The following is a 114,341-nucleotide window of genomic DNA, read 5'->3' as shown; positions in this document are numbered from 1 at the left end:
ATTTCCTATTTCTTACTAGCTTTAAATTTCAAAAAGTTAACATGGTTTTTATTAAAAATAAAGTAAGAAACCAATGCCGAAACCGATCGAAATAGTTTAAAATTGAAACACATTTTTCTAGCTAAATAAAATAATAAACAATAAAAATAATAACTGTCAGCATATCAAACAAATTATGGATTTAATATTAATATTTTGAAGAATGACTATTGCCCTTCAACTATTGCAAATTCAGACTCTCTTATTGAACAAATTTTAACAAATTAGAAGTCAAAAAAAAAATAATTGTCTTAAAAAGAACTTTTTACTATAGTAAAATTACTTTCGAAATGGTTGTGTATTCAATTAATTTGTTTTTGTCTTATGAAATTTGTTTGTTTTATGAAATATACGACCACTTTTGTCATATTATCCCCCATGAAAATAACTAAGAATTTTTAATAGGGTAGGTTTTAATATATCAAATAAAAAATGAGTTTTCAAAAAAAAAAGTCTGATCTATAATTTGTGTAAAAGCTTTTCCTTGTTACACATCTGGTTTTCACTCAATACATTTCCACAAATGCTCCAAGTGAGTAATCAGGTTAGAGGAAAATTGGAATGTGATTCAGGTTACTCTAAAGTTTGGTGGATGCTCAAAACGGACGCTTTCAAACAAGATTATTTATTATTAACACAATCGGGCATATTAATCGTTTTTTGGTTTGTAGAAAGTTTTAAGACATACGCAAAAGGTGTACATGACATAAGTCGAAGACATTCATGGAGAAAAACATTTTGTTTTATATAAACGAGTATTAGTCTATTAACGGTTGAATTTGTTAGTGTACCAATAAATATTTTAATTAATAGTCGAGACGAAAGTGAATTTTTTGTATCTGCTTTCTTACCCCATGCCATAGTGGCTGATATTTAATTTACACTAATTTGTATATATTATGTATGATGTATCACAAAATATTTTATTATTAAATCTCAACATTCCTCCATTCATACTATGCCAGTAAGGAAAATCACCTTAGGATGTATAGCCTTGTCATTTGTTTTCTCTTAATTTGAACTCTATGTAAATACTGCTAAATGGCATACAAAAAGGATTACAAATTAAGAAAAGAAAAATTTTATTTTTAAACTTGAAAAATGTTAACCAACTAATTTGTATAAGTTTATTTTAAATACATATCACATAAATCAATCAATTTAATATTTTTAAATTGTTCCACGGATTTCTTAGGCCTTGAGTTTTGTGATGTCAAATTTGTTTTGAAGTGATAGCTTCTATGGCTATGCATTTTTAAAATGTCATGCTTTTTTAAAAGACTTATTTATCATGATTCACAACTATACAAACTGTATCAGGAAGTTAATACAAGAGACGTGAATAGTTTCTCGAAGAGAATAAGTCAAAAATCACCATGCATAACTACTTTGACACGGTATCTCTAATCGGTCGTTAATTTAATTTATTTAAACCACGTGGGAAACGCACTATATCATGTCTAGTAAAACAATTAGATCAACTGGCCTTTGATCGCATTTCCGACATGGTGGTCAGTCTTCTATAGTCTTTGAATGAACTTGACTTTCAATTTAAGTGTGACTTGATTCAATGCATCTCATTAAAGCCTTGTCTAAATTCTCCCCAATTGTAAATTTTCATACAACAGATCTGTGGGAAACACAAGACTTATTATTAATTAAAAACAAAAACTAAACTTTACAATTAATAACAGAATATCCATGATCCATTTCATCTAGTTGAGATTTTTAAATCATAAATAAAAAGAAAATCGTCTAAATGTTAACAAAGGCTATTGGTCTATGTTTCAATTTAAAAAAGAGAAAATATAAACAAAAACAACAGATACGTTATTTTGTATTTCGAAAATATTCAATTTTGAGTAGGAGAGAAGGGCAATAGCTGGTTCTTTGTTTTTGTGCACTTACATTTTGGAATTACGGACAAAATGTTTGACGTTGCATAAAACTAACTTCTGTTCTAATCGAACCAATGCAGAAAAAATACAACAATAATAGAAGAGTCATTCAACAGAAACTCGTTCTGTACCTCAAACTCAAGATATTAGTCACCGTTTTAATTTAATCTGCAAATCTGTTGAATAAAATTCCATTTTAAATGAGAATTCCGATGGCTTATGATTTATATTGCAATCTACGAGTTCAATTTTAACTATTAGGATAATAGGAACAGTCTATTTTAATACTGAACAAATTCGACAAGGCTGAACTTATTTTATGTCCATTGTTCAACTCTCTGAACTTAATAAATAGATATGTCTGCTTCCTAATAGCTACAAGAATATATATGCATAAATAAACCTATTATTGTTTTCAATCGGAACAATTCCCTATAAATACTTTGAAGAAAAAAGATAATTAAATTGTCATTGTGAAATGTACCAAATTTCGATGTTAATAGTCTTTAGACTGAAAAAAACCGCAGTTGGAATGTTCTCTCATTCAACGCTACTAATTGAAACCAATCTAAAGTTGAAATCCATTGTGTACTTGATGCCGCTAATAATTCGATTTCATTTAAACTGTCATTACTTCGTCTCCTCTTTGAACTTCCCACCTGAAATAGTTTTAAAGTCTTATAGGGCTGAAAAATAAAAAAAAAAGTTTCATGTCTTACATACAATTTAACATTGACAGTGGTGTTGTATCGAAGAAGGGTTAATAGAGCTATGTTACTTAGATGGGGTTTTCAAATGTAGCATCCCTCCTCCTAAGAGGAATCAAAAAAAAAACACAACTAAGAAATACCTAATATAATTTTAATAATTCGAAGCTATTTGAAGCTTTTCTTTGTTGTCGAATAATAAAAAAGTAAGTGAAAAATCAAACAGTTTAATTAGTTTCGTTTCCCTATTATTTTAGATTATGGACTAATAAATAAATAAATAAAAATAAATTAGGTGGCGCAACAGCCCATGAAGAACCAGGGCCTATTGATTTACAACTCTCAAATATTCCTGTGTGCGAATAATGTTGTCAGAGATACAAGGGACCTATGCCGAATCCGAACGACTAATTTGAGAAAGCAGTTTTCATGAAAAGAATTACTCTTGAAGGATTTGTCAATTCCTAGCAAGAGGCAGTACCCGTGAAAGAAATTAGGTGTAGGTGGCACAGGCCAAGACTGCATGACAGTCCAACGCACTTACCATCACGCTACGGGCACTACAGAGATTCTTAGATTATGAGCTTATTGAAGTTTAATAGTTCTCAATTTATTATGCATTGCCATATTTTTGATTTTATTTGTATACATATGAATGTTTATGATTCTATATTTTATACAAAAATTTGCTCCCAACTAAAATAAATTATGAAACGCTACTGAACACTAACATCGAAACTCTAGACCACGACTTTGTCAAATAGTTTCAACCTGAGCAGCGCAAGTGCCATGGCTGCGGCAGCGCAGCGGCGGCGGCGACGGCGGACGGTGGTGGTGGTAGTGGCGCGGCTGCTTAAGACTTAACATGGAATATTCATGTGGTTATTCTCCGTTTGCAACGCTGCGCTGCGCTGCTGGCTATGGTCACCCCGCCATCACTTTAAGATCATTTTTTCTTCACTTACCTAGAAGGCAAAAGAAAATTTTCTTTTCTTCAGTTTGTTACCGAAACGCATACGATTCAGACGCAGATTGTGAATTGTCTATCGCTTAGCTGTTATTGGTGTACTGAGTCTACTTGTAGCTAATGCTAACTATCCTCCAAAAGTATATTACACGCAAATCTGTCATTCTCTTTTCATTTTTGCTTATCGTTCTGCGTGAAAAAAATATCACTACTGGTTAAAATATTTAAATATATAAAATACCACTAGTATTAAAATATAAAACAAAATAAGTGAAAGTTATATGAATAAAAGTAGAAAATTTATCTGAAATATACATATGCACATATTTTGAGTGCCAGTGAGTGCAACGCAATATGACAATAGTTCGTTTTTCTATCTTAAAAATTGTCTAAATACTCTAGTTCAAATTCTAGTGCCACATAATTAAAAAAAAAGATTTGGATATCAATTTGAGGAATATCACAAAGGTTTGTATCCTTGTTTGTTGTTGTTTTAACTCAAATGAATTCAAAATCAAAATCTGGGTCAAATCTTGATTTGCGTGCAACTATTTATGCTCCAGCAATTTGTGAATTTTCCAATAAATCTTTCCACCTGGCGTAGCATCAAAGTTAGGAACAGCGATAGCACTTTTTCGATTTCGTTATTTTTACTGGATTTCTTGAAAATTAATGATGTGTTGTTAGTTTTTTATATTTTGCATCTCAATATAAACTTGATATATAAATTCATCTGTTAATGTTTTTGATTTTGCAATATATGAGGAGAAACAAAATTGTATTTAGGTTGATTCTTTAAGAATAATTCGAGAGCTAACAAGAACGTTTTACTCATGTGTTGCATTTGTTGCTATAACCTGTTTTTGTAATACATTATTGTTCAATATGTTATTTTAAATGTTTCATGTTTTGTTAAAAAATCAATCAACAAAATTAAAGAACACACATAAACATTGTATTTGTATGTACTCACATGAATTAAGTTTATTAAACACATGCGAAATTCTCATTGTTAATTTAAAGTAAGAATCAGATTCCATTACCAAATGAAGTAACATTATCAGATATTTGCAGACTAAGGGAAGGGGCGTCAAAAGTAGAAGATTAGTTTGGTACTTTAAACGTTATTTTATTAAAAATACATTTTATCCAAAGGCTAACTTATAACTTCCTTCTTCAAACAAAATTCATATAGTATTTTGAAAACTAAAATGATTATTGCATTTTTTTGTTCGAACCTACTGAAAATGTTTTCATAGATCAATTGTCAAGGAATTACTTTGCTTCTTTTTGAATTATATTAAAATGAATTAAATTATGGTGGTAGGGAAAATGAATATTAAAAGTTTCAAACTAATTCTATTGTATAATTTATTTAATAATGATCCTATGCCAATTTTCTTTTACACATTTACATTTTCAAATTCACTCAACCTTTATTATTTCCACCCATCGTATGCCAAATAGTTTAATTATGTTACATTATGACTCCAGTTTTTTAATAGCTGTTATTTGATTTTATAAACAAGATAAGTATTATAAGCTATTTTAAAAAATGACATTGATTCTTATTTTACAATCATTGATCGAGTTCTTCTGAATATGACGTATAGTATGATATTTATCGTTGAACTAAACATAGGCAATTTTTACAAGAACATAACAATTATTCTAAAAATGTAAAAGAGACAAATTATACGTTCCCCTTTCTTCCCAAGCTTCCAAACTGAGCTTTTATATAAATATGTATAGAAAATATAAATATTTTAAGCTTAGAAAATAATTCCAATATTCTATAACGCAGTAGTTTTTATTTTTTTTTGTTGGTTCTTATTCAAATCACGCTTCATTAAAAGAAAAGTGAAAACATAAAACGAAAACATTTCGAAAAAAAAATTACTTTCAATCACGTAGTTCCGACAACAGAATATACGCTATATTCAATTGGAGACCTCATGCAAACGCTCTTTCAATCACACCCGCTCAACATACTTCGTTACGCACACCTTACTTCGTCACAAAATTAATGAATTAAAGTTTCAAAACATATCACATTACTTTATTTAAGCCCTGGCCACACTATAACGAACACAGTGCTAAAATATCAATAAAATTGTATGTTACTTTTGTTTGGGCCTCGCAGTACAAGTAATTATTGCCTATCGTCTCTAAACAGAAACCCCTTTGCCGGACAAACCAAATTTGACCGAGTTTTTGACTTGCCATAGTAAATTAAGCTTGGTACTTGACTATGTAAGTTAATGGGATTTCACTTTCAATCTCCACGATCTGCATATAAATACCACCAATTTCGACGACTTTGGCCAACAATGTTCATAAGCGTCTGGAATTCGAGGTAAGGTAGGTATTGCGTGTCCGATAGAAATGCGAATGCGAGTGCGAGTGCAGTTGGTTAATTGTTGTTGGCATTTGATTTTTATTTATGATATGATTAATTTCGAAATTGTCTTTTAAGAAGATAGTAGCTCGTACAAACAGCATATAGAAAGTATATTTTTTTGCTGTTTTGTTCCATGTTTCGTAGTTGAACATATCAAATTGGTGGATACATTAAACAGTTTTGAGACTTGACATTTAATTCCATAAAGCATGATGAAAGTACTCTATAATGTAAGCGCGAATAACATATATCAACAATGATTTTCGACTTAATTTTCGTCGTCGTTGTTTTAAGACACAAGAACAAACCGACGTCAACTTGAACCAAACACAAAAAAGATTCAGTATAAACATACATTGTAGACAATGTTGATAAGTCGGATAGTTACAGTTTCCACTTCCACTTTTATTGTGAAAGTTTTTTCTTATTTTTTCTAATTTGTTGGTTTTCTTTTTGGTATGAGATGCTAGCAATGTGAAGTCCACTACATTATGGTGATCAAAAAGTGCAATTACCTACCCATTTCAAAACTGGAGTAGGTAGATAATATTTTCGATTTTTCTTATTTTTATTTTTGGAAGCAAAGTATAAAAAAGTGAAATTGTTTAATAATCGATAATACAACTTTGTGCCTAAGATAAAAAAAGAGAAAATATTTTATAATCAATGGATAGCATAGTTTGACAACATTCTCGTATACATATATCATGAAGTTTGACTATAAAAACATAACATAAGCTGTACAGGTCTTTTTCTATCTAAATTCCTAAAAAATAAAATTAATTTTTAGGGAGCGGAGGACTTGATTTGCGAAACTAGCCAATTGGAAATCTGATTTGAGTTCTTCTTTATTATAAAAATTAAAATAAATTAGGTGGCGAAATATTCCGTTGAGAATTAGATCCTAGTGGCTTACGACTCTCAACCATTCCTGTGTGCGAGTAATGTTGTCAGAAAAGGGGAGGACCTATAGTTTTAAGCCGAATCGGGACGTCTTATTTAAGAAAGCACTTTTCATGAAAAGAATTACTCTTGAAAAACGAAAAAACTTTTGATGGCATAGGCAGAGATCGAACCCATGGCCTCTAACATGACAGTCCAATGCACTTATCATCATGCAACTCGGCACTAGCTTATTATTTTATTTAAAATAACTTATGAGCATATTAGGTGTTGTTTAAAGGCCAGGACAAAAGAGAAAATAAAAATATAAAAGCCGCTTGGTATTGATATTTCATAAAAATTGTATTTAAATATTTATATATTTAAATATCTAACTGTATATGTTTGTTTTTGAAGTTTATTTTATTGTTGTTCGCTATTACTTACTAACTACTAACACTGCCATAACGATGAGTGATTATAATTCATAATAATATTTTTTCTTATCGATCGAAATTCAAAAAACCTTATGGTAATTGCTCTTTTTCTGTTAAAAATACTAAAATTTAAATTTCAAGTCACACAACAGAACATTTTTTGTACCTGCAAATGGAAGATAAAACGGGCGTTGAAAATAAAAAGTACACTAATCAGTAAGCTTGTCATGCTCTTAGTTTTAAAAACTAAAACGTATGCAACATACATGCTCTAGTTTAAGCCATCTAACACTGCACAGAGCCAAACAAAATTAGTACTAATTCTTATTATTTGTTAAATTAGATGCTATTCAATTTAAAAAAAAAAACAAGAATCCCAGATTTAAAGAGAATCCAAAACGGGGAACAGTACATTTCGCAGTATTTTACTTTTGTTTACGAATAAGAACTTAACAGATGAATGCACAACTTATCTTATTTTAAATATTGCAACTCAACATATTAAATTGTAACGGTTTTTATTTAAATGTTTGCTTAGGGATTATTGTTACCTTGCAAATTATGTATGTGTGTTTTTGTTTGATGCCATTCCATTCCTTAATTAATACACATCTTTTCATCTGGCTTTAATATCTGATCTATGGTTTCATTGAACTAAGAGGCTTAACAAAATTAGAAAATCCATTAAGATTTTGTGTTAAACCGGAATCCATAACATATCATTGTTTGTTTGATACTGTCATGCTTTCACTTAACTAAATATGTGATATACTTATAGACACGAAAAATTCATAAAGATAATTAACAGCTATAGATGGGGTCATTAATTTCCCTTTCTTTTTATGCGATGTGACTTTAAAGTGCCAGAACATTAATTTTATTATTTAAAAATTTCTTCATTTAGAATTGTGAATCGACCAGCACGTAGTATGTAACTTTCATTTTCTAAAGATAAATAAAACCAACAATGTGTCACTTTTAATTTAGTATATTGGTATGCATACACACACCTGAATGGAATTATGGTTTTTTGGTTCTTAAAGCTCTCAGTTTTGATTAAAAAAGTTTTTTTTTTAAATGTATTGAATATTTAAATTGAGAATTTGAGCTCTTTGATTAAAAAAATCCCTTTAAATCCCTTTTATTAGCTTAACAATTTTAGAACACCATTTAATGCATTACAATTTTAAAAGAACCTGTTACTTGTTTTATGTTTGTTTTGTCTTTGATTAATTTTATTTAAGGTGTTTTTTTGTTGTATACATTTAAAACAAGATCGTGATGCGATGGTTAAAACTGCCTTCACTGTTTTTTTACTATAGCTTAAGTGAAGAAATAAAGTAACGCAAGTAGTTTGATCTTTGAAAGGCATGCCAAAAACCTCATCAAAAATCAAAAACTCATCATTTTATTAAAATAAATTAAATTACCTTGCATATATTGTATGACGTGTTGCAGTAAAATAATTCAAAACAATACATGTGATTGTAATAAAGAAATATCTACAGAATAAGTTATGATAAAGAAATTCATTTCGAGACCACCATTGTGGATCTAAATATCCAACAGCAAACTATAGTCAAGACTAGACTTATTTCAATCAAGCTCTTGTGTTGCAGATATGTACATATGAGTAATACAGGTCGATAGCCGAGGTGCATAATATGGGAAACTGCCATACCTTATGTGTCTCTAAGAGGTTTACTAAGACTGTCGGCAAGTTGAGTTTCTTCGTAAATCATATGGTTGTCCCAAGCTTCACAAACATTAGGGGAACCGTGGTTGTAAGATATCTTTTGTGTTCACTTTCAATCTCTTGAACGTGTTACCTATACTCACAGCTTCGATTCATTTTCATACTTTTTTTTTGCACTGGTTTGCCGATGGTGTTGAAACTTTGTTTCTTATACCTTGAGATAGCTAAATTGGAGTGACGTTGTATTTTTCAGACGATCAAATCCAATCTTGTATTGTTTGGGATATGAGTTCGAAATGTTTCACTGTCTTAATCGAAATTAAATAACCTACACTCAGGTACTTGGACTCATTCCAGGCAAGTTCATTTTGTTGTGTAAGTATTACGCACAAAAAGCACACCAATTATATATAATTCAAGCCGAAAGCGGAAGTAGTAAAATATTATTTCCGGTCTACATAAAGAGTAAGCTTACAAATAAGACTTTGATAATACCTACATTATCTTAAATCTCATCTACCAATTCTACCAAAGATTAACGACATCACGGCTATCCGTTTGTTTTCGTTTTTTAACAATTTCACGGTTGTATTTGCAGCTAAATACTAGTACTTATCACTATATCTCGCTACTTAGATAATGCTTATTGAAGAAGGATTATGCTTTAAAATTGCATGTTTCTTGTAACTAAGAAGTACTCTTATATTCCGTGTATATAAAATGTCTATGATCGATTATTATTTCATTTAATTCATTATGAATATAATATTAGATAAAATATTGTACAAATTTTGACAAAAGTAGTCATCAGCCTTAAGCTGTTTTGTCCTTAAAATTTAACTTGAGTAACGTCACCAAAGCATGAAGTGCCTTATACGCTCAAAATTATAAAAATGATAGCCCTCAAAGTTTGTTCCGTACCTAAACTATAATGACATTGCTATTTATTTGTATTAACATGGAACAAACGCCTTCAATAAAAATAGAACAAACAAACACTTTTTGCAAATCCTATTCAAAGAGATAATATTGGTTTTACCCACGCCCGCCAGCTTAATATTTGTAGCCTTAGTACTGCTATAGCCCACGTTGTTTTATTCTATTTAATCCTCTTATTTTCCTCTAATTTCAAGGTTAATCAAAAAATCTTTACATAACTTTTCATGACTCATATCAAATCAAATCCGTAAAAACTTATCTCTACTAACAGAAGCTTAAAGTGATCTCAATGTTCTACAAATATCAACCATAAGATACGGTATAAAATATTTCAAGGTTAATATTCTTTTGGAAGTCCACCAGAATCACGACTTTTGTATGGAATAAAATCACGACTTATTTTATGAGTTACTGAATCAGCTTGATGTCGACGCAAATACATCTGCATTTTTTATTTAACCATAAGAAGTTACAATTTCCATTACTTGAAGCACCTGAAATGTAGACAAAAGTTAAGCGAATAAGCAAGGAATAGAAGTTGATACAATTTATGACTAACATGAATCAATTAAACTTTTCTTTCTCAAAAAGTGTAAAGAATTTTTTACTAGATAATAAATCATCAAGTTATTAAGTAAAAAAAAGAAAGGAGAAATAGGAAAGACATAAAAATTCTTCTTTACCAAGGTTAAAAACATTTTATAAAATAATTATCTACGAGTAGCTATTAAGAAAATACTTGTTCTTGTTCTTCCTTTTTTCTTAAAATCTAAACATTATTTTCCATCATTCCATAGCTCAAGGAAACACATTTTCATAAAATTTAATTAGCTGACTTTGATACTTAAGTACTTGTCTTAGTCCATGGTTAAAACTACTGTTCAATTCTTTTCTTAATTATTTTGTTGAAATAATTATCCAATTTTCAATTAATAAGTAAGAAAATGTTAAGATTATGATAAACCACGTATAATTAATTAATTCTCCTTTGCTCGAAACTGATATATTTAAAACAATAACATGGACTAAAAATAGACTCACACTAGATGTCCTACATATCAACTGATACTAATTGATTCAATGAATCATTTCCAGACTTTGCTGATTCATATCTCTATCAATACTGTAACTAAGTAGTGGCTTAGCCTACATATTATATCTTGGAATGTGTATACACGGTATTGTTGTCTTAGCGCTATAAAACCTGATACTTGCAATACAAATACTACTTTTTACACCATATTAACTTTTTCAATTGTTTCACGCAGCATTAAATAAGACAACGATGTGAAGCTTCAATTTATATCAATGTCGTTGGGCAACCACCCAAACTGTTTTCTTGTACACTACAGTCTTTCGTATTACTCAATCAGTTTAAACACAAGACAAGGTATGCCAAATTTTCTTTTAAATTTTAATCACGTATCGTCTACCATATTTTCTATCAATACCTTTTTTCAAAGGCACATACATAATATAATACATAATATAATTTTAAAAAAATTAGTGACATTTTAGTCTTTCTTTGCTTTTTTACGATTAAATTGAAAAGAAATTTCAGTAATTACGAAAATATAATAAACCTTAACTTGGAAATTTCATCAAAAATTTAGCTCGCAAAACCATCACATAACCCACACAATCACGTAATTGTACTTTATTAAACTGTGGCACTGATTATGCCTATTCAAACCACAAGAGGGAAGCAAATACCAATCCAATACAGTTGACAAATGAACCACAACTCGAGTTATGTTTTGGTTCACATTCAACTTTATGTTGCGTGACAAATTGTTCTTTTATTAAGTTTTGTATACATATTTCTAAGTTGGCTTTTATTTGATGAAAAAATGTTTTTGTTACTAGAGCAAAAAGATATAATGACTATGGCTTAAGGAAATCGGCAGATTTTTTTTAACCACTCTCCGTTGCAGTCTTTTAACATAAAATATTATTAATAGATGCAAAGTAAATGCATACAAATCTGGCTGAGAACCTTACTTCGCATAGTTTTTTATGATGTCTACATTCAACATCTCGAAATTTAGCAAATTAAGTTTTCCGAAAGTATTATCCTCTGATATTATTAAAATTTTGGGCAAACAATTTCGTTTAAAACAAAAGAGCTGATAAGCAAACTCGAAATTTTTGTATAGGTATTTATGATTAGATTATAACTCTATCCTGCAAAAATATGAGGACTGACTTAAGTAAAAAGTCGTCTGTATCTATAAGGTTTTCTTAAAATTCTAAAACGAATTTACTAACCAAAGTAGTTTTATAACTTTTTACTTTATTTCAAATAATGCATATCTGCATAACCACAATAAGCCGATTAATCAACACAACAAACATGTTTAAACAAAATTCGTTTATGGTCAGCAAAACATCAACAAGATATATTGAGGGGTTTGGCCACTTGCTTTTACTACTCGACTCATTGCCATTTAACTTAAATCACCATCGATTTCGAAGAAGAGAAAGTAAATTTCATTTGCACTTTTACAACACTCCTAAATCAACATCGGCATAGTATGCGATTTTTCAACGCTAGCTTTTGTGTTATTTCCACCTGCACTAGTCACTGCAGTTCATTGCTTAATCTAATGCTCATACATGAGTTACAAACAAAATTATATCTCTGCATTCATCACCCATGAACTTCTGAAGATCAAGGTTGGATGTGTGTATGCCCAATCTCAATGTTCGAATGGAAATAGTATCCACTTCCACTATCACTTTCATTTCTCTTGTTTTAAGATGTTTCTACCACTCAAAGAGGTACGTGAAGAAATTTGGGTCGCCAGACCCAGAGTCCAGCCAATCGGAAAAAAATCAAGTCCCTTTCATCCCATTTTGCCAAGAAGCAGATACTCGTACAACCTAGATAATGGCACATCGGTAATGACCACCTTCAAGCCTATGCATGTACTTAAGAAAAATAAGACAATTTATGAGCTCCATGTTGTCCGTTCATATGAAAAGAAAGTGAATCTTGACGACAAGTTATTGTGGCTTACCCAAGAGTGTAAAGTTCAATGGCTGTTACTGGAACTACGCCTTAATGTTTGCCTTTGACAAACAACAGATCCGCATTTTCTCTTTTGTTCATAAAAAATCTTGACGATTGTCTTATAATTAGTTAAGATTTAAGTATTTATTTTTTTTTATTTCGTGCCAGGTATGATATGTTGTTCATTTTTCGCAACTTACCATCACGGTAGGGTGACCAAGTTGTTCATCTGTCATGGTTGATGAAATAAATCTTCACTCAGATTCTTGTACTTGTTTAGAGTTAAAATAAAAATCGTGTTATAAAGCATATGAATAATATATCAGAGAACATACATTTGTCAAAGGAAAAGTAAATGACCTTCTCCGCTAACAACAATTACAAGAATTTTAGAATATATGCAATATGCATAGGTATAAACTCAGAATGAAATTCTTGAATTCCTTCTCTTTTTGCCGTAAACTTTTTTTTTACAAAAAATCCAATTTACGTCTCAAAAAGCTTTTTGATTCCTTATGACTAATTTCAACTCAAAGATTAATACTTCCCCATTGTACTTTTTAATAATGCTGACACAAAAATTTACGAAAAACTACTCTGCATTTATAGAACTTGAGATACACCAAATATTTGTATTTTTGTTAAATAAATATCTTTGTACATAAATTACTTAATGTAGGTCAGTTGCATAAATATTCTCTACTCCAATCAAGAGACGTGATGATAAAATGTTACACAACCATCGAAGGTGCATCTAGAAGAAGGTGATTCAGATATTTCTTAATGTTTTTACGGAAAGTCAGTAGTAGCAGTAGGTATTTATTTTCTTAAGAAACGTTGAATAGCAGAGACCTTCAAAATAAAACGAAGCTGGAAAAATACTTAACAGTCTTCAGCAACTGTTGAATGTTGGTTATATTCTTAAAAAGTGATTATTTTTTATTGTTGTATACAAATCTGGATAATTTTCCCAGAAAAAAAAAAATGTTGGGATAGGTAGCTTATGCTAAGAGTGTTCCACTTTATTAAATTGTTGCTACAGCTCCTGTATAAATGAGGAAGTTGGATAGTTTGAGCAAACATTTAAAATCTTGAATAGTTTATAGCAAAGCAAACCCAATTTTAAACATTTTAAAAGCAGTCTAATTAAAAAATGACGATTTATAGATCCAATTTAAATAACAGCAATTAATATTTTTATTAAAATTACAGACCTTGCCATGAATCTGAAGATTCTGTTCTTAACTGCCTGCCTATGGTTCATAGTAAGATCGGCGTCAACAGCCGACAAATGGTCTCGGCAATTAGATGAAACGGGCCCAGGGACGGAAGCATATGACTGGATACCAGTAGCGCAGCCAGTTGATGCAAAAGAGCGTGCGGGACGTGTTATCACCTATCAACAAAATTTTCCCCCAAACGCAGCTTTCGGAGAAATACAAAAACCCCATCACGTCTCGCAACAACAACAAATCCAGCCATTTGGGTTTCCATTCCATTTTCAAAGATTTCCCCAGCCTCAAACACAGATCCAACATAATCAACCTCAAATACACCAGCAGCAACCTATCCAGCAGCATCAAAAGTTAGGACTCCAGCCACAGCAGCCAACCTCACAATCGTTTTTCAAATTTGAAATGCCATTTAATCGTGATGGAAATAGAAATCAGGACAGTTCTCAGGGCGTGCAAACTGGATATCAAATTCAACACTCTTCCTTTGGAGCCCCGCAATCATTATTCCATTCACCATTGTTTACTCAAAAGCAAGTTTTTCCTCCAGAATTCCATCCTGTTCCACGTCCTCAACAGAGCTCTCTTCAGCAAGTATCAAAGCCAATTCAGCAGAATTTTATTGACGAACCTCTTAAGCAAAACTTCCGTGACCCGATCCCAACTCATAGTAGCATTTCATCAACCTCAGCTGCACCACCCGCATTTAATTTTCAACATAATTTTGAATTACAAAAACCGGCCTCGTTTCAATCCCAGTTGCCATTTCAAGCCCCTTCATCAACAGCATCAGCGCCAGCACCACCAGGGAATACACAACAAGATCAAGAAGTGCAGCTTTTATATGTTCCCTATGACACATTATACAATCAACAAAGAGCTGAAAACCCAGCCTTCGATAACTCCAAATTTAACCAACAACCTAACGTACAACATGTCAACCCCTACCAAATCAATGACTTCTATACACCAGAGACCCTCCAGCCACAAGATCCTAACCGCTTTATCGCTAGTACTACCTTGAGGACAACAACCACAACATTAAAACCCACTACACCATTCCAAAACTACTTTGGTCAACAATTCACGACACCGAAACCTAAGCCCAAGGCTCATCAGCCTCCCTTGGCTATGTTCTTACTTAAGTCATCATCGCGACCAACTCAAAGTGATGTTGTCAATGCCTTGAGAAATGCTAAAACTATCGCAGTCTTAGATGCACCAACATCTCAAGCTCCAAATGTATTTGTAGGACCGGCAGGCATGCAAACTCCCAACGGCTATGCCAAATTTGAACTGCCTTACCTGTCACAGATTGCCCAAAATAATAATTTTGGGGAAACATCATTCTTTGTTGCTCCTTTGAGTTATCGTACACCAGCCGGATTTAATAAAATATTACTCCCCGAACCCCATGTTGGGTCGATTGTCGTAAACCGACAAAGGGAAACTTATAATGATGTAAGAACCACAAAGCAGCCGACACCGCAACCTGAAACCTACAAACAGTACCAAAATCGTCCATCATCACCTCCTGAAACTGAAAACTATCCTCAGCCGCAATTTGAAAATTACAATAATGTACGAGTAGCAAACAAGCCAACCTCACAACAATCCGAAGTATATAATAACGTAAGAGGATATAACCAAGCAACACAGCAACCCTTACGAGAAACATACAATAATATAAGAGGGTCAACTCAGCAGCCAACACAACAACCCCAAAGGGAAACTTACAACAACATAAGAGGATCCAATCCAGCACAACCTAATCAAAATATCTTCATCACCCCAACTCAGAATGAAATTCAACAGTTCCCTAGCACCACACAGCGTAACCGTCCCGACACTACACAACGAACAAAATCAACCACGATGAAAGAATATTATCCTGAAATAGTTCGCGATGTTCCAAAATTGGAAAGAGGTCGCTACCCGTATGAGGCAACAACTCAAAGGCAACCCACGGGTCCCAGTCGCGGTCATAAGTTTTCAGAAATATCAACACAGTCGAATTATTACCCCGAAGCCATCCAGGAGGTTACTTCTCCAAAGATATACAAACAAGAAAGGATAAAGCAAAAACGCCCAGAGAACCAATACTCGGACAACGCTCGACCTTATGCTCATTTCAAGCCCATTCCAAACAACATACCTCCTGAAGACTTTTACAAAGTTCAACCAATAAGAACAAGTTCTCCAACAACTACTACCAGCACATCAACTACGACAACAACAACTTCCACAACACCCCCACGCACCTATTTCACACAAACTTACCCAACAAGTCCGCAAATCGACTTTCAGAGCACTCACGGCCAGGTTTATCATAATTCTGATGTTGGTGGAGATCGCTTTACCACACGCCCTCCAAGTCAACAACAAGATCTTCAACAAGTTTCAGATGAAGAATATCGTATGAAACAATATTACCGCCAGCAAGACGCCTTCCGTAATCGTCCTTCTTACCCCTCTAAGAGCACTTCAAGGCCCACCGTTGAAAGCATTCCTTATACATCGGTATCAGTTGATTATGATCGTGAAGTACGAATCCCATCTTCAACGCCAACCTATTACACAACGACTTCAACCACGCCTAGGCCTGTCACACAACGCCAAAGGGTAACATTTTACCATCCCACTACAACACCAGCGTATGAAGATAATGTTAACACAGTTCCTCCAAGTGAACAAGTTTTCGAGTTTTCCAGAGATCGAGATGTTCAAACCACGCCTCCCCAACAAGAACAAAAAACGCAAGTGCCCGAAAACCACAAACTTAATTTCTCCAACTCAAACCTCAATAACAATAACAATAACAACAATGAAATTTCTACCCAAGACGGATCTGAGGTAGAATTTGAACCTAATCCCTATCAGTTGCCATCAGAGTTGCCACCTCTAACACCAAATCTTCCAGGACTTGTAAATGGGCTCATTGATAAGGAGCGTCAAAATGGTGCTGACGGAGAGACAACTGTGCAAATGGAAGCTACAACAAAACCCACGCCATCGACAAGGCCAACAAGGCGACCAATAAATCGAGTCAAGAAGCCAGTCGTATCAAAAGTTTCACAGTCAGTTTCCTATTCAAGTTCCGATTATTCCACCCGGCGACCACTCAACCGGACACGAAGGCCATACACTGCAAGAAACTATACCTCCTCATCTACATCTACAACTGAACGTTCTTCCACTACAAGGTCGCCACTTATTCGCAACCCCAACCGGATAAGGTATAATCCAACCCCCGAAGAACGCCAGTCGCTGCGAATTAAAAATAGAAAGAACGCAGCAGGAGGCAAAAAAGAAGATAACAGTGATGACCTCGAATACCAACGAGATGTTTTAAAACAGAATTATCCAGTCTTCAAGCCTGCCAATAGAAGAACGACTACGACTCCAGTTCCAAATTCTACTGAAAGACCAGTTTCAGAATCACAGCAGGTTTTTACTGTGACACCAAGTTCTGAGCAGAACTATGACGGGCTTATTGAACCAATGCAGATTGCACAACAATATCAGGAATACCCTCAGACCAACTATGGACCCGGATACTTTCCAAACGAGGAAAATACTGTACCAACCGAAGCAGTTGGCAGAAATGAAATCAGTCCGGTATATTCAAGTTCATCAACTACAGAAGAACCTCAAGCCACAACACGAAGAACTCCATTTATCAGAAGAGGTCCAAGAATAAGGACAACAACAGACTCCCCTACGACAACCCTAGCACCAACTACATCACCCAGTGAAGAAAGATATACGGTAAGTGATCTTTTACATACACTTAATTTAACTTAATAATTTGTATTAATAGGTCCGAGCAAGAGCTCCTCCACGGAGGATTGTAAAAGTTCGTGCTCGCACAAGACGTCCTCACCCAGCATCCTCTACATCAACTTCTCCACCAGAAGAGTCAGAAGACGAATCCCAGCCACAAGGCAACAATGTAAACAGGCTCAATAGATTCAACCAGGACCTCTATCAGGATGAAGTACTTACATAAAGAATATTGACCCTAACATTTTACCTCATCAAGAAACTATAACCCTTTCACTTTTATTTAGATGTCACAACGAAGACAGCGAATCAAATCTCAATTTCATTTAGAACCTCAGGAGTCTCAGTGGTCACCGTCGCTTTCTGGAAAGTCCATTAACAACTTCCAGCCATTGACAGAGAAGGACGATAAACCTTCCAAAAAAGAGTATGCAAATGAACCAGAAATTGTAACTGCTAGCCCAGACGCTGGAAATTCGGATTCATATGTTTTCAATGTATCAGCAGGATTTGGCCCTACAGCGAATACACATTTTAGTTCGAAAATTAGTGAAGAGAAAACATCTAACAACTCAAATAAGTAAGTATTTTCTTCAAAGAATCACTTAATTAAATAACAAATGTTTTTCTTCTAGAAGTGAGAAATCTTTTGCTGACTTACTTGAAGAAGTAATGTCAGATATTGGAAAGGATTCTGATGTGAAGTCCACCGATCCCACTTACTTTGAATCTCAGAAAATGAATACTAATTTAAGTAGGAAAGGAAAATGGAAAAAGGGCAATGCAAGTGCGGCTGAAAGTTTTGAGACCGCTGAATCTCAAAATATTGGCACACAATTTTTCAATTCCCTTTATACTGGAAAAATAGAGAAGTCTACAACGGCCACTTTCGAAGAATCCTATGCAACGACATCTGCCAAGGTAGAACCTTTGGCCACTACGACTTCTTCTCCGGTAGTAGAAACTGAACTCAATTTCGATACGATAACAACAAGTCCAACACCACAAGATGACAATAATATGAAATATCTCGAAGAAGCTGAAGAACCAGTTCCAACCACTTCACTAGAAAATATGCCTTTAGACAGTGAACCTGAAAGTATAACTCACAGGATAGATGACCTATCGAATGTCGAAGACCTTGACACTCAGCCAAGTGTATTTTCTGAAGTTCGAAAACAACTTAACGAACTTTTCAGAGGTGACGAAAACGATCCAGCCACTGACGATGAAGATGATAAGGACTTTGTTCAGCCACATAAGTACGAATACACTAGCATACACAGAGTCCGAACAACATCTGACAGTAATCCGCCCGATGCTTCCGCAGCCGCATTGACAGAAATTCCACAAAATGGTAATGCCAACATCTTCCACAAGAATCTTATGAAATCAGTGGTATACGCAACATCTACATCAACCAAAGAAGAAGCTCCTGAAACAGAAATTTGCTACAGAGGTCGTTGCATACGATCTGAAGACCTACCTTCTAATCACAAACTTCATTAGAAGCTCAAATCTAAGACTAAATAATTTAATCTTGTTCTTGTAATGGTAAAGCTATTTATTTCATAACTGTAACTTTATCTTATCGTAAATTGTGCATAATTCTTTTCGTATCGAATAATGCAGTTTGTTGAAAGTCATTTCAGTTGTTTATTTTGAGTGCATTTTCATCTGAAAGCAAGTCATTTATCGTGTTTTCTAAATTAATCTATTTCTATATCTTAGACTAATTTAGATATTTATGAACATAATAATTTATGGCGTTTATATGTATTTCCACTCATTTATGTAATTTTAAAAATTGTATCTTAATAATTAACTCGTTTCTAAGAGCATTCAATTAAGTATTAAATCTTAATTTTTACCGATTTTCAAACATAAACATTATGATTAAATTAAGTTAAGATAGTATAAAGATGTATATTTTTTATAGAATAATTATTATAAATAAATAAAACGAAACTAAACAAATTGGTATTTTGTTTTTCTTAAGAGTGAGTTAAAGTAAATAATATAAATATTACTAACCTTCTGTTTTGTTTTTGAGATTATTGGAATAAAGGGAATGTCGTCACATGTAAATCGACTGGAGTAATTTTCGTAACCATTACTTATTTATTTCAATTTATTCATTTATTTAAATTCAAGCAAAGAAGCAAAAGTTACAAAAAACAATAAAGCGATCACCGGGAAATAATATTTAACTCTTGTTTTAATCATTCCTTATGTGATTACCTTTATTCGCGATCGCCATTGAAGATTGCTTCAATATCAGCACTATTGAATAGAAAACTTTAATGGCCAAATCAGAACTTCGCGTTTGATCGTATTTACGATTATGTATGTTAAAAAGTGCGACTCTACCATTTGTACATCTAAATTTAGCTTCTAACCTCGAGATTTGACTGACATCACTAAAAAGTAGGATCCTTTTTTGGACATTTAATAAAGTTAACTTGTAAAGCTTTTATTAATAAAAGAAAATATGGATGTGGTCATTTTGGATGAACTTGATAACCTCCTTGACTGTTCTTTCATTTTTATAATTGAATGGGATTCACACAACTGGGTTCAAGATTTTTAGAACAATATATTGACTTGATAAAAATCGAACCACACTTCTTTGATTTAAATATTTATAAAAAAGAAATAGTTTTTTTACTTACTTCTTATTTTATTTCAATTTTCAAAAATTAAATGAAAATTGACAATGAACAGTCAAACGCCTGAGCGAATAGAAAATAGATCTACTTTTGATTTGGTCTAGCTTTAGTTTGACGTTTACGATGCTTCATAAGAGTTAATTATTTTTATTCAAAATGTCAAATCCTGACCGACTGCAAGCAAGAATCTTATGAGATGTAGTATGTAGATGTAGAATAGATGTATTCTGTTTGCTCATGTTCTGAAGAAAGGAATAGATAAATATATGCTAAAAAACGAATGAGTCCGTTCATATCTGCATTCTGAGACTTCCTTTAATTTACATATACATATCTAATGCATTTTTGATATACTAACTTCTACTCTACTAATATGATTTAAATAGTTAGAAAGCATTGAGATACTATACATGGACTGCTAGTAGCCAAATTCACGGTGGTTCCACTTTTAACTGACAAGACAGTAGCGCAAAGAGGGCTATGCGGAAAAATTGTGTAACATTTACATTTAATACTCACAGCGTCACAGCTCACAGCCTGCTTCTGGTTCATTTTACACGAACTGTCAACATTTTTCATACAAAAAAAACATGGCAACGTTTTTCTTCAACAAATTATACTAGATGTCAATACTTACTATGTCAGAAAGAGCTTATCTCAACTAAATACAAACAGATATCGCTAAATATTTCATACATTTTTTTGCCACTGTGCCAGGAAGGGCTAGTGTAGCTAATTTGAAGTGGAACCATTTTTATTAAAATTATGTATGGAAAATTCACACCACTAGCAGTCCATGTATAGAATGTCAATATTAAAAAAAATCTGTTCATCCTCTATAGAAATAAGTTAGGGTAGGGATAACGACAAAAGCTCCTATTCCGAACCCTAACTAATCTCGAACTGTCACTTCATAGTGTAAATAAAAAACACATCTTACTTCACATCAAACTCCACCATTTTTTTTAATCATAGACCGAGCAACACAAATATTTTGGTTGCGGAGAGAATAAAAATATATTTTTTAATTTGTTTTACGTTCGTATTCATGTAAAATGTCGAATAATTCATCGGAATCAAATCAAGATGGGAAGAAAAACAATCGCATTATGACTTTTCGACCCAGCTTTGAAGAGTTTCAAAACTTTTCTGCTTACATAGATTACATGGAGTCCCGCGGTGCTCATCACGTAGGCCTTGCAAAAGTTATTCCACCTCCAGAGTGGGTCCCTCGTAAGTCGGGCTACTCAATTGATGAAATAAATATGACTATACCAGCTCCCATCTGTCAAGTAATCTCAGGTGAGCATCACTGTTACAGCGGAAAAGCGAATAAATTTATAAACTGCATGGATATGTTACAGGGAAGCAAGGAGAGTACCAGCAAATTAACGTCCAAAAGCGAACAATGACACTGCGACAGTTTAAGGAACTTGCCGAGTCGGAACGATACCAAACTCCCAAACACTTCGATTACGACGATTTGGAGAGAAAGTATTGGAAAAATGTCACATACGTTGCACCACTCTATGCCGCCGATGTGAAAGGTACTCTAACCGACTCGGATGTCAAAGAATGGAACATAGATAAGCTAGAAACTATTCTTGACTATGTGAATAAAGACTATGGCATCGAAATAGACGGTGTCAATACTGCCTACCTGTACTTCGGAATGTGGAAAAGTACATTTGCCTGGCACACGGAAGACATGGACTTATACTCGATCAACTATTTACATTTTGGTGCGCCAAAGACTTGGTACGCGATTCCACCTGCTTATGGCAAGCGGCTGGAGAAACTCTTAAATCGCATTTTCCACGACAACTACCAGAATTGCAATGCTCATCTCAGGCATAAGATGACTTTGGTCAGTCCACAGGTATTGCGCCAACACGAAATACCTTTCAATAAAATCACACAAGAACCCGGAGAGATAATGATAACCTTTCCGTTCGGATATCATGCTGGATTTAACCATGGTTTCAATGGAGCTGAGTCTACTAACTTTGCAACGAAGCGATGGATTGAATATGGCAAAAGGGCCAGCATTTGTCATTGCCGCAAAGATATGGTCAAGATTTCAATGGAAACATTTATCAGGCGGTTTCAGCCCGAAAGGTATGAGGATTGGATAGAAGGTAAAGATTATGGCGAACATCCCGAAGACCCGGGAAAAATTTATCCAGCCCCAGCACCCACAATCAACAAATATAGTTATACGAAAAGGTAACTTCTGCCATATTAGAAAATGAAAATCTAACTTTAAAATATTTCCTTTTCGTTAAGAAAATCGACAGAATCAATTCAAGATGTCGACACTGATCAACCTCCGCAAAAACGTGGCTGTTCAAGTCTGAATATTGAAAAAAGTCCAATAATAATGTTGAAAAAAATGGATGTCGATAAAAAATTAGACTTCAATGCCATGGCTGTTGTACGACTCAAAAGACTCTTTGCCAGACTTCCCGGAGTTGGCCAAGGAAAGAACTTATTAACAAACGGAATCATCAAGAACACAAAGCGAATGCGATTTCAAACAAGAACGATATTGCTAGACGAAGAAGAATAGCTAGAGCTACCGATGAAATTTTTGATGCCACATTTATCAAGTTTATATGTTGTGAATTTTTTTATTTTAGTACCTACTATTAATTTTATTTTAGTTTTTAAAAATGCCATGCTAGCATTTAAATTAGACTATCTAAGTCGGACTGAAGATCTCAAAAGATAAATATTGTTTTGTACGTATCTGAAGTAATATTTAAATTTAATTGTAAAGATGACGACTAGGATAGAGATTCATTCAAACAAAATTTCAGTATAAATATATTTTAGTTTATTTACTTAATGCATTCTTTTACTCTTGCAATAATTTCTAAGTCTCGTGTTTAGAATTGATGTGCCTAAAATCTTTGGCATTCGAATTTTACAAGTCTATTATTACTATAGAGAAAAACTTGGGTGACCTTTTGTCTAATCTCTCTAAAAGTATTAGTTAAGAAGAAAAAGATTTAGAGATGGAGGGGTATGTTGGTCGAAGATGTAGATGGGCTCCACATCGAATGGATTGTCAGAGCCATCAAGTGCTCCTATGATCTACATTTCCTGCACAAGTCACACAATTAAATCAAGTATAAGAACTGTTCGGAATTTGTAACCGATCTTTTTTTTTAGTAAAAACAGTACGAACATAGAGTAGTTCGGTTCCAAGCTTTATATCTTATAATGTTTCAAATTTGCTTGTTTCTCCTAAGTAGGTTTAAATGTGTTGTCCATTTATTGGGTATTTTTTCTTTTAATATTTTGAACAATTTTAGTACTAAGCGTTGAAAAGGTGCCAAAATGGAATACCTCTAGATCGGCTGAGAGAAATAAGCTAAACATTCAAGTTTCGTAACTTTGTGTACAATGGCCTTGGATTTTAAGCTATGATGTTGGAATTAGTCAAATTAAAACTAAGTTTTGGAAGCCTGCTCTCACTGATTTGTGGTGTTTAACAAAAATAGAAAAATTTGTATGACCTTAATCCTTTAGTGACCCAACGTGCAATTTAAAAAAAAAATATGTTTCCTTCAATGTAATCAGGTCACCATTATGACAATGACGCCACCCGCAATACCGTCAGTTTTCTAAACCAAATTTTTATTTTTTTTCTTATAGAAAAGCATAAAGTATAGTTTTGGCACGACACAAACATACAAAATACAAAAAAAAAAGCGCGTAAAAAATTGAACTGTCCTTTTTTGTTTTGTTTATAAAATAGTTTAAAATGCAACGAGTTTTCGTGATGAATAATACCGCGACAAAAATATTTTGCTTTTATTTTCTATTTCTTTCCAATGTTCATTTAATTTAGTTTTATATTTTATCATTTTCGAAAATAATTCCTTTATTTTACACAAATGTGATTTTCTTACTTTTACATTACGTATATTTATATTTAATTTTTAATTTTATAGAGTTAATATATTTTATATAATAAAAGAGCTACAGTTTATGTTTAAAAAATAATTATATTTAATGAAAAATAAACAAAATTACGCCAAGTAGCTGTATGTATCTTTTTGACCTTCCATTCTCTCCAAGTATTCCTTTTCTATCAAGATATCGATGCATTTCTTAATCACTGGGACCTTGGGTTTGAATCTGGTGGAAAGTTGGTTGAGAACTTCCCCAATTAATTGTGTATGGTTCAGCTTCTTGCGCATTTTCATGATGCGCACAATTGCAGCCTGAATGAGCAACTTGCGATCTTCCTCGATATGTTTGTGAACAGCTTCCTGTTCTACTCGCAGTTCTGTTTTTAGTGGCTGATTGATGTTGATGCGATACTTCTTGTTCTTATACCCTGAGAAGAGTTCCACAACACTGGCGGCTGTAATATTCGCTTCGTCATCTGCGGATGTGAGAAGTTTGGCTTTTAACAAAATCTGGAGGACTTGGATGAGATTTTCTTGAAGAATCTCAGTATTTTGACCAAGTTGTTGGACAGTAAACTTGGTCTGATCGTTGAATTGCAACAACACTGCCATTTGGAAGGTGCTAGCTTGCAGAGTGTATTTGTTCTTGAAACAATTTGTCACCAATTCTCCTTTGCACATGTGGTATAGCCAATTTAGTTTGCGCCCGGAATGACGAGCTGCATAAAAGTTGTTGAACCTCTGAACAGACCGTTCCAACTCGGACGGCAACAGAAACGAACTACTCTGGTTAAATGGCCAAGACCCACTTGAGAGCACTTCGATGCTGAAGTCTATCTCAGTAGGTGTGTTTGTGAGCTGCAAATGTTTCTTAAAAGTATCGTTTAGATCTTTCGAAACTCCAATATCTTGGAACATTCTCTGCAACTTAATTGTATATTCGTAGCCACAAGTTTGCTTAAGTTTGGAGATCATCGATGCTTCTGCATCGTCAGAAGCAGATGTGTGATTAACCAATCGTTTGGCTAGCATTTTTGAATAGAATTTCTGAAAGACATCCTTGTCCTCAATGTACTTAAATACTACCATAACTTGGTTCAAGTTGTCTTCAAGTTCAGTCTCTTCTGGATTTTTGCTGGACTTTTTAAGCAATAAATCACAATATTTAGCCAGCAACTCTGGACTTTTACTGGCACTACTAGCAATAGTTACGACATTTGTGTTGATAAATTTGCCGCAGGCTTTGTCCAGAGCTGCAACAAAGCCATTGTCATTGTTAAAAGCGGTAAGAACTAGAGCATTGTACTTCTTGTGCACCTCGAGGATAGTTTGGACGTAGGTCTTGGGGTCGTTACTGGCCTCCGTGTTTCCACATTTTTCAATAGCAGACATTCCTTGATTGTAGATATGCTCCTCAAGGATAGCTTTCAATTCAACAAGGCCCTCGGGAATTCTAGCTACATGTGAGTACATTCGGCGAAGATCTGTATTCTTGTCCGAATTAAGAAGATTCTGGAATTCAGCCCGGAAGATCTCTAAATGCTTTTGAATCAGTACACGTTCACATGTGCTCACCAGGCGATCATGAGTACTTTCGTGCAAATACATCTGAACCCGTTTCTTCTCTTCATTGAGACGTTGTTCAATACGTTTCATGTACTCTGTAACCGAATTTTCTCGCAAGAATTCTACACTCTCTCTAGTATAATACCTTTCTGTATCTTCAATGAACTTGTTTTCAAAGCTCTCTTTATATACAAGTAAATTTTGGCCCTTTCCGGCTATAGGATCATCATCTTCGTTGAGTCCCAATTCCACATAGCAATTTATAACGCCTGACACAAGTCCTCTGTTTATTGTTTCGCCATTTCTTTCCTTTTCGATCAATTTCAAAACAGCATTTGTAACCTGCTTGTTTAGGTCCTTGAAAAGATGATTCTTCCATGTTACCAAGGCTAGTCTGTAAATCTCGTAAATGTCTTTTCTACCTTCTTCGCATTCACGCTTCACCCAGTGTCTGTTCAGATAAGCACAAATGCCATTAAGGACCGTACTCGAAAATTGATAATACTCCCATTGCTTAGTGTAAAACTGCAAAACAGCTTCGTCTATCAAATCGAAGTCAACCAACAATTGGGTCAAATAGTTTTCGAGGAATTTTCTCAGCCTTTTATATAATTCCTGGCCAACCAACTGTGCACCGCCTGTTGGCATTGCAATGGGCATCTTCTTGTTTCCCTTATTGTTGCCAGAATTAGATGATGTTGACGATGAAGTAGATCGGCTGGATGTTGGGTTGACACTTGTGCAATAGTCGTAGACATAGGTGTACAACTGCATGTATCGTCTTCCAGGCAAGCCACGAACAGGTTGAAATATATGTATTATCCCTTGCTCGAGATCCGTCCATATTTCTTCTAAATTAGTATGCTTGAGCCCGGTCCCATAGGAAGACTGGCGAGACATTTTGTATCTAGAAATTTAGAACAGTAAAATAATTAATACCTGGGCCTTAACTGAATTACATATTAACTTATTTTTATTTTTCTGAATCGCGTTGAATTGTTTGAGATTCTTGGTTGCAGGGATCAATAATCAACAACTTCTTAAACTCTACTTTAAGTGAAAATCTCTCCATTTGGTAGGAAGGCATCATGATTATAGGTATTTACGTATGTCCTAAGCGATCTGAAGATTTTACTTTTTTATTTATCTATAGCAAACGGGAGCTAACTCCGAGATGATATCAAAATGAAGAACTTAACCTAACTTGTTTAAAATCTTGCACTCCATACAAGATGGGCCGATTTCTTTTTTATGTGTTGCAACAAGATTGGTAACATACAAACTTACGTAGTCGCAATGAGTAAAACTTCAAATTTCATCATTCGAGCTCGACAAATCATTATAAAACTTTTGTATAACCTTGGGCATATGTACCCAGATAACTTTAAAAAGCCTTTAAAGAAAACAATGAAAGCTGCTAAAGAAAGGATCCTAAAGCCAATCAATCAAGAAACACATGTTAACTTACAAGAAGAAATAGTTAGGAATTATCCATGAAAAGAAAACCAAAATATAAACAAACAAAAGCTCGAATGTTATTAGACGCAATTTTTTACCTTAATTGGTTAAACAAGCCATAACTTAAGGGACATACATAAATAAAGACACACTCGTTGGAAACGAGAAACAGGAAGTTTTTGCTCCAAACGACAAAATAAGGCTATCAACCTTCAATAACAGTAGAAAACTTGATCCCCACGATAAGGTAAGTGTAGGTACCTATATTTAAGTATATATTTTATAAAAAGTTTAATTACCAGTCAAAGAAAGTTTACACCAGCAGCAGCAAAACAAAGAAATTGTGCTCAGTTCTTTTTTGTTCAATTGAAAATGGCCTTCGGCAGTGCAAGTCTATTTTGTATGGTCGTTAACTGTGCTTAAATATTTATAAATACAGTAATTCTTCGTTTTCCGCTTCGCAGCCGAATTAATGTTGTAATTGAAAATTATCGAATCTAAGCTCGGGATGAATTTTCTTGGTGAAAATTTTAATTTTCCGTTCTTCTTGTGAAGAGGAAAAATTATTTTAACAGCAGCACAGCAGTCTCTTCGCACAATGAAATGACTACCTGAGATGTAAGAACGAACGACACAGATATATATGCTTTCGATGAGACAACAAATATATGGCAAAACTGATAGATTTCCCTTCCTGTTTCGTTATACTGAATTTTATTTTTCGTCAGTTTTTCTTTTTAATCTGAATTTGTTTTCCAACAATAAAATACTTCGTCAATTTGATTGATTTATTTCGGAAAGTTTTGTTTAACTTTAATAAATTTTTCGATGAGTTTATTTTCGTCTCGGAACAAATTTATTTTATTTTAAACTACGAACGAAAATTTAATGAACTTCACACAATGCAGTTTGTGAAGAAGAGCGAAGAGTCAAGATGTATAGTTGATTGATATATACATTATATTGCTGTTGCTTTCGACAAGGCTTATTCACTGGTCTGTCACTTTTTAAAGTCATTCACAATGAGATCCTATTTACATTGAACGATTTTTCTACATTCTTTTCCAGACATTGGTTTAATATAGACGATGAGCCGGAGCTTTAATTGATTTCTAAAGAAATTTTTGAGAATGTGCTTTGTAAACATGCAATCCCAGTGTTTTTTGCATTTTGTGTCCTCTTATATTTTCATTGGCATTTGATTTGCAATTTAACGAACAAAAACGTTTTCAAATTCTTCGCCAACTGACGAACGAAAGATAGCAACAGGATGAACCGACAGTTAGTAGTAATCTCAATATTTTAGAATGGTCAGGTTCAGACAACTTGAAATTAAGGGAAGTTTCTTGTATCTGATTGGCCAGCTACCAAAATATTGCTGTCCAATTAAGTCAACTTTAATGGAAATTTTACTGGAAAGTTAGTCAAGCAAAATCTCCCTACCTATCAAGTCAAGTCTCATTCTGTCGAAATGACAGTTGATCATGTTTTTTCATTCAGTTCAAAGGCAAACTTTATTACTCTATGCTTTATGTATTTTCTGCACAACTTTTTTTAATGCTTGTTGCAAAAGGGTTCCCTTTCAATTTCGAAAAGAAATAACTAATATTTCTTAAAAATACAGAATACATTTCGTGATGGACTTGTAGCTTGCCTGAGGAGTGTTTTACTTTTTGTACCATGAACTTAAAGTAAAGATTTGTGCAGTAAAGTTCTGAATTTGAAATTCATGACACTTGAAAAACTAACTAGTTACTTGGTCCAAAGTTTACGTTCAAAGAATGAAGTTGACTGCAAATGAAGTCCCTTATGTTGCCTGAACCTGCCCAATGCTTAGAAGAAAATACGCGAATCCAAGGACTGTAAATAGTTATGTGACCTTTGTATATGAAACCCATAGTTCTATCATCGTAAGTTCTTATGAGGGCGGTATTGCAGTTTTTTCACATAACTTTTTATATAAAACAAAGATGTCATCGCAATAGTTAGAATGTTCGCTTCAGTGAAACCACAAATTGGCGAAGTAGAAATGAAGTCAGATTGATCGTTTATTTAATTTTATTAATGTTGGCGGTGCTGCTTTGTTGAAAAGTGTTGTTATTCAGTCAATGATGTTATAACATATTATATAAGTCTCCCATTAAGATTTTGAAGATACTTTTATTTCAAAATATTATAAATAGTTTCAAAATTTCACTAAAATTGTTATATGTCATTTTTTATTCAATAAACCCGATTCTTGTTATGAATTAACATTAATAGTTATATTATAAATCATTACCTACACACTTTGTAATTTATCGTATCAAAATATTTTGAATTTTAAGATTCATTACTTGTATTAAAACATAAGTTTTTACTTAAAACTCAATCTTGAATTTCTTATAAGTTAGGTAGGTTCCCAAAAATTCAAAAATTTGTGTTTCCGTCAATAGCATGAATAGTAAAAAATTGCACTAAATTTATGAGAATTTTTTAGTTAACCTCCACGAGCTTAGTGTTCAATAAAAGAAAGATATTTGCAATTTCCCTTTTTAAAATCAATCAAAAGCAGAATCAGAGTTGATTTCTGTTTAAAAATATTAATACTATCGCTTTTAAACAAACATAAGGGATGTCAATTATCCATTGTCTTAGGAGTTTTAACTTGTAATACTGTTAAATATGTTGCATTGTTGTCGACAAAGCTGCTTTTTATTCCAAACAACCAGAATTTAATTTAAATAAGTTCCCACTTTTTTATTTCAAAATGAGTTTTTATTTTTAAAGTTGTTTCGATATCTCTAAATATCACATACTTGTTACGAGAAAGCCCGATCAGTGAGTAAGTTGTGAAAATAGGTTTTTAGTGATATTGGACAGAAAGAACCAATAAATGCAAAAGTTTGAAGATATTCAAGACGTAAATGAGTTTGGGGTTGAGTATTCTTTTAAATAAATTATCATGGAAAGAGAGAGGCAAATCTGTTAACTCAAGCGCGTAAGTTAGGATACCCTTATTTGTCTATTAATATCGAAGACTGTATGATCTTCGTTTTCGCTGTCGTCTTCGATAGCCATCGGAAGTGGTGTAAGTTCCTGAGTAGTACGGTCTCCATGAACACCATACTTTCTTTCTGCTCGAGAAAGTCGCATCCTAAAAAAATTAATACCAACCCTTTTTAAATATATATTGTACCAGTTAATTTTTCATCTCTTTGTATACCTGTTAATCTTAATCAATATGAATAGAATTCCAACAGTACTCAGTCCGATGAAGAAGTAAAATCCCATCTTGAAAGACTCCGGAATGTCGCCTTCGTTCGGATATGGCTGGAAGATCATTTTTGTATCAGATGTATCATCATAGGCTTTAGCTTGGAAGCTATTTTTAGTAATATTAATAGAATGAACATTATTTTGTATGGAATTCGATGACGAGTTATTGGTCTGACTCGATATATTTTTTGAAATTTGTTTCATGGAATTTGTGTCATTGCTCGGCAGAGAATCACTTAATTTTATCACCAAATGTATCAAAATAAAAGAAATCAATTTCAAATGCGGCATTTCTACTGAGTGAGAAACTGCTAATTGTTTGACTTTCTATGGAATTGTTTTATCTTGTTAACAATTTTAATGCAAATGCAACATAAAAATTAGAGCAAAATGCATTTGACGTTTGTGTGTTTGTCTTGTCTCTTGTGTGATAACAATTTTGTCTAATTTGTTTTAACTGGTGTCACAATAGGTGTGAAGTGAGGATTGATTGGGTTTGGCAAATAAGAATGACAGGGATGTTAAGTGAAATTATGGTCTAACCACAAGTCCTAGGAGTTGTAGTTTCTCTGTTGGTAATTGTCTTCTTTTTTCACAAAACAAAATATTTGTATATAAAACCTATAATACTTTCATCGTGGGTTTTATTGTGGCGCACATAGTGACCAGGGCGCCATTAACTTTGTCAGTTTTTTCTTATTTAACTTTATGTAAAACTTCCAATGCCACTTTGAGGTTATGGCGAACGTAGACGTTACAAAATAGCTCAATGATAATGCTTAAGATTTTATAAACAAATATGCCTTTGATAGTTTGACGCAAAATACTTTTATCGTCAACATTTTTATCAGCGCAAAAAGCACTACATGAAATTTGTAGTTAGCAAATATTTTTTAAATCATGTAAATCAATGTAGGCTGAATCCACTAAAGATACAACTATCAAGTTTTTAACAATCAAATTACATAATCACCAAGCTTTCTGGCTGTGTCTATACACATTCTTTTAATTTGCACATGATGCCAAAATGATGGTTTCTATTGTAAATTTTTAGATTTCAAGAAAGAATAGAAATCAAATTACTTATCCTGTTTACTTTGAAATTTATCCTTCTTAAGTAAAATTCAAGTTTTTTAATTCACAGGAATGATTTTTGAACGTAAACAAAGATGACAAAAAGCTTTCAATCAGTGCTATAAACAACCTGTAAGACAAAATTGAAGATATGTTTCAATGATGATTATTAACAATAGCTTTTAGTGGAACCTGACTTCAATTTTGTTGCAGCAAAAAACAACGGACTCACTTGAAAGTGACTAATCAGTTATTAAATCATTCTATATATATTAATTATAGGGTGGAATCTACGAAACTTTGGATGGTACAACTTGTTTGCAGCTTAGTTCTCATTTTGTTCCTTCCTTAATCTTACCGTCGCCACATATCGAAACCGAGTATTACTGAACCTGTCCGAGATCTTGTTTTTGAAGTTTGACATTTCAATTTTCATTTCAACTTTTTGAGGTAGTTTCACAAGTTTTCCTAAAATTTCCATTTCCCAAAGTTTAAAGAGTTTTAATAACACTATAAGGTATTTATTATTCTAGTTAAATAAGTCTTGTTTCTTATTTTGCCTCAGGTAATGAATGTATATTTAACCATTATTATAAGAAAAATACCCACTGCTAAATTGTGCCCATGTGTCTCCACCAATAGTTGCAGGCACTACATGCATTCTAGAAATATGTAGTAAGAAATAATAAATCAATTTTATTTTTACCTGTTTCTTCAGCAATTTCATTTAGCAATGTCTAATTCAAACGGGGAAAACTTAGAGGTATAACAACATAAAGATTTAATTTTTATTGAAAGCTTTATTTTCTCTTTTTGGTTGAGCTTACTTTTTGTGTTTTACTGCGCTGCTGAATTTTGATTTCCTTAATTTTCCTTTAACAATCTGATTTATTTGAAAATTTGAGTGATAACTAATTAAATTTTGTTTAATGACTTACTCAGCAGCAAACCACACCATCGGTTAAAGAAGAAGGTAAAACTGCCCAGCAAATCAAACGCAGACGTAATCGGAATCGCAAGAAGAATGCAAAAGTAGAGAACTTGGTATCAAAGACTTTTCAAGCTAAGTTGATGGCCAATTCGTTACTATCTGAAAGCAACCGGGACAAGTCAAATCTTGATAAAACAAATATACAAAAAGTCGGAGATATTGACAACACAAAACAGGAATTGCAAGTTAAACCTCTGCCCTCAAACAGCAGTCCTGAACACGTAATAGAAAAAAAACCTCCCTCGCCGAACAACACCAATACCACATTGGAAGTAAATACCACGTCAAAAGAAATAACTATGAATCAACAACCAGCAGCTGAAAAGACCAGAGAGGAGATTAAGGCTGAAAGAGAGGCCAAGAAGTTGGCAAAACAATTAGCGAAGAAGAAAGGAAAAGATAGTCAAAATCCGGAGGCTGGCATATCAACAACAACATTTGGAAACATTGAAACTAAAGTTATTCCACCAACAAATAATTTGCCGCAAACACAAAATAACGAAAAAGATTCTAAAGCGTCTACAAAAGAAATCACAAATGCTCCTCCAATCGATAAGTCTCTTGACAAAAAGTTGGCTTCAATTAACATTTCTGCAAGCGATACTAAACCTGGAGAGCGACCAAAGGAGGTATTCTTGATGTTTTTTTGATGAATGCTATTTCTTTAATTTTGGAACTTTCAGGCGAAGCCGACTTTGACAAAAGCTGAACGCCGAGCCATTCAGGAAGCTCAACGTGCTGCCAAGGCTGCTGCAGGGGCAAAAACAGTGCCCAAGTCAGAAGCAATCACTAAAACCACAACCGAAAAGAAGTCCCTCAGTGTAGTACCTAAAGAAAATTCGTCTCCCCGTGCAGATAAATTGCAACTGAAAGCAAACAAAGATTGCAGAGTAAAACTTTTCAATCATTTGGAGAGTTGTGGAAAAGACTCGAACTTATTTGCCAACAATTTGAATATTCATCCAATTATCGTGAGATTAGGTGAACAATATGCCAAGAGAACAATTGTTGGTTCAAATGCTAGGTGTATCTCGTTTTTGAGTGCACTAAAGAAGGTAACCAAATAAGAACCTTCAGTTAAAAATAAGACACAACTGTAATCTTTTCAATTTGAAGGTTATTCAAGACTACGAAACACCAGCTAAAAAAGAATTCGCAAGGAGTCTAGAAACTACAATTAAAAACTGCGTCGATCATTTGCATAAATGCCGACCACTTGCAGTTTCTGTATGGAACGCCTATAAACATATAAAACATGTCTTGACTCAATTATCCGTTGACCAGCCAGAATCCGAAGTAAGTTGCATTTTAATTCAACCAAAGTAATATATTTTATTCTTTATAATGTTAAATGTCACACACAAAAGAAATACACCCTGAAAAATGTCAGTATAAATTGTTTTGTTTGACATATCGTTACCTGATTTACCTTTCAAAAATAATATTTAGTTAGTTTAGTTTGGGGCTATTATTATTATTATTTTTGGACTCTTTATTCCATAGATATTATTCCAAAACTTAACTTTACCAAGTTAGGTTATATTTGCTCTTTTTGTTTCTTGATGAGATATTGAATCAGGTAACCTTCACTTCAGATTAGTATGTTAGACAAAACATACATAGGTAAAATGGAGCCTAAATTATAACAAAAATATTTGGCTTTGAGATTTTATAAAAACGTTATTCAAAAACTACACGAATAATTAATTGATTGAAGTTTGTATAAATCTAAATATAAAATTTGAAGAACAAACATGTTTTTATTTCCAGCTTAAAGAACATCTCTGCCATTTTATCGATACTTATATTGAGAACCAAATTGGAAAAGCCGCTGAAGCTATAAGCAGATCAGTTCAAAATAAGATCCTCAATGGAGATGTAATTCTAACGTTCGGATGGTAATATAAAATATTCTACACAAATTATTTAAACTAATTTTATGTATTTAAACAGTTCTTCGCTTATAAACTACATTTTTGAAGAAGCTCATCGTCGAAATGTTGATTTTCGTGTCATTGTCGTGGATTCTAGGCCGTTTTTAGAAGGCCAAGAGCTTTTACGCCGATTGACTGCCACTGGAATACCATGCACTTATGTTCTTATAAATGCCGTTGGATTTGTTATGCCTGAAGTGACTAAAATACTGCTTGGTGCTCACGCTCTTCTTTCCAATGGTTATGTTATGGCGCGTGCTGGAACCGCTCAAGTTGCTCTGGTAGCTCGTTCATTTAACGTTCCCGTATTAGTTTGCTGCGAAACGCACAAATTCAGCGAACGATTTCAAACCGATGCAATTGTTTATAATGAATTGGGTAACCCAGATGACCTGATAATGAGTAACACCTGTCGCTTGATGAATTGGCAATCGCAAAATAAGTTATCCCCATTGAATTTGAATTATGACATAACTCCACCAGAACTAGTTACAGCTGTTGTAACGGAAGTTGCAATTTTACCATGCACAAGTGTTCCTGTGATTTTGAGAATCAAACCTACTGAAATTGGATATTAATACCAAACAAGCAAAGATTTCGAATGTAATTTTAAAAATACTTTAAAGCCATTGTTTAACGATTTAATAATAAAATTATGAGCCAAAATTAAGAATTTTGTTTGTTTCTCTGATGGAATTCATGTTTTTAAATCAAGTAAATGGCATATAACAAATAATTGTGTTGCCCATTGCACTTTTTAAATCTGAAACTGATGTATACTGGTTAAATATACCTAAGTGGATTTGACGAGCGTAGTAACTTACAACTCTCATCGTTCCAGTGAGTGAGTAATTTCAGGGATAGAGGAACCTTCAATTTTTTACCTAAACCCAACGGCTAATCTTCATGACAAAAATTACTCTTGGAGGATTTGCTAACTTATTCTCGCAAGAAGCAGAGTCCGTTAAAAATACATGCAGAGATTTAACATAGACCTCTGGCAGGATTGTTCTACTCACAAACAATAACGCTACGGGCACTGCTTTGCATATAGCCAAACTAATTTCGAATGAGTAAACTTAAATCCAATAAAATAAAAAATAAATATTTGTATGCGTACAGTGTCCTTTTTGCTGGCTAAATCTAAGGCTACTTTTATTAAACCCTTGTTTTTAATCATTTTAAAGTTATATATGTTATGGTAAGATTGAACCTCACAATTTTCCATAACACATTTGTGAACGAATCGGTTCGGTGTTAGCTGGTTCATACTTTTTCAAACAAAATTTAAAATTACGTTCAACTTTAATTCTTTTGAAATGTTCAAGAATTATAAATGCCAGATTGAGATTCCATATACACTGTTTTATTTATAATTATTTTTTAACTTTTTTCTTTCTAAGATTTTACATCATAGTCCTCCAACTTGTGCAACAACTATTGCTTAATAAATACATAAATTCAATATTACAAAATATTTAACAAAAAACATATCTCAGTCTGAAAATTATATAAATATAAATTTTAGTTATTATTATATTGTTTCAAAAACAGGCAATCAAATAAATAACAGTTTGTTGGTTATCATTATTATGTTTGTTTGACAAATAAATTGAAATGCTTTATCATTTTAAAAATAACACTTTTCTATATTAATACACATATTAAGAACCTCAAGCAAAGAACTATTATTTCTAGCGTAATATATTAAATTAATGAACTTTTACTGAAATGTCCTGGATCTCTTCCAGAAGTAAATTATGGGCTAGTTTTTTGTAATAGACGAAAACAATTTCTACAAACTGGTACAGGGTTTCCGCTTTCTTGCCCAGGTAATGCTATGCACTTATCGATGCAGCGAGCGCAGAAAATATCACCACACTTCCAGCAATGGCTCTGGTGAAATAAAAACTGAATTAAATTAAACTTATTGTGTAAGCAGACATTATTTAAACCTTCTTGCTGAATTGATCAAATGGTGTCGAACAGGAGCACGCTGCTACATTTCTTTGAGACTTCCAATCAACAGCAACGGAATTTATTTCTTCGGATAGCTTATTTGGGTCAACATCTTCGTTGAGCTACAATTTATTGCTGAATTTAAAGTTAAAAGAAAATATATAATATAAACTTACAGAAAGGTTTGAAAATGACATTTCTGCAGGTTTAAGGGGGTGGTCGTCATCAGCAGCCGAAAGTTCGCTCATCTTTTTATCGTAGTTAAATCTTTAGAAAACGAAAAAAAAGATTGAGAATCTAAAAAATGAGGATCAAATATGTTACATACTTATTATCATTCATTTCTGCGTTGGATGCATCCTTTGACTTTGTAGTTGCGTCTTGCAGCTTCTTGGCGGATTTTGAAATATAGTTTTTGAAGCTTGCAATTCTCTGCAAAATTGTATACTGATTACATAAATGGTTTTTTTTTAAACTATAAACATCTACTAATACCTTGGTTAAATGCTGAACATGATCTTCTAACGATGTACAATGATCTTTACTGACTAGCAACATATCATTTAATGGCTCTCGGGGATGCACTCCACTTTCAAAGCGACTGTATATTCCTCGCCAGAATCTAACAAGAGTTCAAATATAAATTTGCACTCAGACTGTGGATTCAAACAGTTACTCACTTGATGCACTGAGGCGCTAAGTTAGCTTTTATGGTTTCATCAACATCAGGCTTGTACAAAGGATTTATATATTCATTCAAATGGTTTGCCATAAATCCCCAAAGAGAATACGTTCTATCAGAAAGTTTTAGATCCAAGCGGTCTTTTTCACAGTTACCAATAAAAGTTCCGAATTGACAAGAATGCACGTGGTCATGTAAGATAAGAAGGAAACGTTCGTTGAACTCAAAAGCATCATTTCTTTGGTTCATCAATTGCCAAGTGCAATCTAGAAATTGTGTGAAAATTGGTGAGACTTCTTTGGGATCTGTTTGAACGTGGCCACAACGTTCACTGAATTTGTGTCCGAAAGCTAACCAATCTTTTTCAATCAGGGCCTGATATGCAATTATTTTTTGAAAAATATTTAAATGTGCTATTTTTAATATCAATACTAATTACCTGAAAGCCCTTAATTGTTCTGTAGTAAGGATCCAACATAAGGGAAGCAAGAGAACAAACTTGAGCTGTTCTATCCCAACCATCCGAACAATGAACAACAACAGAAACATTTTTGTCTACAGCATTTGCAATGAAACTAAAATATTTGAAATTTGCTCTTATAATTATAGTTTAAAGCGATGAAAAGAAATAATAAATCTATTAGTACAACTCTGCTCAATTATTGTGAACCAAAAAAAACATTTTATATCGTTTTGGCACATAACTCTGATTTCTTTTTTCAATCAATGCAGAGAGATGTTGGAGAATTTCCAACTTGCACATCATAACAATCGATTAAACAATGTCTAAGTAGTATTCACCTAGATGTATCTAATATTGAGCGTATATGCTTCAGCCAACCGGATGACTCCAATGAATTCAGAAAGCCACTCATGGTAGGTGATTTCTGTTCACACGTTTCAATCAGTTTTTGTAAGCTCGTTCTCTGCACATGAATATTTTCTATTCCAAGAAAGTGAAATTTTATGTTCTCATAAAATGCCTCGTTTTCGTATCCCTTGCCTGCTGCCCTATTTGCCATGGCATTTATCTATACAAAAGTTATTTTTATGGGAGAGATCTAATGTATGTGATGGGTAAAACAACTTACCCTGGGTCGGGTGTCCACAACATACATATAATCGGTAGTTTGATTTGTTTTACGTATAGCTTCGAGCATTTGTTCGTCCTCCAGACATCGGGCACTGAAGCCCGAAAGTGGTTGACTGCATCGACAGATAGACGCCTTTATAAAAAGAAATCAATCAGAATACAAAATTGGAATCATCAAAAGTAAAACATAAAAAAGAAAAAACAAATTATTGTCTTCGTATATTTTGGTTTTCTATCATCTCCATAACAAACCTTATTTGAATGTAAATATGTTAAGGCTGGTAATCGTCCTTTGGACCGAAAACGTGAACTTCCCATCAGCATTGCTGTTGTAGCTTCGACTGGAACATAGACTTGCCTTGGGTATGTGTCACATAACTCGTAATTTTGATTCAGTGAGCTAAGAGTCCATTTGTCGTTAGGAATGCGCATTCGCTTGTATTCACTTTCAAGTTTAAAAAAATCCCATCCAGCTGCCTTTGGGAACTCATCTTTTGTCGGTGTATAGTTGAAACAATACAATTTGTTTATGGAAACTAAAAATGTAAACAAATTGGTTTTACTAAGTCCATTAAATATCAGGCCTTTCAATTACCTGGTTGAAAAAGCTTCATTAGGGAAGTATAGACATCATGGCATTCGGAATCTTTTGGAATGACAAATGTAACGGATAGAAAAGTTTTACATCGTATCAACAATGGCGAACCCGTTGTACTAAGCGGAAGCTTTTCCACTGAAGCAATATGCATGTGAAGAACCTGTACGTTATATATTTACTGAAGTTAATCTCAAAATTTAAATAAATTTCTTACTAAACTCTTGACGTATCGTGTACAAAATATAAAACCAGTTTTGAGTTACATATGTATAAACATCACAATGCAAAATTAATGTTTTATTATTAAAAATACATTTCAAATCTAGGACACTAAAAAGAAACTAGGAAACTGCTTGATTTTTGATTTTACATTGACATCTTAGAGTTTGAAAGTTTTAAGAGCCTTCCTCTTGTGAATGAAATAACAGAAATAGCTTAGGGTCCCATTTTTTCCTAACGCAACTTAAACTACACCTCCTTACACAAGTGTGATGAAAACACAAACACAAAATAATTTTAAAATACATTTTTTAGTTACATCACTTAGAAGGAAATCCAAAAATAATTTGACTCACAAAAGGCAACGCTTAGCCGAGATTTTGCGTCCCACTTTAAAATCTCTGATGAGCAATCTGTCTTCTGTATGACACTATTCTATTATTACAACAAAAAATTGGAACACAAACAACTTAGATGGTGCATAGTTATTTCTTAAGAATTGTTTTATTGCAGTTTTATTCCAGAAGTGAATACTAAACCCTGGGGCACATTCTCAGCAAAAATAAATAAAGAGCACGACTGGGTCACCAGCGCTTACTTTTGTAATGAAAACAAACAATTGTTTTTTTGTATTTATTAGACTTTCAATTTCTAAAAAAAAGCCAATGAGATAAAATTTTAAACGAACAGCGCATCAAAATAAAATTTATTTGAAATGCATCAAATATACTTGCGAGAACAATGAAATGTTTGCTTTAAACAAAGTTTTCCTCTTCATTAAAGAGCTGACTTATGATGTTCTAGAAAATCACTTTCTTGTGCCAAGTTTAAATTTAACCAAAAACAATTTAACCTATTAGGATTCTAAATCACGGAATTTTAACCCCAAAAGACAATTTTTTGTCCATATTACTCCTTTAATTGCTACCATATACGCATTGCTTACATATTAGGCATCGATTTTTCTTATATCGAAGGAAGGAAAAGAGATTCTAAAGATGATAATTTTGTGTGTGACGATGATACACTCACAACACAACACAACACAACATACATGCCTGTATCCACTTATCCTAAATAAGTGAATCAAAAAGAAAAGTGAAGTGTCTATCAAGTGGATAGTGGATAGTGAATGTTTTGTTTGAATAAGATAATCACGTAAAACGAGGACCTATTTAAGCAGCTTTTAAATATTTATTTTGAAGGGATAATCGTTTTCATCAACTGGAGACATCGTTGATCTCGTGTGCTAGAAACTGTGTCATATTTCTTTTTGAATTAATTACAATAACTTTAACTTGTTTATTGGATGTCTTCTTCTTTGTCTCATGTAAATTGTAAGATTGTAAGCTCTTAACCGAATTGTTCAATATTTTTAAATATTAGAAAAAGACAAATAAATGATTGGTATTTTAAAAATAAGTGTACATTTTTAAATTGCAAATGCGTGAATATTTTCTTTATTAAGGAATGAATTATTTTTAATTTCTATAAAAAATAAATGAACCCCTAAACATTTTTAGACCATATCTTTATTTACTTACTTACCTCTTAATTTTGTTAAAAGCACTTTTTTTAAATTATTTTGTTTACACACATACCCATGTCTCTTTGTTTGTATCCGGCTCAACAAATATTAAGTGAGTTGCTGTTAAATAAAGAGTTCCGACAATTGGGTTTTTGGAATTGTAGCGATCAATCATCCGAACATTCTCTACCTAAAATAAAAAATACATTCATTTTTAATTTAAAATGAAAATAATAAAGAAGACATGGGATAAATCATTAAAAGCTTAAAACATCAACAACAACATCACAAAGCTGACATTTAAATAGTTGACATTAATTTTAATCCAAAGAAACACCATCTAAACGAACAAAACAAAGGGCTTTATGTTCTTTTAAATATGAGGCATTGTTAAGCACCTCGCTGAAACAAAGAAGCAAACATTCTCTTGTCAGGAATGTTGAACTCATTTGGAGTTTACAAAAAATTGCAACAAGTCATGAGCAAATTTCTTCTAAACCAAAAAGCAAATACATATGTATGTATGTTAATCTATATAATGTAGCATTGAATGAAATAGTATTGTTGTAGCATGGTCTGCTTTTATGATGAGTTTTAAAATTAACAAATTTTATAAGCAAGAACATGAAGGCAATTAGAAAATAAATTGATTTTACAACTTTTGAAATTGATTAGACTGCAATGCGATATATTTTTATATATATTAATTTGTAACACCGACAAAGAAATAAAATCGTTTAAACATTTATCGATTCGAAAATAATAATTCGTAAAACCATACAAAATAAGTAAGTAATTCATTCATTTATTGTTTCGTTTTGCTTTTGGTATATTGTTTACAATTTTTATAAATTTTGCAGCTATGGCATTGCCGTCGGCTCCGTTAGCAAATCAAAATAATTAAATTTTCTAGGTTTAAACGATAAACAAAAATTAAATAAATTTATACAAATTTTGTTATAATTAACAAACTTTATGTATAAATGGTTTTTAAAAAGTAATAGAGTGCTTTCCATTTAAAATTGTTTAATACTTCTACTGTTTCTTGCAGCGTCAGAGATTTTTTTCCAAAGGTTGCATTTCTTTAGGCAGAAAAAACGGGACATATACTAATGAAGTGCAAGCAATCTTCTTTTGCTTTCAAATCACATAGCGTACAAAACTGATTAAAACTGCCGTTTTATGGAGTTCACACCTTGTTTTAAATATTAAGGATATTTGACTGTAATTCAGTGAATCTTTAAAGTAGATTGATTGCATTAGATTCAGGTTCAGTTGTGAGTAAAGAATCCTGCTTTGTTCCAAATTTTCACAGTTTTGTATGATTTTGTAGAAAACCTCTAAGCTATATATATTGTTATATATGCTATAGATATTGTTTTTCCACACACGTTTCCCAGAGCTTTCCATATCGACATATCCACCAGTCTTCGTTTTTTAGCTCATAAAGTGCCATTCGTTTTGTCAGTCGGTCATCATAATGGGATACAACCTTTAAAATGTAGTCTGCTTGCAATTTAAGCGTGCAAGTAAATATTTTTGGAAGTCCTGTTTCCAGATACAGGGCATAGTTAGGTGTGTTTAGGGGCAAATTAAAAAGTTTCTTCAAAAAACATCTGTGAAACTTTTCTTTCTCCTCGTATTCGTTGATTCCCCATACCTAGGCAGCATAGCAAAGCGAAGTTTTTATAACACCATCAAATATCTTGTATTTCGCAGATAATACTATTCGCTGGTTTGAAAATATGTTCCTCCAGGCTAGTTTTAGCAAACTTTATAAAGTCTTGGCTTTAAAATTAATTAACGTGATTTTTAAAATCTATTGTTTTATTAAAAATTACTCTCAGGTACTTGTATTCATTAGTAATCTGTACAGGGTTTCAATAAAAGTGCCAATTGTATGCAGTGTGGTTACGTGCAGATCTCGAGAACACCATTATTTTTTATTTATCTACATTAATGACAATTCCCCATTTATCGCAATAATTAGCTAGGCGATTAATTATTAGTTGAAGATTTTACTTTGTACTTAATATTTTCTTATCTTAAAAAGTACATTTGCGTACTCAAAAGATTATAAGGAGAGAACTAGTTCTTCTTAACAATGCTGGTTCAAAATGGTTTATAGGGTTAAGTTTAATGAGTTAGGTTTGGTTAACAAAGCAAATCAATTAGAAATGAGTAATTGTAATTAAAAGAGCAAGGCAAGTATTAAATTTTAGATAGTACCCATTCTATCACACGACATTTTAGAAAGAAATTTGATTGCACTGAATAAACTCGGCCATGCACTCTTCTCTGAGCTCTAATCACACTTCCTACCGACATTAGACTTACTTTACTTTATTTTTGATGGCTTACGAAAAATAAAACTATAAAAGGAACAATGTCTTAAGAAGAACTATATTTTAAAGATAAATATCAGTTTATTGTAATTTTTGCTTTTATGAAATTAAATTCTTTTTTAATTTAACACTACATCAGCATGAGGATTGCGTCATTATTTTTTCTTAGATAGAAAAAACAAACATAATTCCTTTGATATAAAATTTGTATATCTATATTCTATGAACAATCAAAGGGACAAGTCGTTAGAAATTCTTTATTCTATCCTTTTTGGTTTTAAGGTGGTAGACCTTTGACCTTGAAAGCGTGCATGTTATGTGTTTTTTTTGTAATTGAAATACAAATCAAAGAGAATATAATATTTGTATCAGTTTCATCATTAAAGATTCACAAATGTAGAATTATATGCACACATAAGTACATACGTACTCAAAGAAGGTTTGTATTACATTGACTTGCATACATTGATTTAGAGTTTCGCTCAAATGTTCAAATTAAAATACAAATCAAAGAGAATATAATATTTGTATCAGTTTGATCCTTAAATATTCACAAATGTGGAATTATATGCACACATAAGTACATACGTACTCAAAGAAGGTTTGTATTACATTGACTTGCATACATTGATTTAGAGTTTCGCTCAAATGTTCAAATTAAAACTATTGACTAGATTAAGGATGGTAACTGCTGATGATTACACATGAGAAACCCTAAAGTGACTTTGTGTCAATCAATGGAACATCTTCTATGACGTCAAACAAAAAATTAAAACGAGTCATCATAAAACAGATAACTGTGCAAAGGTTTATTTTTTTTTTTCAATGAGATTTATTTTGCAGCTTTTACTCCAATTTGATTTAAGCATACTCGTATTACAATGTTTTATTTTATTTATTGAAAACTGTAAAAACTGACTTCTTAAAAATCAATATTAAACTATTACAAATTACATTCGATGTTTATTTACTCACTGGATAGATACACATATAGGTAATGTTTGTGAAATAAATGTATGTATATGAAACCTAATGTGTTGGTAGGTCAAGCATGTACATAGCATATAAGGAAGAATTTCTTATCATTTTAATTTATCTAAGAATAAATACAGTAATTATTTCACTATCAAATCTATAGACCACTGTGATTAGGTAGTTGGTTTGAGGTTGAAGATTTGTGTTGCATAATAATAACAACTGATGACAACCGCCAAAAGTGAAACGCACCTTTTTGATCACATTGTCTCCATTATAATATATTGGAGTTTCTTGAAATTCTTCTTCTATCCACGAAACAACTTTGTCGGAGACAAAAGGTGGGACTGGGACTCCCCATAAACGCTTATTTACATCCGGTTCGTCAGTTTCTGGCGATATATTATCAAAACTTAAACGCAGTGCCGAAGTAGGAGATAATTGACGCTCAATTTCGTTAAATTTATTCATGAATTTGGTAAAATCCATAATTTGCATGGATTTATCAAACCGACTAAGCCACCCTACTTTTTGGATAAAAAAAAAGAAAGTTTAGCAATAATATATCCGATTGTAACTTTTTTTTGAAACCGCAAATTTCGTTTTACTAATCTCTATCGGCCGACTAGCTCTTAACGCATTTAAAGGATAACTGAGTAGGAAAAGTAGAAATACAATTTTCGCTGTAGACGAAAAGTACCTTCTCTTTGACGCAGACGTAGAAATTACTTTGCAGTTTGGGGAAGAAAAACTTCACTCATTGAATCATACACTAATGTTAAGATAAAACTGCATAATGTTCGAATGCATTTGAAGGCAAATGGTTTAACTAAATTGAGCATAACTGAAAACATTATAAAGTTAACTAATTGGTTTAAATTTAATAATTAAATCTAATATTTGTTGTATGTATTACTTGCAAAAAAAAACGCATACCTGATTCACTGTCCATTTTCTTTACTTACTTATGTTAGGACTTTTGGAAAAGATAATCATTTTATTTTGAATGGTATACACATGTTTTTTTTTTAAACCATGCGCATGGTATAATTTGCTAATCTTTCTTTTATCAAATATGGAACAGGTATATGTTTGACCTGATCTTTAACTACATGCAGTGTTAAAATTAAGTTTTTTACAATTTCTTTGCCCTTGAAAGGAAAAAGTGTAAGAGTTTGTAATTCTTTCATACTGACATGGACATGACCACTTATTCTACTTTTTGAAAATATTCTTCTTAACATAAAAGATGTTAGAATGAACTAGTGCGTACATATTACTTTTCTGATAAAAAGAGGGGCTATAAAATAAATCTAACGAATGTTAAAATTATATGCAAATAAACAGTAACTTGAATTAAGTAGGCCGGTAAGTTTAAATTTGTTATATGTTTAATTGCAAGTTTCCCGTCTCCTTACTATACCGATATATGTAGATTCTAATTAGAAAGTAACAGTTTATGACCGTTTGTCAGGTTATCCATGGATTCTGTTGACATTGTTTATTGGAGTCCCATCTACTATGTTTTGTACAAGAACTGCAGTCTGCATTGGACTTTACCAAAAAGCTAGCATATAAACTGGCTCCAGTAACTTTACAAAAAATTGCAATATTCAAATAAAGCATAATAAGATCTAAGTCTTAAAGCATATAATATTGGCTAGAGCTTGAAACTAACTTTATTTAAGAATCTTTTAACATGGTTTTGAGTGAGCTTAAAACTGTTATTGTTTACAAGCATTAAATTTATTTTATAAGTTTATCCCATTACAAAGACTATGAAAGTATAAAAACATTGCAAAATTATAAGCAAGGTTAATTTTTTCTGCTTTTAGATGTGTATGTCGTAGTTGCTCTAAAAATTATGAAGTTGAGTTGAACTTTGAAAATGATTTCGTATATGAGTAAGACAGTCTAAAACAGTAAATAGATTTTAAATTATAAACAATTCACATAAAATTATAGGTAATTGGCTTGATTAAATTAGTTTTCCAAAATGAACAGTATGTAACGTTATAAAACTACCCTGATTAATTAAACAGTATTTTAAAAGTTGTTTGTATAAGGTCTTACAGGAATGTTCTGTAGCACTACTTTTATTTTCAATTTTTCAAAGTTTAATTTAAGTTTATCTAAAAGTAAAAGAAAAAACTTTACCTTTGCTAATTTAATGTCATCCATATTTGTTTCGATACTTTAACCCCTTAAGTTCTATACACACAATTAACTTTAGTATTAGTCTCAGTTTAATTCACTTCTTTTATTTGTTTAATGCAGTATTTTTCACATTGACTACAAAAACAAAATATATATTTTATAATTTTAAGAAAACGAAAACACACAAAATCCTTTCTTGGTTCTTCTTATTGACCGACACGGAAGAAAACAAAAAAAACATTTTTGACATTGACAGCGTGATGTTCAGTGATAGATAAAAATGAATGCGTTTCACAAAAGAAAGTGGTGCGTTCTTTTCTTTAAAAGAGTGGAACTAGTTATGTTCCCTTAACTCAAACAAAATAGAGTAGTTGTTTTTGCATGACATTGACTTGAATCTTAATTCCGTTAATATACAATTTATCTGAGTATACTTTAACATTAAGCATTCTGAATGGATCGAAGTAAAATTTCTTGACAGAAAATGTTGACAGTTAAAGTCATACATTTTATTACATCCAATTTTTCCCAACTTAAAGTTGCTAACAACTTATTTGCCTAGAAGATCTCCCATTACCACCTAGAGCAGCTTTTAGTTGGCAGGGCGTAAGCTCCAAGTAAACTAAGTTTATATTTAGAAATCAGTCAATTAGGTCCATTTGTTAATATTTGATACGAGGAGAATTCTTTAATGACCGATTGCAGAGACCTAAATTTTAGTCTCAACGAAGGTTCAACTTCAACCTTATTTTATCTGCCGAAATCTGAGAATTTAGAGTGGTGTTTAAAGGCGTAAATATTCTTTGATGTTAATGTAGGACCGTGGCTTTGGGCCGAAATTTACTTGCAATTTTTGTTGCCACTTTCCCGCTCATTTCTGACCACCAATAAATTGCTAGTGTTGTAGAAGATTGCATAATTCATAAAATTGTCAACTTAAATGACTAAAAACCTGAGTAGAAAATTCGACTTTAATTCAACTCGAACTTTCGATTGTGTACATAAACGGAGTGAATACTAAATTTTTATTAATTCACGTTCAAGTTGCGTTCAAAGTTCGGTTGAATTTTGAACGTGCCCAATTAGAAATCAGCTTAGAGCTAGTCCATGTCTATTGGATTTCAATATGGCCACTAGCCATGCACTTTGCTACGGGTTGTGAATTAAATTTTATTTTTTAGAACTTGTCGCATTCCTGAGTGTGTTGTTACTAAAATTTGTGTGACGTTTGTTAAAGTTGTAATAACTTCTACTTCACCTTTTTCTCCAAAAGAAAATCTTTTCAATTAAAACGTAAATCGAATATACTAAAATATTCATGAATACTCTGAGTTGGTTCGGTTTCTGGTTCTTATGAAAAAATGGATTTTATTAATTTCGTGTAAAATAAAGTAGTTAGAATATATGCATACATAATTCATATGGAGTAGGAAAAGTTGTGTTTCTCTACAAGACATTTGTCTTTCTGAAAATTCTGCAACTGCCTAGAAAAACCTTTCCAAATAGATCCATAAATACGTACATAACAAAGTTAAGAAAAGGAGGAACGAAGAGATTTATATGTATTACTAAAGCTCTTCGGTCTTTATTAGGTTTCGGACTTAAGTTTTAGCGAAAGAGTTGTATAATTTGTCGCGCGGCCTTATAATAAAAATATTAAGCAAGATTTCATTCCATTGGATTATTATCACTGCCACAAACCAATTAACTCCCATACTACACACATATCTATTATTAATTATTAACGCATATCTTTTGAACTCCAAAGACTGTTTTGGAATTAATTGGCAAATTCATCGAAAAGGCTAAGAAATAAACCTGGTTTTTGTAAATTCTTGAGTAGAATTAATTACTTAGGACGATTTTGTTTTCCCCTAACTTTCTTCTACGCGAGAATAAGAAAATAGGGCAAGTTACAAAGGAAATACCAAGGTATATAGACCAACCTATTTAGCTCTTTCAAAGGATCAGGTAGGTTCTGAATTATATTATGTGTATTTATTAATGGTTAATACGAATTGTGAATTCATAAGTAATAGTATTTGATATCGGTTCTAAATCTTCAGATAATAAACCAACAAACCTAGTTAATATACACAAGTTGCGCAACATGGAATCTATGGAATACGAAATGGCAAGAAATATGACTCTGCTGTTCTTCTTGGAGCGACTATTGGACAAAGGGGAACCACGTACTGTCCATGATCTAAGTTGTCAATTTGGGGCAAAAGAATTTACGAAAGAGATGCGTCAGATTGCCGGTGGAAGTCAGTCAGGTAAATGTCCAATGTTAGTTTTTTGTAATTGAATTAAAATCATTGAAAAAGGTGTATAGTGTCGTGATTCACGTGTAATTACATACATTAATATTTTCACATTATCGTAATAAAATGTGTATTTCACTGATACTAATCCTATATTTAAAAAAAAACTCGAACCTTGTTGCGTTTCTTTGAATAATTGAAAAATCGTCGTTATTTTGAAGCCATGATAATGTTTCTTATATTGAACAAAAACGAACGAAAAATATATTAAATTATAACGACAAGTATTTTAATAGTTATTTTGTTCAGCAACAGGTTAGGTTATTAAATGCAATGTGTGGTTTGTTACTAATATTTTAAAATGTGCTTTGCAGCAAATATATAAAAGCAGTTATAAAATTAGCTAAGTGGAACAAACTATGAATCTATTTTTTAATGTTTAAAATTAGAGTTTAAAGCTTGTATACAAAGTTTGAAAAAAAACATCAATTTTAGGACTGAAAAAATTTCTGGCGCAATATCCTTCAATTTTTTTGGTTGATGGCGATTATGTCCAAGTCAATTCATATCAAACGATCACCGACGATCCAAACGGAAGCTATGCTGGGCGTCGAGATTACATCCAAGAAGCAAAGGACTATTTCAAGAACAAAATGCTTCAATACGGAATAGGAGTTGAAGTTCCCGTTAAAAGTCTACTTGGCCATCGTAGTCAAGCGTCACCACAAGTAAGGCACATCTCAGGTAAGACAATTTTTTTGTGGAAAATATTTTGAATAATATTTATAAGACCACACATTTCTTGCTTATTCAGGTCAACATATCAAAGAATTTACTGATTTTCTGATAAAACATCCCGACACATTTAAAGTAGTGAACGATCATGTTGTAATCGTTGGTTGTGAAAATATGGACGATCTTCCAGCATCGGAACGTTTGCACTTGCCTCAAACCTATATTGACACGAAGGGAACACAACAAATGCTTGATTTTTTTGCTCAGTGCATTGAAGTTAAAGGTCCCATTCTCGTCGATCAGCTTTTCCATCTAGTTACCTCGAAGTTTCCCCAAGAACAATGGCTCAAGATGTTCAAGACGCCAAGTGATCTGACAACATTTCTTCGACTTTTCTCCGATTGTTTCAATATACAAGCAAATCTAGTCACTCTTCTACAAAAGCCAAAACTCTCTGATTCTCACATACAGCAGGCTCAAGCGAAGTCGAGAGAACAATATAATGCAATTAATAATATAGTTAACAATAATCAAATGAATACTCAACTAAGCACTTCATCTCCCGTTCAGCAGCAACGAATTCATTCACCCGTATTCCGAAGCGTAAGCAACAATTCCAATTATAGCAACAACTGCAATAATAACACCATAGCGCCAAACTTCAAATTGAACGAACCTGTTTCAAATGTAAATACTAACAGTACATTTTCATCAAGAGGTGAGCCAAACAGTGGATGTGAAAGTTTTGTGATGTCTTCAGAATTGCAAATTGAAAATCTTTGCGAAAGAAACTGCCCCAGCCCTTCTACTAGCTCATATTACGGCAGCAGTTCTGTACAAAATCCATCACCGAATCCTATAGTACCGTCAACTCATTCGCAACAGCCAACGGTTCCCGAAAGAATTAATAGCCAAAATCAAACACTCAAGCAGCGAATTAACAATTTAGTTATTAGGACCCTGGCGGAAAACTTTGAAAAAGATAAACAATCAATGGCAGCGCTTGGAGACCATGCTAAATCTGGACTGGGTTTCGTTCCCCAACAACAGCAACAGCCTCAACAATATAGCCCAGCTCATTCACCTAGTCATAATTATTTCGTAGGCGATACATGGAAAATCAAGATTTTACAGAATACTCGAGTCATTTCAACTATAAAAGAGAGTCTCTTCGTAACCGATGCCATTCTCAAATTTGCACAAAAGAATCAAAGTGTTGTGATTTCTGTAGATTGTGAAGGCATCAATTTGGGGGTAAAAGGCGAGATAACTCTTATTGAAATTGGTACAACAAGAGGAGAGGCGTTTATTTTCGATGTGCTGACTTGTCCCGAGCTGGTATCGGACGGTGGGCTGAAGAATCTTCTCGAGCACGACTGTGTCATCAAGGTCATTCATGATTGTCGCAATGATTCGGTTAATATGTACTCACAGTTTGGTGTGCTTCTGAGAAATGTATTTGATACTCAGGCCGCTCATGCTGTTGTTCAATTACAGGATAGCGGTAAACAAGTATATAAGGCAAAATATATATCATTGAACTCATTGTGTGAGCTGTATAATGCGCCGATTAATCCAATCAAGGATCAACTTAAAAATGTTTATCGACGGGATCAAAAGTATTGGGCTAATAGGCCACTGTCTCGCGATATGCTTCTGTATGCGGCAGGTGATGTCCTAGTATTAATTAACGATCAGCTGTATTGTAATTTGGCGAGGTAAAATTTAAATCGCATGAACGTTTTTGAATTTCAGTAACGAAAATTTTAACTTTTTAGACAAATCAAACCCGAAAATCAACAACTGTTTTCCGAATTATGTACGGAGCAAATTTTGATGCAAATTAAGCCGACGGAGGTAAAAATTCGCAAGAAACAAAGAAAGATAAGCAGTGAAGTAGCAGATTTAAAACAAAAACTAGGACAAACAAATAAAAGCATTGTTCTCAGTAATAGAGAAATAAGATTACTTCGGTAAGAATTCAAACAAAAATTCTTTAAAATTTTCTTTTTAAGTTTAATGTATTTAATTAAAGATACATGGACCTCACTGAAGATGAAAAAGAACGTCTCAAGGGCTTCTACAAAGTCGCTAAAAAACTCGAAAAAATGGAAAACATTAACAATCAAAATAGGTAAACTTTATGCATATTTTAGTTAAAATATTTAAAAAAAAAAATCGTTTTAATTGTTATTACATACTATAATAATTGATTTATTTGTTCTTTAAATTGATTTTAATGTTTATTCAATTATTTAGAGAACATAGTGACTCAGAAGATGATCAGGAGAATGTAGAGATCGACAATTTCCCAAGCTTAGATAGTGTGCCATCCGACAATTCACTTACTGGAACTTTTTCCCCACGTTTGAACTCCGAACCCCCAACTTTGACTGAGTCCATGCAGATGATGGATGAAATTCTTTCAAACAGCTCTATGGATCGATTATCAAAAATCGATAAATTAGAAGCCATACTCTCAGCGGCAACTCTTTTGCCTAGTGATCAGGTAATGCCCATACAACTTTTAAACAGTGACTAGTTTAAATATTCTTTATTGCACTTAATTTTTCAAGATTATTACGTCTAATTCGATCACTGAACAATTGGGTTCGAATATTGCGACAACTGAAAATCTTCAAATTGTTAGAGAAAAATCTAAAAAGTAAGTTCTTTAGCGTCGTAGATAAAAATAATGATTAATAATTGCTGTGTTCGTATATGTTTATTTTGTATTTACAGTAATAAAAACTGCAACTGTAATAATGAACTTAGTCTAACACCAACCACTCGTGGCAATACTGACCAGAAACCGATTGAAAAGGCCGATGCATCTTCACAAACTTTAAGTACTGGTGACATAGTTATCACAAAAATATTCTTCCAGGAAGAGCAAGAAAAGGCCAAAGAAAAAGTTCTCACATCTTCACCTAGGCGATCAGCAACATAGGTCAATTTAATAATTGTCAATTACTGCAATTTTATTCGCTGTGTGGTTCTATGTTCTCATTGCACCTCATAAGTTTTTGTTTTCTTCAAAAAATCGGAATTTAAAAAATTGAATAATTAGAGAAGAATATAAGTGATATTTATTGTATTTTTTATCAAATATATATTATTAGGGGTTTAGTATAGATCAGGGATATGAATCGCGTTAATTATATTTCAGTAACACTTGAATTTTTTTCTTCCAAATATTGTCACAAATTAACAAATAAAAATGAGGATAGACATTCATTTTTTGTCATGATAAAAGTTTAGTTTATATAATATTGTGCTAAGAATAGACAAAGAACTAACTATTGTGCTTTGATAAATTATTCTAAGCCTAAAATAGTCAACTGAAAATAATTTTCTTCTGAAACAATATCAATCAAAACAATCAAATGGTACTAAGAGAATTAAATTTGTTATCTATTTTATTCTGTTTATTCTTGCTGTTAAACTTTTCAATTCGTTGCAAAATTGTAAATATATATAGTTTGGTTCTTTTCTATATAAATAAATATTCATCAAACCGTTTTATGTAAGTGAACCTTTTAAAACTCATGCAAAGTAGATTAATTGGACCAAATAACTGCTGTTAAAAATATTAACTGATTTATTTTGTTAAGAACCTATAAAAGTTAAAAAAAAAAAAAACAAAAACAAATAACTAGCCATCATTTGCAACTATTGGTTACTAAATTTTTTTTACATAATAAACCTTACTAAAAAGCTTTATATATTGTTTTAATCAGATCAATACACTTAAAGTTTAGATGGAGGGTTCTTCAAACTGTTGGTTACTAAATTTTTTTTACATAATAAACCTTACTAAAAAGCTTTATATATTGTTTTAATCAGATCAATACACTTAAAGTTTAGATGGAGGGTTCTTCAAACTGAGAATTCTTAAAGTCCACTGCCTTACAGGTTGATTAAAATCAGAAATTTGTGGAAAATTCTATTATCAATCGACCCAATGGTTTGGGCTGTAGAGAACAGGCCAGACAGACAGACGGACAAAATTTCGACTTTTCTATTATCGTAATGTCATGTTTGATAAAATCTGGATTTCAACATTTCTTACGAATGCAAAACTTACCATATGAATACATAGTTACTACGATGTCTACGAATATAAACCCACATATTGGAAGGTTTTATAACCTATAATATGTAGATTACATTTGTTGTTGAACTAAGATCTATTTAATTAAAAGGCAGAACGGTTTCTAGAATTTTCGATTCATAATTTTTATTAAATTTTCTTTAAATTAACAAAAATGTACATGATATTTATAACAATTACAACATAGAAATTAATAACTTCTTATAGATCTATAAATAAAAAATCAGTCAACACATTTTTTACCTAACAATGATTTTTAAAATTAACTTATTTTTTATTTGGCTTTTAAATATTATCTAAAGTTAATAAAATTTCAATTCATATTTTCGATATTTTATACATATGTTAATAACATCACGATGAAGCTATATGTCCCCGATGTATGTATATACGTGTAACTTTATTAAAAATATTGATGATGAAGTTATAGATATTAATAAAGGAATAAACAAAAACTTTAACAAAATTTCATAACAAAGAAACAGTAAAATTAGTAATTGCTATTGCCATATTATGTTCAAAAATAAAGTGACTTAGATGTGAGTTTTGGCGACGAATCTCTTTAAAACGTGACGTTTTTTTCTAATTCTTATATTTTATGCATTGTGAACTTTAAATGAACTGGTGGAACTCAGGGTAGGGTAATTGTCAAATAAACATTAGAATATAGTTTAGATCGGATTTCAATAAAGAAATACGTACTCACAAAATTATTTCTTGCCTAGGTACAAATTTTAAAATGCATTGAATTAGTCTTAACTACATTTCCTTTTTTTTAAGATTACATTTTTGGTTGAATTGTTAACGCAGGAAATGTACGTGATAAATAGGGCTTCAATAGTATCTTTTAAAGAACCACACAAAGGACCTTAACTATCAAGTGCTCTTTAATCTATAAGGTTGTTTCAAAAGAGCTCTCATAATTATTGACTTATATATTTCGTTCAATTATTCTCTAAATCTCTGCAAAAAGGACAACTTTTAGTTTGTAACAACGTAATATAAAACAGCTTATTTAATAGATGAGATCATGTCATGTAGCGCATTATTTCGCGCAGCGCATACAGCAGTTCGGCTTGATTTCTTGCTTCCATAATCATTAAGTTTACGTGAACCTTGAATTATTGAAAAAAAAAAAATTGTATCAACGTTTGTATTCTTGCATTGTTTTTGTTTACCTTTTCACTGTCTAAGAGCTCCATGAGTATATTGTCATAGTCTTTCTTGGTTATCCTCTCAGGAAAACAGCAAGCAGTTTTTATAAACATTTTCAGAGGACGATCAAGAAGCTGGAATTATTTATATGAAAATATATTATTATTAACAATCAAAGCCCATAAAACAAATTAACAATGCCAAGGATGCCAAAGACGATCAAAATTTTAATCTTTTCCTTAATTGGAAAAAAAAATAAGTAAAAATAGTAATCTTTTGATTTTTAATTGCTTTAAAAATATCTTATTACCATAAAGAAACATTTTAACTGAATGAGCAATGGTATTAATAATATTTCAAAGTAGTTTTCTTCTTTTTTGTTTAATATTTGTTAGTTCCGCTTTGTCTTTATCTTAACAACTCACTTGATTTACTTCTCCATAATCATAATCGTCATGCCTTATACCATATATGCACTGGATATAATTCCAAATCGCACGTCTGAACTTTGATGTATCTACGTTTTTGTTTCCGCCCATTGTAAAGTAGGTTAGATTATATGCAACACGAAATTTATCGTCCAATAAGTACCCTACATCATCATACAACCTGTAAATGTTTTTTTTTATTTTTATAAAGTTCATTTGAGAATATTTTTGATGCTTACCCATTTACTAGTGAATACCCATGGTCATCCCATGAATAATCCTGAATCCTAAAGGTATTAGGTATATGTTCAGCACCACGCCGTGCAAAATCTTGATACGTAAAACTAGGATCCTCAACGTAGTGACTTATTATGGGAGGGACCTCAATAGATTTTTCAATAGGTGCAGAAGGAAGTTCTGCTGTCTGAAGCTCTACACTTTTAAAACGATTACTTAACTCGGCTTCGCTACATTCATCAGGCCTTTCAGATAAGACTTTCATGCGTTCCATTAAGGCTTCTACGCTTACCCCTGATTTATCCTGAACGGCAGCTTTAAAAATTGATTTAAATAAAAGGCTGATGAATTACTTAAAAAATGAAATAAAATTACCATTTGAACTAAGACCATTTTTCCCATCAACAGTTGCTAAACTTGTATCTAAATTATTGTTCGATGCCACTTTCAAATCCACGACATTATTGTTATCGATAGATAAACAACTTAGAACAGTCTTTTGAGTTGGAGATGTAGACTTTGGACTAGAACTGTCTAATTGTTGTGTGAGACCACATGAGAACACAAATGATGATAATGAATGGAAGTGGGAGAGTAAAACCATAGCATGAACTACCTCCGAAACGGACCAACTGCTTTTGCCTTTAGTGAGACACTACAAAACAAAGTTAAATTTAGATTATATTTCAAACACTTATTGATTCGTCTTAACCAACTTCAATATGTTCCTGACGTAACAACCAAGGCCTATGAGCTAATATTTTGTTCATATCATAAATGGCACGCAACTTTGGTGGAATGAAGTCCAGACCACTTAGCCACCTTACGTCTCCACCTTGACTGAGAAATTCTTTTTCGTACATTTTTACTAAATATGGACATTGATGGCGAGCAGCGGCCTAAATAGATAACTTCTTGTTAGATTTAGGATTTCAATTTTGTAACTTAAAGTGAATCTTTTATAAATTTAAATGCTTACAATAATCGCCAAATAGTATCTATAGTTGTAGGGAAGAGGTCCATCTCCGCGCATTATGAAGTCCTGAGTTCGTAAGAAATGTTCTAAGTAGCGCGGATGGTAGCCAATCACTAGGGATACATGATCTAATTTAAGTTCTTCCATTTTAGGTTGCCTTAAAGCACGCTGCAATTAAAAAAATAAATTATTTTTGAGTAAATAGGATTAATTTATTTAAAAAAGCACGCAAATTAATTTATTATAAAAAAAAACTCTTACTTAAATGATAATAATTGATAAGGAACATTTTAAGATTAACTGAGCCAGCTCTATTGCTTGTTGAAATCCTTTCATTATTCTTAACATTGTTTTAACAAAAAAAAAAAAAAACAAGAAAATTTATAATTACATAAAGAGCATTTCTCTATTTGTTTTCAAAATGACCGTTTTCATCTTTCTATATATTATGTAAATTTATAAAGCAGATAGAATTAATCATCAGTTCTTAAGTTTAAAGGAAGGCTACGGTGTTTTGATGAAACAAAAACATTACTCATGAACGAAATTTATCAAAAGCCTTTGTTACAGAAAATAATAATAGCCAAGCAATTGTTCATTCCGATGCAATAAGTCGAAACGTAAACAAAAGGAACATTTTCAAAGTCATTGGTTTATGAAAAACATCACATTATTAGAATATCAACTGTTAACTGTACTCGTACTGTCAAATTGGTCAATTGTTCACTACATTGATTGCGTGTTTTCATAAAAGTCCGAGAATAAGATAGGGTGGGACGTGGGATTCAGATAATAAGAACAATTTGATTACTTTTTTGTATCTTTCACAAAATGTTTACTTGAGTTTATTTTCGTACATTTATTTTCAAACTGTGACAGAGAGCTAATTTCTGTTGAACTTTGATGCTTTGATCTGAATGAAAAAAAAAGAAGAAAAAAACAACACACACCACCGACCGGGCGGTAGGGGTAGGGTAGGGGCTCGAAGAAGTAAGTTATTAATTTAATTTGAATGTAAATTACAATGCAAATTAAAAAGAGAGAAAAATTAAATATGTCACATCACATTGTGAATCGTACGTTTTGAATGATGATCTATCCACAAATATGGTTTTTGTCAGTTATATATACCAACATACAGTTACATTATATTACTTATTATTTTTAGTTCGAACGATAAGACGCACAACAACATTTGCCACACTTAGCTGGCAAGACACTGGATCAGTGTTCTGTTTATCTTTTAGTTTACATTAAAATTAATGCAACTATAGCTCTGTCTATAAAACAATAATAATTGCAAGAGTAATCTACTTCTACTTTGTGTTTTTATTTGTAACAGTTGACTTATCACTATCAGCCAGCCACTTGAACAAAACATTTTGCTCATATCCCTTGATAACAACGACAAACAAAATAAATAATATACAACCCAAAATCGATGATCGTGCTTAGAGAACTGAATGAGTGGACTGATTGCTAAATAATAAAATATACATACATATGTAGGAGTACTTGATGTTTAAATCAGACCCAAAATAAAATAATTGAAACCTATGCGACCTGGTTGCAAGTACATGCTTTTATAGAATCGCATATGATGATTCATACATTTTTGTCGATATAACATATTAAGGGAATTATTGTGTATAACAAATGTTTAATTAAATGATAGCTGACCGATAAAATTTTGACAACATTTTAAATTAATATTATATTTGTGCTATTTTTGCGATAGCAAGTTATACTTGATCTACACATGTGCTTTGTTCTTTAAAAAATACAGTTCCATGAAGAGTGTTTCTTTTGAAACGAACATTCATTAAGGGTTCTCTTTTTTCTTACTTTAAGTAAATAAATAAACAGTCCGTTGGGAAGCAGGGCCTAGTGACTTACAACTCTCAACCATTCCTGTGTGCGAGTACTGTTGTCAGGAATGGAAAGTTAATACCTAAGTTTCAAATAGGGGTTTCCAATTAGAGGTTTCGTTTTGAAAAGGAGTCTAAGTAGCTGTCCATCATAGCTATAATTTTTTGACAAATAAAATGAGCCACCCACATTTTATGAATTAACACCATTGGGGGTTATACTTTTGGCCCAAGCGAAAAATAAAGTACATGCCAATGTTCCGAAATTAATCCGTAGTGTAGTTATTGGGGACATACTGCAACGAACTGATTATGAACGTTGTACAAAAAGACTTTGGATCTGCAACTGTAGCACTGTCTGCTATTAATGACATACCTTTGTCTTTACAGTGAAATAAAACTCCATTGATTCCACTTTTGTTCTAGTATCCAAATTAAACCTTAGATTGGATGACCCTTTGGTTAACACTTATTTGTATGCTTGCGACTTTTATGACGAGGTACTTAATTTTTATTCAAGCTGTGTACAAGGCAAAATAAAAAAATATTGTAGCTTTTAAACAATTAAGCCAAATATCTAATCATGTATTTATTTATGTATGTAAGTAAATGTGTACACATGAATGTATGTTTGTGTATTTTGACTGATTTGTTAATTCAATTATTTTTAGGCGTTTTAAAGCACATAATAATGTTTGAGGTGTGTATAACCATACAAGAGGACTAGTGAGATTTAAAAATATGGTGAGAAGTTAGATTTATCTCGTTTATTATTCGATTCTGTATAATAAAATGACGAACAAAAGAAAAGATTAAAGATATTTGGAGAATGATATGTATGTTAAAACGATCATAACTTCATTTTATCTGGAGCAAATCCAATAAGAGTTCAAGTCCTATCTAAAGAGAGAATGGTTTTTGTAATCAAAGATCATTTGAAGTTATGATCAGGTCCTAAATACCAATCTGGTTTTATTTGTAATCTCAATTGTTATCTTCAGTCACATACATATATAAAAACAGAATTAACATAAAATTATATAAATGTAAACCTACAATTTTTTTACTACCCTACTCGTACCTTCATAATTTTAAATATTTCGCAAAATTAAACCACCCTTTGAATCCTGTACCTACCGCATTATATCTGCCTGATCTCATCAGGCATTTGACCGAGCACTTAAATCGGTATGCTCCTCTCTGCTCCCCTTGACAAAAAAAAAAATAGTATATACATATGTTTGTTTTATATATATTTTGATTTGAAGAACGAGCTAAAACACAACTGTTCGACTGCACCTTATGTAATTAGCAATCTGTATACTTCTTCAGCGATGCTGAGCATTGCTGCAATCAAGAAAAAAGAAGCACGCTGTCTCTCGATCTCGACAAACATCTGTCCAAAGAAGAATTTATATCGGAGGAGGAAGCAAGGAATGTTTATTTTTAAAATTAGTACTTATAGTGAAAAACAATTTATTTTAAACTTGGCGCGGTTTGATTACGGATGCAATGTGAATTTCAAAAACAAATTAATTTAAAACAATTATCGGATGAATTGAACTAACTTTATGTACTGTACATAAATGTATGTAAATTATATACTAATTTTAAATGGATGTACATATGTACTTGCATATTTAAATAGGTCTAATAATGTTAAGTCAATTAATTTTAATAACAAACATGTAGCTAAATGATACTTAATTTGTATTTCAATAAAACAGGTATGTTCTTATTCGAGGTATATATTTAATTTTCTTTAATTAAAGTGCAATGAATTTATTGATGCTGGCGGGTAAATATTTTGAACGGTGTGTAGTAGGTAGGTAGACATGTACTTATAAGGCCATTTAAAAAATATTTCCCTTTAAATTTTGCTTGATAAAACGTTTTGCAAATTCGTAAAAGAAAATGCGTATACGCCGTGTTGAACACAAAATAAAAAAATGGAAAATCAAAATTAAAAATTATTCTTAGTGACTGATAGAAAAAATGGGGTCTTTGATGTAGAAAGTGGTCCCAGCTATTAAAATAATGTATGTGCCTATATACACACATATAGTTATTAAAAAAAAAATCCTTTAAGTTTATTTGTTTATGTGTTACTACATTTCTGGACTTAAAACTCTAAAATGCAGTTTATTGAGTAGCATCAAACAAACAAATCGTAAACAAGAAAAACTGAAGTCAAAAGTTAGATATAAGTATATTAATTACTGAGATGTGTTGACAAAAAATAGTATTTCGTGAGATAACGAAAAAGGTAAAAGAATTATTAAAATTCATTTGGAAATAAGAATGTATCCACCTATATGAGGCAACAGCGTAATTAGGACGATTTTTTATGTTTTTTTAACCAAATTTACAATACCATATTATGCATTTATTAAGGTATATTATAGTTAATAAGGGAGCACTAAGAATATTACGATTTTTCTGATAAAGGCGTTAAACTTTCTTCGCTCACCAATCACCCACTGTTGTGTCTATAATATTTTGCTTGTGTTAGTCTAATAAATGGAGTATCAGCATTAGGGTGATTGATAAAGTGAATGAATTTTTGATTTGGTTTCAATATTACTGTTTAGACTTAAAACAAAAAATCTAAAGACATTTTTAAAAATTCAAATGATAAACTAGATTCAGTGATGGTTATGACGACACTATAGGCACATATAATTTAAACTTACAGTTATTACTCCCCATTGTATTTAACAAATAATTTTTTTTAGGGAATACTCCATTTTAACTCTATACAGCAAGTAACTATATGAATAATGCATTTCTTATCAATTTAAAAATTCAATCAAAGCGTCACAGCATTCAACTTCATGTAATTGAAAAAGGTTGTCAGCCCTATTCTGCTATTCACGTGGATCGTATATTCGATTCACCAATTCGATTCACTTTCACACTGCCTTTGCATTCTGCTATCCATCGGGTAACTACATTATACCAAACCAATTTGACATTCAAATCAACAGCTGTTCATGTAAAAATCTTGTGAATATTGGATAAATTGTTTTAATTCACACAAAAATTAAGTTTAATCAATCCACCTAAACAGAATAGTTTGTGAAATTTTTGGAAATGCAGTATTGAACTTTTTATTCCAATTGTAAGCAGAGGAATAGGAGAATTCTCGAACAGAGGGCTTCGGAGAACTGTTAAAAAGTGTCTTCCTTCCCCTAAAAACGTCAATATTCTTTTATAATACAAAAAATATACTAAATTTAGTAATCAATTAGTTTTCACTTCCATTTTGCTTTCAAAAATAAACAAACCAGACATGAAATGAAATACATAATAATAATTCCTACAATAAACACTTTCTTCCATGTGTCCTTTCAACTGGGAGCATAACCTTTTTTTTGTATCTTAGGGAAAAAAGATTGTTTTAAAAAAGAATATGTGCATAAACCTCTTTCAATTGTTAAAAGAGCAAAAATAAAAATAAAAAACATTAAAGTTTTGTCCAAATATGTCTTATTTAGTTGGAACTAATTGAGTTTTTTTCTAACAACCACCCTAATGTGCACAGCACATACATATATATTACTAACAAGTATAAGTGTTTTGATATTATCAATCTAACAATCAATAAGCACACTTCCAAAGATTAGAAAATTATCACGATGAGTTGATAAGTTAAGCTACCTATTATAATCCTTAGCAACATTCGAAATAAAAATTAATAAACTTTAAGATTTATAGTGTTGCATGTTGTCTTTTTATAATAATAATCTCATATTTTTAGAAATATTATACGTGGAATTAAAGGGTATTTATTGGTTTCCTGTAAATCGAATTCAGGTCGTAAAATAAAATTTAATATGGTGACACTTTTAATATATTGTACAATTAGTTCGAATTCCATCTCAAGGACATAATATTTAGAATGTATTGCTAAAACTTTTTTTTGGAATCGAATCTGCATATAGCTTTCTTTTGTCTAGGTATGTCTAGGTATCCAGGTATGTAATCCATTCGATGTAAAAAATTTAAGTGATTTACAAACAAATGTTTTACAATAACTACGACAATTTTGTTTAGTAATTAACATCCTAAAAATATTATATGCACAAAAATACTAAGAGTTTAATTAAAAGCTTCAAAATAAAAATGTTTCAACTAGAACCCTTGTCTGCTTTAAATAAGTCTTTGTTGTTTTTTTTAAACAATTACGCACAACGAATTTGTACTGCATTAAAGAAAGCAAAACCGATTATCTTCATGTTATCTCACACAATTTTCCATTATAAAATGATTAGAAATATTTTTATATTCGCAAACAATATAATATGTTGTTATCGTCTTTCGTTCAGAATAGGTGGCCTTAATTTACCAGACACAGGAGACAAACCAGCAGTTCCAATAAATAACACTACATGCAAAGCATTTGCTTTCCTTTGTCAATATAATGATTTGTAATTTTTGAACTCTGGTCCAAAATCACTGATTTAAATAAAATGTATGAAATAAATGTCACAATAGGGTGGTTCCATTTTCATCCGATTTTTATTGAATATTGACTTCAGCGCATATTTCACCCACACTGTTTCTTACTCATGTTATATTGTCGCTTCTAATTGCCAAATTTAATTTTCCTTGTTTGAAGATGGAAATGTTGTGCAAATATTACATAGCTAACAACTTGAAGAATGCTTACAACTAATGCCCTAGGTCTGGTTCCGTGCAGCTAAAATATCTTTGAAGATAATATAAATGTACTACTGCAAAATTCCAAAACACCAGTTTTTCATAAAATCTCTTTGTCAACTGATTGCAATCTTCTAGCCAATAGAAGTAAGACAAATATTTTTAAAAACGAAATGTTTTTTAGTCAGTTCTAGTCCTAGGAAACTTGGAAAATAAAATTATCAATCTACCTGTGAAAATTACCCGCAAATACCAACAAAAGTAATTGTGACGATTATAACATTATAATTATAATTTCTTAATACGTAAAATAAAAACAGTACAATTATATATCATATTTTTTCTAATTACTATTAAATATTATTATTGTATATTATTATATTATTATTTTAAATAACTGAAATTTTGTATAACGCTTAATTGTTAATGAGTTCAAATACCCTTTATTTTTGTTTTAGCCAATAAAAGCTCTTCATTTTTGTAATCTTCAATCGAAGTTTTACTCGACAATTTTATTTTCTGCCAAACTAATTATTGTTAATTCTTTTGTCTGCAAATTATGTTTTAATTATTAAGCAATTTATTTTTGTTTTAGCTAAACTGAAAGCCCTATTGGCATGTTTATATAATGTTTGCAATTGTTCATTTACATTTTGTTAAATAGTGAACATTTTCTTTGAACAAAACTTGAAAACACATAGTCAATCTGGCAGACGGCATTGCCACCGCCAAACACTTTTATTACCAAATTAATATTTCAATCAAATGTAACCGAAACTATAATATTTAACAATTTTAAGTTATATAAATCTATCTATCTAATTATGACCATCTTTTCACTGAACTTCAATTAAATCTAGAATTAGAGGGGGTAAAATACATTTTTTTTTCGCGAAATTTATAAGAGTTCACTTTAAAAAAGAAAATCATACAAATTGCAGCTATAAAGTTAATTGAAACGATCGATGTATTTAGTGTCAAATAGTTCCCATTTGTCATTAGAACCGACAATCAAACGATTGTTTCATGATGGCTTAAGTTATTTAATTGAACAAAACTTAAAAGTTCTAAAAACTCTGGGTTTGATACTTTTTAAAACATCATTCTTATTCAAGGTTATTCAAATTCTATATTTTTAAAAGAAAGTCACTAGCCCAGACAAAATGATACAAGATATTTTCTCGGTTCTTTCTTCATTCTGATTCAATGTTAGCACCTTGAGAATCCTTAAGATCAATGAGTAAAGTTAAATTTTGGTTTCTAATAAAATAGGTAATTTTATTGCATACAGGTAATCTTAATACTTTTGCACTTCAAATAATATAATATGTAATTAAACTTAACAGAAAATTAAATAAATTTTTGAAACTATGTTTATTGAATAAAATTATCTTCAGTCGTTGAAGCTTGAAGGAGACTTATTTAAAGTGGGTACAATATTAAATAAGAACTTATAAGCAAGCCAACTGCGAATGCGTTGGTGGCGTTGAACATTCCTTATAAAAGATACAAATAATTAAAAAAATACGTCTTCTTTTCTATAAATATACTTAATTCGATACAAAAATATACATTTCAACAAAAGCTGAAAACAATAACCTAAACGTACTATGTACATATGGTATCTACACTTTGTTCATTACTATCGTTATTATCTTTATTGTTTATTGAATTCTCATATTCATTTTTCTTGCTTTACTTGTCTGAAGTGGAAGTAAGCACGTATGTACATTATATAGATTGATATACATAAACTTTACATTAAATCGAGGTTGTGTTGCTTTTGCTTGCGTTAAATGAAAAACATTTTTATTTCAATAAACAACAATAAGAATATCGTTTTCTTGGTCTCTTTTTCAAACAGGTTATTTTTGAATTTAAAATATGAAAACAAATTTCATCGGCTCGGCAGCTATACAAAAAATAATGCAACGCACGGAAATGCATTCCTGTTTTAAGATTATTTCTCTCTCTGTTCTCGTCTCTTTGGACTCTATTATTTTGCAGGGAAGGATTTGAATAATTCTTTATTAGTAACTGTTTGTTTAGTTATAAACCAACAAAAGAGGAGTATGTTTTGCTTTTTTACTTTGTTTTCAAGGATGTTATAATTATAAGCCACTAGTATCTGGATGTTCACCCATTTTCTTTGCTTAGACTTTTCTCTTAGAACGTCCTTACTTTTTTATTAAAATAGACCAGGAGTAGAATTTTAATTTTCATACACTTATACAATAACTATCTAATACATTGAAAAATGATGATCTCTCAAAAAAGTGCAGTTCATTTATAAGAAGGATATGAATATATTAAAAATAACTTAGAGAACAGCATTAAAAGTTTTGATCTATGTAGCAAACCCTTGCTTAACTTGTTTGTCTGGCTCTGAGAGTTTTTGAGGTTCATCCGCCATTACACGTGTTTTGTTGGAAAATCTATCCATAATATAGTATGATTTTACACGAATAACAAAAACAATATCCATAGTATGAATAACACCGATAAAAGTTAGAGTAAAATCTTACTATGGATGGGTTTTTGACAATTATATGAGTCTCGAATGGATCTTATGTGATTTCGTTCCTAAATGTTGGTGCGATGATATTGCATTTGTATCTCGATGGCTGCGTTCGTTTAGTAGTTGTGCATTTGGAATTAAGTATGTGTTTTCCATTGGGGAAAAAAATCAACCTGTTACTGTGATATTATTAAGTTTGTTAATGAAAATGGACTAACTGACCTTATTTTGCAAGAGAAAACAATAAAAAAAATATAATTAAGTTTTGCTATGTTTCCACCAAAGGTTTATCTCAGTTTAGATTAAATAAATCTATTTGGTGTTTGCACCGCACAAGAAGATTTAAAAATGATTAAGTATGACGATGTTTTCGATGTGTGAAGTGCAAGTGAGATAGTTTGATTCGTGTTAAACAATAAAGAACTGATTAGTTCAGCACCATATAAGAATATGCTACCTCCGACGACTCCGATCTTCGACAGGAATCGAGTCAAACCAAGCTCATTTTAACTCGATTCAGGTATATAAAGAATTGAGGCGATTTTTAAGCTCGCTTCAACGCCACATATTAATGTAGTAGTTTACGAACAAACCCCTTCCTTAAAGCAATAATTAAACGAACTTTTTTTTAAATAATCTCAATTTCCAGATGTTTTTTTTACCATTTCTTCTTGAAAATTGTCCATTTTATTATTTTTAGTAAGTTGTTTTTGCTAAGTTAATTTAAAAATTTCTTTCTTTCTTCTATTTGTATGTTTTTTTTATTCTTCTATAAGATCTTCCTTCAATTGCACACATTTTTAAATACAAAAACACAAAAAAACACTTTTTCTTATAGTAGGATATTTGAATAATAACGAATGAGAGAAATAACTTTTCATCGGCAAAATATCAAGTACCTACTGAGGAAAAATATTTAAACACTTGTAGCACATAAAACGAAATAACAAACAAAAAATATAACATGGTCGCCCCAATCAAATGCGGCCCATTGTGTCTACATGGCTGGTACTTAAGTGTTGTTTCAATTTTCTCTTTCTCTATAATATAAAGTATTTTATATTGTTATTAGCATTCTCTTAACATATATATTTTCATATGCATGTATGATATGAGCTTCAAGTACATATTTATATACTATATACATATGTTTGTCTTTTTAAGATATACTCGGCTTAATACAAGCTTTTGAAAACACCTACTATACCGAACAAAAGTTATTTAGAAACTTTGAAGTTAAATTAACTCACCCCTAAAGATCAACAGTAGGTAGGTATAAGTATATAAATACAAAAAATCCAATTTAGCATTTGACAAACGATAACAAATTAAACTTTATGTTAGCAAAAGCACTCATCACACAGTTTTTGCTTAAAACTTTTATTTTTGTATGGAAACGAGGCGTTAAAAGTTTATTTATTTTTTATGCGTATTTGCATATCATTTAAATAAAATATGAATGTGCGTATGTGTTTATTTTTGGTTGACACTTTTGAGTTTTGAGCGCGAAACAAAAACAAAATTTTGTTGTTAAAAACTATTTAAAAGAAATAACAACTTCCGAAGAATCAACACAATAGCATAGATAAATTTATCTTAAGTACAGTAAAAGATAACAACAAATAGGAAATAGAACAATTATTTTTTAAAGCACTATTCCGATCGTCTTAGAAAAAACTCCACGAACAGGGATTAAGTATATGTATGTATGAAGAAAATAATCAAAGCGGTTCAAACCATTGTAAGAGAGTGACTGCTGCTCCCCATAGTGGCGAATCCAAAACTGAACTGTTCGGTAGCGGTTTAACTGATCGAAAGTGAACCTCTATACTCAAACTCAAAGCAGCGAAGGCGATGCGATGGCTATGGCTGTGGCGAATAGACCTAGAGAGTTCTTCAATCAAAACAACACATTAATGTATGTATTTTTGTGTTACTGTAATATATATCCTATAGATAACCATAAATGTAGGTTTTATAGTATATGTACGTATGTATATAATGTGTTTTTTTTTATTTACAGATCACAGCAGGCAAAAACAAAAACAAATATACTCAAGATATGGTCTTTGTGTTTGCTCGCTGGTGCGGGTGCGGGAAAGTTGATTTTAGGCAAGTTACAACAATAAAAGCTTCTTTTATATCAATACACAAAACAGAACCAAGAAAACTTAAATTTGAATAACCTAACAAGGTACTTTTTGAATGATACAGAAGGGTGTTCTCTGCACTCTTAGTTAAATAAATAGATAGTTGAGGTACGAATCACGAAGGTACACGCACAAAACAACAACAATTCATAATCTGATTTACAATATGCCTCAAATTATGTATTAATGTACTTTTATAAAATAATCGACTTAAAACGCATTATGTGTTTACAAAAACTACAGTTTTGTTTTGCAATTTTTAAAAAGACGTTATAACGTGTTAACTTTTATATGGTTCCACTTATAACAGGGTTGACAAAGGATGAAGTGGTTGATTAATGTGAAATGTAAATTATGAAACAAATTTCTGTACAATTACGAATCGTAACTCAAGCACATCCGAATAAAAATATATGTGACTTCCAATTATCAAATGATCGATCTTGGAAGGAACCTGTCTTGTAATAATTCCAATATTCCAGGAACTCAATCAAATCAAGAGAAATCAAGAAAGGATACTTTGAACAAAATTTAATTACTGTAGGATTTGTCCCACCACTTTCGAAGTATTGTTTCAATAAGTGTTGCTCTTTTCTTTTATTAACTTCCTATTTGAATCGTCGGATTTGACATATCTCTCTTAATCCATAGTGCTCGTAAGTCAAATAGAAAGGGCTTTCCATTAATTGAGTGGGTGCTTTATCATAACAATTTAACAAAAAATTGATTGCTCTTATTTTGGTAAAAAATAATAGTAGATACATTGACTTAAAATAAATTGTATTCTACATAATGTACCGTTATATAAACTTGATAAACATTACATATACATAAGTTTAAAAAAAAAAAAGAAAAAAGTTTTTAAATATTAACTACTAAAAAATTAAAAATTGTTTTAACCTTTTAAACGTTTCATATAAAATAATTGTTGTTGATTTGCCATCATTTTTAGAAAATTGTATTGATATGACAATTATATTGACTTGATCAGAAAAAGGGGTTTGAACACAAGTATTTCAATGACTAGCTAAACTTAACATTCTATGACAAGGACGATATATCTCACTTTCATATTATTTCGTGTTTTTTAGTTCTCCTCTAAAAATGACCAAAACAATTTTATTTTACACATTTTTAACCATGTTGAATGCCCCATTAGAGTTGGGCAGAACATTTTGTTGTCATTTATATTGAAAAATACGAACACAACGGTTTCAAAAGAGTTCTTATATTAAGTAATAATAGTTACTTATCTAATGTATCCAAACAAAAGTTTCAAAGCAATAAGTACTAAATGTCTAGTTTAATTTTAATTTTTCTAGATTAACATTACAGCTGTTTTTACTATGATGCTTTTATCAATATATTATATTTTTAGTGTGTATTTTTATTATTAAACCAGACAGACGATATAATAAACATCCAATTAAGATAAAATATTACATATTGAGACAGTACTATATAGAACTATCCGATAAAATTGCAATTTTCCTTATCATTCACAGCATTTTATTCAGATATGTATTATATAAATAATAAAACTTATCTTTTCTCACTTAAACTTTTTGTATAATTATTTTAGTGTTCCAAAAACACTTGACTGACTTTTCGTGTGTACCTACATACATAAATACAATGGTTTTACTTGTCATCTACACAGCTTAATCTAAAATAAAAAGTACTCATATTTGAATGCAGAACTAAAATTTAATGGTCTGGTTAATATCTCTTAAAACAAGAGACAGTTCACAAGTTTTTAAGTTGCGACCAATTTATGTATTTGTATTTTATGTATCACAGCTTATAATCTATTAGTAAGTGCAATTGAAATAATTTTCAATAAAATTACTAAGCGAAGGAATTTGAATTCTAGCACAAAAACTTTTTTTTTTTAACTTGTTGGGGATTTGTCGTCGTACTTGAAACCTTTGCTTGGGGAATGAAAATGAGAACATATTTCATCTTTTTGTATTCTAACTGCGGGAAGTGATTTTTTTTTTTTAATATATTAATTTTTACTTTTAAGTGATTTTTTTTTAAATAAAATTAATTTTTACTTTTGAAGGGATAAATAATATACAAACTATTATTTTTGGTTGACAAATTTGAACAAGTTGCACAACACAAGAAACTCTAACAAATGTTTTATAGATTATATTTACGAGTTGAATTCAAACATTTTTAGTGGATTTAGAATTTCGTAGGTTAAATTTTTTATTATTATATTAAATTGATTTTTCTGATCTGCATACCTACTATATTTTCTCTGAGAATCAAATAAGTTTAGCAACGCATTTATACTGCGTATTATCTTTAACTCAGATTCAAATTTGCTTCTGCACTTTAACATTTTTGAGCTACAATTAAAATACAGGACTGTAATGTGCAACTGGTCCCTTAAGAATAATCAGCTAGTACCGCTCATGTAACCTCTCTGTTGATGAGGGCTACCAAATTAACCTGTTATTTTACCACACTACATTTGTAGTGAAAAATTTTCTCTTTGATCATAAAGTGGCATCACTTAAAAAACGAAACCTGCAAAAGTCATAACAATTCAAGATGGTGGTCGGCTTGACTGTCATTCGCATTCCTTCGTTGTTCGTACTAAGTCACGCTTTGAACGGTCGCTCCAAAGAAAAGTTTATATTTTGTATTCATCATCATCTGTATTTGGGTGTGGTGTACTTGTGCTTTGTAAAGTTTCTATTGTTTGTAAAATTAAAAGTTAATTCATATTTATTTCAAGTGCAATACAATTTTAAACATGGTGAATGCTTTAAGCTTATCAATACTCCTCGCATTGTTATGTTCATTTAGTTATGCGCAAAGAACACCAACTATATCCTACATCACACAGGAGCAAATCAAAGACATTGGTGGGACGGTTGAATTTGATTGTTCTGTGCAGTACGCTAAGGAATACTCTGTAGTTTGGATTAAAATGGACAGTGAACCCGTTTTTCTATCAACGGGTAGCACTCTAGTTATTAAGGATTCACGATTTGCACTCCGATATGATCCAAACTCATCAACTTATAAATTACAAGTCAAAGATATCCAAGAAACGGACGCGGGAACGTATCAATGTCAGGTAGTTATTTCGGTGGTACATAGAGTTACCGCCGGTGTTAAACTATCCGTAAGAAGGCCACCTGTTATTTCGGATAATTCGACCCAATCAATTGTGGCTTCCGAAGGCAATGAAGTGCAAATGGAATGTTATGCTGGTGGCTACCCAACCCCAACGATAACTTGGCGTCGCGAGAACAACGCCATCTTACCAACAGGTACTATTTCGAAATCTTTATTCTTTTATGAAATATTATATAAATCAGTTTTTAAAATTTCCCCTGCATTTATACTGAGTTAAATTTTGTTCTAGATGAATTAAGAAATTCGGCAGTGTACCTCATTTTTTTCTTCAAAGATCTTTGTATCGCTCTGTTATGTTACAAAACACTTGTCATGGGCAGTATGAATCATCTTAGTAAAGTGTTAATGAAATTAGTTTTTCATTCAAATTTTTGATTAAGTAATTGCTAATACGTTGTTTACTTTTTCTTTTCTTAAAGAACATGTAATTTGTATACTTAGCTCTTATACAATCACTAAATAGATATTCTTAAATAGATATTCCTCTTCAATTTAGTTCCATTTTTAAAAATCAATATTTTCATACTGAAAAAAATCACTTGAGACGCTTGGCTTTAAACTCAGTCTCAAATTTTTTTTTGGCATGTTTTGTAGTTACATCTTGAAGAGCAACTGAGTTTTAACGAAAAAGTATATGCGCAAGAATGACATGTTGTTTGCTTAGTCTGCACCGTACCTTTGTAATCAGAAAGATACTTACATATAATATTAAGAAAACATAAATAGGCATTTGTTACATTGCAGGACTTCACATTGATTTATTCCAAATTTCTGTTTAGAAACAAAACTACTTTGTTTTTAACAAATTACCTACATACACCTTATACTTACTTATAACTACTTTTATAAAATAGCATTCATAACATATGCATTTATGTTGGAGTGGTCTTTATTAGCCATTTTTGGAAAAGCTTCCTTTAATAATTATAACCTAAAATATATTAAAAAATATTAAATCAAGACTATTTGTCCTTCGATATTAAGAGGTGTAATGAAAAAAGTAGACTATTGAAATCGCTTGGATAGCAAAAGTACTGTCAGTTTAACATAGCTGCATTCATAAAAAGTGTTCATACTTGTGATAGATGTTGTATTGAAGGTGTACCAAAAAAATATACCAGTAAAATAGGACCATTATGCTGCATAGGCATTTATAACAACTGAATCTATTTATTTTATTTTTTCGGTTCAGGTAAATACAAATTTAAATACTCAGTGCTGTTACCTACACACTTTCAACGATGCTTTTTGAGCAGGTGCAGCGAAGAATTATACTGCTCTTGATTGAATAGGTTTTTCCAAAAAAATATTCAAGAAAGTGCAACAAAAGAGGTATATGAACGCAACCATTTACCTAAAGCAGGACCTTTTATTACTAGCAACATTGTTAACCTACCTACCCAAAAAAGAATATTTTTATTTAATATCTACCTGTTTAGCGTAACAGTACAAGGTCAAAGATGTGCTCATAATTAAACGGTAGTAGGATAAAGGGATGCTACCTGTACAAATAAAAAATGAATATTATCCCAATTCCGCTAGAGTTAGGCAAGTAGTTTTAAATTCAGTTTCCTGCTTTGAAAAAATACTTTGTTTATGCCCTTAATAGTGTTTAGTTTTAAAATATAACATGAAATAAGGATGAATGAAATGATACAATAATTGAATCGTCAGTTGTAAGAACGGAATAAGTCCATTTTGCAAAAGTGTTGGGACAACGCAGAAAACTGAATAGAGTCGATATTTTACTTTTTTGAGATGCAAGACCTATAGATAAAATAAAGATCACGTGGATTTAAAAGAAATGAGACACAAATTATGTTTGTAGTTGGTTCTGGTAGCCAGGTATAACGGTCCGAATATGTTGGACTTATTCCGATCTTTCACCTTACGTTTTGAAATTTAAAATAAAACTCAAAGTTTAATGAAATAAATACATCATTTATTTAAAATAAGCTTTAAATGATAACAAAATATTTGAGTAATAGTAGAAATTATGTAATTAAAAAAAGTGGTATACATAAGCAAGATCACATACAAAAATATAATAAAAAAAAAGTTTTATCCTTCTTCTTCTTCATCACCTTCAGAAGCTATGGTTGGCCATGTTAATATAGTTAGGTAGAACGGTAGAACTCCTGCTTGTCGTTTTCTATATACGATATGATTTTGCGGACATCCTCCATCTTTTTATGGTTTATGGGAATTTTATTTTCATAAGTCATTGTCGTTGGTAAGGCAGGAGTGGCGAGGCGTCTTTGGAGCGTTTCTTTGTTCTGTTTCTATGTTTCTCGTACAACTTAGCTTGCAAGAATAATGAAGGCGATTATTAGATTTTCCATCCATTGAATTTCGAAACTTATTCCGTTCTCACAACTGAAGATTCAATTATTTATTCGCATTTTTTTGTAAGAAATAAATACAAAATACATTCAATCTTTTAATCAATTTCAATTGCACCTTTGAACTCAAGGAGACATTTAATAACATTTTGTATTTATCAAATCAGTTAAAATTATATTTAAACGCTTGAAATTATTGAGCATACACAAATATTTTACGCACTCTCTTTGAAACACAAGGAAAAAAACATACTGACTAAAGAAAGAATAAGAGATTAGCCTTTGCTATCAACGTTTTTTTAAATTTTCAATCTTAAATTATTTGAACTCAATTGACTTTGGAAGTGAAACATTTTAAAGGAACTTAAATAGCGATGGGCTGTAGAAAGTCATAACATTAAAATTTGTATGCAAAAATATGATACTTTCAATGTTTGTTGCAAATTTAAAATCACTATAAATGAGTAATATTTTCAGAACAGAGAACAGGTGTTGTTTTTTTTTTTAAATATGCTTGATAAGCATACTTTTAGTTACAAAATAAGTGCATGACAAAAATTCTAAAACAACTATACTGACCCCTTCCGGAAATCAAAGTGAGACAATTATTAACATATTCTGCAACTTTTAGCGATGAAAAGCAATACAGCATACAACAATGACTAGCACAAAATTAGTTCACGATCAAGGTCAACAAAAATTGTGTAGGCATAGTATATAGTTGTTGGTTTTGTTACTTTAAGCATTCTTTATTATGAAACAAGACCGGACGCTACTGACGTACAATCCAGTTTTGTTCCTAAACTGCGTACTTTTCTGATTCAATTGATTTGAAAACAATACACTGGTTAATTTCGCAATACTAAGGAACAAGACTTATTGATATTTATAATATACAAATTCTTTTAAATAATTATAGAATGACACAAAACATTACTTTTAAACTTTCAGATAGCGCAACCTTCACCGGAAACGTTCTAAAAATAATATCGGTAAAAAAAGAAGACCGCGGAACTTATTACTGCGTTGCCGATAATGGAGTCAGTAAAGGAGATCGACGTAACGTAAACTTAGAAGTTGAATTCGCCCCAGTAATAACAGTTCCCCGCCCACGTCTTGGTCAAGCCCTTCAACACGACATGGATCTCGAGTGTCACATTGAAGCTTATCCACCACCAGCTATTGTTTGGATGAAGGATGATATTCAACTTTCAAACAATCAACATTACAGTATTTCACATTTCGCCACGGCTGATGAATTCACAGATTCAACTCTGCGAGTTATAACGATTGAAAAGCGACAATACGGCGATTATGTATGCAAGGCTGTCAACAAGTTAGGCCAAGCCGATTCTAAAGTAAATTTGTTTGAAACCGTTATCCCAGTATGTCCTCCGGCTTGCGGACAGGCATATTATGGTGGGGCTGTGTATTTACCAAATGCTACATTCGCTACTATGGGAATATTATTAGCAGCTCTATTTGCTAGATAAATAACGACGTTATATTTTGCTAAAATATTGTTTTTTTTTTTATATTTTAATTTTGTTTGGAGCGTAAATTATGTTTGTTTTTAAAAACAATTGATAGACAACATGAATTTGATTATTTTTTAAGCATTCCCGTCCGCCTTTTGCAGGTTAATTTTTAAATTAATATCTCATTCCAATGAACCCCGTCCTCGAATACGAATCTTTAATTTTTGTGTGAGAATCTCAAGTACATTCCAATTTTTTTTACACTTTTGTGTTTTTTTAGTTATTTTATTTTAATTTTTTTGTTTTTGTAACGACCCAATTAAAGTTGTGAGACTTGATATTGCAATTTATTTTACATCACAATATTAAAAGAAAATTATAAAATAAGATAACAAATAGTTGTGTAAGGTAATAATAGTTTTAAGTAGTTCACTTATATTTAAGATGGAACATTTTAATTAAAATTCTAAAAATATTAAAAACAAAAACTTAGTATAAAGTGAAATATCTGTGTTCAAACATATCAATGCTAAAATAAATCATATGTATCGGGCCCTTTAACACAGCCAAGAAATAAATATTGAACAGCATGTAAGCCCATTTGGCTGAAAGTCACTTTAAGTTCTAATTGCATTGTGTAATTAATTGGTAATATAACAACCGAATGTAATTAAAATGCACAGGCAGTAATAAATTGTAATATTTAATAATTTTTGGCGCTCGATATATGCTTGAAAGCCTTTCAATTTATACAATTTACAAATCAGACGAAGTGAATAAATACATTTATACATGTATTAAAATTAGAATCAAATTTATATAATAAAATCAAATATTTGGCCTTATAATTGAAAATAATATACACATTTTATAGACGCGTTTATCTTATACAACAACTTTTTATATACATTGCTTAAAATAAACAATTATTGTGAAAGTTTGATGTTTTATTTCTACGAATTCCGTTGAGCTGTTATTTTCCAGGACAATTAAGTGTAAGGAAATGTTTCTAAAAGCAATCATTTTTATTCATATCAGTGTTGTAAATAAAATACAATTTTAAACTAAAAATATATAAATTAGGTGGCGCAACAATCCGTTGAGAATTAGGGTCTAGTGGCTTACAAGTCTCAACCATTTCTGTGTGCGAGTAATATTGTCAGTTGTTTTATTTAAGAGTTTAGATGAGATTTCATTTTCCAGGATGATGTGAGTAGTTAGGGAATGTTTCCGAAAGCGTTTTTATGCATATCAGAGTTGTAATTAGGAGAAAAGATATGTACAATTTTTAACTATTAACTATTTTAAAGAAAATGACCAATAATTTGTGTGCGAGTAATATTGTCAGTTGTTTTATTTAAGAGTTTAGTTGAGATTTCATTTTCCAGGATGATGTGAGTAGTTAGGATATGTGTCCGAAAGCATTTTTATGCATATCAGAGTTGTAATTAGGAGAAAAGATATGTACAATTTTTAACTATTAACTATTTTAAAGAAAATGACCAATGATTTCTTGAATTCGATTACATGTAATAAGGTAAAACTACAATAACAGCTGTGTTGATGATAATTTGTGCAAGTATCTAATTTCAATTAATATAAACATCCAAGCCAAATTCATCCATAAAAGCATTAGGACTTCCTCTATTTACATAGCTGCTTAGCCTGAAAAGAATAACTCGACCAACATTTTATTTTAATTTAACAAAAATAGATATCAGAACCAGAACCAATGAAAATATAAAAACAACAGCGTGTTGACAACAGCGTTAAATTAAACTCATTATTGAAACAAATAAATTGTAAAATTTAAGTTTTGAAGCAAAATTTAGAACGATTTATTTACAATTGTTTTATTGACAGTCATAACATAAGATTCACATTAAAAGAATAAGTTTTCCAAATGTCTCGTTTTATTTTTAAAATAAATGTATTATTAAAGAAACATACAACTAGCAAAGAAAAATTGTATCTATAAAGAAGTATCACAATTTTTTTTTTGATTTTGGGGTAGAAATAGTCTTTAATTCTACTCTTCTTGTGTTTTTCCGCTCCGGAGTTCCATGAATGCCACAAGGTTTTTCAACCACCTCTGAGTTTGCAGATTGTTCCTTATTTTCAAGAAGTGAGGATTTTGTTGAAGTTACTCCATCGGTTAACGCTTCTTTTTGGTTTTGAGTTTCGTCAACAGATTCTTCGTATACCAAATGAATATCTTCTGTGCAATCGTTTGACGCTTCTTGGTTTTGTACTTCTTTGATTGTGGAAGTGGCGTTTTCGCTATTAACTTGCTCTATTTTATCGAGTTTATTTGATGACTTTGAGGATTGTTGGACTGCGACACTATTTTCAGGCGAGTCTAATTTGATGGGCCAAGCATCCATCGCTTCTTCAACAATAGCAGTTTTTTCAACTGCTGTTGGAATGAGCGCACGGGGTTGTCGGCGAAACGCGATTGGTGTTGCTTTTTTACTACTTCCTTTGTCTAAAGTTGTTTTCTGTGTTGAAAGTGGACTAAATTCCAAATGTGATTTATTAGACTGTGCATTGTCCGAGGAATCTTTAGTAGTATTACTACTTGGCGTTCGGGGATGCCTTCGAACAAGAATCGGAGTTGCTGTCCGCAACTTTTTCTCAGGGGATTCAAATTTTTCTTCTGAACTTATGATATCTTTGTCAATAATAAGATCATGTGAAATCTTTTCTACAGGAAAACCTAAAGTTTCTGCTATCTTTTTATTTATCATACCCACGTTTTCAGAATCCAATTTCTTGTTGCCATTGACATTTTCTTTTTGTTTGTTTTTACCATTTTTCTTATCACATGTTACCTCCAGGGGCTGAAGAATACTTGAGTCTTCATATTTCTCTCCTAATTCACCATCATCAAAAGTTATAATAGAACAAAATCCATCTGTACTAGAAACAATCATTATTCTGCCATCACTGGACCAAGCAATATCTGTGAGGCGAGTATAGTGTATATTGGAAATTAGACCAAACGGGACTTTCTGCTGAGTGTCGTAGAGATACACAGAACTCTTTGTCGCAACAGCAAATATCACCCTATATGGAAGCGGAATAACAGCGGATCCAGGTTCTGCTTTGTTGCGTAGTTTGAATAAAATGGGGCAACATTTAACTGCAACTGTATACTGATCAGGTGAGGGTAGAACCAAAGAAGGTTGCTTAAGGGAGAACCGACTGTATACATAAGTGGTATGAAGGACATTCGAAGCTCCGTCGTAATCAGCAACTCCAGCTGGAGTAAATAATAGTTTCCCATCTGGAGAGAAACACAAGCGTCGAAAGAATGTTTGCAGCGTATCGTCATGATACAAACGCACTTTTTTCTCATGCAAATCATTTTCCTTTGGCACAGGCAATACTGACTTACTGATTCTGTGAACCACCTTTTTAGTTTGTGTGTCGAAGATCCTCAAAATTCTGAAAATGATATGTTAACTCTTATACTGTGTTTTATATACATTATTTACCTGTCTGTGCTCAGAGTAGCAATATATTGGTTTTTAGGATCCCATGCCACGCCTTGAACAAAGCCTTTATGATCTTTTAGAATCGAGACCGACTTCCCTTTTTGAACATCCCAAATGATGGCTGTGTTGTCAACAGATCCACTGACAAGAAATTGAGAACTCGGAGACCAGCTCAAATCATATATATCTTCCATATGCCCTCGCAGAACTTTCATTGTTATCCAAATTTCCTTGTCCTGTTCGTTGGTATTGTCAAAAATGTACATCATGGGCTCACTTTCGTCTTTTTGCTTCCAAATAAACACTACACTTTCGTCATCACCAGAAGCTAAGAGTTTTCCATTTGGAGACCACTTTACAGCATTGACAGCTCTTTGGTGTCTTGTTAAATCAGCGGCAACTTCCAACGACACTTCGCCAGATTCATTCAAAGAAAGGCTCCAAATTAGAACATGTGAATCTGTACCTCCAGATGCCAAACGGTATAATGAAGATTCTTCAGTTTTCGGTTGAATATCAACACTTAGAACTGGGTCCCGATTATGCCAGGATATTTCAGGAATTTTGCATTTCATTGTGGAATTTTTGTATCTTCTAACTCAACTACACCCAATAATTAAAAAGTATAAACTTAACTTTCAAAGCAGAGATGAGTTAAGTCTTCCCGCCAACTTTGATTTTTGCAGTTCTGTTTGTTTGTTGTGTATGTTTTGACGTTTCTGGTTGTTGTGTATGTTTTCACGTTTCAGGTTGCTGGAAATTGGACATGTTCGGACACAAATTTAATGTTAAACGATTTTCCAAGAGAACATTTTTTTTTTAATGGAAAATATTTTCAAAGAATATACTTTCTTAGGACGACAAAATAAAATGGAGCCACTTTCCATTACCGCAGCACGAATTTTCTTCTGATTTTGTTTACAGTTAGGTAGGGGTCTTAAAGAACATGTTTTAAATATTAGGGCGAGGAAACACCTTTAAGTCATACTGCGTGCTAACAGCTAGGTATGCAACCCCCCTGCTTAGGGTCAATAAATGATTTGGGGTGGGTGCGAGTTTGGGTATTTGCAAACTACTTTATGCTTTTGAGCACTGAAATTAAAGAAATCCCCAAGAAAAAGTGAACTTTGAAAATTAATTTAAAATAGAAATATGTAAATGTTTCCTCGCTCTGAAATTGCTAGAGCCCAAATTCGTGAAAAGTTGAGCCAATAAAACAAATGTAAACGAATTACACAAAATGGGCAGTATATCCGGTTTTATTTGTTTCGATTTTTGTGACTATTGAAAAGTTGCATACAATTCTAGCGACTTTTGAAACTAACGTAACTACTTTTTTTCTATATCACGGCAACACTGCATTCTGCATTGTGGGTGAGGCTGAGGAGGGTAGACCAGTTGTCATTTTATTTTATATCTATTTCGTGTCCGGCGATTTCGATTCGGTCTCTTTCTCTTAGAGCAAGTAGAACGCACTTCACATTCTATTATCAGTTTTTATTAAAAATAATTATTCGGATAAAAAAAACAAATAAAAATACTTAATAAAAAAATTACACTTTAAAAACGAAAACATTTATTGGACCTGTTTGACAAAAACTCCAACGAATATCGAGATTCCAGCTATAAGAAGCATCATATACAGACGTACTTACTTCGAGGAAGTTGATCTTGTATGTTAATTTTCCGGGCAATTCAATAGCAACTATTATTTAGACTTATTAATAAAAATGGCTTGGGGATTTGTAACGTGTGGTCCAAATGAAGCTCTGGTAGTATCAGGTAATTATTAAAATGATTCAATAAATTTAATACTAAGCCAAAAAGTGCAGATATAATTACAAAATGACGTCATTCATGTTATTGATTTTTCACCCCTGAACTATTTATGTATGTATGTACATACATACAAATGTGCTTACCAATTGTTTTTATTCTAAAATGATTTATATTGTTATAATGAAGAATGAAAAGTAATTGAATATTTTAATTAATATTCCTATTTAAATGCTAAAATAAACCACTTGTATTATTTCTATTGCCATAATTTGCCTATCGTTTTGCTTTAACGAATGTTATACCTATTTTTTGAAAGAAACATTGGAATTGATCACACTGCTTGAAAGTTAAGCCCAAAATAATTTCTTAAAGCAACTAATTATACAATTGACTTTAAAGCGATCATGAGCTTGAAACTAAGTTCACTGATTGAAATGTCAAATTGAGTGTATTTAGTTTTGGGTTAGGCCGCTCCCTGGCAAGTTTGTACGGTATGACTACAACTAGGTACATCAACTTTAAAGCTATTTTATTTTGTTTCTCACTGGCTGTAAAACTTATTTAAACAACTTCAGCTTCAATTAATTAAAAATATAGTAGATGAGTTAAATATTGGCATGAACATTAAAACTGAAAGGTACATGCTTGTTTCGAACTGGTCTGAGGTACAATTTAGGTGTTCAAAATGTACTCAACATAAACTTATTTTATATTGATTTGTTTAAACATTTGGGTTTGCTTGATTTTTTTTATTAAGGATGTTGCTATATGAAGCCTTTGCTAGTTCCTGGAGGACGTGCTTTTGTATGGCCATCAATACAGCAAGTGCAAAGGTAAGTGGTATCTGTCCAATCATAATGAAAAACTTGAATATTTTTTTATTGAATTTATTAGAATTTCTCTGAACACCATGACTCTTCAAGTGGAGAGTCCATGCGTGTATACCAGCCAGGGTGTGCCAATTTCAGTAACTGGCATAGCGCAAGTTAAAATTCAAGGCCAAAATGAGGACATGTTACTGACCGCTTGCGAGCAGTTTCTTGGAAAACCTGAAGCAGAAATACAACATATTGCTCTAGTGACCTTGGAAGGTCATCAGAGAGCCATAATGGGATCAATGACCGTTGAAGAAATTTACAAAGATCGAAAAAAGTTTAGCAAGCAAGTTTTTGAAGTTGCATCCTCTGATTTGATTAATATGGGCATTACTGTAGTTTCATACACTTTGAAGGATATACGCGATGAAGAGGTGAGGCATATATGACTTTCTTTTTCAACAGTTATGAATTTAAAACTCTCATTTGCTTTCATTTATATGTATGTTAACAAAAAAAACGTACAATATTTTACCTATAGATACTCCCTTTTGTTTGTCATTACCTTAATTTAAATAAATACTCTTCAGTCGTTCTTTATTTCATTTCAATATCTTCTTTAATAATAACAATTTTCATCCTATAAGCATTGTCCCTTTTTTACATAATACATATACTTACATTTTTAGATAGCAATACCTATATTTTATGAACATATAACATTTTTAAATTGAAAACTTGCACTTTTTGTGAAGTTTAACGGATCGAATATTTGAATCTTGATTGCGTTTCATTTCTATCTTAATAAATATTTAGAAAAAAAATCAATGTATTTCATCAATATGGATAGAAAGCTTATGCTGTGGGTTTATTTTTAAATACTTATCAATGGAGAGCGTGTATTTTCCTTAATATTCCAATAAAACAATCAAGTTTGATAGTTGCAGCGCAAAATAATAAGCTGCACAAAAAATGCTAAGTCGTGTCCAGACCATTCACGCAGTTGAATTTTTGAAAAATAAATAAATAAACTTTAGCTACCTATATATATATTTTTACAGACACAAATATCATCTGATAATAATTGCATTAGGGAAAAGCCAAATACAGTAAGTACCAAACAGGCATACCTATGAGTTAAAATTTATATTTGGCGATTAATAATTAATGCTTGTAATCTGTGTTCGTAAAATTTAAATAATTATGTGATCTAGTAATGCAAATTGAATTAAGGGCTAACAAAAAAACATTGAACAAAAAAAGATCCGATTTAAAAAAAGGATATTATATTTCAATTCCGGGGCAAGCTGTTGACCATCATTTACGGTTACAAAGTTCCGTAGATAGATGATAGGGATCAATTTCGAGGAAAAAATGAATTCCCGCTAATGTTCCTTAACTCACTTACTTAAAATTCAACTTCAATATTTTTGATTGAAAGCTCAGAATTACGATTGTTTTTGGATATTTTGTTGTCTGGTTTATATTTTCTATTGATTTTGATAATTGGTGAATTACAAAATATTCATTAAGAGATAATTTGAACCGAAGTTTCGTATTAGTTCCGTTCCAAACTCACACAATAGGGACAACTATTTACACAGTTCCATAAAGACTATCTTACTTTAAAATAAGAACAAACTTAATTAAGTAGACTACGAGTTTGCATTGAAATATACCTTTTCTCTTTTTTCTCCATTTATGTTGTTTTGCTACATTATTCAAAACTGCCAAAAGGGTGACTCAAAGGTACGTTACTTTTTATGATAATATGTTTTTTTTTGAAATATATTCTTTTTTTTGTGTTGTTGATTGAAGTGTATATTTTAGCTTCATTTAAATATGTAGTTAAAATGATGTTAATTTTATGATGTGCTATAGTTTTACTGGCAATTTTTAACCATGTTTTATATGTCTATAAGAGACTAGAAGATTTAGATTTTAACAAGGCACCTGAGGTAAAAACATTTTTAGAAAAAGTTTTTTATTTTTAATTCTTTCGACAATGGTACTATTTTCTTCTGTATCACAATTTTTTCATTTGCTCAAGAACTCGCATTACCTTTTCTGACTTGTTAAAGATGTTGACCTTGCAAACATTGTTGTAATTCTTATCATATTTAGTTTACATTTCATTTCAAAATGGACAAAATATTACGATTAAATACAACAATTTTGAGTGCAACATGAATTGCAATAAATATATCTAAAGTGAATACATAAAATAATATGATTGAAAAGAATTTGAATTGTCCGTGTTTTTGTTGTTAATAGCTTTTTTAAGAGTTCAGTTGCATAACCTTAGAATCCATTAACGGAATAATAACATCGGTATTTAATTGGGAAAATATTTAATGAATTTGCTTCTTTTAAAATAAGTTATTAAATCGATCGATCATTTTCTCAACATCGAGACTAAAATTTTGGCTAGAATGCTTTATCTTTAGAAATTTGCTGACAAAACCGTAAGTAATTAATAATTTTTTGCTTGTATGTTGCCCTTCAAAATTCCTGCATGATATTCCAAATATATACATATTATTTACGTATACAAAAATACTTTTCGTAAGCATACAAATTTATGTTTACATTTAAATTACGATAAATTTCAGGGATATCTAAAATCTTTGGGTATGGCACGTACTGCAGAGGTAAAACGTGACGCACGTATTGGAGAAGCTGAGGCCAGGTGTGATGCCCAAATTAAAGAAGCGATTGCCGAAGAGCAACGCATGGCGTCTCGATTCTTGAATGACACTGAAATTGCAAAAGCCCAACGGGATTTCGAATTAAAAAAAGCAGCGTACGATGTAGAAGTTCAAACTAAAAAAGCCGAAGCCGAAATGGCTTATGAATTACAAGCAGCAAAGACCAAGCAGCGTATTAAGGAAGAACAAATGCAAGTAAAAGTAATTGAACGTACACAAGAAATAGCTGTACAGGATCAAGAAATTCAGCGTCGCGAAAGGGAGCTAGAAGCTACAGTACGTCGTCCAGCAGAAGCCGAAAAATACCGCTTGGAAAAAATAGCAGAAGCTAATAAATTTAGAGTTGTTTTAGAAGCTGAAGCCGAAGCCGAATCGGTAAATTGCTCAAAATTGTATTCTTTCTTCTGTTCTTAGAAGTTTATTTTTCTAGATCAAAATTCGGGGTGAAGCAGAAGCATTTGCAATTGCAGCAAAAGCTAAAGCAGAAGCTGAGCAAATGGCACAAAAGGCGGAAGCTTATAGGGAGTACCGTGAAGCAGCAATGGTTGAAATGTTGCTAGAGACATTACCAAAGGTTAGTATGACTTCGAAGTTTATAACTTCTTTAAAATGTCCTATTTTGTTTGCCTCTTAGGTCGCTGCTGAAGTTGCTGCACCACTTTCTCAAACAAAGAAAATAACAATGGTTTCCAGTGGTAATGGAGATATTGGCGCCGCTAAGCTTACAGGCGAAGTTTTGCAGATAGTGAACAAAGTGCCAGAGTTGGTGAAAAATATAACCGGTGTCGATATTGCTAGGGTAGGTCCTAATTCAAAATATATCTAAATGAAAAATAAAATTACCTTTATTGTAATACGCCTTAAAACCTCATTGCCCAAGATATTTATATCGAAAGTTATTTAACAATGTTTGTTTCCTAAATTCTATGTTATCTTAAAATATTTTAAAACAATTGAACAAACATATGATTTTAAATTGGCCAATTAATATGTTTTAAATTTCTTATAAGCACACTGCACTAAAGGAATTGTTTCTATTTCCAAAAACACTAAAATACTTTGTAAGCCAGTATTAATTTCACTATCAAAGGTTAAGCCAATTTAATTTGATTTAATTTACTGTTAAGCCTTAATTTGAATTTATTTAATTTATTTGTAAAAGTTTTAACGTCTACTTTTTTATTTCAGTCCGTGCATGCTGGTTAATGAACGAAAACGCAATCATAAAAAAAAAAACATTATTTCAATGCTAATTATAAAGCAGAAAATTTGATGGAACCCAATTTAATTTCTAATAAACAAACAGAATTTCAAATAAATTTCATAACAAGTAGGAAATATTCATACTATCACTCTGTTCTGAATTTCCCATCTTATTTCGTTTTGTTGTTTTCTTTCTCTTGCTCAAACTTAATTTTTTGATTATTAGAATCTCAACCAGATTTACCTTATAGATGAAATTGGTAAGGCATTTTTTAATAAAACACTGAGTTTGAGCAATGAAACCGATAACAACAAATCGAAATTGAATACTAGATCCGACCGAAACTCAGAAAAGAGGTCTTTTACTTTAAATTATACAATATTTACACAACTTTCATACAGCATAAACTATCAAACCATACATAGAAACTGATTAATATTTTACACCTTTAACTTGAGAGAATTCGAAAATTATTGTATGGATATTTTTTATAATATTGAGTTGCCAACTTCTTGAACTTGAAATCTTTACTTAAGCTTCAAAAACAGTGCTATGGAGAAATATATTAGCTTCATTTTGCATTTAACGTAATTTATGCCAAACAAAACTAACATTTAATATTTAAAATCTTTGGTTAAAAAATAAATCATTGCTACATACAAAACAAATAAAATTATATTGTAAAACAAGGGCATGTTCAGAATTTAATCGAATTTGAAAATGCGATGACAGAGGTCTTATTTTCCTGAACATGCCTTAAGCGAATATAATATGGAGTTTGTGTTGCCAGTGCCAACAATTTATACTTTAAATATTAACCTTAAGTTGATGTTGAACGAGCGTAGAACGATATTGTGGTAGTTTTATGTTCACTGGATAGAGGCAAGGCCATACAACAGAACTTTTATAAACGATATTGTTAAAAAAATGGAATTGGAACTAGTCGCTTGCAATTAAGAAAATAAAAATAGGTTGAATAGGTTGGTGTGCTTTACTTTACATCACGTATCAAACGCCACACGATAAATTTGCTATTCAAAATGTTCATAATGATATTGTACTTAGGTTACAAAAACTTTTGTGGTGAAACACTAGCGAACTCAAGTCCTTATATTATACAAAAACTTTTATTTACTTGATTGTATTCACCGATTTAATTTGGTTTATTTTTTTCTATCTGGCAACAAAACATTTATGTTAATAAACAAAATCTATTTGAAAAATATAACATTTAAACATAAACCTACCCTAGAAATATTATAGAAATACATACATTATATGTTTCAATGGTAAAACTTTTTTATATAAATCTTGAAATATCTGAAACTTAGACTTCAGTATATACAAACATATATGAATATTCAATGTAATAGTTTGAAATAAAACAAAAAGCACAATTTTGTATTCGTGTATATTGTACTGAGCAATTATAGAACTAAAAAATAAATATATATATTTCGTAATATGAAACAAATGGATTTTTATTTAAAATAAATGAGTTCATCGTGTGTGGATCTTATTTTACCTCAAGAGGTAAGTAATTGAATTAAAAAACAAGATTGAGTGTAATATTTAAAAATCTTAAACTTAAGTTTTAATAATTGACATGTAACAAAAGTCGTTTGGTATAAGTGGTTGGTTTACTTTGATAAATTTACATCAATCGTCAGCTACGAAACATTACAAAAACGAGCATATCTTTAAAGAAGTAAGATTAATCTCGTTTTACAATCATAATAGGGGCTAATAGGAACTATCGACAGATATTGGAATTAAGTAAAGTAAAAAGTGTCCACGGAGACCGAGTTATATAAATAATAAATACGACAGTGGATGGACACAAAATCCGTGGATTAAAATTCTACCTCAGAATTAACCAATAAACTATTTTTTTATGTTATTTGGACTATTTAGCTTCATAAGTTTATAGTTTTTGAAAAGCTGTGTACGGTGAGCTATGACCAATAATTCGAACTCACTTGCAATTACTTATGCCTTAAGTAATTCAGAAAATATAAATTGAATAAGATCAAACAATTACTTAATTCTGCGTTAAATAAATGAAACAAAATAACGCGACTAACCTAAAAGTATCTAGGAATTACAAGGCTGCAGTATTGTGTACAAAGGTGTGAGTGATGAAATAAAATTACTAACACTAAAATTCATAGATTTTCACTTGGGTTATTTTGAACGCATTTTATAACAAAAGAAAGTAGATACAGTAAACTCATATTTATTTTTAAAATCATGACGTTATAAGCTTATTTTTGTAATACTTTGTTAAGATTATTTTGCAATAGAAACAATTACAATAGTTTTTTTACTTTGAGGCTTGCAAAAGCGATTTTTATTTGTGTCTCAGTTTCAATAAACTAGAAAATTTAATATAATAAGAAATCATAAAATGAGAATTGTTAATTTACACACAATAATGCTTTGGAAATAAAATATTTCAACAAATCAAAAGATCTAGTCCCATTTCCTAAACTCGGTGCCATCTGGTGGTTTGACATCCACCTTAGCCTTGCTAACTTCATCCCAATTCGTGCTCAGAACAGTTCCACCAGATTCCGAAAACGACTTGTTCATGGCCTTTTGAACTTCGGGGGATGCATTGCTATAGATCTTCTTAAATAATTGATTAAGAGCTTCTTCGCTTTGTGCCTCGGATTCTTCACTTTTTTCCACTTCTTTAGCAATTTTATCCCAATTTTGTTTATGGATTGGAGGTGGTGCAGTTACTATGGGAACATTTTTCATCTCCAGACAATCCCAACGTTCGAAAGATTCTTTTGCTAAAGATATTTCTACCTTCGTGGAGGTGCTTTTGTGGGACGATTTTTCTGGAACTATGGGACGATATAAATTAAGTTCAAGTGAATAATTATCGGCCTTCATTAGAACTTTTTCTCTTTCGATGTGAACCGAGTAATTTTTTTCCACTGCGTTTTTCAAAAGCACTGTAATGACGACCTTTGAGTCGGATTGGTACCAATCGTGCCGCACCGACATTGTGTTTTATTAATTTACTAGAAAACAAATAGATTAATTTAATTCTTTTTTAATAATTGTTTTTATTGTGTTTACTGAGTTTTTCTCGTTGCTATTACTTTATTCTCAACTCAAGTCAGAAGTTACGAAGTATGAAACGAACGTCTTTAATAGGACTGTTTGGTAATCTAAAATATTCACAAACATTTATTTTCGTTTATTTTCTTGTTTTTGAGAGGAAACTGTCATATTAAGGTTTTTAATCAAAAGGCCTGTTTAGAAATCTATTTAGCTTTTCAAGAAAAATAGTTCAAAGTCTTTTTCCACTTAACCTTGGTATCTACAAATTATCCCCATACACAAACATTGTGGCTATGGAGAACCTAAACAAAATTGATATACAATAGGTTTTATACAAAAAGATGCAACTAAATATTTATTATTACAAGATTTACTTCGTTAAATTAGACGTATTAAGTAACCAAAAGTTTCGCACCTTCTTTTACAATTCTGCTGTCAGCAGTTCAGTAAAAATTAAATTTTATCATTAAAATTGTTAAAATATATTTACGGAATAAATTTAGCTTTAAATGCAGTTTCATTTTGAAAAAAAAAACGCTTGATATTAGGATTACCCTCATTGCATTCATCGGTTGCTTAAAATTGAAGCGCTTAAACGTTCAAGAATGTTAGACAAAAATTGCACTTATGGATTTAACTGATAGCTATAACTGGTCACTTAAGTGTGCTTTAAACTTTTCGCTAACATAGGAAACAGAATCAACATAATATGAAACATGACAGTGAAATTTTCAGTTACCAAACAGAGCGATGAAATCTCAATTCAATTGTCAATTTGCTGTCAAACAAAGGAAAGAAGGTAGTTTATCGGTTTTGGATCCGAAACTGTCTTGCATTATTATAATTGTTGTGTATGAAACCTTTTACTCATCTATTAAAAATGCAAAACAAATTCATTGGTAAGTTATAAAAAGTTTGGATTTATTAAAACATTTTTAGAAACTAATAATTGTACGCACACCTACGCAGATATTGGTGCCAACCTGACCGACTCCATGTTCCAAGGAATCTATGGAAGCTCAAAAAAACATGAAGCAGATCTGGATATTGTACTGAAGCGTTCATGGGAACAAGGATTAAAGAAAATCATTATAACCGTGGGAACTCTAACTGAAGCTGACGCTGCTCTTGAATTGGCTAATAAAGATGGGAAGTTTTGTTTCCTAACTTTCTAAGCTACCATTTAATACAATTATTGACGCTTGGCACTTACAGATCGGCTTTATACAACGATTGGATGTCATCCAACACGCTGCAATGAGTTTGTATCAAACCCACAGGATTATTATGTTGGTTTGTGCACAAAAATCAAAGAAAATCCCTCAAAAGTAATTGCTGTGGGAGAATGTGGCTTAGACTATGATCGTTTACACTTCTGTGAAAAAGAAATACAGAAGCAATATTTTGAAAAACAACTAAGCATTGCAAAAGACTACCAGCTTCCACTTTTTTTACACTGTCGGAATTCCTTTGATGACTTCATGGAAATTATTGAAAGAAATAAAGATAAAGTTTTACCAAATGGAGGAGTGGTCCACAGTTTTGATGGAACACTTGACCAAGCAAAGCGCATTTTAGATTACGGATTTTATATTGGGATAAATGGATGTTCTTTGAAGACGCAGCAGAACTTAGAAACAGTTAGAGAAATACCTAACGATAGAATAATGATTGAAACAGACAGTCCGTGGTGTGGTATACGACCGAGTCACGCCGGTTTCAAATTGATCAATACACATTTTCCTGTCGTTAAAAAAAAAGAAAAATGGAGTCCGTCAACTTTAATCGATTCCCGAAATGAACCATGTCAAATAATGTAAGTTTCATAACAAATTAGTACCTATTTAATGTGTGTTCTAATTAGTTAAGCTTACGCATGGATTTTTATTATGTAACTGCCATTTTTGAAACTTATATCTTATTTGCAGACAAGTAATGGAAATTATTGCCGCAATAAAAGGAGAGCAGGTGGAACCTCTATCAAGCACTTTTTATAACAATACTATGGAATTATTTTTTAAAAACAACAGATAATACAGTTTAAAGCGTCAAATAAAATGTTTGATTCCTCATTAAAAGCTCGTTTTATGTATGCGAAGAAAAAAAGTCGTCTAGATATGCCACGAAAACAGAAGAGCTTGTAACATTTGAACTTATTATTTGACGATCAATAATACCTGTCGCTTATTTTTTGGAGATAGTTAAATATACCGAATATATAATTTGCACCTTTTGTTGTTAAATGCATCGTGAAGTTGAAAACTAAATCTGACATGACAGATATAAAATCACGAATGAACAAAAAAATCCACAAAGTGTTGCTTCTTATGCGGTTGAATAATTTAAAATAATAATTTCTTCACTTTTTAGTCCTGAGTTGGCTATAGGTCCTTGGTTAGTTCTTATGTTAATTCTAATACTCATACAAACTAAAATAAGGGCCTACAGCCTACATAAGACTGACTAACTTTGTTGAACAATTTATAAAATATTTAATAAAATAGAATACTACTCTAAGTGTTATTTTTGAAACTAGAACTTTATAAACATGAATCTTGATTTTTGATTAGGTACAGTTATTTTTTAGGACTATCTTGTGGTTATAAGCATGTTCTTTCGAGAAATCTTGGTTCTTTTGGTCTGATTAATGTTATAACATCATGTAAATTCTATTTCACCTAACACTAACATGTAATGCCTACATTATTTGAATCATAAAGATTAAATGCAGCAACTGAAAAGGGTACAAATATTATACGCTGTAATCTAAGAGCAGGAAGGATTTAATAAAAGAATATTGAATACTATTTAGATAGGTACTTTATTATTGTATGGAAAAGAAAACATTTTATACCTATTAACTTTACTTTTAATATTTAAAATCATTTTTAGGAATAGCATAATCTAACATTATGTGATTTTATTTTATAAATATTAATACAACAGTTTATTTGCTTGAAACTTAAGAAAGTAAAGTTTTAATAGCACTCACTGAGAATTCCGCGTTCTAAATTAAAATCATAATCAATATCCAATTGCATTTGTTTAGTCATGAGTGCAAGAATTCCATCAACTTCCATCTGCGTCACTTCGAAACTATTCTTTGTGCATAATTGAGGTGAAAGATTAAAAGGTATGCCCATGACATATGGGACAGGAGTTTGTGACGCATTCGATGAATTATTATAGTTGGAAGGTGGTAAACCAAAATTGGTAGGTGGATAGGGATAAAGTGGCATCATTGTTGAAGGATTGTTAAATGACGCAGGTCCTCCTTGATGTTGATTTTCCACTATTATGAATTCCTCTCCATTCACTTCTGACGGACCTTTGACTGTTATGTCTTCAGGTGGAGTGTCAGGGCTGGGTTTCTTTTTACTAAAAAACGATAACATTTTCTTGTACTTTTACTAAGAGTTAAATTTGAGAAAAAACAAGAGCTAAAACTTTTGACCAAAATCTGTGCTGTTCCTGCTAAGAAAAAATAAAAAAATATAAATAAAACGGTATGTCATACTGCGTATCCATAGGTGCGTTCAGACTTGCCTTTCAAGACCAAAATTAGTTGATTTTAAATGAGCGCGTTTGGTAACCTGCTCCTACAGGATTTTTGTTTTAATTTGTGCTCTTAAACTTTTACATAAAAACATTTTTTTCTTTTAATCCGGTATTACACAGGGCATGTTTCCCTTGCATCAATGAATTGCGAACGAGAAAGGAATAAATAAAAAATAGAAATAAATCTGTCTCGGAATGCACGTACAAGCTCAAAAACACTCTATATACAGATATAAATCCTCGGTAGACATCTTGGTTTGCCTATAAGCTAAACTGTAAATCGGCCTCATAAAGTTTTTCATAGTGTGCGTGTAATTTCTCTTCTAATTTATTAAATTTACCTAAAAAACTCAGTAAGTGTTTCTCTGTGTGCGTGAAAACAATATTTCAATATTTCTCGTTGAATTCTTCCACATTACAAATACAACAATGTAAACAAATGTGTTTTAGAGGGTGATACGTACAAAGTATTTATATCTTTATGTAGAGTGTTTTTGTACAAGCTATTCCTTGTATGTTTTTGACGTTTGTCTTTCCTTCGTATTTTTCTCGCATTTGCTTCACTTCCTGTTAGTGTTTAGTAGAACTTATACGTCAATATAGGAAATTAAAGTGATTTCAAGTTGACGATAGGTATACCCCGGATCATAGAGGAAATATATTATCTAGAGTCCCGACCGGTACCCGTCCTACCTGAATAATATATTTCCTCTATGCCCCGGATACCAACTTGAAAAAAGGGTGTGTGTAAATTTGAATGAAAAAAAAACACGAAAAATTAAAATTAATGAATAATATATTTCCTCTTTGCCCCGGATGCCAACTTGAAAAAAAGGGTGTGTGTAAATTTGAATGAAAAAAAAACACGAAAAATTAATAAACATAGATTAATGATTTTTTTCCATAATTTTATTTACGCACAAATAAACTTACAAAATCCCTAACAAACTTAGTTAAATTAGATTAACCCAAATAAAGATAACGAAACATAAAAATAAAACGTTTTAAGATGAAGCTTAAAAAATGTAAATGTAGAAACATATTTTAAACAAATTTATTGCTTTAAAGACACAAATACTATTTAGTTATTTTGAAGCTTTTTGCCCACCACGTCTAAAGTCTATTCCTTATTTTTTTTGTATCAAACTGAATTCCAAAAAATAAAAAAAAATCTGACTTCTACCCAAAATTGGCATAATGTCAATTTTATCGTTGATTATAGTTTTTTGAAAATCTAGACATTGTTTACTTCATCTTTGCGAGCACCCTGAACCAAATTAGAAAAAAAATCAATTAAAGATAATATTTGGTCGTAAGCGAACAAACTGGCAAATCGTGCGAATATCGCAGTGTAGAATGAAATTATGGATTCAGTCAGTCGAACGGGCCTTTTCCGAATGACAGCTATCAGCTGTACCTGCGCATCAATTTCAATTTGTATTAGGGCTGTCATGAAAGACTATTTCGTTGTTATGTGATACGCATAAAATGTTTGTTTTGCTTTGCTTGCATTGTTTGTTAAATCAGATATCAGAGTACAAAAACATAATATAAAAATTGTTACCTTTAAGTAAAACCAAAGAAACCCTACAGTTTACAATTTAAATGCAATTAATTGAGTTAAAAAAATAAATTTAAAAATGCGAACAATTGAGGGAAAAGTTGTTATCTTAGGTTCAAGGGGTAAGTAGATTTCTTTATAACATTAAGAAAATTGTATTTTAAATTCATCTCCACAGTAATATCAGTAGTTTTAATCTTTTTAATATAGCTAAGGTTAAAAAGAGCACATTTCGTATACATTATATTAAATTACATATATGTATATACATACATTCCCTATATTGGCTTAGTTTCTTTGGATAGTTTTGTACACAGTCTCTATCCTATAATCTGAGTCATAGTATTCTCGGAGGGAATACCCCAAATATACTAAATGCATCTAAATCATTTTCCATAACCCTACAAAGGATATGCAATAGTCCAAATATCAGTGTATACTTGGTTCAACTGTCTTTATTCTTACACTATAATTTAATTAAAATATACTCACAATTCTTTAATTTCATAAAAAGTAATGAACGAACTGTTGATAAGAGATATTATTTTTTTATTTTGATTGTTGACTAAGACTTTTCTTTTGTTTTGTTGTTGCACCAGCACTTACATATTTGTAATTTTTTGTTTTCATACTTTGGTAAGAAGTTTATTTCGTCCAAAATGTTTTTATGAGATATGTTATTAGATTTATGTAAGTTAAACTGTGTATCTTTGTTGATAGAGCCATAATCAAAATTTTCATATTTTTCCATGAGAGTGAAGAGCCTTAGTTTTTCTTATCAATAATTCTAGGTCAATGTCAGAATGAATTTTCCTTCTAACATCAAAAAAAAATAATTAAAACAGATATATCTTAGACTTCTGTTCTATTATATAGTATACAAATTATCTTAAGGTTATATAGGTATTAATTAAACATTAGAGTCAAGACTTATTTATTCGAATTATAATATTTTCTTTTTTTTTTTAAATAATAATAACGATTTATTTATTTCAGGAGTAGGGAAAACTAGTTTAGTTACAAAATACATTAAAAACTCACTCCATAAGGATATTGGGCCAACAATAGCAGCATCATTTTTTACATGCAAAGTGTATTTGAATGAGGAAAAGATTAAATTGCAAGTAAGCGACACCATTAAATTAACCATACCTTAAATTCGTACATATCTATTTTAGTAAATATGCTATACGTCATTCCATAAAAGACCTTTTAAAACCGTATGTTAACTAGCGTTATTGGATAAGAAATACAAATTTGTTGTTAAGTATGTTTGATTTAATTATTTTACTTGTTTTGCTTAATTCAAACGAATTTTAAATAAAAAAGTTGCAAAAGTTATAAAACGATATTCATAAAATTTAAAGTTTAAGGGTCGATCTAAAAAATGTTGGAAAATTCTTGATGATTTCTGGCCCTCAACAAAGTAATATGAATCACTTAAATGAAATTAATGAACACTTGATTTATTGTAAATTGAATTATGTAAACTTAATTTCTGAAAATAATAAGCTCTTTACAACCAACCACATGAAAATGAGAATCAGTTCAATATCACGATATAAAAAAAGCAAACCACTTTCAATCAAAGTACCAAGTTAAAAGTGTTGGTGTTAATTTTGATTATTTATATGTTTTTTTTTTTGCAAAGAATACCATTCATTATCTTTCAAATGACACCCCAACGATAGAGACATTAAAAATTTAACATACAAAGCAAAGGAGCATGATTATATTTTTTGAGATACTGAGACGATTTGCAGAAAGTTATAAAAAAAAGCGAACAAATGATTTAAAATTATTTCTCAAACTTGAGGTTGAACAATAATTAAAAATATAAGACAATAGTTATTAAAGCCAGAAATGGGAACAATATTCAAGTCTTTTTTTTAACTCCATACATTGTTTAAAAAATGCTCTTAACAAGATGAAAAGAATTAGTAAATAATATGCATTTTAAAATAATTATTTTTAAGGAAGAATTCAGCGCTAAATATTTCTCATTGTTTATTCTATTTGTAGATATGGGATACAGCAGGTCAGGAACGTTTCCGAGCTGTCGCTCCAATGTATTATCGGAATTCGAATGCAGCCATTTTGGTATTTGATTTATCTCAACATGCGACTTTTACAGAAATCAAATCTTGGATTCAAGAACTTCACCGAAATGTTCAGGATCCAATGATACTTACATTAGTAGGGAATAAACTTGATCTCGCGTCAGCAAGGACCGTATCACGAGATGAAGCATATCACTTTGCTTCATCCATTGGTGCGAGTTATTTTGAAACATCGGCTGAAAAAGATCAAGGGCTCGAACAAGTATTCTACGCTACAGCTTTGGGTTTGGTTCGGTTAGCAGATGAAGGAAAGAGTAGAAGTTTGCGCGCATTCGATTCTTGCGATTCCATAGCAGCCTACTCAAACAACAATACCGCCTTATGTCACAGCAATAGCTCTACACAACTTTCATTTCACTTACCTTCTGTTCACATTGGAATTCCAGTTGGCAACGATGTAAAGGTTGATGACGTTGGACGACTTGAAACACCATCTTGGAGCATAGAACATATTGCATTTGGTGATGAAGAACGAGTTAGTTGGTGCTGTCTCTAATCCACTTGACTAAAACAGAGGATGGTTTTAAATGTAAAAACTTTGTGTATTTTTGACTTAAAAACTTACTTTAAGCTTCACACACCGAAATACGTGTAAGAAATGAATTTATTTATTTACTAGATATTTGCTAATTTTAAGTTGTGGTTAAGAACATTGAATGCTGTAAAATCTTTATAAATTAAAAAATCGAACATTTTAATGATAAAATTGAAATATGTTTTACTTTTATATCCTACATAATATGTTGCATGCATTTTTAGGAAGGTGTTTTGATATACTTTTCTGCTGTTTTTCAAAATAAGTAATTTCCAAAGATTCATCAAATTTTTAAAGTAACTTGATTAGACAAGAAGTCTTTCAGTTTCAGGCTTCGTATAGTTTTGGGATATGGGGACATTCAAATATGCTAAGACTCATTTTAACGGATTTCATTTTCCCGGGTTTCGGGAGGCAAAGTCTAAGATTATTTTAATTCACTGTATTTTTTGATGGAATGCTGATGGTATTAAAGTTTAGCAAAAGCCTAAACTGTTATCTGCGAATTATTTCGTTATGTTGGTTCAGTATTACATTGCACGCCAATGTTACTGTTAAAAAATATGAAAAAAAGTTGTTTTTATATATGTACAGTTGTGTTCAATATCAACGTTATAATACATTTCATTAAACTATTAATAACAAAGTAAAATATTTTATTCATAATAACAGAAAGTAAGTATTATCGATTTTTTACCGTTAGCTTTGTCACAGTAAAAACCGTTTTTTAAATATATGCCTGTGCATAAAAATAGCAGTGCATGATAAAGTACTAGATCTATTACGTTAGAAGTAAGACAAAATTGTAATAAGTTATATGAAAGTGTACAAATAATTATAGCTTACAATTAGTTCTTTGTTGCATAACCATTGTTTTGTATGATGCTTCGCATGTACATGGCATCGAGTCCACTAAAACCTGACACCTTTCGACTGGTATTGCGTTCCACGAATCACGCACTGCTTCCCAAAATTATTTCACTCACTCCATAACGGATAACTTCTTCTGCGCAAACCATGGTTTTGCTCTTTTTGACGTATGCTTTGGGTCATAGTCTTGTTGGTATACCCAAACTAACTCCTCCTCAGCATAGGGTAACATAACCTCCTCGAGAATGTTCACATACTCGGTTGCATCCCTTATATCCCCCATGATATAAATAGGCCCGACCCCGTTATATGAAAATCAAGCTCATATTATAATTATTCCTCCACCATGCTTCACTGTTTTTATAGTGTACCGTGGATAGTATGCTGCATTTTAAGGTCTTCTCACATATTCTCGACGACGTTTGGACCCAAAAAGGACGACTTTGCTTTCATCGCTTCACAGAACATTCCTCTATTTCTTTCGTGGACTTCGGGTCGGTAGCTGCGCTCTTAAATGGGGCCTTTGTATTGTGACAGCGCTAACAGACAGTTGAAGTCCATTACTTATTTTCCTAGAGCCTATGAAAGGGTTCTGTTTTGCTAACTGAACAATTTTTTTGTCACTTCTTTCAGTAGTCATTCTTTTTGGGCCTCGTGTTTTCGTTGACCAAATATGTACAAGACTAAACAAAATATGTTTGCCAAATTTTATTTAAATCCGTTGAACCTTTAAGATTTAACAGACTTTTTTCCGCTCTCCCATACAACCCGAACCACTGTGCGCCATCCACCGCCCGTCCCTCAGAATTGGATTCGAAGACCGTCCGGGCTGGACCGTTGATGTCTATTCGCTCTACATGACCTAGCCATCTAAGCCATTGGACTTTAATTCTGTTAACTAGGTCAGTGTCGCTGTACAGCCCGTACAGTTCGTCTTTATATGTTCTCCTTATTCTCCATCTATGCATACGGGACCAAAATACACCCTAGGAATTTTTCTCTCGAAGCATAGTTGGCTCTATTAGAGAACATAAATTAGATAGTTTTCGTTTTAAGTATTCTTAACAAAATTATATTTATATATCCTGAGCTCAGACCATTAGGTTGAAAACTTGGATTGTTTAAAAGACAAATGTCACAAATTAAAAAAAATGGATTTAATGAAACTGCTTTTTTTTTGTCCGGATACAAGATTATCTGGCTAAAAAGAAGTATATTATATTTAATTGTTTCCAAATCTCGCAAAAATTAAAACGTTTTTAGATTTTGTTTTTAGAATTTGTGCTCAAAAACGAAAAAATTGTGGTTTTTTACTCTGAGATATAAAACTACTTTTTAAGAAAGTTCTTTTAAAAAGTATCTACAACAATGGGTTTCTTGCTTCCAGAAAAGTTATGTCATTATAATATAGTTGTTATTATTGTTTTCTAATCTGTGATTTTGCATGGCAACTCACTTTTTTGAAAAATTGAACGTTTCGCTTAACACAGGGGATAAAGACCCCCAATCCACACTATGTTTTTCTTCTTTAGGCTCAATCTACTCGATTCAGGGCTTGGCGTACCTTATGGCAAATTATTTTAGAATTGATTCGTTGATTTTTTGTAAGTATTTTAGCTTTTTTTGAATAGTTTTATTTATTAAGATCAACAGTTAGTTTATTTATTTAAAATTCGTAGAACATAATTATATCCAAACAAAATATTCAAATTAAAAAGCTAAAATAACTGAAAAATTACAAAAACGGGGTTTTTCTGTTTCTGCGATGTTGCAGTAAGCCATCGAGGTTGGAAACTTGGATTGTTAATTATTATAAGCCTAAAAATATTAGATTTTATAAACGCTTGATAAAATATTGCGATAAGAAAATGTTGAACTTTAAAAAACTTGGATTTTTTTAAAAAACAACTCCTTATAGAAAAGTATCTTTTATAAGACCATTTTATTTTTCATAAAACTACTTTCATTGCTTTTATTTTGTTTGTATAAACAATGAATAATTAATACGACCGCCAATTAAATTATAAAAAATACACGATTTTCCGCAATTTCAATGTTATAACTAATTGACAATTATTTCACACCCGCTTTGTTTAAAATTTCAAGTGTGGTATTTAGTGATTCTGATACGATTGTTAATAGCTTGAACTTTTAATCATCTAAGTTTCAGTTTCACTACATAAAATACCACACACATATATGTAAAACACATAAACATTCTACAGACTTATAAAGGAAAAATACCAACTATTAAGAGACACAGTTTTCGGTTTGAGCATTAGCATTAATATGAATAAAAGAGCGATAGATATTAACGCAACTAACAAAATCACAAAAAAGTTCAGTATAATCAACGAAGAAAAAACTAATTTCAAACAAATCCTTCTAAACGTTTTTAATGATGCTTAAGGTAGCGGAAAGAGATGGATGGTGGAGTTGCGAGTGGATAAAATTCTTTCTATTACCGCATTATTATACGAAATGCCAATCGATTTTATTTTTGAGAAAATCACTAACAAGAAGAACTAACAGAAAATGAGACAAGTACGTATACGCCTGAGGGAACCCTACTTATTGATTTCCTAATTTTTAGCAAACGCTTTTTTGTTTTAATGTAAATTCGGCGCATTCAGAGAACACACAGAATTTCTCGACGTTTCAAGGTCCCTAGAGTCAAAATTAGGATTTTTAGCGAGATGTCTGTGTACGTACGTTCGCGACGTTTTATCGTCGTCTATAGTTCAAGTACCAGTAGAGATATCAACCTCAAATAAATTTTGTTATAAAGATAATATAATGCAGAAAGATGCAGAAATGGCTCTCAAGAAAATAGTGTAAGTGGTTTTTTTTACTATAGCAGTTTAGAAAAGGTGAACATTTTGGGTTAACCCAAAATAACTCAAGAACCAATATTGCAAGAAGCTTGAACTAAATTTTATATTATATGTTGTAACGTGATACCAAACAAATATATTTTTGGAAACAAATCCAACGAACGGTTTTTTATATAACTCAAAAAAACTGAACAGAAATATTTGTCAGCTCGAAAATTTTACGATAAAAAGATGATTTTAACTCTAAAACAATTTTATGCAACGCAAAATAACGTTTTCAACATCTGGTAAAATTTTGAGACAAATCAAATCAACAGTTTTTCTTATAAAAAATAAAAACCTAAAAAACGTAACTCAAAGTTGGTAATAATTGAATTTCGACTCAAATATCTTTTCAAAAATTTGAGATTCTAGTTTGCAACTAATTTTATCTTCTCAGAAATATTGTTTTCAACATTTGGTAAAATTTTGAGAAAATTGAATTGACATTTTTTTACAAAAAATAAAAACCTAAAAAAAATTGACAAAAGTTAGTACACATTGATTTTCGACTCAAATAACTTTTCAAAACTTTGAGACATTAGCTTGAAGCTAATTTTATCTTTTAAAAAATATTCTAGTCAACAATCAGTAATATTTTGAGAAAAATCGAATTGACAGTTTTTTTTTTACAAAAAATTAAAAACCTAACAAAAGTTAGTAAAAATTGATTTTCGACTAAAATATCTTTTAAAAATTTAAGATCTAGGTTTCAAATTAATTTTATTTTATAAAATATATTATTTTCAACTTTCAGTTATTTTTTTTATAAAAATCGAACTTTCAGTTTTTTTCATAAAAAATTGAAATCTGCAAAAAATGGTACGCAAAATTGGTGGAATTGATGTTCGGTTCTCGATATATCGTGAATAATAGAAAACATTATCTTCAAATTTATTTCATTCATCCAATTTGTATTTGTTTATATAAGTAATATCAAAAATGGATTTTGAAGTCAAACTATTTTATTATATGCAAAATATTGTTGGTAATTTGTTTAGATCAACTCAACTGACGACCTTTTAACTGAACTCAATAACCTACAAACCTTTTAAGCAAGGCAAATCTACAAACGGGATGGGAAGTTATCAGTGTGGGTTGCATCTAAGAATATTTTTTTATATTTAGGTAAAAAAAACGATTAGGTTATATTTATTTAGTGGAAATTAAAATGGAGGACAATACTTTAAATATGAAAAGTGCGTATACTTGTACCTTTAATCAACATCCTTGTTATAGTTTTTGTTAAACAACTTACTTCTGGTTAGAATAGCCACATTTTTTCTAAATGTTTCGAATAATTCCCTTTAGCCAATTTTTATGAAGGAATAAAACAAATTCAAACTAAGTAAATGAATATCCACTGCGCTAGAGCAATTAACAATGAATTTGGAAGCAATACTAGTATTTTTCAATAATGTTGAAACAGCACCGACCAAAAACAATAAAATACCTTTCCAATTCAGAAAACTCTCTCTTTAAACCTTAAAACAAGGACTCCTGATATTAATATTTAAAGATATCAGTCATTTTATGTTTAAGCAGAAAGGGAAAGGTTTGCTAAAAGGTTTTGATTGCTTCAAAAACACCCACATAAATGATTCTCCTTTAAACCTAAGATTCTCAAAAATAAGTCAACAGAAACCTTGTTAATAGATAAGTTAGTTGGAGTCATTGATATGTCTTTATCTGCTATCTACGAGTATTACCGGCCGCACCACAATGAATAATTTAACACCACCACCTTGTTTTCTTCATCAAAATCTTTTCGGCTACCTTTGCTCGGCCATTTGGTTAATGTAATCCCTGAAAAATGCTAATATGGTAGGTGTGTACATATTCCTTACACCTACAAAGAACCAAGTTTGAACTTATTAAACTTTATTAGTTTCAAACTGAATTCCAGTATTTGTCTTGTATGTTGGCGTAAATTGAATTAACATTCATCCTTTCCTGACCTACATACTAAAACCTTGCTAACTACACATAATCATAAATTCTTTTTTTTTAATGCCAATGCGTATTCTCTTCAGAAGGTATAAAGTAAATGTACTAAATAAATCAAAATAAAGATTGTATTAGTGTCGCAGCCATGGTCGTTTTCATTTTAGGAATGAAAATTTGTGAACTGGTAGGTTATGTACTGTGAGTTTATGAAGTTTGCTCACAGGAATATATACATTTTAATGAGTCCTTTCAGAATCCGCTTTCATACAGAAAACATTTAATTTTTCTGTCACAAGATGAAGTGGTTCATGACAAGGCAGATGTGAGATGTCGGATTTTGGTGAGTGTTTCTTCCTTGTTCTAAGAGGGTCAATCAGGGGCTTCTTATTTGTAGGGGAAAGAAAGACTATAGAATTTCTAATTAAGACATTTTTACTTGCTTTATATGTAGGAAACTTATTTCGTTTAATGTTTGCTGTGACCAAAAGTCTGAGTTTAAAATAAAAATAATAAAACGACATTGAAGAGTTTCAACAAAATATTTTTGAGGCAATTACTGTCTATCGTTCTTGTGCGTTTGGTCCGTCCAGTATATGTAGGTTCATGTATTTTATATTGCAACAAACTATTTTGTTTTGGTTCCTTTGTCGAAAAATAATTTGTTTAATACATTTAATTAATTGCTGGCAACCTGAACGGTCATTAAATCATTTTTTAAAAGAAGTTTTACTGATTTTGTGTTTGTAGTTTTTTTTTTTAATTTAATAATCTTTTTTATATTTAATATCTTGAAAACTGGTGGCCTTCTATCGTTTATTAGTGTACGTTAACAGTATGTTTATTATGCAATTTTGAACTGGATTAATTTGAATGATACAGTAAACAAAATGTATGCATTATTGGATATGAGGTACCCTTCACTGTTGTAACATTTGAAAATGGTTAATTAAGAATATAGGAATAGTTACAAAAGCTCAATTTTAAGGGCTTTACAGCTTTTCTGTTAGATAAGTGTTTTTTAAGGTAAAAGAAAACAACTGACTCTTTTAAGAAAAACACATATTACACAAAGACTGTTCCGATAGTTCATGTCATTATTTTCTTAAATAATATTAGCAGGGTATAGTACTTTCAAAGACTTAGAGAGATATTATGGCACAATTTAAATGACATTTAATAAATCAAAAACAACTTTGATTTAGTATTTTTTTTTAAATTCGTTAGAGCGAGTATTTTAAAAATCAATCGAACCAATGGTTTGAACTGTAGGCTCGCGGACAGACATACAGACCGACGGAATCGCTTTTCTCGGCTTTTATACCATCGTAATGTCTGATTAAAACTTTTAATTGAGTTTTTATCTTTTTACGAATGCACTTCATGCCAAATATGTAGTTCCTATATGTTGCAAGTAAAAATCATCACAAGCCATTATATTTTCGAATTCTTTTATATTCAAGTTTTTTAATGTAAAAATTATATTTGTTTTATTTTTTTATTTATTTATTTCGATATGGCTATACACATTAAGATATAATATCTTATAAACTAGTGATAACCTATTAAGTTTAACAATGAAAGCAGTGAAATAAAAAAAAAGAAGAGAAAAGAAAGATAAAGTTGTAGGCAAAAATTATACAATATTTATAATAAAATTGTTAAATAAGTTAAGCTATTTCTTCAAAGATTTGTTCAGCCTACATAACGTTTTTGTTTAAAAACCATTCTAACTATGAAATGTTTTTAATTGTTCCGATGTGACTAAGAATTTGTGTTGTCAAAAGAAAAAACATTTAGTTAAGAAATATGTGTATATATAGTTATATAGGTTCATATATATTCTATTTATCCTATTTATCACATAATGTGAATCACCCTGTTTTAAAGTTTGTTTGTAAGGACCTTTTGCGCATTGTGCCATTATTTATGCTCATCTTTGAGTAGAACAAAGAAAAAAGAAGCTATAATAAGTTTTTGAGTAGACATAGAATAAGGTTACCACTCAGTGAAATAAGAGTGTATATGCAGATGAAATGGCTTAGCTAAATTATTCAAGTATATATGTATGTATATATAAAGCCAGATAAGATTAGGTTTCTGAAAATAGGTACCTGGTACATACCTACTATGTTTTCATGAGAGAAAAATTGAGACAAAATTCAATTTAAAACCTTTTAGCACAAAAAGATAATATAAGTTCATTAGATTAAAACGTGCAAAAAATACTTGATTAAAGTGGTTCCTTCTACAGTGTACCGAGAAAATATAAGTTTCAAAATTATTTTTCTCCACAAAGGTTGATGGTTGAAATTTTTATTTCAAATTATTATTTCATGTCTTTGAATAAATACCGAGCGCAAAAAATACAATGCAAAATTTTAGAAATATCCATAAGTACATATTAACTTTTTGTTGTTTTATATACAAATGTATAAACATGTACTTAATTTTCATAAAAAGCAAAATAGAAAAATCATTCTAAGCACACCGATTATTCTTTTGGCTACCGATGTTGTTTGCACTAGATACATTTAAAAATCAACCTTTATTAAAATCAAAGGAATATTATAATAGGTAGGCGCAAAGCAAATTTTTATTTATTTCTATTAAAAATAATACATTTTGTATCTTAATTACTTTAAGCAAATTTCTTTATCATTTCAACTTCATAAAAAGAAACAAGACCATTTTCCAAATAGCGAGAAAGATACGATGTTCAGTAGGCATTTATTAGCACTCAGATTGTTGTTCAAGCTTAAAATTAAAACTCTTATATAAAATAAAATGTGCAAGTCTCTTAGCTATCCATTATTAGGGAATTCAATTATTATAAATTAATGATACAAACTTATGAATTAAATTGTTCTGGTTTAAATACTCCGATACATTTAAAAGCCTTTCAAAGGTTTCATGAATTCTAACAAAAGCCAGCTAGTAAATTCTGATTACATTCTCTTAGTATAAAAATATGATGCAAATATCAAACAAAAGTACAAAGGATTTTATCTATGTAGGTACATACAAACGTGTATAGAAGTGTTGCCAAAAAATTAGAATAAAGGAAAGGATCAGTTGAAGGAATTTAAGGAGACACCACAACCAAATTTACAAGGTGCAAATAGCTGAGAAATAACTTTCTAACTCTGTTGTCAACCCTCCTTCCGAAATAGATATTCCGGGCGTTTATTTGACCGCAATAAAAGGTTTAGTAACAGGACTTTTATATTTATAATGTGGCGTTATTAAATAGTATTTTTGCTATGAGAGGACGACGTTATTTGTGTTGTTGGAATTTTAAGAATTAAAATAACATGATATTTTCCAAAAATGCTTTGGCCATAGAAAAATAATAAGCTTGCCCAAAATATGTAAATACATATGTATAAAAGATAATATACATATATAATTTCTTAATTATTTATTTGTTTTATTTTTCAAAAATTTCATGGAAATATTTAATTTCGACATTGGCAATTGAGAGAAAATTGTTTAGAACTTAGAGAGATATGAAACACCACAAGAAAAACGTTCTCACAACAAACATGCATTTTTAGTTAAACTAGACCTATACGTCAAGATACATTTTTTATAATTATATAATACATAGTTCTAGAAAACGCTAAAAAAATGTAGTTTAAAGTCCCTTCATTGAGTGAAAAAGCAGTATTTTTTGCTGTAATGTGGTTCAGAAATTACAATTTCTTCTTATTTTTTTTAAGAATTATTTTCTAATTGAATTATGTTAATATTTCCAAGATATGAACATAGGTACCTACATTAAATAAAACAGTGACGGCTTTAAAGAGTAAGTCAAAACAAAGCTGTGTTACCAAAAAAGAAGTTTTTTGTCTAACAAATCGAATTTAATTTTGAAAATAAGATCTGAATTGAAAAATAAAATAATTAAATTAGTTTATGTATGAATACCATTCAGCAATTTTGAAACCGATGTAGATTTAATATGTTTTCGACTAGAGTAAACAAAATTAAGTCACTACACACCAAAGGTGCATGCAAATACACACATTTTAGAGTGGTGAACTAATTTTAAAAGAATGTGAGCACTAATGTTGTAACATTTGGGAAATTTATCAGTTAGGTGCTTTTACTTTTGAAATACATTAACAGAATAGGTTAAATAAACATCTCATCAAATATGTTGTTTCTGTTTTCATAAACATTTTATTTATTAGGAGAAATTCAAAGTTTTAATTCTTACTCAAAGTTTGTTCGCTGTTTCGAAAACTTGTTATTAAAAGATTTAGCAAAACCAAAGAATTTCAACTAAAAGACTTTGCGAGTTGTATACGAAAACGTCCGCTTTAATATTTTTTGATGCACAATTTAAATTCAAAACATATTCATTCAAATGATTCACTAGAGTTGAAATACAAAATGAAAAGTAAGTTTTTTATATACAATTGTCTCATTTAGAAAAAGTCACTTTAAAGAATCATAATTTGTTGCATACATCATTTGCTTCAACCATCATTCATTCAAGAGAAAAGAACTTTTCACTCAACTTGAACAACCGAAATGGCGTTTTTTTCATTACCTTTTCCTATCATATGTGGCACTAGAACACAATCCCACGGAAATTGTTTCTCAGGATACACAAGTACGCTCTCATGTCTGCAAAAAAAAAACTTTTAGAAACTTTTTGGATTGGAAGTCACTCATGCAAAATAGCATCTGGAGTTCGTGTGTGTAAGTTTTCAGTGCCTACACCTGGGTATGCCCTTTTGTGCAGGAATCACTTCCGATTTGATCCTTGTTTCATTTATATCCACCCCATTTTTATAAAGGGTAGACTCATTATAATTCGTGCCACGTAACGTTGAAAAGAAATATATAGGCATAGGCCAATTTCGTCTATATATAGATAGATGAGTATAGTTTAAACTTAAATTTTCATAGACAGACTTTTAGAACATGTTCAAAAAACGACTCGCATAAACGTATTTCTTCTCATTTTTATTCTGAGCACAACAATATTTTCAAAAAAAGGAAAAAACGATTTTCATCACTTCCATAAAAGGTTGCGGGTACCCAAAATTATAAAAACACTCATTGTTAATCAAAGTTTATCTTTTACTGAAAGAAAGAAGTAGTAATACTTCAAGAATTAAAGGTGTTTAGATGTTATGATCTTAAGTTAAAATAAAATGTAAGAAAAAATAGAAAATATAGATTTTATATGTGCATAAGTCTTACCAAAAGATAGTCGCGTAAAAAAGAAATGCGTATGGTAGTTTATGAAAATGATTAAAAAATAATGTTAAACACATGGTCAATTTTCAATAAATTAAGAAATATTAACAAACTTGGGATGCCATGCATTCTATTTTAATTAATTGATGTATTCGTTCTTACAAAAAATATTAGTATCATTCACATCCACTTTTAATTTACAAAATATATATATATCATTTCCGGAATAATTTTATAGTAAAAAAAGAAAATGTTTTTGTTTGGAAAAATTATCATTTATTATATTTAATAGATTATTAAAGACTAAAGCTTTTGAAACACTTAAAACGAAATATGTACTACTACATTTTCCGTAAAAAATATTTACAAAAATGGTTCTCAAATAAAATCCATTAATAGATTATTAAAGATTAAAGTTTGTGAAACACTTATAACGAAGTATGTATAACTATATTTTCCGTACAGAATATGTACAAAAATGGTTCTCAAAAAAATCCATTGATTGTAAAAGTATTCGTTTGGTTTCCTTGGTTTTCGTGTCAAATGAACAATGGAACATTCCAATCAACTCATATTCAATTACAAAACACTTTTATTGTTTATGTTTATGTAGTATTTTTAACATTCCATAGGAAGTATTTTTAATCGGTCCGATCTGTCGAATTGATTCTTAATCAAAGATTTTTAGAGAGATGTTTGTGCATGCGTGTGTTTATACGTTCGCGATACCATTTTTCGTCATCCATATCTCAAGAATCGTTAGAGATAAGACTTCAAATACATTTTGTTTTTACAGATAATAAAATCGAAAGATACAGAAAGGACTCTCAAAAAATTGAGTTTGTGGTCTTTACTATAGCAATTTAAAGAAAAGTGCAAATTTTAGTTGACCCAAAATATCTCACTCACTTATAAAGCTAGAAAATTCCATTTGATTTTTTATTATAAATAAGTATAATTTTGAAAAAAAAAAACACAAATCAATTAACGCATTTTCATAAATAAAAGAAATTGAAGTAACAAACTCTACTAACAAAAAAGTGGCAAAAATTAAAGATATTGGCTTCAAACTAATTGTATCGGACGTGTCGCATCCCAGTCCCTTTTGTAAATTATTAGATAAATGATTAATAAATTTCAGATATTAATTGGTTTCATAAAATAACGAGCCATTTGTTGTATGTACTTACAAAATTTAGAAATTGTTGTTTTTATTGTTCCTTCTGAATGATTTATATCATTATTTGATTGATTTTTTTTTGAATAAAGCGAAAAATCTACTTTTTAACACTTTAACATCTTAAAAATGTTGAATATTAAAAGAGGAGACTGGCATTTTGTTATTTGATAGTTGAATTAGAAAAGTAATTATCCACTCTGGAATGAGGTAAGTCATTATTTTACTGGATATTCGTTTCTGTGTAAATACAAATATTTATATAACGTGATAATTGCAACAAATTTGCTGTTTTACAGAAGAAAAAAACTTTAAGCGGTTGAATACGGTCTGCCACATAGCCAGATAATCAGAAATATCAATATCAAATATCATGCCGTTGTATAATCCATACTTTTGGAACACACTAACGTACATTTGTCTTTTACACAAAATAATTTGTTTTAATTTCAATTTCATTGGACTACAGAGACTAGACGGAATTATTCCAAATTAAGCTTATGCCTTGTTTAAACAGTATGAGAGCTAAACACTGTCAGGGTGGAATATTTAATATAAACCCCCTTTTTGTTGTTAATAAATAAATTCTTAAAAGACTCAACTGGGTATAGAAAATCACAAGTTTAAATAATTTATAATAGTAATTAAAGTAAATGAGTATCTAAACCTTCAGGTGATTTTCAGTTGGAACAGTTATTCGTATATATCAAAATTTTTTGTGCATGCAAATATTAAATGTGTTTTTTAAGAGAAAGAAGTTATGTTTTTCCAGTAATTTTGTTAGAAGTGTGAAAGGAGAGAAAAAAATTACTCAGGTAGAAAAACACTGTACTATTTTGTTTTAATTGCAAAAAAATAAGATACTCAAAACCAATAAGCTCTTTAGTACGAGAAAAAATTGCATGGACATAAGGTTAAGGCTAAGGCTTTTCAAACATGAATTGATAGCAAATAACCATTTTATTTGTAAAAATCCAAATAAGTACATACATTATTTAGAAAGAATTAAGTGAAAACAAATATTTTAAGAGTTATTGTCACTTTTAGCAGAATAGTTTAAAGTGCTTTAGTTTATATAGTTGGGTTGACCCTTAAAAAAAGAAAGTATTTTAACTTTAAATTCAATAACGCACACAACAGTTAAATTGAATTAATATTAAACATTTCATAAAAAAATACCACCTAAAACCACTTACAAAAACTTCGAAACTTTCATTATGATAATTATCAAAGGTAAGGAGCCAATTTTTAAACTGTTTCATAAATAAAAAAAGATGAAGTATGCATCCTGATAGAATTGAAGTCTATTAAATATTCGACATGAGGAAACATTATATACATTTCGAAGTACGAAACATCTGTATAGACACTTAGTTCAAAAATTACCAGGCAAACTATATAATTTGTACTTATTTTACGCTTCTGATTTTCACGACATCAAATTAATGATTTAAATCGATTTTCTTTTGCAACTATTTATCAACAGAAGCTGTGTATTTTTTGTTAAAAAATTAATTAGTTTTATTTTTATTGATAAATTATTTAATTAGTTATTGTTTTAAATCAAATAATATGTCCTAAGTTAACATAGAAAAAACATATTTAAAAATTTTAAAAAAAGAAAAACCCCATGTAGTATAAAAAAGATTTTGAATTAGTCGGTAAATGCGTGTATTATAAATTGATTTGGTAAGTTAATAAATTCAATAGTCTATTACTGTTCATCAACATTTTGAATAAATCGCATTTAAACTTTTTTCAATTGAATTGATAGAACTTACATCATTGTGTTTTTCGTTCACTAAATTGCCAATTAGAGTGTGTCCGGAGTAGATACAAGAAATAAGTCCTTAATCCGATTAAGGGACTAACGCAAAAACAATCTATAACAATTGCAACATGATCCAGAATTGAAACTCGATTGGTTTCATTAGTCGTGTACAAATATTGAATCCTTCATGGGCAATATGTTTCCCATCTAGATATCCAACAGATGAATTGAAATAATAAAAATGCCAAAAGGAATTGGTGTTAGTCCAGTTTCAAATACACTGCTTCTGCTGCCTTCAAAGCTTTATAGTTAGCTTAGGATATTGTTTACCCATTTCTTTTTCTTTTTCCGTTTCTGTTTTTTTGCCTTTACAAATTGAATGTTCTTTATTGGACACCTAATCTTGTCCATAGTCAAAGCTTTCGTAATAATCTGCTTACTATTCTACATGGTGATGGAGATTTTATTGTTTGCGAAGGAAACATAGATTATCGTCAGCTGAATGGGCAATTGCATGCCACACTCACCCGGAAAAATCCTTGCAAACTTATATTGTCACATAACATGAATTGTACATATGTAGAAAGGTATTAAAATCCAATGATTTTCGTTATCGTATCGTTCTTTTTTTACTGGACTAACGAGAAAAAAGTTGTTCTCCGATTTTCAATATTATTAGAAAAACTTGATTTATAACTACGAGGAGTATTTTAAAACAAGTTTCTTTTAAAAACACATTTATTTATTTTATTTGATATAAAAATCCTTTTAGTTAAAAATTCTGAACTTTTTTTTTTAATTTGTATTAAGCATAACCTATTACAAGTTAAAGACCATATCCGCACTCTTTTTCTTAAATAATTGAAACTTTGAATGATGGTTGACAAATCAAAATCAACCAGTTACAGATTTAAGTACCCAATAATGTGTATGTTAATACTTATATGTTTCATAGCATTAACAGCTATAAGACGTATAAGGCCTTTTGCGTGTCGTATAGGTATGAAAGTTTATATCAACGATTTATTATTCCTTCGGTTTCATATTTAACTTTGGACTTACGAGAACAAGCAAAATATCTGTATATGGTATGTAAATAATTCCTGACCAAAAGTTTTCTTCACAAAAAGTAAGATAACAAATACAAAACTTTTCAATTAAATTTTTTACTCACAATAAGAAATATTATAGCTGAGCACAACTTTCAGACAGTTTCACAGATTGGATGGAATTTTTTGTCACTTAGGGTATTTATCAAAGAAGATTGATGTTCGTTATCCTGAAGTTGAAAAATAATGGACACAATTAATTTGTTTTTCCTATATTAAATATGAAAAAAACAACTTAAAATTTCCATTAGCGGATGTCATTGCAGCCTGTGGCCGGCGCTGCCGACGTAGGCGAGTAGTAGTGGAGAGTTTTATGGAAATTCCTTTTTTATATTTTACTGGAAGTAACGTGAGAAGTTATTCGTATCAAGATGAAACCAAAACTAAAGAATCATAAAGTTTGTTTGTATGGCATAAAATTAATCGAAAACTTCATTGAAAGAGCTACAACTAACTTACATCAAAATTAATTTTAAAAACGTAGGTTTATTAAAATAACCTTCACAATTTTAAATAATATTATTTTAAATAAATTATTTTATTTTAAGACCCTAAAAGTATTAAAAAAAGTTGAATGAAATGTTTTTGTTTTCGGTTTTACGTAAAATATTTACTGATATATTTTTTATATCTTTGCATAAATGAAGAACCAGCCTAAGTGGCCGGTTAAAGCTATCAGTAAAATCCATCCGTAAAAGTTTGTTTGTATGGCAGAAAATTAATCGAAAACTTCATTGAAAGAGCTACAACTAACTTACATCAAAATTAATTTTAAAAACGTAGGTTCATTAAAATAACCTTCACAATTTTAAATAATATTATTTTAAATAAGTTATTTTATTTTAAGACCCTAAAAGTATTAAAAAAAGTTGAATGAAATGTTTTTGTTTTCGGTTTTACGTAAAATATTTACTGATATATTTTTATATCTTTGCATAAATGAAGAACCAGCCTAAGTGGCCGGTAAAAGCTATCAGTAAAATCCATCCGTAAAATTTTTGTTTTTCGTTTTTGAATATGTTAAAGATTTATTTCTAGAAAAAGATTGATTCAATAAGATGAATCCTATATTCAAGTATTTTCTAGAAAAAGAAACAATGCATTTAAAATTTTATTTAATTTATAAATCCATTTTAATTTTTTTAATGATAAACTTTCATTTTACTGAACAGCTGACTGCCAAAAGCCAAACCAAATTCCATTTCGTTTTACTGTTGGTGTTCCAACTTTTTACTGTTCCGATCGAATCATTAAAAATTTTACTGATGAAAACAACAGTAAAAAACTTGTCTAAGGCGCGGCGGCGCGGCGCCTCAAAATGACATTAAATTTAATGGCGTAAATTTACTGATTGCTATAAACGCTCATCAGTAAAAAATTTCTGATTCCTCCTGTTTCAAATTTTACTGATGGATTTTAATGATATCTATAACCGGCTCCTAAGGTAGCAGAATGCAACTGGTTTTTTTTTTATCACATAAAACGAAAATTCAAAATTTTGGAAAATGGCTAGTTTTACATACATGCCATGTATACATATGTATGCTTAAAGCTTGCCTATCAAATTGTATTTTGTAACAGCCGCCTTCAGCTTAAAATACACAAACATCATTGTTTTGTAATGAAAAACATAAGTCTACACTATGCCCAACAATGTCCCATTTCACCCTAACTTTACATTCAGCAATTAAAATTCTAAATTTTTTTTTTTTTTTTTTTTTTTTTTTTTTTATTTATTTATTAACGTCTATAAGTATTATGACTCTCTTAGACTAAGTACAATATTTCTTAAAAATAATAAAATATAATATATATATATACAAGATAAAAATTTATACAAACAAGAAAAAAGATTGACATACATAACTTTAGACAATGCTTTCCATAATAATAGCTTTAAAACTATTTCTATTTTGATTAAGATCGAAAACATTTGCATACTTGTTGAAATTTATGCAAGCATTAGTAACTGGTTCATTTTGACCATAATTCGTAACATGCCTAGGAATATGCAAAAAATCATTACTTCTTGGTCTTAAGAATCTAGAAGGAGCATATATACCGAACAAGGCCAAAAGAGGGGGACAGTCAATATGTCCCGTGATTACATCTCTTGCGAATATTACCGAATAATAAGTTCTTCTACAAGATAAAGGTTTTAAACCAATTAGTAAGCACCTACTATTATAAGATGGCATTGAATTAGACCAGTTCAGTTTTCGAATCGCATATTTAGAGAATCGTTTTTGAATTTTTTCGATACGTACAAAATCTTTTTTAAAAAGAGGAGACCATACAATACTACAATATTCCAAAATGGGACGAACTAAAGCTACGTATAAGGATTTCAGTGTGTAAGGATCTCGAAATTCTTGAGAGTTCCTGAACACAAATCCAGACATAGCGTTAGCTCTCGATATAACATAATCAATATGAACATTGAAAGATAAGTGTGGATCAAAAATGACCCCTAAATCCTTTTGGCTTACAACCCTTTGCAATGAAACGTTAGCAATATTATATTCAAACATTATAGGCACGACGGACCTTGAAAAAGACATAAGTGCACATTTATTTGTATTTAAGCACAAGGAGTTAATAGTACACCATTCGTTCAATTTATCAATATCTCTTTGTAAATCCAAACAATCAGCAACTGACTTGATTGACTTGAAAATTTTTACATCATCTGCAAACATCAGAGATTGTGAACAATTAATCACTACAGGAAGATCATTAATAAAGAGTAGGAATAACAAGGGTCCAAGGTGACTGCCCTGAGGCACACCAGAATAATTATGAATTTTAAAAGATAATTTAGATCCAATTTTTACAAACTGTGAGCGATTGCATAAGTAATTACTGAACCATTTAAGGAGTGTTGAGTGAAATCCCAAGAAGGAAAGTTTTTTTAATAAAATTTTATGGCTTACCCTATCAAATGCTTTTGAAAAATCTGTGAAAACTACATCGGTTTGACGTTTGTTTTCCATGTTATTCAAGCAAAAGTTTACAAAAATAGTCAAATTAGTTGCAGTAGATCGCCCGTGAACAAAACCATGTTGGTAAACCGATATATGATTTTTCACTACTTCATAGATTTTCTTCTTCACAATCGATTCAAAAATCTTTGGAATCAGTTGCAACTTTGCAATGGGTCTATAATTTTCCACAGATTGCTTAGAGCCAGATTTATATATGGGAGTAATATAGGAAAATTTCCATGTATCCAAAAACTCACCACTTCGAAGAGATAGGTTGAATATGTAACACAAGGGCTTAGACAAATTACATGCGCACTCTTTCAAAAACTTTGCGGGTATATTGTCGGGTCCCATGCTTAAACTACAATCTAAGCTGGAAAGTTCAGCATATACCTCTTTCTCAGATATGAACATAGAACCCATATCAATTATTTGCGAATAAGTTGGCAAAACATCATGATTAGAGGCATCAGCCACAAAATTCGATTGAAAAAAAGTTGCAAACATGTCACAGATTTCAGATATCTCACTGCTTACGTTACCCATGTAATTCATATTTGAGGGAATCCCCACCGATTTCCTTTTTACATTATAAAAATGCCAAAACGATTTAGAATCATTTTTGATCTTCGATTCAATGGACCATAAATACTTATTATGTAAAAACTTCTTTAAATAATTATATTCCTTAAGCAGACGACAATAATTGTCTCGAAAATTTGAATTGATTTTGCTTCTTTTTTGAGCCTTAATTAATGCATTTTTTAAGCGTAATAAGCCTTTTGAAAACCAAACTGGTTTATTCGATCCCCGTCTCAAAGCCTTCTTAGGTATAAACTTATCAAACAAATCATGGACTATATTTATGAAAGTAGAAAAGCACGAAGACAATTCATATTGAGGCAAAAGAGAATTCCAATCTAAACTTTGAATATAATTATTAATGCAATTGTAGTCGGCCTTATTAAAGTCTAATTTGACTCCATTAATAGATAGTGAATCAGATAAAGATCGAAAAACTGATAAATTAAATACTATATTTAA

The 114,341-nt window shown here is 31.1% G+C and overlaps 15 protein-coding genes across 24 annotated transcripts; 8 read left to right on the top strand and 7 right to left on the bottom strand.

Moving 5' to 3' along the window:
- Positions 1-3,598: 3,598 nt before the first annotated feature.
- Positions 3,599-19,933, top strand: LOC129950353 (mucin-2). Its single transcript, XM_056062263.1, has 5 exons — positions 3,599-4,079; positions 14,192-17,979; positions 18,032-18,208; positions 18,282-18,574; positions 18,630-19,933. The coding sequence occupies exons 2-5, from the start codon at positions 14,200-14,202 to the stop codon at positions 19,501-19,503; spliced, it is 5,124 nt and encodes a 1,707-aa protein (XP_055918238.1). The 5' UTR covers positions 3,599-4,079; positions 14,192-14,199; the 3' UTR covers positions 19,504-19,933.
- Positions 19,934-21,613: 1,680 nt separating this feature from the next.
- LOC129949131 (probable lysine-specific demethylase 4A) lies at positions 21,614-23,511 on the top strand. Its single transcript, XM_056060398.1, has 3 exons — positions 21,614-21,965; positions 22,028-22,889; positions 22,950-23,511. Exons 1-3 carry the CDS (start codon positions 21,719-21,721, stop codon positions 23,230-23,232), a joined length of 1,392 nt encoding a protein of 463 aa, XP_055916373.1. The 5' UTR covers positions 21,614-21,718; the 3' UTR covers positions 23,233-23,511.
- A 1,145-nt stretch (positions 23,512-24,656) lies between these two features.
- Positions 24,657-28,525, bottom strand: LOC129949130 (cullin homolog 1). Its single transcript, XM_056060397.1, has 2 exons — positions 27,907-28,525; positions 24,657-27,056 (listed from the first exon to the last, which is right to left on the bottom strand). Exon 2 carries the CDS (start codon positions 27,047-27,049, stop codon positions 24,701-24,703), a length of 2,349 nt encoding a protein of 782 aa, XP_055916372.1. The 5' UTR covers positions 27,050-27,056; positions 27,907-28,525; the 3' UTR covers positions 24,657-24,700.
- A 1,222-nt stretch (positions 28,526-29,747) lies between these two features.
- LOC129949902 (uncharacterized) lies at positions 29,748-31,312 on the bottom strand. Its single transcript, XM_056061623.1, has 2 exons — positions 30,813-31,312; positions 29,748-30,743 (listed from the first exon to the last, which is right to left on the bottom strand). The coding sequence occupies exons 1-2, from the start codon at positions 31,154-31,156 to the stop codon at positions 30,593-30,595; spliced, it is 495 nt and encodes a 164-aa protein (XP_055917598.1). The 5' UTR covers positions 31,157-31,312; the 3' UTR covers positions 29,748-30,592.
- A 998-nt stretch (positions 31,313-32,310) lies between these two features.
- LOC129951589 (translation initiation factor eIF-2B subunit delta) lies at positions 32,311-35,537 on the top strand. 4 transcript variants are annotated; one of them, XM_056063828.1, is made up of 7 exons: positions 32,311-32,456; positions 32,658-32,702; positions 32,885-33,559; positions 33,614-33,985; positions 34,047-34,226; positions 34,701-34,828; positions 34,884-35,537. In XM_056063828.1, the coding sequence occupies exons 2-7, from the start codon at positions 32,673-32,675 to the stop codon at positions 35,440-35,442; spliced, it is 1,944 nt and encodes a 647-aa protein (XP_055919803.1). In that variant the 5' UTR covers positions 32,311-32,456; positions 32,658-32,672; the 3' UTR covers positions 35,443-35,537. The 4 variants fall into 4 exon arrangements, with proteins under 4 accessions (XP_055919803.1, XP_055919802.1, XP_055919804.1 ...); XM_056063827.1 differs by having other exon boundaries at positions 32,882-33,559; XM_056063829.1 differs by lacking the exon at positions 32,658-32,702 and having other exon boundaries at positions 32,320-32,456; positions 32,882-33,559.
- Positions 35,538-36,208: 671 nt separating this feature from the next.
- LOC129951347 (myotubularin-related protein 8) lies at positions 36,209-44,889 on the bottom strand. Its single transcript, XM_056063450.1, has 13 exons — positions 44,516-44,889; positions 41,017-41,133; positions 39,194-39,356; positions 38,851-39,134; positions 38,597-38,731; positions 38,307-38,536; positions 37,945-38,080; positions 37,504-37,880; positions 37,319-37,445; positions 37,152-37,255; positions 37,000-37,090; positions 36,820-36,945; positions 36,209-36,760 (listed from the first exon to the last, which is right to left on the bottom strand). Exons 1-13 carry the CDS (start codon positions 44,759-44,761, stop codon positions 36,623-36,625), a joined length of 2,274 nt encoding a protein of 757 aa, XP_055919425.1. The 5' UTR covers positions 44,762-44,889; the 3' UTR covers positions 36,209-36,622.
- A 2,656-nt stretch (positions 44,890-47,545) lies between these two features.
- Positions 47,546-53,142, top strand: LOC129952797 (uncharacterized). 3 transcript variants are annotated; one of them, XM_056065622.1, is made up of 10 exons: positions 47,546-47,713; positions 48,189-48,391; positions 48,487-48,696; positions 49,180-49,428; positions 49,499-51,137; positions 51,198-51,392; positions 51,455-51,553; positions 51,679-51,928; positions 51,996-52,084; positions 52,162-53,142. In XM_056065622.1, the coding sequence occupies exons 3-10, from the start codon at positions 48,531-48,533 to the stop codon at positions 52,367-52,369; spliced, it is 2,895 nt and encodes a 964-aa protein (XP_055921597.1). In that variant the 5' UTR covers positions 47,546-47,713; positions 48,189-48,391; positions 48,487-48,530; the 3' UTR covers positions 52,370-53,142. The 3 variants fall into 3 exon arrangements, with proteins under 3 accessions (XP_055921597.1, XP_055921600.1, XP_055921598.1); XM_056065623.1 differs by having other exon boundaries at positions 47,562-47,659; XM_056065625.1 differs by lacking the exon at positions 48,189-48,391.
- Positions 53,143-53,633: 491 nt separating this feature from the next.
- On the bottom strand, positions 53,634-67,243 carry LOC129952798 (sestrin homolog). Of its 4 annotated transcripts, none has more exons than XM_056065626.1 (8): positions 67,115-67,243; positions 56,333-56,497; positions 56,070-56,252; positions 55,729-56,008; positions 55,356-55,668; positions 55,114-55,297; positions 54,712-54,822; positions 53,634-54,648 (listed from the first exon to the last, which is right to left on the bottom strand). In XM_056065626.1, the coding sequence occupies exons 1-8, from the start codon at positions 67,142-67,144 to the stop codon at positions 54,562-54,564; spliced, it is 1,353 nt and encodes a 450-aa protein (XP_055921601.1). In that variant the 5' UTR covers positions 67,145-67,243; the 3' UTR covers positions 53,634-54,561. The 4 variants fall into 4 exon arrangements, with proteins under 4 accessions (XP_055921601.1, XP_055921602.1, XP_055921603.1 ...); XM_056065627.1 differs by having other exon boundaries at positions 66,628-67,130; XM_056065628.1 differs by lacking the exon at positions 67,115-67,243 and adding an exon at positions 57,410-57,553.
- A 2,864-nt stretch (positions 67,244-70,107) lies between these two features.
- Positions 70,108-75,440, top strand: LOC129950044 (lachesin). Its single transcript, XM_056061818.1, has 2 exons — positions 70,108-70,817; positions 73,977-75,440. Exons 1-2 carry the CDS (start codon positions 70,295-70,297, stop codon positions 74,516-74,518), a joined length of 1,065 nt encoding a protein of 354 aa, XP_055917793.1. The 5' UTR covers positions 70,108-70,294; the 3' UTR covers positions 74,519-75,440.
- An 871-nt stretch (positions 75,441-76,311) lies between these two features.
- LOC129952152 (chromatin assembly factor 1 subunit B) lies at positions 76,312-78,747 on the bottom strand. Its single transcript, XM_056064605.1, has 2 exons — positions 78,001-78,747; positions 76,312-77,950 (listed from the first exon to the last, which is right to left on the bottom strand). The coding sequence occupies exons 1-2, from the start codon at positions 78,573-78,575 to the stop codon at positions 76,489-76,491; spliced, it is 2,037 nt and encodes a 678-aa protein (XP_055920580.1). The 5' UTR covers positions 78,576-78,747; the 3' UTR covers positions 76,312-76,488.
- A 680-nt stretch (positions 78,748-79,427) lies between these two features.
- On the top strand, positions 79,428-85,418 carry LOC129949008 (flotillin-1). 2 transcript variants are annotated; one of them, XM_056060193.1, is made up of 8 exons: positions 79,428-79,782; positions 80,537-80,612; positions 80,674-81,028; positions 82,332-82,343; positions 83,207-83,677; positions 83,733-83,876; positions 83,937-84,101; positions 84,491-85,418. In XM_056060193.1, exons 1-8 carry the CDS (start codon positions 79,731-79,733, stop codon positions 84,506-84,508), a joined length of 1,293 nt encoding a protein of 430 aa, XP_055916168.1. In that variant the 5' UTR covers positions 79,428-79,730; the 3' UTR covers positions 84,509-85,418. The 2 variants fall into 2 exon arrangements, with proteins under 2 accessions (XP_055916168.1, XP_055916169.1); XM_056060194.1 differs by lacking the exon at positions 82,332-82,343 and having other exon boundaries at positions 79,429-79,782.
- Positions 85,419-86,726: 1,308 nt separating this feature from the next.
- Positions 86,727-87,742, bottom strand: LOC129949009 (protein SGT1 homolog). The gene is made up of 2 exons (XM_056060195.1): positions 87,597-87,742; positions 86,727-87,538 (listed from the first exon to the last, which is right to left on the bottom strand). Exon 2 carries the CDS (start codon positions 87,519-87,521, stop codon positions 86,979-86,981), a length of 543 nt encoding a protein of 180 aa, XP_055916170.1. The 5' UTR covers positions 87,522-87,538; positions 87,597-87,742; the 3' UTR covers positions 86,727-86,978.
- Positions 87,743-88,319: 577 nt separating this feature from the next.
- Positions 88,320-89,809, top strand: LOC129950183 (deoxyribonuclease TATDN1). The gene is made up of 4 exons (XM_056062030.1): positions 88,320-88,480; positions 88,551-88,730; positions 88,797-89,397; positions 89,510-89,809. Exons 1-4 carry the CDS (start codon positions 88,435-88,437, stop codon positions 89,613-89,615), a joined length of 933 nt encoding a protein of 310 aa, XP_055918005.1. The 5' UTR covers positions 88,320-88,434; the 3' UTR covers positions 89,616-89,809.
- A 574-nt stretch (positions 89,810-90,383) lies between these two features.
- Positions 90,384-91,090, bottom strand: LOC129950184 (uncharacterized). Its single transcript, XM_056062031.1, has one exon. The coding sequence runs from the start codon at positions 90,974-90,976 to the stop codon at positions 90,560-90,562; it is 417 nt and encodes a 138-aa protein (XP_055918006.1). The 5' UTR covers positions 90,977-91,090; the 3' UTR covers positions 90,384-90,559.
- Positions 91,091-92,581: 1,491 nt separating this feature from the next.
- Positions 92,582-95,532, top strand: LOC129952304 (ras-related protein Rab-22A). The gene is made up of 3 exons (XM_056064823.1): positions 92,582-92,822; positions 93,697-93,824; positions 94,723-95,532. Exons 1-3 carry the CDS (start codon positions 92,780-92,782, stop codon positions 95,314-95,316), a joined length of 765 nt encoding a protein of 254 aa, XP_055920798.1. The 5' UTR covers positions 92,582-92,779; the 3' UTR covers positions 95,317-95,532.
- The last annotated feature ends 18,809 nt before the right edge of the window (positions 95,533-114,341 follow it).

This window comes from Eupeodes corollae, chromosome 3, assembly GCF_945859685.1.
Source record: "Eupeodes corollae chromosome 3, idEupCoro1.1, whole genome shotgun sequence".
NCBI classification, from domain to species: Eukaryota; Metazoa; Arthropoda; class Insecta; order Diptera; family Syrphidae; genus Eupeodes; species Eupeodes corollae.
Note: the sequence above shows the minus strand (reverse complement) of the source record. Positions and strands in the feature narration are given on the sequence as shown.

Excerpts from the sequence above, each read along its gene's own strand:
- LOC129950353 (XM_056062263.1), top strand. The coding sequence starts at position 14,200 with ATGAATCTGAAGATTCTGTTCTTAACTGCCTGCCTATGGTTCATAGTA. Across the intron at positions 18,209-18,281 it reads AGGACCTCTATCAGGATGAA|ATGTCACAACGAAGACAGCG; the intron begins GTACTTACATAA and ends ACTTTTATTTAG. Across the intron at positions 18,575-18,629 it reads ACATCTAACAACTCAAATAA|AAGTGAGAAATCTTTTGCTG; the intron begins GTAAGTATTTTC and ends TTTTTCTTCTAG.
- LOC129949131 (XM_056060398.1), top strand. The coding sequence starts at position 21,719 with ATGTCGAATAATTCATCGGAATCAAATCAAGATGGGAAGAAAAACAAT. Across the intron at positions 21,966-22,027 it reads CATCTGTCAAGTAATCTCAG|GGAAGCAAGGAGAGTACCAG; the intron begins GTGAGCATCACT and ends GATATGTTACAG. Across the intron at positions 22,890-22,949 it reads AAATATAGTTATACGAAAAG|AAAATCGACAGAATCAATTC; the intron begins GTAACTTCTGCC and ends CTTTTCGTTAAG.
- LOC129949130 (XM_056060397.1), bottom strand. The coding sequence starts at position 27,049 with ATGTCTCGCCAGTCTTCCTATGGGACCGGGCTCAAGCATACTAATTTA.
- LOC129949902 (XM_056061623.1), bottom strand. The coding sequence starts at position 31,156 with ATGCCGCATTTGAAATTGATTTCTTTTATTTTGATACATTTGGTGATA. Across the intron at positions 30,744-30,812 it reads ATATTGATTAAGATTAACAG|GATGCGACTTTCTCGAGCAG; the intron begins GTATACAAAGAG and ends TAATTTTTTTAG.
- LOC129951589 (XM_056063827.1), top strand. The coding sequence starts at position 32,673 with ATGTCTAATTCAAACGGGGAAAACTTAGAG. Across the intron at positions 32,703-32,881 it reads CAAACGGGGAAAACTTAGAG|CAGCAAACCACACCATCGGT; the intron begins GTATAACAACAT and ends TGACTTACTCAG. Across the intron at positions 33,560-33,613 it reads CTGGAGAGCGACCAAAGGAG|GCGAAGCCGACTTTGACAAA; the intron begins GTATTCTTGATG and ends TGGAACTTTCAG.
- LOC129951347 (XM_056063450.1), bottom strand. The coding sequence starts at position 44,761 with ATGCAAATTATGGATTTTACCAAATTCATGAATAAATTTAACGAAATT. Across the intron at positions 41,134-44,515 it reads GAGACAATGTGATCAAAAAG|GTAGAGAATGTTCGGATGAT; the intron begins GTGCGTTTCACT and ends TTTTTATTTTAG. Across the intron at positions 37,091-37,151 it reads GCAGAAATGAATGATAATAA|ATTTAACTACGATAAAAAGA; the intron begins GTATGTAACATA and ends CGTTTTCTAAAG.
- LOC129952797 (XM_056065625.1), top strand. The coding sequence starts at position 48,531 with ATGGAATCTATGGAATACGAAATGGCAAGAAATATGACTCTGCTGTTC. Across the intron at positions 51,138-51,197 it reads CTGTATTGTAATTTGGCGAG|ACAAATCAAACCCGAAAATC; the intron begins GTAAAATTTAAA and ends TTAACTTTTTAG. Across the intron at positions 52,085-52,161 it reads GTTAGAGAAAAATCTAAAAA|TAATAAAAACTGCAACTGTA; the intron begins GTAAGTTCTTTA and ends TTGTATTTACAG.
- LOC129952798 (XM_056065626.1), bottom strand. The coding sequence starts at position 67,144 with ATGGGGAGCAGCAGTCACTCTCTTACAATG. Across the intron at positions 55,298-55,355 it reads GGGTATTCACTAGTAAATGG|GTTGTATGATGATGTAGGGT; the intron begins GTAAGCATCAAA and ends AAACATTTACAG. Across the intron at positions 54,649-54,711 it reads AGCTCTTAGACAGTGAAAAG|GTTCACGTAAACTTAATGAT; the intron begins GTAAACAAAAAC and ends CAATAATTCAAG.
- LOC129950044 (XM_056061818.1), top strand. The coding sequence starts at position 70,295 with ATGGTGAATGCTTTAAGCTTATCAATACTCCTCGCATTGTTATGTTCA. Across the intron at positions 70,818-73,976 it reads CAACGCCATCTTACCAACAG|ATAGCGCAACCTTCACCGGA; the intron begins GTACTATTTCGA and ends TTAAACTTTCAG.
- LOC129952152 (XM_056064605.1), bottom strand. The coding sequence starts at position 78,575 with ATGAAATGCAAAATTCCTGAAATATCCTGGCATAATCGGGACCCAGTT. Across the intron at positions 77,951-78,000 it reads GCTACTCTGAGCACAGACAG|AATTTTGAGGATCTTCGACA; the intron begins GTAAATAATGTA and ends TATCATTTTCAG.
- LOC129949008 (XM_056060193.1), top strand. The coding sequence starts at position 79,731 with ATGGCTTGGGGATTTGTAACGTGTGGTCCAAATGAAGCTCTGGTAGTA. Across the intron at positions 79,783-80,536 it reads TGAAGCTCTGGTAGTATCAG|GATGTTGCTATATGAAGCCT; the intron begins GTAATTATTAAA and ends TTTTTTATTAAG. Across the intron at positions 83,678-83,732 it reads CTGAAGCCGAAGCCGAATCG|ATCAAAATTCGGGGTGAAGC; the intron begins GTAAATTGCTCA and ends TTATTTTTCTAG.
- LOC129949009 (XM_056060195.1), bottom strand. The coding sequence starts at position 87,521 with ATGTCGGTGCGGCACGATTGGTACCAATCCGACTCAAAGGTCGTCATT.
- LOC129950183 (XM_056062030.1), top strand. The coding sequence starts at position 88,435 with ATGAAACCTTTTACTCATCTATTAAAAATGCAAAACAAATTCATTG. Across the intron at positions 88,481-88,550 it reads AATGCAAAACAAATTCATTG|ATATTGGTGCCAACCTGACC; the intron begins GTAAGTTATAAA and ends ACACCTACGCAG. Across the intron at positions 88,731-88,796 it reads TGAATTGGCTAATAAAGATG|ATCGGCTTTATACAACGATT; the intron begins GGAAGTTTTGTT and ends TGGCACTTACAG.
- LOC129950184 (XM_056062031.1), bottom strand. The coding sequence starts at position 90,976 with ATGTTATCGTTTTTTAGTAAAAAGAAACCCAGCCCTGACACTCCACCT.
- LOC129952304 (XM_056064823.1), top strand. The coding sequence starts at position 92,780 with ATGCGAACAATTGAGGGAAAAGTTGTTATCTTAGGTTCAAGGG. Across the intron at positions 92,823-93,696 it reads TGTTATCTTAGGTTCAAGGG|GAGTAGGGAAAACTAGTTTA; the intron begins GTAAGTAGATTT and ends TATTTATTTCAG. Across the intron at positions 93,825-94,722 it reads AGGAAAAGATTAAATTGCAA|ATATGGGATACAGCAGGTCA; the intron begins GTAAGCGACACC and ends TTCTATTTGTAG.